At 47.6% G+C, this 144179-nt stretch overlaps 1 protein-coding gene across 2 annotated transcripts; it reads left to right on the forward strand.

Annotated features, from left to right (window-relative positions):
* The first annotated feature begins 15770 nt into the window (after nucleotides 1–15770).
* Nucleotides 15771–113632, forward strand: LOC129386602 (uncharacterized). 2 transcript variants are annotated; one of them, XM_072287571.1, is made up of 9 exons: nucleotides 15771–15945; nucleotides 38549–38941; nucleotides 64716–65024; nucleotides 73425–73787; nucleotides 76069–76304; nucleotides 87682–88028; nucleotides 89667–89881; nucleotides 93986–94180; nucleotides 113184–113632. In XM_072287571.1, the coding sequence occupies exons 2-9, from the start codon at nucleotides 38876–38878 to the stop codon at nucleotides 113439–113441; spliced, it is 1989 nt and encodes a 662-aa protein (XP_072143672.1). In that variant the 5' UTR covers nucleotides 15771–15945; nucleotides 38549–38875; the 3' UTR covers nucleotides 113442–113632. The 2 variants fall into 2 exon arrangements, with proteins under 2 accessions (XP_072143672.1, XP_072143673.1); XM_072287572.1 differs by lacking the exon at nucleotides 64716–65024 and having other exon boundaries at nucleotides 15772–15945; nucleotides 113184–113631.
* Nucleotides 113633–144179: the final 30547 nt, after the last annotated feature.

The raw sequence follows: 144179 nt of genomic DNA on the forward strand, positions 1-144179 counted from the left end.
ATTGGGAATGTGCCAAAGGTTTAGTGCCCCAGACAAGCATACAACATGTTAGCACATAGTATTATTTTCTTACGGCAACCCAAAGTATCCATAACTTAGATTTCTCCAGAAAGGTCTTCCTGGAGAAACCTTCCTTCCTGAGTTACCACTTCGAATTTCCGAAAGTTAAGAGAGGACGCACTGCTGAATAACACCTCTAGGTCCAAAACGTAATTAACAGCTATTTGTGGATTGCTCACAACACACTTGTCTATCTGTCAGGGTTGTACATTGACCAGCACATGGTTCCTAGAATGCCAACGTCGCTCTTTAATTTTACTTACCCGTCTGCAATGCTATGTTTCATGAATTCTCGTCGATATTTTCAAAAGATACGAGACTGGACAACATCACTTCCACCGCAATGACAACTTCACCGTGAGGAATATCACAGAAACGAGCACATTTAAAAGTTATATACTGTTAAAGGTCATTATATGATAAATTGGTTATATAATAAACGTACAGCTTGAAATATCTAGGACAAAAGTCTGATTCCATTGCACGGCGACGAGAACGCCCTTGTGCAGACTGCGACACTTGTAGATCCGTTGTCTTCAAACGCTGCTTGCATGGAGACACTTCCTCTATAGCAAACATCCGGCCCGCCAACATCATTTGCGTGTTTCCGACTGGATTCAGTTTTCGTTCGCGACGACCAGCGGGAAGAAGGGCAGTGAGCGATTATTTTCGCTCTTTAAGTCGCTGGTTAATGGCAGATTGTATGTGGTTGGTTCGCTGTCTTGAATGCTCCACGACACATAGTATCCGACAAACAGCGTGGTGGCTATAATGCAGACAAAAACACAAACACCAGCCAGTTTTTGCATTGCCGCAATCTCATCCCGCTTTGAGAAGTTCAGGGCTGCTGGCTTCTGCGGTTTCACGTCTGCCTCGGAATCGGGAATTCCGGGAAATGAAGACAAGCGCTTCACTGGAAGCTTGTTTCTAGGAGGAGACGCCATGATGGGTGTCGCGAAGCTGGCGCCAGTCGTGCCGACGAGCTCCTCCAACTTGGAAGGCGGCTTGAACGGATCGAACTCTGCTCCACGATGCACGTTTCTCGGCCCTCGGAGGTCATGCGGCTTGTCACGCATGCCTGTCATTGACGTCCGCTTATAACTTCGTGATCCCGAACGAGGCTGCAGAACCGGTCGTTCAATGTCGAGCAGTAAGTAGGCCGACTGCGACTTCTTCTTAACAGGACCGGCACGTGTTGGGGCAAACGACACTCTCCTGGGCGACGCGCACTTTGCAGGTTTTGGAGGCGACACTGCGGCTCTGAGCGCGTTCTCCCTTGTCTCTCTCAGGCGACCAGGAATGAAACTTTTCGGTGGACCGCCTCCACAACTGTCGCTTCCCGTGGCAACGACGAAATCCGCCTTTTTCGCTGCTTTCGTGCGGCTTCGAGATGGAAGGGTTACGGTACCATGTTGCTTGGCGTTGCATTTCTTCGTTTCAGCCGCGGCCTCAGGATAGGGTCGCGGTGGAGCAACACTGGTTTTGTGCGGATTGCACGACGAAAAGCCGACAGGGACGACTTGTTGTTCCGCACCCTGAGACTTCCGTCCCCGACTTTCATGTCCCTTCTGCTTAGAAACGTATTCCATATTAGCAACAGGTACAGCGTAATTATCCTTTTCTTGCGCGCACCTTGTGTACTTACGACTCACGTTCTGCGGAATTTCAGGGCGATGCGTGGAGGTCTTGTCTGGCGTGATTAGTGGCGGCAAAGACTTCCGGGCGCATTCATCTGAAGTCTGCTGCCACTGAGGCGACTCCATTTTTTTAGCGTCCTGTAGCTGTGGTCTTCCAGGGACATTGCTCGCTTTTGCCGCAGGATTACGACCATCTGCCTGCACTGAAATCTTCGCCGTGTTGCGGCGTTGTGTTGAAGCAGGCTGAGTTCCCGTTGTTCCGGGAGCCGTACTCATCTTTGAGGCAGGACGCAGTGATGACAGGTCGCTCTTGGCAGCAGAAGCTTTCACGCGCGGCCCTGGTGGCTCTGGCGGTGCAGCTCCTTTCTGCGGCGCAGACCTTGGACCACTCGTTTTTTGACGTAGCGGCGTCTTGCTACAAGCCGAGCGTTCACCTTCAAACCTCTATTCGAGAAATTTGGCAAGCAGAGGTCCGCTGTTCCTGTCCTTGTTCCTTAGTGAAATGACGAAAGCCGCTCTGTTCACGCTCACTTCACGTCTTCTTCTTCGGTTTTCCGGTGACGTTCACAATGACATCCATAGCTCAGAATAATGCAATGGACTTAGTCATAAAATCATCAACCTTTAGAGAAAGCGTTATCGTATTTTGGGAACTTGAAAAAGACCAACTTTCTAAATATGCGCAAATGCTTTAGGCCAATTGTGCGGTTCCGAGGCAGACGATCGTGAGAAGTCAAAACGTTGTGCTTTCGTTGTTTTCCATAAATTTATAACACATATTACGCACCATGAATTTCGTTCGCTCGTTGCGTGTCATTTGCAATTACAAGCAGAAATAATAGCATTAGCTACCTTGCCAAAGAAAATTATTTTTCGAACAATGTACGCATAAAAAGTATTCCGCCAATGGAAAGAAAATTCTTTTGTGCATTTACGCTTTTGATAATTTCAGCGGTTAGTACACGATGGAATACAATATGCTATTCATTGTTTCGAAGGGCTTAGTCTTTAAGGCAGCGTCTTTCTTTGTTACAGTAGGAAGAGCTCGAAGTTTGTCATCGATATGTTATTGTCGTCTGAGTAATATCCATTACTGAATGAATTAATGAAGCCAAAAGAAGGGTTATGCCCAAACGCGGGAGCAGCCTACAGGTCATACAAAGAAGAGACTTGCGGCTGCAAATCTGGCGACTGGAAAGTCATGACGCATCAACCCTAACACATAAATGCTACATAATCACGTGATTTAGCAGGTAATGTGGTACTCTGTATATAGGTTACTTTAATTTTAAGGAATCCTCATTATTCGTGGAGTTATTCATTGTTGATACATACGTAATATATAATTCGTTATTCATACAGTTATTGATATATAGGAAAAACCTTTAAACGCAAAGATATTGATACCCTGGAGCAACGGCTCATCAACAATCTTTTTGTTGGTCGTGGTCGCAACGGGATATGGGCTCAAACTTCAGGGAATACGTCACCGATGAGGCATTTTGGTGCTGCCATATTGACATCATTGAAAACAACGAAACAGAAGAAAAAATAAGAAAGAGGTGATCAGCCGATTTAAAATATATGTTGCAGACCCCTCCTTATCCAACAGCTAGCGACATTGCAATTGAGTAGCGGTAGTCACAGTCGTCACCGCATAGCAATCATCATCAGTGCCAAACAAAGCCCCATATGAGTAGATCGTCGACAAGATTCTCATGTGGCGACGCTCCCGAAAAGACAAGGCAATATCACACGCCTAGCATGAATTGACCACGCACAGTTGAGAAAGTAAAGCCTCCTTTCTCTGCGCAATATCCATGTTGCCTTTCGTCGACAGCAAAGGTTACCCCAAGTTTCTTCTCGCCGCAGGAACTGCCGTTATGCGAGTTTTCAGCACGCCATCTAACAACTTTCATCGTTGAAGGATCGAACGTGTTCACTGCTTCTTGTACGTGCGGCCCGCCGCCTGGTTCAGAATCACCCGATTCTTCTATGAAGCCCATTCCGCAGCCCGTGTTCCACAGAATTGATTCGTCCGCGCATGGCACCTCAAATCTTCTCAAGAAAGACATCACTGGACGCACGTCTTGAAGCCACCTATACTGTGGCATCATCCAGTAACCTAGCATCGAGGATTCCAAGCTGCATTAACTCAGACTACGGTACACCTCGCACCAGTCAAGGAAGGAGCTCCACTATTACATCCAGCAGAGACACAAAGCAGACTGCCTTCCCGCCAAGACAACAGAAGGAAACCAGCACCAGCGTGTGCTCTTTTTACAAGGAAGACAATGCACTTTCAGCAACAGCGGATGAATCATGAGCACTCGGAGACAGAAGCACTTCGCAACACACAAACTTTCTTCCGCGTATAACAGCCCCACGAGCCGCTGCCTCGGCAGAAGCGTCGCAGGCACCAAGCACCGCGCCCTGCCATATGACAGTAGCATCCATTCATTATGTCGATGCAGCAGCCTCTGAACAGCCTTCTGTGAAGCCTGGAACGATGCTTTTGCTACCAGAAAACTATCCGAAAAGCGAACAATGTACAAGCTACCCACAGATTACCACGTCAATTTGCAAAACAAATCAAACGCCAATTCTGATGCAAACACTACGTCAGCAACACCCGCCGCGACATCAGAAACATCAACATCAACTTCATCAACAACTTCCATAACTACGACGACGACTTCGACACAGACGACGAAGAGCGTCGCCGGAAGCACGATTGCATCAATAAATAAAAACGTGAACGCGCAGTCCAACTAAACGCTAGACGAACCCAAGTACGTCATGTTTTAAGAAAAGAACGCCACCGAAGGTCTTTCCAACAGCACTAATCAAGACTGTGCCTATTGCGCGGACAACTGCGACGACACCGCATGCAACGGCGAAACGAAATGGTACCATTTTTAGCCTCAGAAACCTCGACCAACGAGCAGTCATTTCGGGAACGGCACATCTCCAACCATCAGGAACGAGACGATCCATTCCCCAACAGTACATAGCACGCGAGCGCACTATCCCCAAAAAAACTCGCTACGTAGTTTCTTCAATCCGCATTAGCTTCAAGAGCAACAACCGCTCCTGCTACTCAAGGTGCTTCAACTTCACTCAGTTGCGTCAAGATGTAAATGCGTACCACCCTCTGTGGTGTTACGTTTCGCCTACAACGCGCGGTATAGCCGGCGCGGATGCAACGGACGCCGGAGCTTCGTTAAAAGCGGCGGACATTTTGGCCCGTTCGGAGCTCCCGCAGTCTCCCCGCCAAGCGCGTCCAGGCGTGTTTCAGTGCCACGTGTCTTCGTGTGTGCGTGTGTGTGTGTGTGCCACGCTTGTCAAAGCGCGGCAGCCGGGGAGAGGAGCTCCCGAAGTGTGAAGCGAGGAGGTCTGTCCGGCGCCCGGCCGGCGGTTGAGTCACTACACTCGTCTCAACATGTATCTCAGCTCGTCCGTACCCGCCGTCACGTGGTCTCGTCACGAGGTCTTCCTTCTTGCCCTCAACTGCGAAAGTATAAGAGCAGCTGCCCCCGGACGTCAAGAGAGAGGCTCCGATTTCTTCTGTCGAGTTACGTGCTCTCCCGTCTCTCACTTCGGTCGACCTGACCGCCCGCTCTTTTGCGATGTTAGAATAAACCAGTTGTTCTGTTACCAGTCGACTCATGCTTTGCCGAGACCTTCGGATGCTTCTAGTGCCCCAGGCCGCCAGGCCAACGCTACCCTTGGGGCTTGCGACCCGATTGCAACAACGGGTGTCAGAGCTGAGTTTGCAACAACTCGTGCCAGCGGTGCGATTCCAACAGCTGGTTGCCAGCGGTGAGATCGCGACAACGGAGGCCAGCAGCGAAGATATGCGGTTGACTGTATGCTGAGCAGCACAACGACCATCCGGGAGCAGTGCAACGAGCCCTGTGTGATGACTGGTTGCCTGCAGCGGAACGACTGCGCTGAATTCTTGGCTGCGAGGTTTGGTGAGTGCGGGACTTTCTTCTTCTGAGCTTTGCCAGGCTTTTGTTAGTGTCAGAAAGACAGCTGGTAATTGTGGTTGTCGTTGCTGCCGGGTTAGTTTGCGGCAAGACAATAGTAGGCAGTAGAGAAAGCAGCATTCAGAGCAGCCATGGATTTGAAGTCGTTGCGCAAACCGAAATTGCTGGAGCTTGCAAGAGAGTTGGGTCTGGATGTCTCAGACAAACTCAGAAAACCAGAACTGCTAAGGGCTATTCTTGAGTTAGAAGCTGAGGATGACGAGCTGTCGGAATGCCTTGAGACCATTGAGGAGAGGGAGACGGCAAAAAGACAGGAGCGTGAACTTAAAGAACAGAAAGAAAAAGAAGAGCGCGACCGTCAACACGCTTTGGAAATGAAGCGTCTCGAGGTAGAGATGGAACGCGCTCGTAATGGAAGTCAGGCACACGGTGCAGGAGAACGAGTATCGTTCAAAATGACTGACCTGATGCGGCCGTTTAAGCTTGGAGAGGACATTGGTTTGTTCCTGGTTAACTTTGAGCGAACGTGCGAGAAGCAGGGGTTCTCTCGGGAAACGTGGCCACAGCGCTTGCTCACTTTGTTACCCGGCGAGGCGGCCGACGTAGTCGCTCGCTTGAAGAGAGAGGAGGCAGAGGATTTCGACAAAGTGAAATCGAGTCTGCTAAAAAAGTACAGGCTGTCAGCGGAGGCGTTCCGACGGAAGTTTCGGGAAAATGAGAAAGGCAAAAGTGAGTCATATACAGAGTTTGCCTACAGGCTAATGTCAAACATGCAGGAGTGGCTCAAAGAAGAGAAAGCGTTTGGTGACCACGAGAAAGTTCGGCAGTGTTTCGGGCTAGAACAGTTTTATAGTCGGTTACCTGAGAACGTGCGGTACTGGGTCTTGGATAGGCCAGACGTTAGTACGGTGGCTCGAGCCGCTGAGCTAGCCGAGGAGTTTGTGACGCGTCGGGCTCGCGGAGCTAAGGACGGTCAAAAGGGTGAATTTGGCTCCAAGTTTGAGAGGCCAAAGTTCACACCCATGAGAGCAAAGGGGGACACACGTAGTGCGGATGCGAGTGAAAGCAGTCCGACCGAACGTAAGGAGATGGCGGCAACCGAAGCCGAACGCAGAAAGCGGTTCGAGACGAGGCAAGCGCGCGTTTGTTATACGTGCCAGAAGCCGGGTCACTTTTCGGCGCAGTGTCCAGAAACAAAAACAAAAGTCGTGTTTTTGTCCTTATGCAGCACTGACGAGAACATGAAGCTTCTCGAGCCTTACATGCGAGACCTCCTCGTGAACGGGAAAGAGTGCCGAGTGCTTCGCGATTCCGCAGCTACGATGGATGTAGTTCACCCCTCCTACGTAGAAGCCGATATGTTCACGGGCGAGTGCGCATGGATCAAGCAAGCCGTGGAAGCTCACAGCGTGTGTCTGCCCATAGCAAAAGTGCTGATTGAAGGACCTTTCGGAGCACTTGAGACGGAGGCGGCAGTGTCATCTATGCTGCCCCCCCAGTACCCGTACCTATTTTCGAACAGGTCCGATCACCTCCTGCGCGAGAAGGGGCTTTTGTTTGGTGAGGCTAGCGTTCAGGCCTTAACCAGATCGAAGGTTCGGGAGCTCGCTGCAAAGGCGGTAGTTGCGGGACCGACGTTGTCGAACAATGAGAAAGGGTCAGAGGTGCAGCAAGCTGATATTCAGAGCACGCCCGAACTGAATAAAATTGAGCCTGTAGCGTTAAAGGCACCAGATACTGGAGAGGAAATTCCCGACACGGGAAAGTTAGAAGAGCTATCTGCAGATTTGCTCATCGCGCCTACGTCAGACGGACTTAATAGGTTGCTAAAAGTCAGCCGGGCGGCTTTGATAGCCGAGCAAAAGAAGGATGGCAGCCTAGAAAACATACGCTGCATTGTCAAGGAAGGTATCGCCAAGAAAAATGCTCGCTTTGTGGAAAGAGGTGGGGTCCTGTACCGAAAGTATCTAGACCGCAGAGGAGTGGAGTTCGATCAGCTGATCGTGCCTCAATGCTATCGTCAGGATCTGTTGCGCTTGTCGCATGGGGGTTCGTGGTCCGGACACCTAGGAGTTAAGAAAACTAAGGACCGTCTCTTGCAAGAGTACTATTGGCCAGGGTGTTTTCGGGACGCAGACCACTTTGTGAAGACATGTGACACCTGTCAGCGGGTGGGCAAACCAGGGGACAAATCGAGGGCGCCGTTGAAATTGGTACCTATCATTACGGAGCCTTTTAGACGGCTCGTTATTGATACAGTGGGACCTCTGCCGGTAACAACCACGGGGTACAGACACATTTTGACTGTGATCTGCCCAGCGACAAAGTTCCCTGAAGCAGTACCGCTTAAGGAACTCAGCTCAGTTGAGATAGTCAATGCACTACTGTCCATATTTGCGCGAGTTGGTTTTCCTGCGGAAATCCAATCAGATCAGGGCACAGTGTTTACGAGCGCTTTGACGACAGCCTTTCTCGAAAGGTGCGGGGTAAAGCTGTTACACAGCTCAGTGTACCACCCACAGTCGAATTCCGTTGAGAAGCTCCACTCAGTCATGAAGCGCGTGTTGAGAGCATTGTGTTTTGAACATCAAACTGACTGGGAGCTGTGTCTGCCTGGGGTGATGTTTGCATTACACACCGCGCCGCATGCGGCTACGGGGTTTTCGCCAGCTGAGCTGGTGTACGGTCGCTCGCTGCGATCTCCACTTCGCATGCTTCGAGAATCGTGGGAAGGCAGGGGTGACGACCCAGTCGTGGTGGAGTACGTGCTTAAGCTCCTCGAACGCTTAAGAAGGGCACCGGAGTTGTCAGGTGAAGCAATGGCAAAGGCCCAGCAGAGGGCCAAGGTTTATTATGATCGGACAGCCAGGGCCCGTCATTTTGAGGTGGGCGATGAGGTCATGATATTGCGCACATCGCTAAAGAACAAACTCGACGTGCAGTGGGAGGGCCCAGCACGGATTGTTCAAAAACTGTCGGACGTCAACTACGTGGTCAGTCTGCCAGGAAAACGGAAAGCACAGCAAGTTTACCACTGTAATCTGCTCAAACCCTATAAGCAACGGGAAGCAGTAGTGTGTATGATGGTAAACGCTCCCGAAGAGCTTCCTGTCGAGCTTCCGGGACTAGGCTCAGTGACGAACAGGAAAGACACCGATCAAGTCATTAGTGACTTAATCAGTAAAGCATCGCTGTCGCCTGAGCAGAAAACCGAACTACACCAGCTCTTACAAGAGTTTCAAGGTCTGTTCTCTGAGAGGCCTGGTAGGACTTCTGTCCTTACTCATGACATAGAACTTAACTCCCCAGAGCCAGTACGATCCAAGGCGTACCGGGTGTCACCCCGCCAGAGCGATATTATGGAGGCTGAGGTAAAGAAAATGCTACAGCTCGGTGTTATTGAGGCGGGTGAGAGTGATTATACCTCCCCTCTGATTTTAGTTGAGGTACCGGGCAAGGAACCTCGTCCTTGCGTCGACTACCGCAGGCTTAATTCCATCACTAAGGATCAAATTTATCCGATCCCTAACATCGAGGAGCGCCTTGAGAGAGTGAGTAGCGCTCAGTTTATTTCCACCCTAGATCTTGTCAGGGGTTATTGGCAGGTTCCACTTACAGAAGAGGCTAGTAGGTATGCGGCGTTCATTTCACCAATGGGGACATTCCGTCCTAAAGTTTTGAGTTTTGGTTTGAAGAACGCGCCATACTGCTTTTCAAGCCTCATGGATAAAGTGTTGCGGGGACAGCAAGAATTCGCTTTACCGTATCTAGACGACGTAGCGATATTCTCCGCATCCTGGCCTGAGCATATGGCCCACTTGCGGGCAGTGCTAACCCGCCTGCGCGATGCGGGCTTGACAGTCAAGGCTCCCAAGTGCCAGTTAGCACAGGCCGAGGTTGTCTACCTCGGTCACGTGATTGGTCGGGGTCGTCGCCGCCCCTCTGAAATAAAGGTGGCCGCTGTGCGAGACTTCCCGCAACCGCGCACGAAGACCGATATTCGGTCGTTCTTAGGTGTCGCCGGCTACTATCAGAGGTACATCCCCAGGTACTCTGATATCGCGGCTCCCTTGACGGATGCTCTAAGAAAGACAGAGCCGCAAACAGTCGTCTCGGACCAGACAAAGGAAAGAGCTTTTAGCGCCCTAAAGAGCGCCCTAACAAGCCAGCCTGTGCTACGATCGCCCGACTACACAAAAGGGTTCGTTGTTCAGTGCGATGCTAGTGAGCGAGGCATGGGCGTTGTACTGTGCCAACGGGAAAAGGGAGAAGTAGAACACCCCGTCCTGTATGCTAGTCGTAAGCTGACCAGTCGTGAGCAGGCGTACAGCGCCACCGAGAAAGAGTGTGCGTGTATCGTGTGGGCCGTTCAGAAATTGTCATGCTACCTAGCTGGCTCGAGGTTTATCATTGAGACGGATCACTGCCCTCTCCAATGGCTGCAGACCATCTCTCCCAAAAATGGCCGCCTCCTGCGCTGGAGCCTCGCTTTGCAACAATATTCCTTTGAGGTGCGTTACAAAAAGGGGAGTCTCAACGGTAACGCCGATGGCTTAAGTCGAAGCCCCTAACGTGGGAATCAGCCTCAAAATTGTTTGTCACTGATGTTTTTCGTCCTGAGGCAGGATTTTTTTTAACCTATTGCTTTTGTGTAGTGTTTCAAAGTGATGATGTGCTTTCTAGTGCAATTTTCCGATTTGTGGACGCGTTCTGAGTGCTGCTAAACTACTGTAAGGAACTAGGCAGTAGTATAAAAGGGGAAAGAGCCTGGCAGGGCTTAGTGAGGGTTGTGCCGTGCTTGCTGACTGAGCGGTTGACTTTCGGCGTGGTTCTAACGCTTGCCGGAAACGAGAACAAAAATGTCAACTCTCCCGAAGTCACTTTGCAGTGTCCTGTGTGAACCTGAACGAGAGAACGAGGCCTTCTATGTGCGCTGCGCTCAAGAAACGCCGAAGGACGACCGACTTCGGTTATGTGCATCATCGAGCGACATCCCTCCGGACAGCGGATGCAGTCCCCTGACCATCGGGATCTCCTTCCCCCGGCGGGGCGGTCTGTTACGTTTCGCCTACAACGCGCGGTATAGCCGGCGCGGATGCAACGGACGCCGGAGCTTCGTTAAAAGCGGCGGACATTTTGGCCCGTTCGGAGCTCCCGCAGTCTCCCCGCCAAGCGCGTCCAGGCGTGTTTCAGTGCCACGTGTCTTCGTGTGTGCGTGTGTGTGTGTGTGTGCCACGCTTGTCAAAGCGCGGCAGCCGGGGAGAGGAGCTCCCCAAGTGTGAAGCGAGGAGGTCTGTCCGGCGCCCGGCCGGCGGTTGAGTCACTACACTCGTCTCAACATGTATCTCAGCTCGTCCGTACCCGCCGTCACGTGGTCTCGTCACGAGGTCTTCCTTCTTGCCCTCAACTGCGAAAGTATAAGAGCAGCTGCCCCCGGACGCCAAGAGAGAGGCTCCGATTTCTTCTGTCGAGTTACGTGCTCTCCCGTCTCTCACTTCGGTCGACCTGACCGCCCGCTCTTTTGCGATGTTAGAATAAACCAGTTGTTCTGTTACCAGTCGACTCATGCTTTGCCGAGACCTTCGGATGCTTCCAGTCCCCAGGCCGCCAGGCCAACGCTACCCTTGGGGCTTGCGACCCGATTGCAACAACGGGTGTCAGAGCTGAGTTTGCAACAACTCGTGCCAGTGGTGCGATTCCAACAGTGGTCACGAGCTGCGGTGCATGTCGTCCGGAGCGCAATGGCAGGCTTCTCCACCTGAGCTAAGCTGGACGTCACCGGACTACATGCGCTTTCAATGAACTTCTAAGTTCATTTCAGAACTATCTTGGAACATTGGACTAGCTGTCGATTTCATACTTTTCATTTATCAGTCTCTCCTTCATGCACTCTACAATGTTGTTTGTTGCGCCCACTCTCTAACGGGAGATGGGGAAATAAGATACGTAGTACCAAAAGAACTGTGTCTGAAAAAAGAGGGAGACAAAGATTCTTCGGGCGACCATGTTTGTCTTCGTCCGCAACGTCCTGCTCGCGTCGCATATAGATATATATATATATATATATATCCTCGACACGTAGTTTCCGATTGCGCTCGGCTGAACAAGCCTGTTCTTGTGTGCGGGCTGCTGCATCGGCACGGCGTAGACAAGCTCGTTCTCGGTTCTGCTCTCAGCGTTGCTGATCGAGAGTTGTCTGCTCCCTAGGAGTGCGCATGACGCATGGTCTACCCATTTCGGAACCGAAGAGAAACTGCTCAGTGCGCGCTCAGCTGAGACGGAGAACAACGACCTCACTACTGGCGCAGCCAGTCGCGCGCCTCTCTTTCTCTCTCTCTCTCTCTTCTTTGCGCATGCGCATGGGGCTGCGCCGGAGGAGTTTTCGGCTCACAGGCAACAGACGGCCAGGCGGTCGAATCGGCTAACCATATACAGCTTCGTCGTAGTAGGCACTCACTCGTATTTTGCGAGCGCACTTACGATACGAAAAAAAAAAACGATTCTTTACTTCTAACGTTCTTGTCGCTTTAGTCGCCTATTTTTCCGTGACGTAATATAAAACGTCGCACGCAATTCGAAAAGTTAGCCATCACGCGGCACGTGGTACCCACGTGAACTAAACATGAATGCCTGTGAAAGCTGGATCTTTCAGGGCATCCTGCATACCACCTCAGTTCCGAAGTAATCAGACAACAAGGAATCGGGAAATCAGGTTTTATCAAAAAAGAAGAAAACGTGGCACGGATGGAATAACAAACACAGACATTTTGAATCAAGCACGTTATTTAAGGTTCGGTAGGCGTGAGTAAAATTCCGGAAGGACCCACTGGAAAAAAACAAAACATTTTGGAGGGTTTAGCGGTTGATTAGATGTTCCTGATGTCCGCTAAAGTGTGTTTTCAAGAACGGAAAGACATGAGCTTCATTCTAGGCTATGCAGCTCCATTCTTAAAAAAAATTACACCTTTTGGCTATTATCTTGTACCAAAACAATAATCGTCAACTGTCTTGCACGAATTACCTTTCTTTAACGCTGCGAGCCCGATACTTCGAAGTCACGAATGGCATGTGGGCTATAAGCGTGACACAGCGTTTTCTATAGGAAAGTAGCGAGTGCTGAGTGTACCGCGTAGTGAAAAATTAAGGGGTTTCACGTGCCAAAACCACGACATGAATATGCGGTACGCCGTAGTACGAACTACAACAACTTACATCTATGTGCACGGGCGTTTTCGCGTTTCAGCCCCTTCGAAATGCGGCCACCCTGGCCGGGATTCGATCCCGCGACTTCATGCTTCACAGCCTAACACCATAGTCACTAAGCAACCACGGCGAGTTGTATCACGTAGTTACAGCCGTCCACAGGGCGTTGTCTATGGCCAGCGAGTTTCAGAGAGGGCATTGTGGCAACGCCCACGACGTGCTCGCTGGAAAGCGTTACAGATGCTTATCCCGCGCCCCTACCATTTACAGGGTCTTGCACTCTTAGTAAGAACACGGCGCCGTGTCGCAGCGCTCATGGGGCGGCCAGGCATCGAAGTTAAGCGGCGCAAGCGCATAGGGGCTTGGAGGTGGGGCTTCGTGTCATGTGTCGTCTGCTAAAGCACGGCGCGATCCAGCGCTCGAGCAGATAGTGGGCCTGTTCGATTTTCGGAGTTCTGGCAGCCCGCTGGCAGCCAGATGGCAGCCAGCTAGTTCAGGTTCTGATAGGAAGTAACGTGGGCTGGGATACCAAGACAACCCGAACCTGGCCGAAGTTTGCAAAATCGAACGCCGGGAGAGCTGGCCAAATGTAAACATGCTACCAGCGTAGCAGCGCCCGGTGATGCGGGCGCGCGCTCGGCGTAGTCGCCCCATTTTTGCGTTGCCAGTTTGAAAATATATAGTTGATTCAGGGATACGATCACTTTCGCGCGACTCGGCGCAGGACGCCCACTGTGCCAACCTCACCTTGCGCAGAGCAACAGATGGCCTCCGACGCGGCGGATGACAAGATGCGAAATCGCGCGTAAGTGATTGTATACTCGGAAGCGATAGCTCGATGATCCCTGCTCGCAGCGATCACGTCGCCCACCGGCGACATTTATGAGTCGACGTTGTGTCATCACAAGACATGAAAAAACAGGTTATCGGGTACGTCTCCTAGGCATCAAATTTAGTTTCTACCTGCTTGGGCTTCGATTTAAAAAAGTTTGTTGTGGCTTATTGTGCTTCAGCTGGAGACGCGGCTGGCGCATGAAAATGTACACCGCTTGTGACCAGCGAAACGTTTCACACATTGGTCGCGATCATGAGAGCAATAAGCCTATGTATGTGTGGCTAATGTATCGAGTGCAATCAGTGCATTCTTAGATCAACGGCCTGCACTCGAACACATATCGGTTTCGAGCTGCCACCTAAGCGTACGACGGAGAGACGGAGCGAACACGGGCTAGCTGCAAAGCCTTCGCTAACAGCAGAAAAAGGAGATATATACATACACGAGATATGTGAAAAGGAGCGCCACCAGAAAAATACGAACCCAAAAGGTACCGCAATGTGTGAATGAGCGTCTACAACTTGCGTGGAGCACGATTCAGACAAAATGCACGCATGAGAGCACAGCGCGCTGATCACCGCCGCGAAGAAGCCTTCAGGGGATACACACACATACACACGCAAAAGCTTCAAACGGTTCACCACTGCATGTATCACACCACTTCGCAATGCGGAACGGAGCGATAGCACCTAAAAAGACAACGCTAGAAGTAAGGGAATCCGAAGATGACCGTAAACAGTTGGCTGAGCAAGGTAAAATTAAGCCCTCAAGCGCCCGCGTTGCAATCCCTGAAGTCCCCGCAAAGATGGCGGCGAGTGCCCATCGCCACTTTTAGTCGTCTGCTAGCCAAACAACTTCCAGAGAGCAGCCAGACCAAAATCGTCCTGGCAGGTTCTGGCAGCCCGCGGGTAGCCACAACCGTCCAGCCCGAGCAAAACGAACGCCCGGCGGAAGTGCGTAGCGCGGGGGCCGGACCAACCCAAGAAAAACGAAGACGCTCTGGCTGGCTCTGGCAGCCCGCGGGTAGCCAGAAGTGGAAAATCGAAGAAGCCCAGTGTTCCTGTATATGCTCCTGCAGGGAGCATATACAGGAACACTATGAGCAGACGACACGAAGCCCCGCCTCCAAGCCCCTGCGAGCCTGCTCCGCTTAGCTTCAATGCGCGGCCACACTGGGTCGTGTTCTTACTAGTAGTGGTATGACCTTGTACACTCGCGCAACACATGGATAGCAGCAGCAGCAGTGGAAAAGACGAGTGAAGAGGCAAAGAAAGCGTCGTTTTGAAATGATTGTTCAAAACAATAATGCCCACACCGAGGGCGATGCAACGATGGTGAACGCGCATTACGAGCAAAAGATTTTCATGGTCTCAAAGGACAGGTAAAATGCTGGGATACACATGCCTCTCGGCCGCCATTGCATAATGTAGCTCATTCGCATATATCGCGCACCTCATCCCACCAGGAATTATGCCGGAAAATCTCTGCAATGGCGGCCGAGTGCAACGTCACATCACGTCACAGTAACATTTACGAAGCGGCCATTCCTGTGACGCTACTGACGTAACATTCCTTCAGCAAATCAACAAGCTGACGTGGCGACGATCTCGGACCGCCACCACATATAGGGGAAATCGCAGGTGTGTTAAACGGGCTTCTGCGCGTTACCGCTGGCTTTGTTTTTTAAGCGCTAACACCGCAATATAGCTGCCAAGGACCAGAAAAATGTTTTGCTAGAAAAAGCCTATAGCTCACGTCAGGTTTCGTTATCTTGATGAAAACGCAAAAAAAAAGGGTTTTGCAACTTGGGTGGAGAACAGAGCCTCAGGTGATCCCGTCGATTCGTACTGTTTTATCAGGAGCTACATCAAGCTCCTCAAGCGTGTGAATATTTTAGCATAGAAAACTATTAATCGTATTACGTACACGGTAACAAGCTTACAGCAGCAATACCAATTATGCTTGGGATTTTCACAAGAAAGGCGCGAACAGAAATGTCACGCAGATGTTTTCGTTAACAGCCACTGGAACTTGGAAAGCCACTGCAATCCAAGACTAGCCACATTCCCTTAGGCTGAGGGGGGTTTACGGTTATTTCAATCTTGAATATCGCTGCGTGGTGCTTTGTCGTCCGGCCGCATCGGATAGCAACGCAGGCTCTGGCGGGGATTCTCGGCACGACGTGTCAAGGAATTCCCGCTCTTATCATCCTCAAGAGGTAAGCCGAATGTCTCGTATTTCTGAGCAGACAGAATATTCGGTATACTTATTCTGCGGGCGCTTACTTCTTCGCAAGTGTGCTATAGCGTATGTTCTGTTATGTTCCTTGGTTTGAAGCGCGACAGGCGCAGCGACAGCCGTCTTCTTTCTCTGTCAAAAAAAAGGGAGTGACGGTTTTAGCCTAAAGGTAGCCGAAGTTATTGTTTACATCCTTACCGAGATCCATTAATTTATATTTGGTACAAATGGCTATGTAAGCGATAAGTAGAATGAACTGCACGTCTCGGTTAAGTACGGCACAGCAACTTGCCCCGAGAGAACCTATCGACAACGAGCAAGCGAATCTTTGGGCTTTTCTTTAGCTTAGAACATTGCCTATGGCGGCTGCACACAACGCCCGAAATTAATTTTCCACGCCTGCTACATGCATCGCGCCTGTAATGAACGCTTAGCGAATTGTCAGCTATCGTTACGGCTGCTTCGTGTAGCGCAATTAGGGCCAGCAGCCAGTAACAGAGTTCAGACTGTACAAGTCGAAACAGAGCCCTCTCATTACGGGATTTTTACGGCAGTTTTTAAGTGCCTTAGTTTTTCGACTCAGTGTATGTGCAGTCTACCGCAAACGTTTAGGGACTACGTGAGCGTACGCGCCGAGCGGCCTTTCCGCGAAAATTCTGGTTCACCAGGAGTCGTCTAGAGAAGCTAAGCTGCAAATGCCTTTTGTTGCTGTCATATTTCGCTCTTTCTTACGCAAGGAGTTCTTTGACAACTGTGGCTACGCGCTTCTCCCTTGAAAGCAGTATCAATAGAACTGATATTGTTGATACCACCCACGTGCTGCTGGGCTGGTATCAATTATCAGTAGTTATTAAACCCCCTAAGAGCTCCTCACAGGATCTAACAGGACAGAGATGAAGTGTTGGAAATTTCTTACATTCGTCAGTAATGCCAGTTGTTACTACATAATAATATATTACTCCGACAATAAACACAGTCAGATATACAAGCTCTGACATACTCGCGGTACGGAGAGAGTGTGGTAATGGAGGGGACGGACGAGCCAATCAAGTAGAGGCGGGAAGGGCCTCTTCAATGTTTGTCCTCACCTTCACTGGGCAGCGGGGAGGAGGAAACAATCCAGTCACCCCAGTTTGACATGGCCTGGCCTGGTCCGTAGACATTTGCTATCGGCTGTACAAACCACTAAAAAAAAAAAGAATCGCAGCGTGGTTTTTTAGCGAAACGCTTTTGTCTCGTCTTGCTTTCTGGGATGCCTTGATAATCCTGACGTGATGTTCTTGTTATATTATTCGCGCGCACAGCGTAAGTCTGTGCTCGCCCACTATGACGACAGCAAAGCGTCAAATGTAGAGCATCGAGATCTACTCGGGCCTTTTTTTCTTTCGGCATATTTCGTCGATATCAGCCCACATTCTGCAATCAAATGAACTTCACTTATGTCTGACTTCTATCCGTCTAGACAATGTGCCAAATGTAAAACATACCGGCAGTTAATATTGCTTTGATTTGCCCCAGATAATACTGATCAATAAAACTTTGCATTTGGCATGACTCAAAGCTGATACTACTCTGGCATCGTTTACAAAAGAGCCTTAGACGCAATAGAACCCTTCACGTAATATATGCACTCGTAAACTGGGATATATAGCGCAAGAACGACACAAGGACGAAGCAGCAACTCATGAAGAGCGCTAACTTTCAACAATTGAATTATTGCAGCTGGTAAGCGTATATATAATCATAGGAAAGCCACTGCAACAGACACACTGAAGGGAAAGAAGAAAGGAAAAGCAGTCATGTGACTACTAGCCTAAAAATTCAAGTTCTTTCTTAAATAAGAGTAGACGGCGTGCTAACACAATCGTCACTTGCTCTAGCTATCTCACCTGCTTCAACAATAGATCAATTTTTCGAAGTTAGCGCTCGTTCTGTGTTAATGCTTCGTCCTTGAGTCATTCTTGCGTTCTGTATTCCCCTTTATGACTGGACTCAAAACACACCAAACATCTTCCCTGGTAATATATGCACACCACACGTATTCTGGTTTGTTCCCCATTGCGCTTCGACCAAGGCCACTGATCTAGTTTAAGAACATTTAAAAATTAATCCCCGAATTGAAAGCTTTCACAGTAAGAGAGAAACTTGCCGAGGTGCTGTAGAACGCGATCGCAGAAAGCGTTCGGTTAGCACCCACCGCCGCTGTATTCATCGCGGGCGTCCTGTAAAGTCGAGATGCCGGATCACAGTAAACGTTGCAGCGCGCTGTTGCACCACTTAGGTTGCAGTGTCAACAGCCAGATTAAGCAGCTCCAAGCGCATTCCAGCCGTCTCAGTCGGCGTCACCGTGAGGTTCCGTATGAAGTTCAAGGGCGATAACCTTCGCCGCGCGCCCTACGCTTATGTGCGAGTGAAAGCATGCAAGGATAGCCGACGATCGCTGCTCAATCTCGCCCGCGCGCGCTAGAGGAAAGCCAGGAAGAAGCGTGCAGGCTTCCGCCGAGTGCGTGACACCTAACCATGCGAGGCACCGGGGCGAAGGAAAGGAGAGCAAGCGGCATTCTATTCCGGCTGCAACTACACATGGGGCGGGGCGGCGCGCAGCCGTATCACAGGGGTGAATCTCTGCATGGCTGCCATTGGCTGTTTTCGAGCAGATGTTCTTTCGACGCTAGCGCTGAGGTACCCTTCAGTTACGGCCCCAACAGCGGGGCGACGCAGAAGAAAAATGGTGGCGCACCCGATTGTTTACGTTGTCACGGCAACAGGAACATCAGCCGCTCTGCGCTTCCTCTCCCAAACGTTTTTTGTTTTTTTTGTTTTTATTATGCCAACCCGCACCGCTCCCTTTCCCCCATGTCGCGCGCCTCTTACTTTTTTTTTTTGTTTTTACCTGAACGCGGCGCGTTTTTTTATGGCGCGCGCACGCGCAACGGCGCACCACGCGCCAGCTCGCAAGCAATGCGCGCGCTACGCCGCTCAATCGCATTGTTTGGGAGCTGGCCCGTGGTGCGCCGAGGGCTATGCGTTGGCACGCACGCCGTCTTGCCCATACTTATACCAGCATGTGTCGGATGGATGGATGGATGCAAAACATTAATGAAGGTCCTGAGGTACGCGACTCAGCGCGCTGCGGGCCGCTCCCACGTTGGGACAGTCAGGCCAGCATGTGTCGGGACATAAAAAAAAAAAAAATCACTTCCAAGATAGCAGACTTTTGTCTCGCTTTATTGACTTCGTTTACGAAAACAAATATTTTTCTAATAACGTGGTGTGATACAACCTAAAAAAATGAGCAAAAGTGAAAGGTGCATGACACATACAAGAGTGCTAAACACAAAAGTTCACAGACGGTGAAATAACAAACGAGTGCTAGAAAACACGAAGGCCGTTTCATGCACACGCACATAAAAAAAAACAAGCTTTTAATATAACGCCCTCAAGACCGAAATGTAGACGAGCTTCTGATATAAGCACTAAGATATTGCACAAAACTGGACGACGTGTATGACATAGTCATGACAACTATAGAAAGGGAAAGCTCACAGGTAATGGCAAAAACAATGACACGCAAAGCACCTAAAAAATAGAATGAAATGCTAACCTTGTTTGATTGACAGCCATACCAAAAAAAAAGAGCTTACTTATAAACCTGCACGAAAGTATATGAAATGCGTGACACGTTCGTTACTACTGAACAAAATGAAAGAGACATGACAGAACAAAAATAACATTGTACAAAAAATTGAAATACACTTTATCACATTATTTTGCACTTGGCCACAACTTGAGTAACGGTGGCAAGGGGGAACAGAAGGTAGTTGGCTTTTGCAGCAGCACACACAAAACATTCGTAGTAAGACCTATTCCTCAATTAAAGACCAGGTAAAATAAGTCAAAAACACGACTTTTCTTTCGCCCTGAATGGAATGCTCAGCAGTAAAATTACGTCACTTAAGGCACCAAGTCGTACCTACTGGGAAGAACTGCAAAAATCTGCATCTAGGACACTTGCAATGCTCACTTTCCAGAAGGAAAAGGAAGCGTATCATGACTACACATCAAGGGGGTCGCGTGGTTTTCCCTTCGGCGATTACTGAGATAATACACAAACACGAACAGTAATTCTGAGCTGTTCTTAGCTTTGTAGAACGTGACACACAGAAAAAGCACTGAGGGCGGAATGGAAAGCTGTGCAAATTACCCAAGTTCCAGAATGAGACTTGGCACAGAAAAACACAAGTCATAGACCAGGTGACAATGAGGAGGAACATCTATTTGGCAGCTTTCTCTACCGGCAAGAGGGAAGTGTAGCACAATCAAGACGCAACGACGTCCTGTGGCTCATGGAGCACACACATGGACAGGGTTGTGTTCGTGTACATGCGCCTTCCTAAGTCCTTTTATCTGCGCGCTCACCTGTTGGCTTTAGGCACCCGGAACAACCTTGTATGGCTTGTTATTGAGGTATTCGTGCACCACTGCACGATGCACGAGCGGTACGAATCGTGATCCGGGTGAAACATCGCGGAGCACAAGCACACAACTACCGAAGACCACGAAACTACCCACGCCGGTCAACGCAAAGCAGCGCACGCTTCCCTGTAACAGCAGATAACGAAACATGAAACGTCATGCAGCGGGCTAAGGTGGCGCCGGGCCGGCTCGGCCGCACGGCGCACGCGTGGGGAGAGTCGAAGGCGAGGGAGTTGCGAGGGAGTAACGGGGGAGGGCGAGGGGAGAGGAGTTGGGGAGAGGGCTCGACAACCTGGATCGGCGCGCGTGCGTGCGACGATCTGCGAGGTCATGCAATGGAAATGTATTTTCGGGTTCGCCCTCTTCATAGATGACGCCAATTACCTCTGCCACTGAAGCCGCGGAGTTTCCCACCGCGGGCCATATCTTGAGCGCGATCTGTGTCGGTGGCTCTTAGCTTTTGGTGTGCTGTATGTTCTCGGCGCTCACGTTGCATTCAAGCGACAGAGCACGAATGTGACTGCCCTCGCTGCTGCTGCCACGTTACCTCACGCCAGCGTTTCGACAGCCAGTTTCCGCGCTGATCGAGTGAGATGTGCTTACTTGAGCGCGTGACACCGTGCTAGTTAACGTAGTTAGTATGCCTGCATGTGTCTACAAGTTTATACAGCCGATAATTTGCTATCGCAGTGGATTCTTTGCCTTTCGGGCGAAACGGTGACTTTTTTTCTGCTTTCCCGTTACGGAATAAGACTCTGTTTTGCATAGTTCCATTGCCTCAGTGCATATTGTGGAGACTTGCAGAAGATTTTAGCGCACTACAACGAACGGTGCAGCAGACTTTGATGTTTCTTTAACGTACCGCTGCATTTTTTATATCCTACGCCGACTAATTTCGGAGGCAATGTAGCTGCTCTTGCTTTACAGCGCAGCTCTTAGGCCCACGTTCCTGCAGTGAGCACCGAAGCGAAAGATGAAAAAGCAGACACGTAGTGTGATATGAAAGGTGCGAGCTGCTGTCATGCGCACCCGCACCCAACCGTTCGATGCGTCCTCGTAACTCGTCTCAGCTGGACCAGTCTACTACTATACTACTATCGTACGCTCGCGCTAGAAGTCGCTCGAGCTTGCTTGATTTGCTTGGTTAGGTTTCGTTGCCGCTTGTTTCGATTATCATGGTTCGCGATTGTTTTGTAAGTTGACTGTATGCTCGACGCGAACTGTGTGATACTTTCTGGAAGCCACGTGGCATCAGCGATTACAATGGAACCTTCGACGAGTCGTGTATAAGATCCGGTGCGCTCGACCCGCACATGATTTTCTACGATCGGCGATTTTACAACATGTCTCTCTCAAACTCTGCCTCAAAATATCGTGAAATAACACTATTGAGCTGCGCTTAAATTTCAAGTTACGCAGTACCGTAATCGTCGTGGAAATGTTTTTTCAAGCGACGCCGTTCTTCAGGATAGAGCTCAGTTTCGTGCAATATCCGTGTCCAGAATGCACTAAACGAAGTGATTTCCCCCAATCCAATTTCCCATTTCAAATTAAAAAGGCAGATAATGTGCGATGCCAAATGCAGAAAACAAACACCTACAGGTTATATGTACCGGTTTTTGTTGACGCATCCATAATTAAAGCGGGACTTCTTTGAGTCCTGTAAACATCTGTTTTCTCAGAGCATTACATACGTACAAGATGCACACATTGCGCTGTATGTGTGCATTATGCTGTCCATGTCTAATGCGCAGGGGAAACATTCAGTATGCAATACTAACTACTCTAACACTCAACCGTCGTATCCTCTGAGTATCTCTACTTGCCTCTATTCTCCGCCAGCACCGCCAACAAAACAGCCGCACGGAAGGCTGATGACGCCCGTGTTTGCCATCCATCAAAAATATGCAGATCTAACGCATTTATTGTATTATATGTCCAATGAAGGTTAGCAAACTGGTTAATTAAATATTATAGAATTAAATCAAATGCGCACATTTCTGTATATTTCCAACCTATATGGGTTATGTAATCTGATGCAATATTTACGCTTATTTAGCTCGTAAGTCGCGACATTAATCTTGTGCAATGTTTACGATTATGAAGTACACTGCAAGGTGTGTGCGAACATGCAGACATCAGTTCTGGGGAATGTAAACTCTGGGACGTCGACATAGCGATTTCTAGACCACGAAGGCGATGTACGATACTCGTGGAAGAAAGAGTAGTAATGCGGGGTGTATAGCGGCGCAAAGAACTAGGGCACATTATTGAAGTATGTATAAAACTTCTTTGATATTGTGTCAAAATGGTGCGTACCTTATGCCCCATGCATCAAAATGTTAAGTAAAAATGTTGACCGCCACTTGACTGCTGTGAAGAAGGGTGCAAACGAAGCTCGGGATCCGCGGCTCTTCGTTGGCGGAACGCCTCGGCTTAGCGCTACCTCACGACGAGGTCGGCACGTCGACGACGAGCGCTTTCTCGCGCGACTTCCCGGCAGCGTTCATCAAACGCCGCCTGTTCTTCACCCGAAAGCACTACGCATGGCCCGCTGATGATCCTTCTACGCAGCCTGCTCTTCGGCCAAACGAATAAAACGGGGCCTTCCCATCTGATTGCTGGGTCTGAACTGGCAGGAAATGGCGGGCACGAGGCGAGCGAACACGCGATCACACCCTTTCCCTGGTCCTCCTCCGGAGGGAGGGGACGCCTGTGATTGGCTCACATATGGCGATGTGTCTACTTCTTCAGGCATATAAAATCCCGCTTTAAAGGGCCCGTATGATGAACCGACAGGGGCTGAGAAGGAAGAATGTCATGTACGTACGATACAGACCGACACTGGCTGAGCGTATGCTACAAATGTAGAGGTGGAGAGAAAACAGTTTTTGAGTGTTTTCAGATGTATTTAGGGTGTGGAAAAATACTAGTTTTGTAGGGAAACTTCAATTGTGTTTGCCGTGCTCTAGACGGTGTAACATGTTTGCGAGTGTGAGATAAGTGTGGAGGTCTTGAATAGAGCAGTTCACAACGTCAAATTAGAAGATATCGGAAGTGTTGCAATAAATCGAAGGCGTCTGCAACTCACACATCTTTAAGGCGGTAGCCATGCACGACTAGACAGGCTGTACGTGTTCCTTGAACTTGTGCCACTATGCACATCGTGCGAGGTTAAGCCAGTTTGTTTAAGTGACCACTGTGTAGTTATTACCACATTAAAGAAACGAAAACAAAAGTACTTGAAGTGGGAACCTTGGAAACTTAATACGAAATCGCTGGAGGATCAGGGTTTCGTTAAGGATGTAGATGAGAAGCTAGAGAAGATACTCTCAGTGCAATGTTTAAGCGTTGGTGTAGAAGGGGAGCGTGTTAAGCAAGAAGTGAAAGTGAAAGCCAACGAAAGAAGTAACACATTGCGGTATGAAGACAAACGAAACGAAACGCTGCTTCGAGAGCAACTTGAGTTTCTTACGGATATAGAATGCTCCTTACCAGGTACTTACACCAATGAATAAACAAGCATAAATATTCAGTTCGAAAAATTGATGCAGCACAGTACAGAGCGGCGGTTATAGGGGCACGGGCTGAGAAGCTGGGGGTCGGGGAAATGCCTACGAAACGTGTGTTATCGCACTAAAGAAGGATACGTTTGTAATAAGGCAATACGACAAATAAGGAGCGGGAATGGCGGTTCGACGGACGGCATTGTTATCGAGCGCGTCGTCACGGATCATTTCAAAGAATTGCTCGGTAAACAGCACACCGTTATAGGGGGCTTTAAAGCGGAATTTCTGTTAGTGCCGAAGCTGAATGAAGAAGAACGCATCTGTAACAGCCGGTTTCTTTGAAAGAAATGGAGGACGCAATAGAAGCACGACCTGTTGGCAAGGCACCTGGCCCTGACGGCCTATGAGTAGCGTCTTTTAAAACATTCAAAACAATAATAGCCCAGATTCTGCTCAGCCATCGCCGAATCGTATCGGCAAAAACATAAACCACTGTCCTTCACAACTTCGCACATCGTTCTCATTCTAAAAACTGAGACACTTGAAAAACGCCCGTCAGTGGGGTCTTATCATCCGATAAACCTTACCAACGTAGACTGTATGATATTTATCAAGATGTTGGCCAAACGATTGCCAGCTGTGATAATGAGGCTGGTTGGCCTGCATCAGACCTGTGGTATAAAGGGTCGAAGGATCGCCACAAACTTACAGGTAGCTCGAAGTGTGCTGGAATGTTATGTATTTGACGACCGAGTGGCTATGATGCAACTAGATCTCTCTAAAGCCTTCGACCGTGTTTCCCACGATGCTCTCTTTGCTATATTAGAGAATTCCAACGTAGAAAGCGTAATAACAGACGCTGTCAGGATGGTGTATGATATCTGCTCAGCACGGGTCATTGTAAACGGTGACCTAACTGACAGTTTGCAATTGTAGTGTTCTGTTAGGCAGGGATTTCCGCTGTCTCACCTGATGTACGCGCCCTACCCTGAGCCTTTTTGCAAGGTCATATAGAATTATTAACGGATAGCTGGCTTCAGGTTACAGTCCGCACATATGAAAGTTTTGGCGTATGCCGATGACATCACCATATATTATTCAAATAGAGATAGCATTTATGAGACCGTGGCAGTAGTTGAAACCTTCTGCAAATAGACCAGGGCACAAATAATTTGGGAGAACAGTTATAGACTCTGGCATGGTGAATGGAATGAAGCGCCAGACTGCTTCTCTCGACTTCGGTGGTCCACCCCTGCAACAACGTGTCTAGGCATGCCTCTCGACTCTTATCGCCACCCGGAGCCGTACTGGAATGAAAAAGCGGCGAGAGTACAGGAAAAGGCTAAATCGTGGCAAGGGCGGCAGCTGTCAATGTTCTCGCGTGCCACAGTCTGTAACCTATATCTGACCTTCAAGATATGGTATGTCATGAATGTGCTGTGTGCTTCGCCGATCGACAAAAAAAAAAAAAAAACCACCATGTCTTCAGTTTTCATATGGCCGTCAACTTGAGGAAAGAACCAGTGAAACAAACTTGTTCTTGCCCCTAAAAAAGGCGGGCCTTCGCTTGGCACATTTATTTATCCGACAAGTCGTGTTGCGCTTTATGTATCTTTGCGATCAGAATTTGTTCCTTGGCACATTCCTGCAAGTGTTTTTATATTGTCAACTTCCAGGATTTGTATGCATGTGTGAAGCAATGGATCGTGCCGTTAAAGGTTATCTACGACTAGTCGTGCTTGCGTACAGAATGTTGGATGTGCAGTTTTCAATGCAGTATCTCGCCAATACTACTAGGAAAAAATTTCATAAGGACCTAGTGGACACTATGCTCCCCGTACTGATTTATCGTATGTGAAACCGTGGAGGCCCAGGAGATGTCATCGAAAGGGTTAAAAGAATGGTAGTACACCCTTCAGTTACAACTTTTTTCTTTAAGCTACACACTAATCTATTATTAGTTAAAACATGAACGCGTAACAAAGCCATTTTTCTCCCATGGTCAATTAACTGCTTCTTGTGCAAGAAACCTGAAATGATAGAGCATGCATTTCTAAATAGCTTGTATCCCATAATTTTCTAGGACGCGATACAAAGGACGTTAAAGAAAGAGCTGCATTTAGATCCACATGGATTAAGATTCTTAACGGTAGAAGCAGAAGTTTTTTCCGTATGACGCTATAATACTCCTGGGCCTCCACAGTTCGTGGAAAGCTCTAACGCAGTTCAACAATGCTGATGTCCAAGTGCGACCTGCGCACGATCACTTCATTGAACGTGTAGTATGGCTCAGTGATGTTCATCGGACACTCCCTGAACAGCCAACATGGATTCACATGCTGCATAAATTGGCAGCATTGAAAAAATATTAATGTCATGCCAGCAATATCTTTGCTGGCATGTTTTATCTTTTGTGTATTGTTTGTGTATAATTCCAAAGTCGGCAATCAAGAAAAAAAGTGACCAAATCGGTTAGCATGGTGGTCTCGCCACCCGGAGGTCGGTGGTTCGAATCCGCAGCCCGACAAGCAATTGTTATTTTGTTGCCGCTTGAGTTTTCTTGAACGGCAACGCCGACGGCGAAGAGGGTGGGGCAGTACAAGTTTCGCTTAAAAAAGCCGTGTCTCTACTGCAGTTGCACCTGAAACGTCTTAGCAAATTGTTGCTGATGTTTGGCGCTCGACATTTGTACTTCTGAAGATATCTGCAAAAATCCTGATTATGATTGGGATATGTGTAGGGCCGTCTCGTGCAAGCAAACTAGTGTTCAAAGAAGAGTCCCACAGGCGTCAAATGAATGCTTAAAGATGGACAATTATTATGCCTTCCGACCGACATATCGAGACTGTTTTCAAACGCGGGAGCCATGTAGGATATCTGGCATCTGCAATCATTGAATGTAGTATGTGGGACATTTTTTTTCTATTGAACATCCGAAGGGTGTCTACGTCACGCTTGTCGCTTTTCCTATTTCTTAGGTAAGGTCCTCGAACTCGCGCAGCCCTAAAAGAATACTACCACGTCTCCGAACGCGCTTTTGCATTGATTAAAATAGCATCTGCTACGAATGAGGTTAGGTTTCCTTTCCCAGGAGACGTATGTCTCATACCCTACATAGTCACGTGGAATCAGAACGTTGTGGCGCTATGACATTCGCTCTAGCAGGGTCGGTCGCCTGCTGTGCTCCCACTCGTCGAGCGGCCTACCCATGATGAAAAACATACAGGATAGCCATCTGATCTGATTGAGGCTACGTCACGCAGGTTCGCCACTTTTTGCGCAGGTGGCGACATTCCTAGGTACTTCGCCGCAGACACTAGTTTGGTACTTTAATTTTGCTAGAGGAGGAGATGACAGACGGGAGGGATGCGGGCGGGAGATTAATGCGACTGCAGTACACTCTTAAGCAAAATTACACCCTTTGGAACGTATCTTGCCACACAATAATCATCTCTCTTGTCCGCATTTACTTTCTTTAACGCTGCGAGCCAGGTACTTCCTAGTCACGAACAGCATGCGTGTTATCAGCACGACAGAGAATTCTCGACAGGAAAGTAGCGAGCGCAGCGTTTTAAAGAAAGGAAACACAAGCAACACGGATGACGATTATTGATGTGTGGCAAGATACGACCGAAAGGGTGTACATTTGTTGAGTCTTGTCGCATTTAACTCCCACCCGCATCTCTCCCTTATGTCATCTGCTACAGCACCCGATGTTGACGCTCACACTTCATTTGCCTCATGTCAGTGTGTATAAAGGTTTGTAGCTTGCCCCTGCACCGCTTCAGGCACTCACGTATTAAGCTCTCAGAAGACCATCACATTTGGTAAATGTTCACAGCACATGCTGGTTACATTGCAATACGCACAAGCTACTCCCATGAATACTATATCCACCATATGTCTCCGTCACAGGGGTAGCGAACCAGCGATCGCGGATATCTATTCACCTATCATTCTCTGGAATTTTCGTGTGCATATCGTGGCAAAGCGTTTCCTCGAAGAAAAAAAAAACCTCAGTGCCCTTCACTTCTGTGAAAGATAACCAGCGAAGCGGTGTATGTAGGCCCTTTAATGGCCAACTGCACTTCCGCGGCAGGGTGGCCCGGTATTTCACTGTCTTCGGGATCGGGCCACGTGTTTAACGCTTGCATCCCCTCCGCCGCGAGGCGGACCGGCACTGCACTATCTGTGTGATCGGCCACACGTATTGAGAGAGTTTAACGTCTGCTTCACTTGCGTCGCGGCTCGGCCCGGTATTGTAGTATCTTCGGGAATGGAACACGTATGGGGAGGGCCTAATGCCTGCGTTACCTCAGCACCTCAGGGGCGTGTGCGTCAGCAGGCGTTAGGTGTGTTGCTACACCACGTACCGACACAGGAGTGTTGGACCCTCCCGCATGTAGGCGGTACACGGCTTAGCCGTGTCTAGGGAAAGGGGGATCCTTAGAGGTTGAGCTGATGCCGGTTGTTCGGACCTTTAGGGCACTCCTGGAGGAGGCAGCACACTTCTTGTGCCTCTGCTTCACATAGACGGCACCTCCAGACTGACTTACCTGGAGGAAATAGCCAGTCACCTTTTCCTGTTCGCCTCTTGAGTATTTTTGGTTTCATTCTCACTTTTCCATCATTCATGTCTTCTATTCACTTCTTTTAACGTTCTATTTTCTGCGTGGCAAGGGCTAACCATGTGTATTATATCCAGGCCATGAAAAATTCCGCTTGTCGCAACGTTGGCTCCCGCTTTTACCTTTTGCTCGTTTTGCTCATATGCAGTCTTGGGTATATATATATATATATATATGGTTATAGCGGGAATGGACCGCTAGCGTAGGCAGAGTCGAATATTCTAATCCTGTGACATCCCCAGGTTGGATTCCAAGGTGGGAAGCGGGCATTCATGGTGTATATGGCTTCTAGTTTTCCCACAATTCCTGATCGCTTACTGAAAAAACCCTTAAAATTTTCGTGAAACCAAACGAAACGTTTCCTATGTGCCCTTCATTGCATAGTCAACATGAAACCAAGACAGTGCGTGCATTATCGCCATATACTGTAGCCATATGTCTGACTGAAGCAATCGGCTCTGGTTACAAAATAACTAAGATGGGAAGCGGTGACCTTCTGGAAGGGCGTGATAAGCTTCTGTACAACAAACAGAGAAATATTGTTTCGTTTGGTACCATTGCAGTATCTGTGGGTCCCCACAGGTCAATGAACACTGTGCGCAGTGTCATTTCCGATAATGGCCTTATTGAACTCAGTGAAAGCGAGCTGTTGGATATATGGCAAGAGCAGAATGTAGTAAAGGTGCAACGAATTAAGGCATCACGACAAGAGAATTCTAACCAAGCATGTAATGATTACATTTCGAACAAGTGAACTCCATGACTCAATAGACACCCGCTATTGTAAACTTCGCGTACGACCGTACATTCCCAATCCGCACCGATGCTTCACGTGTCAGCGTTTTGGGCGTGGGTCTCAGAGCTGCCGAGGGCATGTTACTTGGGCAAAGTATGCATTTATATAGCACGCCTCAGACATCTGTATTTTAACAAACCACTGTGCTAACTGTAACGGAGACCACCCTGCTTATTCGCTATCGTGCCCGTCATACAAGAAAGAAAAAAATAATTCAACTCAAGGTCAAAGTAAATATTTCCTTCCGAGCAGCGCGCAAGCGTTTTTCTGTTCACAATCAATCGAATCCCTCCTACAGTCATGTCCATTGCCGAGGTCAGACAGGCCATCTTCGCGCTCAACCGCAAGTCTGCGCTGGGCCCGGACGGAGTGACCAACAGTATGTTGAGAAACCTCGACGACACGTCGATTCTCTTTCTGACCGACAAGGTAAACGAGTCCTGGAAGAGCGGCATTGTACCTGCAGAATGGCAGACGGCCTGCACGGTGCTCATTCCCAAGCCCGGCAAGGCCCCGAACATCGAGAACTTGAGGCTGATTTTTCTGACCTGCGTCGGCAAGGTCATGGAACGCGTCGTCCTCAAGAAGCTTAACGGGTACCTCGAATACAACGAGGTTTACGCGTACAACATGATCGGCTTCCGAGCCGGACTCTCAACGCAGGATGCCATGAAACTAATCAAGCATCAGATTGTGGATGGCCGTTCCAGAGATGTCAAGGCTCTGCTCGGTCTGGACCACGAGAAGGCTTTCGACAATGTGCTCCACACCTTCATCGTCAGGACCATTTCAGACCTCGGTCTCGGTTCCAGATTCCACAGCTACGTCAGCTCTTTTCTAACTGACAGGAAGGCCAAGCTTCGCATTCCGCTCCGAAGATGTGCCCCTCGGAGGGAGGGGCACTCCTCAAAGCGCCGTCATCTCCCCAACACTGTTTAACATTTGTATAATTGGTCTTTCCGAGAGGTTGGCGTGCGTCCAGGACGTGAAGCACACCATCTACGCCGACGACATCACCATATGGTGCTCCGGCGGCTGCGAGGGCAGAGTCGAAGAAACCATGCAGGAGGCGATCGACGTGACCGAGGAGTATCTCCGCCCCACCGGACTTCGATGCTCCCCCGCCAAGTCGGAGCTCCCGCTTCACAGAAAAGAGAAGGGACGCAGACCCAGAGATTGGAAGCCAGTCTCCGAAAGCAGCATCAGACTTCGCACTTGTGACGGGGGGCTGATACCCAGGGCCGACGTTATTCGGGATCTGGGCATGTTTGTAGAATTCAATGGCGGGAACGGAACTGCTCTCTGCAAGATTATCACAAAGACGGACAACGCTTTCCGCCTCGTTCGCAGAATAGCAAACCGGCGTCGAGGCATGAATGAAAAGAATCTTCTCAGACTGATCAATGCCTTCGTACTCTGCCACCTCACGTACACGATTTCTATGCAAAACTGGCTCAGAGCGGACCGAGACAAGCTCAACGTTCTCAACCGCAAAGTAGTCAAGATGGCTCTTGGGCTACCCATCAGGACCCATACCGAGAATATCTTGATGCTGGGGGTACATAACACCGCCGAGGAGATAGCCGAAGCCCAAGAACGCGCGCAACTTAGTCGCCTGACCACCACAGCGGCAGGTAAACGCATCCTCGAAGAGCTGGGTTACCACCCTGCGGAATCGGCGATGGTCAGTACCCCGATCCCTAGGTGCATTCGAGACAAGTTCGTAGTGGCCCCTGTGTCCCGAAACGTCCATCCCGTCCACAACGAGGGCAGACGCAAGGCCACAGCAGCAGCCATCCTCAAACAGATCAAGCAGCACGACATTACAGCAAGCTTCGTCGACGCCGCGGAGTACAGTGATGGGAAGACCTTTGCCGTCGTTGTCGTCGACTCGAGCGGCAAGATTTCCAATAGCGCCTCGATTCGCACTTCAGACCTCGGAGTCGCCGAGCAAGTCGCCATCGCCCTCGCCCTGCTAGACGGTCGTGGGTTTGAAATCTATAGTGATTCCAAAACGGTAGTTAGGGCTTTTCAGAAGGGATGCATCGCCAAAGAAGCTGTTCGTCTTCTTAGCGGCTCGAGTGCATATGCTCTCACAAATCATTCAATTCACTGGTTTCCCGCTCACGTAGGATCGGTCGAGAGTGCTCCCCCGAACCTCAATGAGTCTGCTCACGAGGCTGCGCGTGACCTCACCGCCCGCGCTTCCTCTATACGGAGCACTAACTCTCCTCCTCTCTAAGGTCACAGGGACGCTCCCGCTACTCACAACGAGATTAAATATTTCTACATGTTCAGAAGGGTCTTTCCACCCCCTGACCCCAAGTTGAATAGGGCGCAAGCCGTTTCGCTTAGGCTTCTACAGAGCAGCACATATCCGTGACTGTCCTCTCTCCACGACGCTTACCCCGACGTGTATCGCGACGACACCTGCCCGTCCTGCAGCCAGACCTCCACTCTACCTCACATGCTCTGTGAGTGCGAGTCGACATACCCCAAGTTCATCAAGGAGGAGTGGGACTCGCTTCTGCGTAGCCCCGCTCTAGAAAAGCAAATCCTGGCCGTCCGGCGTGCCCGCGACCGGGCCGGTCGGCTAGACCTGCCGGTCCCGACGTGGGACTAGCCGGGTGCGCGACGAGTTCGCGTCCTCGCCGAACTTGCAATAAGGTTTATTCACTCACTCACTCACTCACTCGCTCACTCACTCACTCACTCGCTCACTCACTCACTCACTCACTCACTCACTCACTCACTCACTCACTCACTCACTCACTCACTCACTCACTCACTCACTCATGTGACGCGCCGCGGGGCAGCGCCACATCCTCGGTCGGCCGCCCGAGTCACACGGGGTGTGATGGTGGATCCACAATCAGCTCTTCCAGCAAGAGCAGCCAGTGCTGTTCTGTGCTCCGGAATGAAGGGACAGCAGATGACCGAGCCTGCAGGTCAAAGGGCCACTGTGCGTGCAGATATGCGTGAAAAAAAACCGAGTGTGCCCGCCAAGCGGGCGTCATCCAGCACTTCTAAAGAGGCGATGGATGCAAGCAACACTAGTCCGGCGCCTCAGACGCCGAAGGAACGGCGCAGCTCCGTGGAGCGCTCCGGGAAAAAGGGAAAATCTCGTATCAGGGGACCTGGAAAGGTCTCGTGGCGTATATTTATTTATCTTGACACACAGCACAAAACACTTCGAATACGGCTACACAAATTATACATTGTAATGTGTGAGGTCTAATACATAACCTTGATGGCATTAAGAAAATACTACATAAGCTAAATGCAAGGTTGGTCTGTGTTCAAGAGGCCCACCTCAATCCTTCACGCACTAAGTTTCTCCGACAATATGCCATCTATCGCAAAGAGCGCAACGATGGCGTTGCCTAATCGGGCGGTGTGGCAATAATGGTGGATAGTGGTGTCGCCTGCCAGAATTTGAAGCTACAAACTACCTTTGAGGCAGTTGCAATCACAGCCGTGCTGTTTTTATAAGCTAATCACGGTTAGTTCTCTACACATTCTTCTCAGTTTTGATGTTTCCAAAGCAAGATTCCAGAGCTTTATCACAACTTCCCGAAGCTTACATTGTAGCTGGTGATTTTAATGTACATAACACATTCTGGGGAGATTCTCGATATGATGCGAGAGGGTGATTATTAGAGACCTTCTTCTCCACAAGTGTTTGCTTGCTAAATGAGGAAGAGCCCACATTCTGCAGTGTGTCAAAGAAAACGTTTTCATTCATAGCTTTAAGGACTGCATCAAGTACACTTGTACAATACTTGAAGTGGAACGGGATTAGAAATCCATACGGGAGTGGCGATTTCCCAATTGTCTTGAAATTAACAAAAAGCGATGAGTGGTCTCGGCACCTGCCGCATTGAAAAGTCCACTGTGCCGACTGAAAATGGTACAGAAAGTGACCTGTGATGACATCTGCACGCTTCCTATCGATGATATAGTGTCATATATGACAGCGTTTATGACTGCTGCTGCGTCACCATGCATCCTTGAAAGGAATAGATCTCCGCCTAAACGACGTATTCTCTGGTGGAAGGAGTGGAAGGAAGCCCTCAAAAATCAAAATAAGGCTTGCAGTTACCTTCACGAATCAAACTACCTATGCCTTGATAAGCTTCAAGAATATACAGTCTGAAGGTTGTAAAACGCGCCGCCGTGTCAAAAGAAAAAGCTGGGAAAAATTACAATGGAGATCCCACTGCGACTGACTGTGAATGACTGTTATTGTTCTTTTCTATCATTATCTGTTCTTCCATTTTGCCCCATGCCCAAGAGTAGGGTAGCCAACCGGGCCGGTCCTTGGTTAACCTCCCTGCCTTTTCCGCTTCGTTTCTGTCTCTGGCAAAAATACATATCTAGCTATAATTCACATACAGACGAAATAAAAGCCAGGAAAAGGGTAAAAATAACAACACGCCGTGAAACTCATCCTCTGCCATTAATAAACACACAAGGTGACACACCTATTGACCAAGCTGTTTCTGTAAAGGCACATTTTGAAAAGATTTCTATCTCATCCCACTACTCAGATCGATTTATGAGATACCGGCCAACAAGCGGTGCAACTGCTACTGGATCCGAAAGGAAATACAAATACGCTCGACAACCGCCCGTTCAACATGGCGGAATTTCAGACTGCACTAAATGGTAGTAACAAGCCCGCTCCAGAAAGCGATGGAATAGTGTATGAAATTATCGCACCTACACCCTCCCACACCACTGTCACTCTTCTACTCCGAGTTCTCTGCTGGCTGCATTCCGCTCGCCTGGAAAGAAGCAATAATAAATCGGTAAACAGTTACAGGCCTATAGCCTTGACAAGTTGCTTATATAAACGCTTTGACAAAGTGGTTAAGCGGTGTCTGCTTCATTTTTTTGAAAGCAACAAACTATTAGACCCACTACAGCGTTGCTTCAGGGAACGTAGATCCTCAACTAATCACCTTGTCTGCATCGAGACGAATATTCGCGATGCTTTTGTGCATAAGTACTTCTTTCTGTCAGTATTTATTGATATGAAGAAGGCATATGACAGCACGTGGCGTTTTGGAATTCTCCTTGACCTGGCTGAAACGGAAATGCCAGGCGAGTTGCTCAATCTTATACAGTTACCGGTCTAACGGCACGTTGGCACGTTCCGTGTTAGAGTCGGTGATGTGCTATTTCGTCTAATTACACAGGCAACAGGTGTGGCACAAGGTGGTGTGCTTAGCTGCACTCTATTTGTTGCAAAATCAACTCTTTGCATAAAATCATACCACGTACAATATGTTTTATTCTGTGTATGCGGATGACGTACAAATAGGTTTTCAATTGTGTAGCATTTTGATCTGTGAGCGACATGTACAGCTTGGGCTTAACAAATTGTTTAAGTGGGCAGACGGGAATGGGTTTAAGCTAAACCAGTAAAAAAGCACGTCTCTTTTTTTGTGGAACAAGAGGGTCATGTTACCTGGCCTCGCTATTTATATTAATCGACAAGAGCTACCTGTGAGCCATGAGCATAAATTTTGGGCCTCATTTTAGTCTGTAAATTACCATTTATCCGCAACTTCAAATATCTGAAAGCGAAGTGTATGAAGATAGTGAAGCTACTGAAGCTCTTGTCCCGCACATCCTGGGGAAGTGACAGTAGGTGCCTGTCGAGCTTCTATAAAGCTCTGACAAGATCCCTCCTTGACTACGGAGCCATAGCGTATAATGCTACCACGCCTAGTGCCTCGAACATGCTAGATTCGATTCACCACTTAGGTATCCGCCTTTGCTGCAGGTGCTTTATGGACTAGTACTTAGAAAGCCTATGCGTTGAATGCAAGGAATTGTATCTACATCTACAAAAGACATCTGTAACTTTCTCCTACGCCCTGAAAATCAAATCAAATATTCCGCATCCATGTCGGTTTACTATTAGCTACATGTCCACTTTCAGGCTGTTCCGTAACCGTCCAGCCATCCGGCCTCTTCTGTCCCTCCAATTGGAAGCACTCTTAGAATCAACAAGAGTCCCTCGTTTATAGAATGTCCTAGTGGCTCCTATTCGGCTTCCACCGGCTTGGGAGTTGTAGACTATTCAGTGTGACATCTTTTGCATAGAAATATCGAAGCCAGCACCTCAGGCAAATATATATTCACGTTTAGATGAACTTCTGGAAAAGTGTTCCTGTGCTCAATTTCACACAGATGCTTCGAAGCCTCCTGCTGGTTTTCCTTAAGCATCTCTCGAACCCTCATTTTCGACACCTGGGGCACGAAATCTACACAACAGTGTCTTCACAGCGGAAGCATAAGCTACACTCTGGGCTGTTCCACACATAAGGCTCACAAATGTCGTTAGGGCTAAGTAAGTTTAGTGAGCTCTAACTAGCATACGAAAACAAAAACTCCGTCTTGAATGAACTGTGCAGCGTGTTGTGCACCTTATATATATGCAACCAAGTGGTTGTCTTATGCTGGGTACCTGGCCGCAAAGGTATAAAAGGTAACGTAGCTGCTGACAAAAATGCTACGTCAGTAAATTTTAGAGACACAGATGGAAATATGCGCATTTCTGCCACGGACCTAAACTCTTTTCTACGCCGTAAACTGAGGAAGCATTGGCAAGGAGAGTGGTATACCTAAACATTGAATAAGCTACATATAATAAAACCAAAACTAGGGAACTGGATAAGTGAGAAAACTTCACGGTGCCACGAAGTGCATGTTTGCCTGCTTAAGAATAGGACACACGGTACTCGCTCTTACCTCTTGAAAGGGGAGATCCTCCGACAAGTATTAAGTGCGGCAATAACCTCACAGTCCTCCATATTTTTATTCAATGCACTGCAATAGAAGCAGAGACGAAAAAGTATCTCCCTTGTGCGTATCACAAATATATATCGGTTCTTGTTATTGTATATAAATATGAACTAATGGCAAAGAGGGTGAGTACCGTCATTCAGTGGAACAAATTATACCTAACTTATCAATCTCGTGTTTAAAAGAAACACGTTATAGATTAGGCGTTCCGAAAAATCCATCACCCAGGTCATAAGTCTGTAAGTGACCATTTTGTTCCTTTAATTTTTTCGAGGCATTCGGAGCCGGCGAAGAGGCCCAAGAAACGCACCCCCTCGTGCGCAAAAGCGCTAGTGGTGAATCGCCCCCGAACGGCTTCGAACCAGCGAAACCCTTGGGCGAGCTGACTCGCGACACAGGGCGCCTCAGCCAGCGCCGTGCCCCCCGCCATGATTTCATTGGAACGCCTGAGCGAGCGCTGTTTTGCCACAGAACACCTATGCAAAGTTAGATTGGGGAAACTACTTTCCACAGTGCAACGGAAATAAGAGTAGCGGTGGCGTTGTGAACTAAAGTATACGACCGAGAGACGGCGCTGGCAAAATCAAAACGATCCCCATTATCATTATGTAGTGAGAAATATGGCCGTTACGGTAGCGGCTGTTAGGGTTCGTCGCGCTGCTCGCTCGCTGGTTTTGGGCGTTTTGCTCCCGTTTTCGGAGCGGTGTTCGTGTGTTCGATACTCTAAAATGACTACCGATACCTCTGTCATATCGCCAGGTGACCGAGAGGCCTCAACTGGCAAAAAACACGTCAGACAAGTAAGCTTACATTGTTTGTTGTCAATCGTGAATGAAGCAGTACATGCCCACAATTCACGCACAGGTCAGGTGGACCTGGTGCTGTCAATCACTGAGTTTAACACATACAGAAACACAGATAGTAATCTATTTAACGGAATTAAAAACTGAAATCTAGCAAAGTTTTCTCATAGTGTGTGGCATGCCGCTAAAGCAAAGACAACAATATTGTGCTCGGCTACACTCGTACTTCCGTTGCGTACAGTGCTGTTTGACGTGTTTTATACTATACGTACGTTGTCTGCCTTCGACGAATTCAGCTGGGCTAAACAAAAGAAACATAAGTACTTGGCAATGATGTACTGTCAGTAAGGTGAGCTCGAGCTGAAATGTCGCATTGTTTTCATAGCACATTCGCTATAGGCACGGAGTGTAGAGGGGAAAGACTTTATGCTAAATTTTAGATCACATATTGTGTGTTCCTGATATTTCTGCTGCACATATAGTGTTCAGATGCAGCAATAAAGGCTGACACAATTGGAGTACTCGTAGGAAGGCGAGGAATGCTATCGAGACGATAGTGCTTGCAAGGACCTTTGGAAATATTGTGCATAAACAAGGACACTAAATAAGCATATAAGTATGCCCAACTAATGCTCGCGGATCCTTGTAAAATACAATTTACGGTTTCACCTTAAAAAAAAAAAACATCTCAGTTTGCGTGTTCAAACAATGCAAAGAGGTTACAAGCAGATGAATACTTCAGCTGTGTAACAGAGGTGAGCAAGGGAAGCCTCAGCCTGTAGCCAACATTTCAACAATTAAACATATTTGTAAGGGCCGTGACGAAGATAAGTTAACATGCTGAGGCTTCCCTGGCTCGTCCACTGTTGATTGGCTGAATGTTATGCCAAACTTCGAGTACATTTTAAAAATTTCTTGCGAACACACTGTCCTCAGGTGTGTGATCTGCTGTTTTAAGAGAAATAAAAAGTTGTTTTATTGGTTTATCATGCTTGAGAACTGTGGACTAGGCCAGTTGTGTGAAGTTGCCTGTTCTAGCAATTGCTTGCGGTGCAGGGCTAGCCTAGTGACTGATTTATCGCAAACTGTACATGAGCCTTTTGTGCGGCCGTATTCACAACTGATAAGAAGCGCATAGCTGTCCTCCAAGTTTTCTCTATTCACGTTTTCCAGGACTATACAAATATAACCATTCTCTTCTAATACATTGTTGGTGTAGTTATGAGTTCGATAGTTCACTCATACGGAACATTACGAGAACAATAAATAAATCATCTTTGAAACATGGCATTTCCTAAGAAAAAAAATGCTGCGAGTTCCGCACGCGAGAGAACTGAACTAAATGAGGTACAAAAAATTTTCATGTGGTCACTCAAAGAAGCCATTGTAATTAAGAAAAATATTTGCCCACCTATCATTGCCACGATTCCTAAACAATCTGAACGAGATATTTCGTACTTGTCATCTACGAAACAGTAACTTCATAACTTCCGAAACCAGTACATTTTAGACTTAATTCGATGCTTCTATGTTTCGGTGTTTTATATTTTTGCAGGAAGTGATGGAACGACCACAGGTTTGGAACGCTTTTCTGGACGACGATTTCACCATGGAGCTCCTGAACTCTGAAGTAGAGGATGTATCTGCACTAGCCAGGAGACTAGTGGACTTCGGAGCAGAGGCCAGCGTGTCGAGCCAGCCGCTGCCTGTTCACTGCACCGACAGCCAGGCGAGGACCTGCCGCCTTCTCACGCAGATTGCAGCACTGAATCAACTTCTGTACTAAATAAGGGCTGAATTGACTGAAGTCGCACCGGGTAAAATTGCTGTCCGCTGCTACACATGCTTCAACTATAATGATCAAATCAAGAGAGACCAACGCATGGTGACAGCGATCATACTCCTCCACTGCATCGTCACTAGGCACCGCTGCGTCGACATACTTGAGGTATGCTTACCAGATGGTCGTTACGTTCAGGTTACCGCACCTAACATAAAGAACTTTGACCCGGTAATGCCAACACAGTGATCCACACCATGTAATATTCAGAGCAAGTAGTTCATCAATATTTCTCTCCACTGAGAGTTCGTCTCTACAAAAAAGAATTTACTTTGGTAACAACACAATATAGTAAATAAATATTTAGAATATTGCTTTCTAAGCTCTCCGCAACAAATGTCGCTACAGCTCGTTAAAAGTGTTACCATCGGCTCTTGGTTAATTTTCTTTTCCATAAGGTGATGACTAACGATGCCATAATCTCACTGCAGCCATTGAAAGAATATATCATGCTATCGCCAATGACTCTGCCCGAGGTGCCCAGGCTTGAGCAGTGACACTTCTTATACATTTATCGAGAGTAAACGCTGGAAAACAGATTCGCAATCTCGCTCTCCCCATCGCGTTCGTTTACTGGCCATCGCTTAAAGAGCCTCGAACAATCACTGAAACTTACATTACTGGCAACCCTTTCACGAAGTGACGCAACACTGCTTTGTCGGCGGTGTGTATGAGTAGCAGCCGCTGACTCCTAAAACTGTACTATTGGAATGCCGAACTTGCCGATGCGCGCTAAGTGCAAGCGTGAAGAGATCATAAGTCATCATCTGTGCCACTGTTCTCGCATCGGTGACCAACGTCAGACTCTCCTGTGTACGTTGAGCAGATGAGACGATAGGGCATTTGCAGAAACAAGCGTCTTCGGAGCCTGCCCTCAGATTTCATAAGCCCAGAAAGCCACTTGAGTGCTTCTTGAGTACCTGGAGGCAACGGACGAGTGTCGGACTGCAGACATGCTGCACCTAACTTAGTGCATGTCGAAATGTGGTTACTGATTTACTCTCTCTCCTTCACTCCCCCACCCTCCTCTCCACGCGTAAGGTGGCAAACTGGACTCATTCTTGTTACCTTCCCTGCCTTTCCTTGCTCCCATCTCTCTATATCTCTCTTCCTTAAATCAGAATATTAGGATGCCAAAGTCAGCTTGTCGAAGAGATACGTTTGGCATTAAGAGGTTATGAACACTGCCTGGTACTGCTGGATATTGTGCGCACTTCTTTCTGCATATACCTCGCTTCACTCTCCTTATCTTCCTGCCCCATCTGCGGAGTAGTCAACGAGAACTTCATGCTAATCTCCTGCCCTTCATATGCCCCCTTCTCATCTTAACCCATACATGCGTGTCCCAGCAGTAGTACATGCTTTCGTTACTCAACACTCCCCACATCGTTATAGAAAACTTTGAGGCTCCTAGCGAGCATCTAAGAGGTGATAATTATTGTCTGTACAAGCTGTGGGAAGTATGTATTCGGTGGTTTCCTCGTGAGGAAAGGTGCAACATCGTGGCCGCGCGGAAATAGAGAAGGGCGCTATCCCACTTCAAAAAAAAAAATAACAGAAGTGATCCAAACATAATTAAATGTTGCCGAGACCGTGATTACCCGTTTTTAAGGGATGAGATGCTTATACGACGGGGTACATGCGCTGTGTAATAAAAAATTCGCCACCTGCTGGCGCTTCAAAAAGCGGCGCCCTATATATAGGACACTAGGCAGATTGGGTGAGATTTCGAGAGCATATAGTAAAGGGTTTGCCAGACATGTTACGTAAATAAACTAACGTAATGATGAATTCTTGTGTGTCACGTAAACTACTTCGTTCCTTTTTCTAGGGAGATAACAAATTCCTTGCTCAGGCTGTTGCAAATAAGACTCCGCAATGGCATGTAGACAATCTATGACTAAATTGGCATTGTTGATCAGCTACCCTCATCTTTCTATATTATTCGGTACTAAAGTAACGCTGCGGCAATAACTGATGAAGAAATGGGAAACCGGTACAACACAAACATAAACGATTTGCCGGACTGAAGGTTTTTTGGTGAAGCAGTAGGCTTTGTATGCAGGGAGGGTAACTAGGTTATCATTAAGTCACCAGCACAATCTCCAAAATTTTGTGAAAGCTGACCACAAGCGTGATCTGAACGCGTTTTTCTAGCACCAAGTCCTAAGGCACGCCAAATTATGAAGCAGCCCTGACTGTAACCGATATGTTGGAAAATATTTTCGCCGATGAAATGTCCACCTCTTTTCTAGATAGGGCAAACTACTATGCACTGCAACAAAATCAATGCATACGCGATTCATGGGATACGATGAAGTGCTTTGAGGTAATCTCTTGTTGGCGTGCCTTTCCTAGACGGATACAGTACCACTGAAACTTTATTAATTGTAGTAATTTTCAAAGCATGGCTGCCACCTTTCCATTACCGAGTTCATTATGAATCTGCTTCGTAGCGGTTACAATGAGACACGATTACCTGATTCAGTAGCGCATAAGGCTCCCAATGTGGAAAGCAAACAAGTGGTAATGAGACAGAGAAAACTTTTTGAAAGTCGTGGTAAAAGTAAGAACATTTTATAATCTCCGGATACATCCCTAACATTGTAAATTTGACACATTTTACCAAATAATTGTAGCATACCGCACCACATACAAAAAAGAGCTGGTATTCTTGGCTGCTGATGTTACCTTGTGTGTGTCAACAATGCGTTCTAACTGTACAGGATGAGTGATAAATGTGACTTGCTTGAATTTCAACGGCAGCTAGCAGTCTCATACCAGAAGGCTTATCGCAATAGGTCGTTGCATGAGAAGTGGCAACAGTATTTGTTGAAAACAGAAAATTGATTTAGCCCATTCGCGTTTGCTTGACTTCACAGGCCAAACTATTTATTTTCACTGCCTTAAGAAAACTAGCATGCATAGTAAAAAATTTGACCGGGAAATTCGTAAGAATTGTTGTGTATTTTATACGCTTGGGGAGGATATCTGCCTGGTGTCCTATATGTAGGACGGCAGAAGACCGGCAGTTACAAAATAATATCGTTTCGCATTCAAAGGCTTCAGAAACGCTTTTTATCGAAATATGCTAAACAAAAGTTCGCAATTCCGCCAGAAAGGAGAAGCGCCGATTGCGATAGCAAATTAGAAGATATCTGTATGAAGTAAGGATAGTAGATTTGTCGGCAGTATAAGCATGTAAATATCCGCTTACTAACTAAATTAACAATAATAGAAAACGTAAGCGTGACTCAACGAGAACGTAGAAAGACAGAGAGAGAGAGCGCTGTCTTTGTGTGTGTGCTTCTTTCTACGTCCTTGTTCAGTCGCGCTTACACATTCTATCATGGCTGTAATCCAACTAGCCCGTCAGTGTGTTTGAACTAAATTAACTAGCACGGTGTCCCGCGCGCACAGGTAGACATTAGCACACATCGCTCGATGACAGCGGAAACTGTCCGTGAAAACGCTGGAGTTAGGAATCGCGGCAGCAGCAAGCGAATTTACACTCATGTATGTCTCGCTTCAGCGCGTGCGAAACGGCGAAGCACAGCGCTTACGAAGCTACCGGCACTACGCGCACTCTGCAAACCTTGCAGATCGCTTTGAAGATGCATGAGGTCCACGCTGGCGTTCACATTAGCCACGTTGCGCATCGCTTTGAAGACACACGAGCGCTGGCAACGCGTCCCTACGGCGTGCGTGATTCGCGTGGTCAACACGGCAGTAGACGCCGCTGTTTTCTCTACTCTGTACGAAGCGAAGGACGAGGAGGACATCGATGCACCCCAGAAGCCGCCGAAGAAGAACGGCCTTCCTCCCTCGCCTCACCACCCTGCCTCGCGTGCCATAGGAGAGGGCACCGCATTCTTCGCTCACGCCCGCGAAATTGAACCACGTTCGTCGGCTCACTCTCACACGCTTTCATTTATACGGAACCTCACGGCGACGGCAGAAATGCGCCTTGAGTGTCGGTATAATTGCTATCGCAATAAAATTTAACTCGCCAAAGTTTAGGCATATTTGCGTCAAGCTTCCCGCACTGCTTTTTACCCGTCTCCTTTGCCAATACTCGTGGTTCATCATCATCATCAGCCTAGTTACGCACACTGCAGGGCAAAGGCTTCTCCCATACTTCTCCAACTACCCCGGTCATGTACTAATTGTGGCCATGTTGTCCCTGCAAACGTCCTAATGTCATCCGCCCACCTAACTTTCTGCCACCCCCTACTACGCTTCCCTTCCCTTGGAATCCAGTCCGTAACCCTTAATGACCATCGGTTATCTTCCCTCCTCATTACATGTCCGGCCCATGTCCATTTCTTTTTCTTGATTTCAACTAAGATGTCATTTACCCGCGTTTGTTCCCTCACCAAATCTGCTCTTTTCTTATCCCTTAACGTTACACCTATCATTCTTCTTTCCATAGCTCGTTGCGTCGTCCTCAATTTCAGCAGAACCCTTTTCGTAAGCCTCCAGGTTTCTGCCCCGTAGGTGAGTACTGGTAAGACACAGCTGTTATACACTTTCCTCTTGAGGGATAGTGGCAACCTGCTGTTCATGATTTGAGAATGCCTGCCAAACGCACCCCAGCCCATTCTTATTCTTCTGGTTATTTCAGTCTCATGATCCGGATCCGTGGTCACTACCTGCCCTAAGTAGATGCATTCCCTTACCACTTCCAGTGCCTCGCTACCTGTCGTAAACTGCTGTTCTCTTCCGAGACTGTTAAACATTACTTTAGTTTTCTGTAGATTAATTTTCAAACCCACCCTTCTGCTTTGCCTCTCCAGGTCAGTGAGCATGCATTGCAATTGGTCTCCTGAGTTACTAAGCAAGGCAATATCATCAGCGAATCGCAAGTTGCTAAGGTATTCTCCATCAACTTTTATCCCCAATTCTTCCCACTCCAGGTCTCTGAATACCTCCTGTAAACATGCTGTGAATAGCATTGGAGATATCGTATCTCCCTGTCTGAGGCCTTTCTTTATTGGGATTTTGTTGCTTTCTTTATGGAGGACTACAGTGGCTGTGGAGCCGCTATAGATATCTTTCAGTATTTTTACGTACGGCTCGTCTACACCCTAATTCCGCAATGCCTCCATGACTGCTGAGGTTTCGACTGAATCAAACGCTTTCTCATAATCAATGAAAGCTATATATAATGGTTGGTTATATTCTGCACATTTCTCTATCACCTGATTGATAGTGTGAATATGATCTATTGTTGAGTAGCCTTTACGGAATCCTGCCTGGTCCTTTGGTTGACGGAAGTTTAAGGTGTTCCTGATACAATTTGCAATTACCTTAGTAAATACTTTGTAGGCAACGGACAGTAGGCTGATCGGTCTATAATTCTTCAAGTCTTTGGCGTCCCCTTTCTTATGGATTAGGATTATGTTAGCGTTCTTCCAAGATTCCGGTACGCTCGAGGCCATGAGGCATTGTCTATACAGGGTGGCCAGTTTTTCTAGAACGATCTGCCCACCATCCTTCAACAAATCTGCTGTTACCTGATCCTCCCCAGCTGCCTTCCCCCTTTGCATAGCTCCCAAGCCGTTCTTTACCCCTTCCGATGTTACTTGTGGGATTTCAAGTTCCTCTAAACTATTCTCTCTCACCTTATCGTCGTGGTTGTTACTGGTACTGTATAAATCTCTATAAAACTCTTCAGCCACTTGAACTATCTCATCCATATTAGTAACGATTAGTAACGATATTGCCGGCTTTGTCTCTTAACGCACACATCTGATTCTTGCCTATTCCTAGTTTCTTCTTCACTGCTTTTAGGCTTCCTCCGTTCCTGAGAGCCTGTTCAATTCTATCCATATTATAGTTCCTTATGTCCGCTGTCTTACGCTTGTTGATTAACTTAGAAAGTTCTGCCAGTTCTATTCTAGCTGTAGGGTTAGAGGCTTTCATACATTGGAGTTTCTTGATCAGATCTTTCGTCTCCTGCGATAACTTACTGGTTTCCTGTTTAACGGCGTTACCACCGAATTCTATTGCGCACTCCTTAATGATGCCCATAAGACTGTCGTTCATTGCTTCAACACTATGGTCCTCTTCCTGGGTTAAAGCCGAATACCTGTTCAGTAGCTTGATCCGGAATTCCTCTAGTTTCCCTCTTACCGCTAACTCATTGATTGGCTTCTTATGTACCAGTTTCTTTCGTTCCCTCCTCAAGTCAAGGCTAATTCGAGTTCTTACCATCCTATGGTCACTGCAGCGCACCTTGCCGAGCACGTCTACATCTTCTATGATGCCAGGGTTCGCGCAGAGTATGAAGTCGATTTCATTTCTAGTCTCACCATTCGGGCTCCTCCACGTCCACTTTCGGCCAACCCGCTTCCGGAAAAAGGTATTCATTATCCGCATATTATTCTGTTCTGCAAACTCTGCTAATAACTCTCCTCTGCTATTCCTAGAGCCTATGCCATATTCCCCCACTGACTTGTCTCCGGCCTGCTTCTTGCCTACCCTGGCATTGAAATCGCCCATCAGTATACTGTATTTTGTTTTGACTTTACCCATCGCCGATTCCACGTCTTCATAGAAGCTTTCGACTTCCTGATCATCATGACTAGATGTAGGGGCGTAGACCTGTACAACCTTCATTTTGTACCTCTTATTAAGTTTCACAACAAGACATGCCACCCTCTCGTTAATGCTATAGAATTTCTATATGTTACCAGCTATGTTCTTATTAATCAGGAATCCGACTTCTAGTTCTCGTCTCTCTGCTAAGCCCCGGTAGCACAGGACGTGCCCGCTCTTTAGCACTGTATATGCTTCTTTTGGCCTCCTAACTTCACTGAGCCCTATTATACCCCATTTACTGCCCTCTAATTCCTCCAATAGCACTGCTAGACTTGCCTCACTAGATAACGTTCTAGCGTTAAACGTTGCCAGGTTCATATTCCAATGGCGGCTTGTCCGGAGCCAGGGATTCTTAGCACCCTCTGCAGCGTCGCAGGTCTGACCGCCGCCGTGGTCAGTTGCTTCGCAGCTGCTGGGGACTGAGGCCGGGGTTTGATTGTTGTGTTCATATAGGAGGTTGTTGCCAAGTACTGCACCAGGGTGGCCAATCCTGCTCTGGTGAGAGAGTGCGTTACCGGTTCTGGTCACCGGGATCAGGCCGCACTCCAGGCCTATTTGTGCAATTTTCTCAACACACGGTTTTTTTTTTGTATTTTCCGGTGGAGAGTTGTGCGGCACCGGGATTTGAATCACGGTCCTCTTGCACGGGAGGCGGATACTCTACCGTCCCCGCAGGAGTTAAATTAAAATTAAATTATGGGGTTTTACGTGACAAAAACACGGTCTGATTATGAGGCACGCCGTAGTGGAGGACTCCGGAAATTTCGACCACCTGGGGTTCTTTAACGTGCACCTAAATCTAAGTACAAGGGTGTTCTCGCATTTCGCCCCCATCGAAATGCGGCCGCCGTGGCCGGGATCCGATCCCGCGACCTCGTGCTCAGCAGTCTAACACCATAGCTACTGAGTAACCGCGGCGGGTCCCTCAGGAGTTGTACGCCTCATTTAACCTACAGTGGTTCCCTATTTGATCAGTCAAGGTGGACCAATCTGAGCTCGGTTATACCGCACGGATGGCACTCGGCCAGAGAACCTGGTTTTTATGACCTGCACATGTGTGGCCATACATAATTGAAGCTAGAGTTATACTATGTCCGCGCAACCTTGAGCGATCGGAAAGCGCGTTCCCCCCCTCTTGGTCGGCGGAGAGGGGAGGCTTTGTTTCCGGCCGCAGAGCCCTCCACATCTCAGTAAGGTGCCTGGTGGTGGTCTCATGCCGATGATGCCCTCTCAGTGAGCGCATAGTCCCCCCTCAACTTTTAAAAGAGGTTCAATACTTACAAGACTCGTGGTTAGGCTTTGGTTTTTCTCATGAAGTTTACAACTAAGATACGCGACTTATCGCACTCCTCGGTCATTACCTTTGCACGATATCTTGTGTGATTCAATAGTAACTTCGTGATGGTCGATCAGGGTATGCAGCATATATGATACTGCGACGAAGACTTCAATCGATCGCATTCGAGCGTGGCTAGCTTGTGTTGTGGTGAACCAGTGGCCATGCCGTTCTACTGCTGAGCACGACGTCATGATTTCAATTCCCGACTTTTTAACTCTTTAAATCTGAGCTTCGATGCTAATCTGGATCACTTTCTTTCTGAAATGCTAACAGAAAAAGAAATGCAAATAGAAATGACTGGTCCCGCGCACTGTGGGAATCGGTTTTGTGTGACGCAATGTCCAGATACCTGGTTAACCAGCATTCCTGCTGCTTCTGCAAAGCGTTACCACGCGGACCAGCGTGTTTGTGTAAATCCAGTAGTTGTGTGTGGGTGTCGCGGACGAACGAGTGTATGACGTCTACAGCCCGACGACGATCACGTTGAAGACGATCACATGGCATGATTTCTACTGTGGACTTTAGACGCAAATTTACACTTGCGAGTAGTTGGGTTCGACAAAGGAACTCAACGGGCGTTAGGGAGAGACTGTGACGTGATTTGCTACTGAGTGCTCTGCACTCGTTCATGTCCATGTGTATGTCATGTGGTGTATGTTAGCGCAACGATGGTGCTTCTACTACCAGGAAGAAATGTTCCAACTTAATTAACTTGGCCTGATCAAGCCGGCGCGACGTTTCACAGCTTTTACATAGCATTATCGACTACGAGGAGAGTACTGGGGTATGTGGCCTATCGAGGAGGTAGTGCAGAATACCAGAGCACCCTAAAAGATTGTATGTCACGAAGAAACAAGAGACAGGGCATAGGGACTCACTAGCCAAATGTTTCAAAGAGTTGGCAGGCTTTCCGCAGAGATGTGTGCGCGCGATCGTGGCCTAGTGGCTAGTCATGGGCTGTTGCTTTGGATGACTTTCAATTCCACTATCGGTCACGTAATAATTATATATTTATTAAAATGAGGTGAGACATAAACCTACCTACCTACCTACATACAGAAATGTGGCTGAATGAGGCTAGGAATGATTTGCATCAGATATCTCCACACGCTTATCTCCTTCATTTCATTGAATACGCAGCTGTACCATGTCGTGGTTAAGTTCGTGTGCCGAAAGCCGTATACGTTCATCGCATGTGAACTGTGTCTGTTACGGCTGCCTGCCCCTGTCCACCGTTGTCGGTTCCTTACTGCAGCATATTTTTTAGTTACTTCTTTGGTCTGCACCCATAAACCTAACAGACGAAGAAAAGAGCAAACTTGAAACTGCCACCAGGAGAGACACTACGCGTGTCAGCTCTGGAAGACGAAACTTTCGTACAGAGAAAAAAATAGCGAGTGAAGAACAGGAGAAAAAATTGGAGGGAGTATAGATACCGTAAAGTGGAAGGGAAGGTTGAGTATGTAAAGAACACAAGCGTAAAACATGCATGCTCGTTGCCTACTGATCAGGCGTCGCTTACATGCTGCAAATGATTCGCCAATGAGCACACTAGTTTGAGCAAGATGGTAGGTTACAATCTGGACTCGATATTTGTCACAATGAAAAAATGATAGAAGGGCTCTTTGCGCTTAACCAGTGTATGCCTAGTGTCCTACATGTGGTACAGTTCTTTCATTAGCAGTACCTGCTCATATTTCATATGTAAAAGCTTGCAGTTGGCAACCGATATCTAGGAGGTCATATCTCTTCTGTGCAAACTTTGGTAAGTATGTGTCAAGTCGTTTCTACGTAACGACCTCTGCAACATCGTGAATATTTGGACTTGGTGAAGGGCACCACCTCATGGAAAAAAAAGTTACCAATAAGAATTGAAATGTAATTGACTGTTGCCGATTACGTGGCTACATATCCATAAGGGACAAAATGTACGTACGGCAGACTATCTATTTTCTGCAGTTAAAATTTCGTGAACTGCAGCATTTGAAACAGCAGCGACCTACAGCGCCGCTACAGTGCGCACACACTCCTCCACCGCTGCCGAAGAGGTCGCGATCGCGCTAGCCATCGCGGACCCCCGCACACGCACGGTTCTCAGTGACTCTAAACAAGCCATCCAAAATTTCTCGAAAAAACTCACTTTGTCTCCCCGCCGCTCACATCCTCGGCGGTTGCGCTCTCGACAGAACTGTAAGCTTAGTGTGGGTACCTGCTCACGCGGGGAATTCTCGGAACGAAGGGGACGACCGTTTAGCACGAGGCTCAACTAACCGGGAGGCCAGCCCCTCGAATCCGGTTGCTCTCGCAGAGGCCCCCAAATCGTACGCTCACATTACTAACTTCTACAAGGAGACGAAACGCGTGTACCCGCCTCCCCACCCCGACCTCGACCGAGCGCAAGATCGATTCCATTCTCAGTCATTCTAGGCTTTATTTAATCGCTGGCGGGGATTACGACCCCGTCTGTACTAAGAGCGACCATGGAGTGTTCTCCACTCGGGCACACATTCTCTGGGCATGCGAGGGTAACCCTCTCCCACAATCATTCCTGCCAGCTCCCTCCGAGGAGGGTTGGAACCAGCTGCTGACGAGAACAGGCAAGAAAACACAACTGGCACTCCTCTCGTGGGCCCAAGACGTCTCCCCCACCTGGGAGCCATACTAGGCCTACCTGCCCTAACTTCCAACCGTAAAGGGGCAAATAAAGTTGTTTCTTCTCTCTATATATATGTAAGACACCAGGCAGGTTTGTTGCGGTTTTGGGAAGCTATGGTAATGGGGGATCAAATATGCTACCGCAAAAAATAATGCAACCGTGATTTGTTCTGGTCCTTTTACGAGGGCAGATATTTTTGATCAGGTTATTAAAAACAAAAACCGCCCACCCGCCAAAGGCTGAAGATAATTTTCAACCACATTGATACTCGTGATAAGGTGCACTCAGCACTCTCCCTTATTCCGCCAGGAAGTACGCCGTGGTAGTAACAGACGAACAAAGGAGTAATGAATAGGCCATCGACATGACCTATTCGCCGGACAGCACTTTTATGGGTAAAGAAGTATGCGAAGCTTTGTAATGCGGTTATACCTTGCTTGTCACTGAACCACCAGTAAAATGTCAAAAAGTATGCAGAAAATAGGCGGAAGCATGACCTGAACGTGTTTTCCGAGCACCTAGTCCTGCAACACGCTAATGCATCAAGATGCATCTCTGTCTGGAATAGTTAGTCACAGTATTTCGTAGACGAAGAGGCCACTTTTCTTGCACATAACGACAAATGCTATGCCCAGCATGATAATCTATACTTGGAGTGTGCATGAAGTAAGATAAAGAGCTTTCAGGTGCTCTCTTCTTTGTGCGTGTTTCCTAAGCTGCCGCAGTCTTAGCGAACTTTGTTGAAGCAGTTTTAAAATTCTGGGCGCAAGGTTTTGATTACCGAGTTGATTGGGACTCTGATGGAATCGTCTGTGACTGCAAATGCCACAGTACTGCTGCAGTCACGTCTAACGCTCTGTGTGAGGAGCCCAAGCGCGTGTTAATAAGAGATTTAGCAGTAAGTTATTAAATGTCGTGTTCAGGAATCGGTGCCTTTTATAATCACCCGATATGATCTGACAAGGCTGAAGGCTAGAGGCTTAACCTAACCAATGCAACATACTGCACTGTTATACGAGCAAGCATCGGTATTCTTCAATACTTGCATGCCTTTTTTTAGCATGTGAATGCGTTCTAGCACTACCGCGTAGGAAGTGATGACACTGACCTGCTCACAGTTGAAAAGCCCATAGCAGCCACGTACCAGAAAGATTATATCTATCAGTCATGGCATTCAAAGAGCCAAAATTATTTGCTGAAAACATAAAATTGATTGGCCCGATTGGACAAAATTGTGATTCTACATGAAAGGCGAACCATATGTTCCCAGTGTCATACCCCGCAGGGGCGTCTGCGTCAGCAAGCGTTTGGTGTGTCTCGACACCACCCTCGCGCGTGTAGCCGTGCGCGGCTGAGCCGTGTCTGGGGAAAGGCGGATCCTGGGGGTTGAGCCGATGCTGGGTGGTTGGACCATCAAGGCTCCACGGCGGAGGCAACACACCCCTTTGGCCTCTGCTTCACATAGACGGCACCTCCGGACTGACCCACCAGGGGGAAATCGGCAGTCGCCTTTTCCTGTCGCCCTCTTCAATCTTTTTCTGTCTCTCTCACTTTCAATCTTTCCTGTCTTCTACTCACCTATTGTTACTTCCGTATTTCTGGGAGCGAGGGTTAACCGTGTGTGATATATTCAACCTTGGGTATATACATTAGGTTATAGTGGCGGTGTATAGCTGGCGTCTGCAGGTTTCTTGGAACCTGTAGCTCCCCCTTGTTGGGCTCCGTGGGGGGTGGCTACCACCGCCGCCGAATTTTGAAACCATTCAATGGCAGAGGCGTTCCTGCGACTTTCATATCGGCCTCTGATAAGAGGGTGCACCGAAGCAACTTTCCAGTTCTTTTTAAAACCAAGCGAAGACACATTTCTGATATACCATGTTCTTTATAGTGAAGGCAATACCACCGTTAGAATACTGTCACCATTCATAGTTTTGAAATGCCTAGCAAACACAATTGGATCGGGTTACAAGGCCTCAAAGATGGCTAGCGGAGACCTCCTTCTTGAACTGACCAAGAAAGGTCAACTAGAAAAGCTCGCCGAACTCGCCAATATTGGTGACATCAAAGTAACAATCTCTCCACACCGCTCACTCAACACTAGCAAAGGAGTTATATCTGAAGACTTCTTCAACCTTAGCGATGAAATCCTCGAAGGATTTCAGGAGCAAAACGTAATTAAGGTTCAGAGAATCACACTACGACGAAATGTCCAACAGATCCCGACGAATCATGTGATTTTGACATTTGGTAGTAGCACTGTCCCTAGTTCACTCGACGCAGGATATCTGAAAATCAACGTCAGACCGAACATACCCAACCCAAGGCGCCGTTTCAAGTGCCAGAGGTTCGGGCATGCCTCTCAATCATGCAGAGGAAAGGAAACATGCGCGAAATGTAGTGCCAACGGCCATCCATCTGACAACTTCAATGCTCCCGCACAATTTGTCAATTACAAGGGCGATCATCCTGCTTGCTCGCGGAGCTGCACTTGCTGGAAAAGAGAAAAAGAAATAATCGCAATCACAGTAAAGGAAAAGATTTCATTCTACGAAGCGAGGAAAAGGCTAGGGTACTTACCTCAAGCAAGCTATGCCAGTGTGACGCGGCAGGGGGCAGCGTCACACCGGCCTCGGGAATCTACAGGGTCCACGTCCGGTGCCCCTGTAGAAACCCCAACCGCCCGCTTGGTGGCTGCAGGAAGTGCTGCTCCATCAGCAACGAAGAAGGGCCAGCAGACCACAATGCCGCAGGGCCCGAAGTATAACCGTATATCCCGGCCCGAGACGCGCGTCTCGGCGCCTGGCTCTCGATCGTCCAGTGCCTCGGAAAAGGCGATGGAGGCCGATCCGAAAACCCCGGCGTCATTGACGCCAAAAGACCCACATTCCTTGGAGCGCTTACAGAAGAATAAGCATATTATACCTTCGCTGAGAAAAGGAAAGGTAACCTGAACGGTTACCGTCTTTCATAAGAGTAATCAGCTTTTAAATACATGTCACCCACAACTCGTAAGCTCACACACATAAGTACTTTTTTTCCAATCCCAATAACATGGCTTTCATTATTCATTGGAATTGCAGAGGCTTGATTCCCAATTTAGGTGACATCAAAGACATTATAAATAAGTTACCAGTGGCACCCTGCCTTCAAGAAACGAACCTAGGACCCAAGCCTACACATTTTCTTAAAGGCTTTACAGTCATAAGAAAGGACCGCGAGCACTCCAGTCGTCTATCAGGAGGTGTCGCTATTGTCGTTCAAGGCGGCATCCCTACACGGAACGTTTCACTAAATACTGCATTTGATGCAGTAGCTGTCACCGTTTTAACTTCACCATCTGTTCGTTGTACATCCCTCCCCATACCCATTTCACAACTCGAGACATGGAAAATTTTATTAGCCAGCTGCCGGAGCCTTTTGTTTTAGTTGGAGATTTTAACGCTTATTGCACTCTTTGGGGCAGCGATAACAATGAACAAAAAGGACAACATATCGAAGATTTTATTTTGACAAACAACATCTGTCTTTTAAATTTAGGTGCGCCAACTCATTTTTCACCGATTTCACGTACTTTTAGCTGCATTGATTTAGCATTTTGCTCTCCGGATATCTTTAGCGATTTTAAATGGGACGTACTGGAGAGTCCATATGGCAGTGATCAGTTACCTGCTTTAATCCACCTTACATCAACACTACCCATTATATGCCACAAACCACGCCACTGGAAATTACAAATGGCCGACTGGGCTGTTTTTACGGAAAATGCCAGGCTGGAGGAACTTATTTTAACAGACCTAAGCATTGAGGAAATTAACGAAAAGTTTACCAATTTCATAATTTCTGGAGCTGAAAAGGCCATTCCGCAATCTTCTGGCGTGGTTCGGAAAAACCTGAATCCTTGGTGGACACGTGAATGCACCGTAGCAAAAAAGCAGCAAAACAAGGCCTGGAGAATTTTACGCAGATGCCCAACACAAAACAATTTTCTCAATTTCAAACAAGCCAAAGCGAAAGCTCGATATATTCGGAGACAGGCGGAAAAATTGTCTTGGCAGAAATATGTATCTACAATAATTAGCAACGCCACATCCAAAAGGATGTGGGACCAAGTCAGGAAGTTTAAGGGGAACTACTCACCATACACGATACCCATACTCACACCTTCAGGCACTGAGACAACACTACAAGAACAAGCGAATATACTTGGGGAACATTTCTATAACGTCTCTAGCTCGGCTAATTATACAAACAGGTTCTTAAAATTCAAACTGTTGGCAGAAAAAGAGAAACTACCAACTACTTGTATGTAAAGGGACGAATACAACGCTGCCTTTACGTTACAAGAGCTTAACAGGGTTCTCTGTGTTGGCAAGAAAACTGCAGTAGGATTCATTATTCCATGCTTGCACAGTTATCCCCAGCAACCGTAGATGCTCTCCTTAAATTTTTCAGCAAAGTATTTGAATCAAGAATCATGCCAAAAGGGTGGAAAGACGCAATAGTTGTGCCTTTTTTAAAAACAGGTAAATCCCCCACATCCGCAAGCAGCTTTCGACCCATTGCCCTGACAAGCTGTTTGGCGAAATCGTATGAAAGTGTCGTAAATGTCAGATTAACTTTCACGCTTCATATACGGAATTCCATTGATTTTCATCAGTGCGGCTATAAAAAAGGGTGTTCAACGACAGACCACCTCGCCCGACTTGAACAAGAAATGCGTGAACAAACAGCACTGCCTGGCAGTGTTCTTCGATTTAGAAAAAGTGTATGACACCACGTGGAGGTTTGGAATTTTACGTGACCTCGCCGCGTTAGGAATCCATGGCAAAAAGCTAAACTGTATCGCAGATTTTATGTCCAACAGAACATTCCAAATGCGTCTAGGCACTGCGCTTTCGCGCACATTTATCCAGGAAAACGGCGTGTCACAGGGTTGCGTACTTAGCACAACACTCTTTATAGTAAAAATGAACTCTATCAACAAAGTCATTCCCACCTCTGTTATGCAGTCCATATACGTCGATGATCTGCAAATAGCGTCCCGCTCCTCAAACTTACCAACATGTGAAAGGCAGCTCCAGATAAAAATAATTAAACTAATGGAGTGGGCTGAGAAAAATGGCTTCCGCTTCACTACTCAGAAAACTGTCACAGTGCTATTTTCGCAAAAACGAGGGTTGTACTTAGACCCGGATTTAAAATTTAATGATGTTGCGCTGCCGGTAAAACAAGAATATAAATTCTTGGAAGTAATCTTTGACAAAAAACTAAACTTCCTTGCCCACATTAAAGCACTAAAGATTAAGGCAAATAAAGCATTGAATATCCTCAAAGTGTAATCTCATAAGCACTGGGGTTCCGAGCGAACGTGTCTTACGTATTTACCGGTATCTTGTTCGTAGCCTTTTAGACTACGGCTCCTTTGCTTACGGCTCAGCCAGACAGTCCTACATCCAACGACTTGATCCAGTACATAACATTGGACTGCGACTGGCCAGTGGTGCCTACAGAACGTCACCTATTCAAAGTTGTGTGTAATGAACCCTCATTACAGCAACACAGAGCATTACTCACTTTCTCTTACGTACTCAGAGTTCAGTCATCACCGCAACACACTTGCTACAACATCCTCACCTCACACAATGCAACTCACGCCTACACTATACAAATAAACCGAACATGATTAAGCCGCTTGTCCTGCGATATGAGGAATATGTCCGGGATTAAGACATTCCTTGCGAAGTGCTCCGGGTTGCCAGAAAGCCAAAGCGTTTGCCCCCTTGGCACGACTTTCGCCCGTTGTGTTACTGGACAATAACACATTTAAAGAAGAAAGACACCCCACGCGAACACATTATACAAGGATTCCGTGCTCTTCAGGACAAATATCAAAGCCACATAGAATTTTACACTTATGGCTCTAAAACGAAAGAACACATAGTTGTGGGGGTCGTAACGGAAAATTGGGGAAAAAGTATTCGGTTGCCACAACAAGCCTCTCTTTTCACAGCCGAAGTTTTCGCTATATGGGTTGTTGCTAAAAAGATTATTGCTGATAATCACAAAAGTGCAGTCATATAGACAGATTCTTTAAGCACACTGAAGGCTCTACACCTGAAATCTGAGTGTGAACCCCTGATAGGAGGCATTTTAAACGCGGGGGTGCTTAACGAATACGGGAGGCCAACTCGTTTCTGCTGTGTTGCAAGCCATGTTGGGATACCAGGTAACGAAGCAGCTCATAGATGTGCATCGATGGCAGCGTACAAAGGGTTAACAAACACAACACTTCCATACAAAGATAGCATCCGTGCAATTAGGAAAACCTTAACGTCATAATGGCAACGCAAATGGGACCGTTGTGTCGACAACAAGCTACATCTCACTAAACCCATAGTTGGCGAATGGAAGTCATGTTATCATCAGGAGCTGTTCTTCGAAGTAGTTTTATGCCGACTACGCATTGGGCACACACACAATTACTTACTTACGAAAGAGGATATACCAACATGCGAGAAATATCAACAGCCACTAACAGTTATGCACATATTACTCACATGTACACAGATTGAAACACACAGCGAACACTTTTGCAAAACTTATATCATTTACACATAACTTTACACCCTGCTCTAATTTTAGGTGATGATCCGCTAGTCCCATTACGTGACGTCCGTAAATATCTACACGACACTGGACTTTTACATAAAATATAGATTATTAACACTGCCCTTTCCTTCATAAACTGGATTTTAAAACACCTCATGTTTGGCGCAGCATAGCCTTAGCCGCTTTTGCGCCATTAAAACCCCCTTTAACTAACTAACTAACCAGTGTCATAAGAAAATTACAGTGCGTTGTGAGAAATGTGCCATCAGAGCTCGAAATGAATAGCTGAAATTCAATCACTGTAATAAGGAGTGTATTTGCCTACTGTCCTATATGTAGGACGGCACAAAACCAACAATTACACAAATTTTCTATCAATGTATCGCTGATGCTGCATTCTGGATTCTCTGAAGGACTTATTACTAAGCACTACATTAAAAATTGAGCTGTAAAATTTATACTTATAGGGGCTAATTACGTTGCGCCGCACGACCATTAAACGATGGGCATTTAGGTTTGAAGATGACCATTAAGACCAAAGCATATCATGTATAAGGTTAAAAGCAAGGAAGTTGTATTCGCTACAAAACGCCATATTCGCCTGAAATTTCAACACGTACATTTATGAATACTCCGCACCCCTAAAACATTGTCCTAAGGCTGGAATATGAGCGTGTGCAGTCTTTAGCAGCGCCTGAACTAAGCATGGTGCCGTGAACTAAGACAAGGAAAGGCAAAAGTTTTGTGCCGCCACTCCAAGAGACTTGGTTTGTCGGTAGCGTTCGCGAGTAGTCCTTACCAAGAGGCGCTAGCAGGAGGCGTCGCAGGATCAGAATGAATGTTACTGATATATTACAACTTTGGAACAAGAACTGCACGGCATTAGAAATGAGTCCCCGGAAGTCTTTCAACAAAGTTCATTTAGCACCAATCGCCCTCGAGCACTGAAGGGTTAACGCACGGCAAAAACACGCGCCACGCTGGCACGAAGCAGACTCTCAGTTGGCCTAGAGTGCCGCCAAGTCAGATGGTGGTTTTTGCACATGAAACCCCGTGATATAATTACCTTTATTTCAGTCCAGCCAATAGATATTGCCTCAAAGTATGATCCGTAACCTATTTATTATACTATTGAGAAGATCAGGTAAACAATGGCGGCCAAATTTCGCACGTTTCATAGGGTGAAGTCATATATCTTGATATCTTTGTTGCCTCTGAAAGCTTTTTCTTCCTCAGGAGCATTTTACACCCACCATGGTTGTGTAGTGGCTTTGGCATTGCGCTGCTAAGCACGGGGTCGCGGGTTCGAATTCTGGCCGCGGCGGTCATATTTCCATGTGGACTAAATGCAACAATGACCTTGTGTCGGGCATTGGCTCCACAGTAAAGAACCCCAGACGGACAAAATTAATCCGGGGTCCTCCAGCACGGCGTGTCTCGCAAACATATCGGGGTTTCGGCATAGAAATCCCCAGAATGAAATCTTTAACGTTAGTAATTTCTTCCATTTCTCACTAACTTAGGTGCTACGCTCTAATTATATGAACTGTTTCTGAATGGGCAATATTTACGTTCGAGAAGACATCTATATATGCTTAATAATTTCGTTCATTTTAGGCGCATTATTCGTAACAGCACGTTTAATATTAAGATTGCATTTATTAGTCATTTTCACTCTCCCAGCGCAGCTCATCCTTGTCTTTTTGGAAAATTCCTACAAATTTTGAACGGGTCACTAGATGTGGAAGTTCTTCAGGATACCTCATTTTTCGTTTCTCATTTTCCCTTATACACTACAGCAACCACTCACCACCGCCAAATCTCTTCTTCAACGCTTGCAGTGATTTTCAACAAACCTTTTATAAAAACTCCCAACCGTATATTAAATTCTGCTTGTTACAAACGCTAAAATTTACCTGTTCACAACTTCTATATATTCCCATATATTCCCATTCATGTCGTGGTTCTGGCAATAAAAAAGTTCGACGCTTTACATGTATTCATTCGAATAGGAAAATATGAGCTAGCATTGAGTTACAGCTTCCTCTTAAGTGGAAGTTTAGCCCGGGTCTCCTATCTAAGCTTATAATAATGGAGAAATTGTTTTTCCTGGCAACCACTTCACTGAATTCGATGAAACCTGTTAAATTCTAACGAGAAAGTTACAATCTACTCACTACACAAGAAGCAGTACTGTTTGTTCCTTTCTCACGTCCTGTTCTATTGCGTTGTTATCACTAAAGTTAAGGCCGTCATTGTCATGATAAATTCCAAGCTCTAGAATGTAAAGCAAAATTTATTATTAGTCCTTACTGGTCATTACTAAGCATAGTTAGTCATATCAAACTAATTGTATTCGTTACAGGTTGTCGTTAGGCATATTGGTCTTTTTGTAGTCGTTACGAGTCATTACAAGTCATTTCAGTCATTATTAGTCATTACTGCTCACTAGTAAGCATGTTTATTCATTTCTAATCAAGTGTAGCCGTTACAACTCGTCGTTAAGCGTATTGGCGATTTCGTAGTCATTAGTAGTTATTACAAGTCATTTCAGTCATTAGTAGTAATAACTGATTATTACTAAGCATTTTAGTAGTTAGTAATCAATTGTGGTCATTACAAGCCGACGTTAGACATATTGGTCATTTAGGAGTCATCAGTAGTCATTATTAGTCATTACGAGTCATTATTAACCTCTACCAAACTTTATTATAACGTTATCATTCACTAACTTTCACTATCAATGGTTTTTCATTCGTTAATATGTCCCTAATCTGTCTTTATACGGCGTGATGACTCTTCTGCGGACACAGCGGTGGTCAGGTCTACTGACGCAAACTTCCCCATGAGCCTAGAAAGGTCTCGCTTTAAAGGGCCCTAACCAGGCCCCATAGCAAATTTTGGTTATGCGCTGGAAGTTGTTAAGTGTCCTCAAGGGAGCGTTCTGCGGCAAACATTTTTCAAATCGGCTCATTAATGGCCGAAATAGAAATATTTCAGTGCCGCGAACCCATGATTTCCGCAGACCGCATCCACTGCCAAGCAAGACGCTCTAGCCACTCGCCCCGCCTTGGCTACACAAGAGAACTTCCTTCCCTGCGTTATGCCATACCGGACCTCGAGGATCGCGTGACGCATACGTCACGGGATCCGCCTTCATTCTCTTTTTTTGCTCCTCGCTTTTCTTTTGGGCGCTACGCACTTCAGCCGACGGCGTCGCGCGCAAGTGTTGTCTAGCTCGCGCAGCGCACGATTTTGCTCGCTTTGCACAAGGAAACAGGACTAGTGGTATAATTCCGTGCTACACGAATACTGCGGCAAAACAAGCGGAACGCAGAGAGTAATCACGCGCTGGAACATGGTAGAAAATGGCAGTTTTGGTACCTGCGCATGCGACCGCCCGACCGTGGGAACAACCAGAAGTGCAAGTGCATCTCTTTTGTTTCGGTGCGAAGTAAAACCAGAAACGCGCAGACATTCTGTTTGTGTGTTTTATTATTTCTCTAAACGTCAATTTGTCAATTCAAGAAGCAGATCGCACAGATCAAAAATGTTGTCTGGAATAATTCTCGAAGTCACGTGTCAGCGCGAGCGACGTCACACTGCTGGCACGATTACGTAGGCGCAGGGACACGAGTACGTCACCGCCCGGCTTGGAGCGCGGTCGCGGCGAGGGAAAAAGAAACTGCGTTCGGATTGAAATTTTGGAGCCTTTCGCGGCGGGTAGCGATGTGATTCTTTGCAAACACGATCGTTAGGGCACATTGTATGCTCTGCGCTCTCGGCTCAAAATGGCGAGACCTGGTGAGGGGCCGTTTAAAACTGCATGAAAGGTAACTAGATGAAAAAGGAGCTGGTGCTCAAAAATTTCATCTGGAAGAAAGCCGAAAAGCAAATTCCTAAGCGCACAGCCATTGGGGGCGAGGACTTACGGAGTCGCCATCTGTCGGAAGCGCCTCCCTTGCGGGATCGCGCGGCGCGCTCCTCATAGGTTTGTCTTACGGCGCTGAATAAAAACACCACGCGGCTGCCCTCCTGTACCTTTCTGTAAGTACTCTCAAAACAAGGGAACTTTAGTACTGTCGAAATAATCATTTTGGGCCGTCTGAAAGCAAAGAATCGCTTACAGACGTCATCTATTTACCAAATACGTACAGTGAAAGCCACTGCGCGTGGTCGCTGCGATGGAGTCTTTCGAACCGGCTTGCGTGAAAGGTCGGCAATCGGTGAGCGCAAACTATGTGAAATATGTTCCTATAGTGGGCGGTCTGTATAACCAAATGGCGTGTAACAGAACGAAACCTCAATGCAGGCAGCGATCGCACGGGTTCGCGGCGACCGACTGCGCGTCTGCATGCATGTCCGCGCACAATGTTTTGCTTTCACTTAGAGCGTTTTCACACAGTGCTGTGATATCTAGGCTGCAGAATATAAGCATTTGACAGTCCACAAGCAAACATTGTGGCGTGGATGTTATCAGAGCTGTTAAAAAACAATTTCGTTTTAACAAGGGATTTCGACGCCTACGGCGACTGTGATGTGCCGTCGCGACGGTTCAATTTTTTTCTTCTAAATTCTTGGACCTTTCAATATTTATTAAGATGCGTCGCACCCTATGTACTCTGCGGGCGATATTGCACTGCTTCTTTTTTTCGTAATGCAGAGCGTTAATTCAAAACACAGACATGAGCATATGCCATGCCTTTGTATCATGTGCTTCTTACCACTCCCTTTTCATTCCAGTAAACTTGCCAGTGTCTAGGATCAAGAAGTTAATAGACCAAACCGTCATGGCATTAGCCGGGTCGCGGGGGTGAGCGGGCGTTTCAGTGCGCGTTTTCTGCTACTCACCGAACATCGCACTCCCAGCACCGTAGCAGAAATATTCCTCGTGTCTGTGCTTCCTGCATACATGAGTTGTAGCCGATGCCTATTTGCCGGTCATAGGTTCCGCGAGCCAAGCTTCACACAACTTCTTGTCCCGCGGCTACGCGTGAATAAGAGTGACACCTGCCTCCATTGCGTACGTCCGGCACTGCGGCACCAATCAGTAGCCTGCCATGTTGCACGCCTCCAAAAGCAACCACTACCTATTACAGTGATTGCAAATGTTCTTAAGCATATACCCAAGGAGGGAAAGCCTGACCACTTAATCATAACCGCAGCGCAGGTGGGACTTAAAACTTTCGTTTTCAGCTCGCGTCGGCGCTTCCAATGCAGCCGATGCGGCCACTGTGTCGACGTGATCCCTCATACCACGTCCCGCCGACGGTGGCGCCAGCTTTTCCAGTGGTGGAGCTTGTCCCCAATAGTACTATACGAGGTTCCCGTTTGGCTGATTAATCAACTGGGATCAAAACGTAAGCAAGCTCTCTTCAAAGCAACAGAACAAAACTTTAAAAGGCGTACGCATACCAGACAAATGGCGGCAAAGTAGAATGAATTCAAGTTATAAAGGTAAGGGGGAAATATAGAATTCACTCATACAGACGTTTACCACTACATCGGTTATATACAGGTTAGCAATGCAGACGATTAAATTGAAGCTGCAAGCATGCACAGAGCGTAATGGCCTATTGGGAGAACTTAAGCATGGCGTCAGAGTCGGTAGGCGTCTGGATGACAACTTATTTGTCCTTATTCAGTTTATTGCTGTATCCAGAGTGACACGGAGGCCATTATGTGCGTTTCCTTTACCTTACAGGAGCCTATGACCACGTAGGCCAGAAAATGTTGTGGGATATTCTGGAAGGGGAAAGCTTAGGTGACGACTGTACACAAATTTCGAGAGATATTTACATAGAAAATACAGTATGTGTTGGATGGGAAAGAATGAGGAGCGAGGAGAAAGTTGATAATCAACAAGGGACTGAGGCAGGGGGTCCCTTTATTCCTACTGCTGTTTACGATGTACATGGTGAGGACGAAAAGGGCGTTAGAAGGAAGTAATACCGGGTTTAATCTCTTATACAAACAGGCGGGTAGAGTAGTAGAACAGCAGCTTCCAGGTTTGTTTTATGCGGATGACCTTGTGTTCATAGCTAACAAGCAAAGTGATATGCAGCGTTTGGCTAATATCTGTGCACAGCAAGGCGATCAGGTAAGTCTGAAATTTAGCGTTCAGAAATCAGGTGTTGTGGTATTCAATGAAAACAAAGAACACAGTAACAACACAGGGCCAGGAAATGTCTCGCGTAAAAGAATATAAATACCTTGGTACATGGATAAAAGAAGGCAAGAGATATATGGAAACACAGAGAAAAAACAATAACAGTTAAGGGGAAGAGAAATGCGGCCATAATGAAACACAGGGCTATGTGGATACAATGGGTAGAAGGTGCTCCGGAGTATGTGGAAAGGTGTAACGGTTCCAGGACTTCCATTTGGAAACGCGATTGCTTGCTTGAAGTCAGGGCTAAAATCTGGACTCGATGACCACCTAAGGAAAGTGGCACGCCTCGCATTGGGCACTCACGGGAAGACTACAAATGAAACTGTGCAGGGTGAAATGGATTGGACATGTTTTGAAGCGAGGGAAGCTCTAGGTAAAATTGATTGTGAAGAACGACTGAGGAATATGGAAGCAAATGAGCTGGGAGAGCGTTCAGGTATTTGTACAGGAACAACATTGATTCATAGTAGAGGAAAATGACTAGGAAGCTTACCAGCAATCATGTGACGGATGTGGTGAGCACAAAAGAACATCACTTGGAAACTCAGGGAGGCTACGATAATCTCATGGGTGGCGGCAATGGAACATAAACTTGCTACGAGTAACTATATAAGAGCAAGGAATTAAATCGGGACAGAAGCAATTTATGTTAGCTTAAAGGGAGTGCCTTTACTTATCAAATCGAGATCAGATTGCGTTAGAGCACGTACTTATAAACCGAAATAAAACAAGGATGAAACATGTGCTTGCTGTGGTAAAGCTACGGAAACGATGGAGTATGTTTTATTAGTATGTGAAGATATCTGCCCAGTGGTACATTTATACCCGTGTCACACGGGCATTTGGAAGGCCTTCCAACCGATAGTCAAATGACTCAAAGGTCAAGTTCGAGCTGCACACGGGCCGTTTCGAAGGCCGCCGAGTCAATAGTCTATCGAGTCAACGGAGCACCTTACAACTCTATCGAAATCTCGATGGCCTTTGAGCAACGGAACGGAAACAGCGCGTACATGCCCTCTCGTTCACAGTGTGCTCGTACTCACGGCTAGAAAAAAAACAAATCAAACCAGAATGCTCTAAAAATACTATATATGAGTGTTATTAATTATTCAATAAAGCATTTTTGCCACTTGACATGTGCGAACACACACCAAAATGGCAGACGCATCAAGTGGCGCTAACGTTGTCGCAGTTTCACTACTCAGCAACTTAAAAACTAAACATATATGTATGGCGATGTATAAACAAATTCTTTTATTGTATAAACAAACATAACATAAATTATAGCGCCTTTAAGAGGTTTTAATGTTGTTAACTTTTCGTCACATAAAGAGGAAAATAAAGATCCGCAGCGCCACACAATTTGCGAGAAACGCCTCAACCACTCAACGGCCTTTCAAAAGTGCCGTGTAGCAGCGCGACAACGCCTTTGAGTCGATAGAGTTGTGGCGTTCGAAGGCCGTCGACTGGAAGGCCTTCCAAATGTGCTCGTGTGACACAGGTATTAGGCACCGCTGGCCTCCTAGAAGCCCTTGGGTTCAGTGAGAGCATGGTGAAACCAAACATGTCCGCAAGAGAGTAGTAAGAGGCGATTGGAAGATAGGTGGAAGAAAAGTAGGGAAAGGACAAATAATGGAAGTCTACAAAAACAACGTTCTCAAAAGTGGTTCAGAAATACGTGTGAAGGGAATTCTTCGGGGTTGTTTTCTTTTTTCTGCTTTCATCATAGGTGGGACATTAAGCTATACACCAACAAGAGCTTGATGGCGCCACCTACCGGCACAATTCTAAAGAGGACGCTCATAGGATCCATCCAGCTTGAATAGCCGGCGGACCACTCACGTGGCGATGCTTGTACAAGATTGGCGACTGGCGTACCGGTCGACCACACTGAAAACCACTAGGTGATGTTCGGCCTGTATATGTTAGGGGTGGCCTACCGAGGAATCGAAAGCATGGTTCCGTTCCGAAAGCATGGTTCCGTTGCCTCGACCGAACATTTCAGACTCGCGGTGCTACAAACCATCGGCTCTGCCGACATAGGGTCACCCCGTGTGTTCCTGTTCCACCTTACATTTCTATGCGTAATTTCTTACAAGAAATTGTAAATGCAAATTTCATCTGTGTCTGCTTCAATCCACCTTAAGCTTTCAGCCAACCTATTAGCGGCAGTATTCTTCACTTGCGGATACCGTCTCTGACGGTGCTTCTCGGACGCCCAAGTAGGAAAAGAATACCTCTGCTCTTGAGATGGACCAAGAAGCTGTATCCTTACTGAAGTGCTACGAAGAAACTTTCTATCCTAAAATAGGTCAATTGTGCTTTCTACTATATCGAGGTAAAATGTAGCATTCTTTCGTTCGGAAAAGACAACGCTTGCATTTAGCTGTGTATTTGTCGTTGTTGCCGCTACAAAACGTAGAGGTTTGAACTCTTGTATAATACAGATACCGCTACTGAAGGCGGGGGTTTTCATAACCATGCATTTTTTTTCTTGTCGCAGTTAAGACTCCAGCCACGGGAGCAACGTAACCTCGATTCACTGATGTGCAACACCATGAGACGGATCTATTCGCTCAGCTGTTTTTACTTGACTGATTCAGTGTTAACTGATACAGCGATCACAGTTGCGGTCTTCTCAGCTGTCACTCGTCTGTTGCGGTCGCGACTCACCGAACTCTCTCTAGAGCACGTGCGACTGATCGATCTTTCCAAGGAAGCGTGTCCTTCCCTGGATGCTTTCATGACGGCAGTTTCGGAGACAAGCGCACTCAAGTGGCTCAAAGTCGTCAATACGTTCTTCACAAAGGAGGTAACTTAAGTGCGTGCCTGCGTGCGTCTGTATGTGTGCCTGTGTGCGTGCGTGCGCGCTAACAAATGTGACACAGTTGCTTAGTGGATAGGGTAGCGCTGAAGTGATTGCAGTCTATAACTCTCCAAGCGAAAGAATACAGCTGCACAAAATACTTCTCAAGCGCGCTCTTTTATCCCCGCGCCGTGTACTGTTATTAAAAGTGACAATAATAAAGTAACAAATTCTTGCGTTTAATTTCCCAAAGCCACACAGTGCGCCTAGGGCTCAGGAATATTTTCGGCATCTTATGCGAGAAATTTTTTTACCACGAAGCTGTATTGGCCACCTCACAATGGGTCTGTCGTGTCCACAGGCGAAAAACTCGGGAGGCGCGCGCCGCTGGGGTTCTTGCAGCACCAGCAGATGGTGCTCGCCTCCGCGGCAGCAGCGGCGCCGGCCGTGCGGGGTACCTATAAAAGAACCAGAAATGTCGCCTTTGCGCATAGCGTTCGCTGTACTTGTTTACCGGTAAAGATTACGGCTGCATTCGCTGCAGTCGCCGGGAAACGGCAACTGTGGCATACGAAGAAGGGAGCGATGTAACTACACCTCCGTAGGTAAAAGAACCCGCCTAGGAATCGATTTGTGGTGGGAAGGTGCTACGGGAAGGCCTCGTATAGTGAGGACTTCCGATGTCCAGCGTGCATACGAGGCGCGGCGAAAGTGCGGTTAAGTGAATTTTTAATCAGTCTGGTCCACTCTCTCTAGGTGCACAATGTAGCGGCGCAAGCCAAGTCGCGAGCCGTTGAACCGTTATAGCCGAAAAATTACGTAAAGTACATGTGAATGTCGCCATGTGAATGATTTGAAACTACGTTGCAATGGGTAATCGTCCTAGTAGTTCACAACTTCGCTGTCGAACCTTCTTAACAGCGTGGACTGGAGACCCGTTTTTGTCTTAGTGTATCAAATTTCCTTATACGAGGGCTTTTGTATTCCTTCCGCGTGCACACGTTGGAATACAGTCAGGGATGAAACCGGACGGCGGACGAGGGAGGACGTTACGGCCTCTAAGCGCAATGCTTTTTAGGAAAATTTACAGACACACGTCCCCAGGCGGTCATAATATGATCTAGTGTACCCCACTACATCGTTAAAGCTATGCTGGCGGTGTGAGTGTACTAAGTTATGATCAGTTACTGGTTGATGTGCAATTTCTTCGGTAAAGACCGAGAAAGCTAGCAGACTTCAAGTCGTCCTGCTTGTAATTCGCCGGTTATCGCACTAAATGAGTTGCAAAGCGCTAACGTTTTCTGTTTTCAGTAAAGTCATGAAATCATAAAGCAACTTGTCATAACTAGACACGAGTTTCTTAGGCACGAAAGATCGCTGTTTTAGCTGCCTTTAAGAGGCACAAGAGTTGCTACTGACCCATTTGTAGGCGCAAAAAACTGGCATTTAGCCATGTATAGGCTAAAAGAACTTCTCCTGCCCATCCGGGAATAACTTACGATTTTCCGAGAAATAAAGCCCACTAAATGCCTGTTTCGTAAAATTCACGTTGTTTTCGCAATACAATAAAAGGAGGTATCTGTCTGAAGATCTGTGTGAAACCTAGTGTGCCTAGACATGCAGCCACGGAAAAAGTTGTGAAAGCAGTGACAAACAAGCACCATCTCAAGAGGTCCGTGTTTCACGTTGTTCCTATTTTTGCTGGGTATCAGTTTGTAAGGGCAAACAACGCTCAGTATCCGCCGATGTTACCGGCACGTACTTCTCGTTCGGTACGTTTGATAAACTATCGCCCAGTGGAATTGCAAAATGTTCGCTGCTCAAAACCCGCAACAGTTCTTTCAACACCTAACACCTGATATTTTTGTACAAGTTAGGTTGTTGTTTCTAAATAGGTTGAATAGCAGCAGGTTCGTTAGGGATGGGGACGAACCTTTTTTTAAACTTCAAAGTTAGCCCTACACTCGTGGTTAGAATCGCAACAAGCCATTCAAGTTTCCAGATATCAATTGAGCCCACAAGTAGGTTAGGTCACCTCTGAGTGTATCTTCGCTTATAGCAGTTTCAGCCATTCGCACAGAAGTGCAGTAGCCAGCCGTAAAGCTGGTAGCAACAGCCTTAACACCAGCAATGTGTTCGCGGTAATAATCGGCTGCCTTCAGTCGGATTCCCCAGTGGGTTATAGCATTGTAAAGAAGACAAGACTAGCACAAACACTCAGAGTAATTTTTAGGCCCTGAAAATTGTATATAGGCAATAGCATCGAACTAGCCATTCATAAGCCCGTTGATGAAGCCAATAAAATGATTCTAGACATGATTTGTGCTTATATGTTAAATATGCGCCATAAGGAGGTAAGAAAAACAAACTAAGCATTCGGCCTGAAGTTCTGGTTACTAGTCATAAGTGATCAAACGAAATAAGAGCTTGAGAAAAACGAACATGGGCACGATCGCAGATCGTTGTTGCGAACGTGCGTTCAGTTTGCGTTCACTTTCGCCTCACGCGATTGGCCTAGGATTAGCCGATTCGGCGGCTGACGACTCGGCTAATCCTAGGCCAATGCGTGAGAAGGATACGCGCGTTTCGAACAACGATCTCCGATCGCACCTCAGGTCAACACATTCTAAACCCCCATTCACAGTTGGGAGATTTTCGGGTGCTGATCTTGTCGGCGACGGGAAAACTTGCTTTGCGCCAGGCAAAAAGCACTCGTCTTACCGTTCGGTCTGAGGCCGATTTTTGTCAGTGGCAAAAAAAGAAAAACAGGCAACGCTTGTTCCAAGCCACGGAAAACAATACGCATCTTTTATCGGACAGTCATTTTGGTGGGCCGCATTTATACAGGGTCGAGCACGTTGCGTTTTGTTTCTTAACACGTTCTATAATGCCTAAAAAAATTTCCACTAGCTTTTCAAGGTCCATCCTGGTGACTGAGCGATACATTTGCCTCCAAAATATTCAGCGCCCACTCGTCGTACTGCGTAATTTTGCCGTGCTTGCTCATGTTGCCCGTTTCCCATAGTGTGTTGGATTTGTATAATTTTTCTGCGAGCCTGTCACCGCATGCGCCTACGTAACATAGGGTCTACGTTTGTTGTTTATGCAACGTATCTAATCTTTTTTTGGTTACTTGTGAACGTATGCGAAATACTTTTGTAATAACCGTGAACTCGGAACAAACCTGCGAGAAGTGAGAGTAGCGAACTTCAGTCCATGCACAGCCCCCCTCCAGAACTTCGGTGGCGATGGACATTTCATTACGCCCGACGACAGCTTCGTTGGGAGCGTGGCCTACGTCGTCGATGAGATACCGCCAACTCGCGTGATGGAAAACTACCCAGTTTGAACGCGCTTTAACAACTTCGCTGAAGGGAAGTAGCAAATATAGTAGGATACCTTAGTCTTTGACTTAGGTGTCTCTTAGCGGCACTCGCACCTCGGCATTGGTGTTCGTTTGGTTTAGCTAGTGAACGTCTTTCCCTTGGCACGATACGCGCGCGAGAGGCAAGGGAGGGCGAGGGGGAATAAAGCTCCTTAAACTTCCTAAAGTAGCGACATTCTCCTCCTCCCTCTTCACTCCTCGTTTCTCCTCTTCCACGCTCCCTCCTCGACCGTGGTGCCACCTACACTGCTCGAGCGTAGCAACGGCGTCAACATGCGCTCCTGGCCACTCCGTTGACGCTTCTCGAGAAAAATCGCGCTGATGCAATGCGCGAGGGCCCACGTGATGCTATTAGGCCAATAGCGACGCGGCGTCGGCCTCTGCCAGAGCGCGCGAGGAGTAGGCGGCAGTCTCCAAAGTGTGGCAGTACTTTACGAAGTTTAAGGGACTTTAAAGAGGAAGCGCAGCGTGCGTCACCTGGCGAGGCGTAGCCCCCAGCGAACGGCGCACGAAGCATACGTTACGGGCGCTCTATGGTGCTGACGTCAGAGCACGTAACGAGCGCGTGTGCGCGCAGCTGTTGGGAGCGAACGAGCAAGCAGGTACGCGACGGGAGAGAAGAGAGAGGAGGGAGTGACATCACATCCGCTCTGCCAGGCAGATGTTCAGTCTGTGCGAGGCAACTCTTTTTCATTATTTAGCCGGTTAAGTACCGTGCCACCTTCTTGTGTGTGACGTCATTAGTGACGTCATTACTTCCGCTTTCTACTTTCGCGTTTTCAGGAATATCGCCAAAGTTGTACTCACGTGGCGCGTCTCTAAAGTCTACGATTCTGTGCTTTGGCGAGCGGTAATCAGTGATTTCTAATTCTATTTATTACAGTCACTTCGATAACTCAATTTGTAACTAAACATATGCTCTGATATCATATCTCCAATGAAACCCACGAATATTGTACTCTACTATTTCTCTCCCTTTTTGCTGATTTATTTCGAATTTCGTCTCCGGTCGTCTCAGGAGGTGAACCGGAAGTGCTGCGCGAGAACCAAGAGTGTCACTCGATGCTCGTGCCACTAGTAAGGAAGCAAAACAACTCACACAATTAAACCACGTGTACTACATGACGCATTTGCTGCAGATAAGACGCGCACGACACACACGCTTGACGACATGGCTTGCAAATAATAACTGAAAGCAAATGCCAACTAGTCCAAGGCCCTTAAAACTACTAACTAGACCAACTAGACCCTTAAAACCCACATAGCCACTGGCGTTAAATGTCGAGAAGAAACGCGGAAGAATGCAGCGTCGTAACCGTAAGTAAACAAGCAAATTCGATCTAAATGAATTAGAGATTGAATTTGAGACTCGATCTCGTAATCTCAAGGTTACGAGATCGAATGCGCGTCAGGTCATTGTTGTTGGACATTAAAACCGGGTCATGCTCCTGCACGCAATATTAATTGTGGAAGGAACCTTTCTTCTTTAGAATAGGCTTTTGAAAAATTGCACATGCTATGTATGACGGGCAAGTTGCTAAGACAAGGTAACTGGAACTAAACAGTCGTTGACTCTAAATACCAGATTTGACTGCATACTAAACCTTGTTGCAAATCAGGCACTCACGTAAGCTGAGCTAATAGTTGGGGTGAGAAAACAAGTGGTGGCAGTTTCGTAACTTCGGTTTCGCTTGATGTAAACGCAGGTTTTTTGTGCCTTAGTGGTGACTTTTCTATCCGTGGAAATCTTCCAAGCTCTTTTTTTTTCGCAAGTATAGACGTCACACCAACGTTTCGTGCTTGCCTGTGTGCAAAGTCACTTGAATAGCGTCAAGGTGGTCAGTGAGACTAAATGCTCAACTGGAAAACTAATTACCTTTCAAGTTCCTAAATTTGGAAGCACACATCATGAGTTATAGTCGTTTAAAAAAATTATCTGTTCGCTTTCATATTGATAAAGAATTTACACACAGCACATAGTTCTCAACTTCTCCAAGATGACATACAAGCAGAATTTGATCGGTTTCGCAGGCATCTAGACTTTCATCGAAAGGCCACATGCGTTTATCTGAAATCGTTGAGTACATTTTTTAAAACAATATCGGTAGGACGTAGTTTACCATGTTTCTTTATTATCCTTCCATATATTGGTCAGCTACTGTTTTTAATCCTTCATTTTTTTTTCTTTCCGTGTTTCCTGCACTTAACATTCCCTCTTTCCCCTAAGGTAATTGATATTCTACCTTTCTGCTCATTTCCTGCTAATTTGTTTTCAATCTACCCCATCAATGCCCCATCTCTTTCGCATTACTAGCATAAATGCGGGAAATGTGCAGTGAAACCCAACCAGTTTTTGGCGGAGGGTTAGATCAAGTTTAATAATAAATTGAATGACTTTGAAATGTGCCCTTCATTACCATCTGTCAAAAGACTTTGCCAACTGTTAAACGAAGGCTTCTACAACTGACTTACGATTACCCCTGATTGCGAATTCACTGCCGTCCGCGAAGGCGTTTTCTTTCTTCATTGACAGCCGATTCATTATTTTGAAGGTTCTCAGCTGCTCGATTTGCCAAACTCCTTTTGCTAAATATCGGCCTGTTGCAAATAACAGATCTGTCGTATTTAGAATCACCCCCCTATACTTCGTTTACCAACTTCAATCCTATCGCTCTCTGCGAGGCCTCTTGATATTTTCCTTTCTCCTTATATGTTTTTGTTCGCGTTATCTTTTTTCGAGTGTCCACGTTTTTTACACCTAAGCATTGAAACCTTTTATCTTCGTATGAACCCACTCAGCAACCCCCGGTAAGAATCCTTAACGTTCAAATTTGACCCCCGTAAGTTACAAGCGCTAAAATACACGCATTTTATTCTTCTTTTTCAAAAACAACGGTGCGTTGCCGTTTATAATTTCAAATTCCTACCGCATGCGCTTTGATTTCTAATCACCAGCAGGTTTGCTAGACACGATCCATGGTCCTTGTTATTGCAGTGCGAGTTTGATGTACTCTCGATTGTTCAGCTCTGTTGCGCGGCTCTATAACGATTCTGCAATCGCAGAAGAGCGCTGTCGCGGCGCGATAAAACGCACAGATCCAAAACGCTGTCGTACTAATAACGGCAATACTTGCCTCTTTGTAGGTGCGCTAATAGATGATTGTGACACGTTTTATATACTCAAACCCTTAGTCACGAGCGCGTATAAAGGATAGAATGCTGCACGCATGAAAGGGGCGAACCGTGAGCACTGGCACACGATTTCGCGGCAACCAACCACACCTGCTGCTACCACCGCCCCAGAATCACATGTGCTTTCTTTGACGGCACAAGTTTGGCCAATAAAGTTCTCGCAGTTTAGTCGTGCTCGCCGTGCTGACTGTGTGCCTGCGCTCATTGGCCTGTGCGTAACAGTATCTTCGCCGCCTAAACTGGTGCTTCAATGCAGCTTCACAAGAATTACGGCAAACCTGGAACTCATCTTCTTTTATCAGTTTGCATCGTAACCTATTTGCCTGCCAGTCCTTTCGAAATACTAGCTTGTTGTGTGTAGACCGTCGTCTTTATGTTCGCTGTGGTTTGTCTAATGTTCATACATTCGATCCCCTAAACTGCCCTTAATATTTTTAGACGTTTGGACTTCCTGGTTCGGCAATATGGTTAATCGTGGCGCTGACACACAGAAATTTAATAGAAAAGAACCTTTGTTCATGGTTAGCGCTCGTCTGTCGTCTCAAATTTTCTCCTTGTCTGCGCTCTTGCGTCTTTCTCATGGCGTAATTCTCAATATTGTTCGCTTCATATCTTTTATCACATCTTGGAAGTCCCAAATTGCAGAAAGTGACTGTCATACTCAGGTCGTTGGTAGCTTATATTTTCTCTTTGGTTAACTCCCTAATCCGCCTAATCGGCCATCCGAAATATTTGTAACAAGCATACATTGTAAGATATCTTGGCTTCCTCTGCAAACACTTCGTAGCTGATATTTCGCTTCTTAAATGTTATGACAGCCGTAGAATCGGTAGATGTATACTGTACGGTATACGGTAGATGTTCAGTGGTGCTTCCTCAATGGTTTCTTTACAATCCTGGGCATTGCGTGTACCTATGGTGAATCTCTGCATTCCCTCAATAAATTCTATTTTTATCTGAATTACGTTACTACACAACAAGTTTTAACGGTATCCTTGAGGCGAAACATAGTCAACGGTCTTGTCGATCTAAGGTAGAATATATTTGTACAATTATGAATACTTGTTGCTGCACGTGGCATTGAATATTTTATAAATTGCGTTTCTGAAGCACCTCTTCCTAAAGTGCACTAACAATTTACCATTTGAACAATAAGAAATGTAGTTGTGGTTGACACTTATGGTTCAAAATAAGCTTTTCATAGGGGCGAAATGTAAAACCACCAGTCTATTAGGTGTAGGTCCACATCAAAGAGCCCCAGGTGGTCAAAAGAAACCCGGAGTCGACCACTACGGTGAGCCGTATAATGAGATCGTAGTTTTCACACGTAGAACTCCATAATTATTTTTCTCGAAATTGATCATAATAAACAGTAGTCGACAGCTTACTTGCGAGCAGAAATTGCAGTGTGCACAGTGACTAGGAACTAAATGCCGGGATATGCCTGTAGCGTCACGGTTTATTGTTTGATTAGGCATGCTTGTAATGTAAGACTCTAAACCTCTGAAGCAAAAAACCAACTTGTAAACTATTTCTCCGCTTGCAGAGGAACTGTGACGTTATAGTGAAGTATTCCGCAAACATTTTTTTCTGGTGTATGACTCGGTTTTCAGGCTCACGTGATCCGGCACACTGCAATGAGGCTCTTAGCGTAATCACTGACTCGAGGCTGCACAGCACTCTGCAATGCAAGACACTATGCAATGAGGCGCTTAGCGTAATCATTGACTCGAGGCTGCGCAGCGCTCCTTTTATGAAACGGCGACAGACATTTGTAGAACTAATTTTATTGTTGTTTTCACTTGCCGCGTACGCATGTTTCTGTCTAGGTGTTTGACTTCGTCGGAAAGCTGCTGCAGGCACTGGAAAAAAGCACGAGCATCTGTTGCCTAACCTTGGATGCCTCCTTTCCATCTCACCACTCCGGTTCAAGCTTCAAGCGAATGCTTGCCAGACCTTCGGCTCCTCCCGACGTGACTGTAGTTTGCCACAACCACACTTACCGCACCATGGCAAACATTGTGTTCGGAGCTCTCTTTACCAACAAAACAGTTACCAAGCTCACCCTTGAGGGCTTCAAATTGGGTGTCTTGGATTCTATGTCACTCTCGAAGTTCCTTGCCTCCAACGATACCATTCACGAGATGGCACTCGATCACATTCAGTGGGACTTGAGGAATCAAAAAACTCAGGTGAGGAAGACTTCTGCCAGTTTTCAACTTGTTGAGTAGCACAAGCTATAAGTTCCTATGGTGCACTCGCAATTCAAAATTGCCATCGCGTGATGTCATCACAGATCCAAACTAAGGGTAACACTCTTTTTTTATATTGATGTTTGAAGTTCTAAATATGCGCACAATATTATTTTAAAGTAATTATATAAAGCGCCTAAATAAGGAACGCACTGTCAACGATCATTTCGTGGAAGAAACGTTTTCAAAGAAAAGTGTTTTTCCTGTGGACTTTCAGTAGTTAATCAGTGCCGTAAGACATTTTTAGGCCCTCGTATTCCCGCTACCACGCCTATACATTTTCTGATCTGTGGCCTTTGGCTTTTTTTGCGGTTGGAGGCCCTATCAGCCGGTTGATTAGTGACCTAGAACACGTCAAATGAAGTAATGATATCAATGCTAACAACGGTATTCAAATTCAACAAATTGAATCACCAAGACACGGGCTCATTCATGCGCAAAACTACTGTACGCATGGGCGTTGCCTTAATGCACACGAATAACGTTTATAATAAAGCTTATCTAGCTTACCATAATCGCTGATATGCTATGCTCCGGTCACGTGAATCCACAACGTGAATATCACGCTTCTGTTGTCATTGGGGCCAGAGATATTAGCCTTATGAAGGTATGGGCACACCCTACTGGTCTCTCTGATGCCAGTAGGCTGCGCCTATAATTTCAGTAACGAATATCTCTGGCACGAATGACGACAAGCTCTCCATGAGGCGAAATAGACCAAATCTGAAAGACTGCATTTGAAAAAATGATTTAAAAGACCTTATTAGTGATCAGACGTTTATGCAAGACGACCTCTAGTAATTCCACATTCGGCGTTTCGGCCATTCAGTGTTTGACGAAAAGAAGGCGCTTTCGTCACGAGAATCGGTGTCAGCGAATAGAAATTTTAAGAATAAATTGAAATGTTAGAGACAACTTGTGCTTTAAAATACGCAGAAAGTCACTCTTGCTTCTACGGCGGAACGCGCTAGCTGCTCTTCCGCTCGGCTTTTGGTAACATATTTTATGACTGGTGGTGATTTTATGACCTTATGGACAGGATGAAACTCAATTTTTTGGAATCTTTTGAGGCATCTCGAAATGACGCGGTAAAACATGTCTTACAAAAGGTAAAAGTGAGGCTCTACCGGAATTGACTTTATTTTTACCCAGCCTCTATTTTTGCAGTGCACGTTCTTGTGCACTCCTTTTTGACGGCAGTGTAGTGGCATTTACAAGATTGGTACGCAGCTTGGCTTCAGTTTAAATCGCCTTTGCTGCCATTAACATCTACTAATACAATCGTCCGCTTTTTTCAAACACTTGTTCTTGGATGATACTGCTTGGCACTCGCTGGATGCAGAGACAATATGTCTTGTCAGACAATTGCGATGTCACACATTAGACAATAAGGCAATTTGTGTGTCGATTCGTTATCCACGCGCACTGTTATTACACATGTGAGTGCACACCACCTAAAAATTGATTTCTCATTGACTATGAAGGTTTTCAAAGTTGCTTACCTTAACAGAACTGCATCACACATGTAATTACAGCAGTGAAAGAGGGGGCGTTATCTATCACTGATATCTTGGCTGCTACTTTTCCTGCACAGTGAACGAATTGAAGCGGACACGCTAGGAGCGGGAATAACCCACAGAAGCTGCTGCATATGCTCAATGAACACAATATATTTCGGAAACTTTCTAAGTACCTTGTCGGCGAAAGCTCACAGAAAATTCACACATTTTGTTAGATATTGGTAATTTACGAATGCAGCTCATGACTATCCTGAATTACAAGTCGTTTTCTCAAGATTCTAGACAGAGGTAAACTTCTGCAACATATGAGTCATTTATTTCTATACCTCTCATTTTTGATTTCTATCTTTGCTATGGGTGATTAATCTGGATGAAGGTTCAGTTTTGTTGCAAATAGTTCCTTGTATTACAAATATTGCGAAATATATATTCTGCCTATATGCGACCATGCATTTACAAAATTTTGCCATCAGAGTTTACAAAACTCTGCCATCAGAGTTTTTTTGAAGTACACATGCAAGGCTTTCTGGACTCTCTAAATGGAATGCACTTCGCACTTGCGCGTTTGTGTGCGTTGTAAAAAAGTTGAGCCTCAGCTTGCAGCTGAGGCTCAATACGAATTGACAACTGTACAATGTCTTATGATTTATAGAGATGAATCAAGAACTAATTCTTCTAACACATTGTATGCCGACAAGCAGACGATCAGGTGGCATGCTGACCGCTTGGCAGATGGCCTCAGGCAGGCAAAGTCACTCCAGCGCCTCACCCTGAGATCTGACTTTTCTGCTGCCGAGATTCGTTGGATCATCGAAGCCACTCATGTATGCGAGTCTCTGAAAGAGTTCCACTTTTCGGTTATCCGTGAGGACGATGTTGAACCGATATCTGCTGCGCGTCAGGAGATGACCAACAAGTGGAAGATCACAATTGGCCAGTGAGTAATTTCATTACTTTTCTTCGTTATCGAGATTGCAAAACCTGCAAGGTGAGCGTGGTGCCCAGAGTCGAAAAGCTTGTGTAAGCTGTTTACTTGAAGTAATACGAGCAGCAAGTGTATGATTGAATCTCTAAGTTCTTGCTGGTTATATTAAAATGGAAATAGTCTGTACATAAACATCCTAATTAGAACTACATTCTTTACCATGTCACGATGGAAAGAAATCTTAACTTAGGTGCAAGCTGTGAAGTTGAACATTCCATTGAAGCGATATTATTGACGCCAGTATCGCGGTCGCGGTATCGTCGACGTTGGCGCAGAACAGCAGCACTGGCAATGCATTGTTTGTTCTCTTGTTACCATAAATTCCTGATGACTCTATGTTCATGGCCCACATTCAAAGCACACTGTGTGCCATCATTCATTAGGTATCTGTTGTTCTACGGAACCTTATTGGCTTGCGTTGTGACAGTGTTCAAAACATACGCCCAGGGCGTGTATAAAATCAAGCCTTTCTATGCATCGAAAAAGGGGCTATGAAGCATAAACCATAGCGAGACTCCGTGGGTAGCTGCTATTGTGCAGGGTTTGGAGCCTGTAAATATAGCACAACCCACTACGGAGGATTGGCCATGAATCGGGCGGCAGTGGGTTGAAAAAGAATAAATACCTAAATAGGATTTTTTTTACTGAAAATGAGATATTAAATGAATTCTAATCGTTAATAGTAATTTTCATGTTATAGTTTCTTAAAATTAGAAGTTAATCTTCTTGGTTTCTTGTGGAAAATAAAACAGTAAAATTAGCATGGAAGTCTCCTTGTTTCCATTACAAAATTATATATGGCATCACATACGTTCCTATTACAGTGTCCTAGTGCCGACGCCCCCACAGACAGAATGATAGGTAGCGTAATGGCTAATTCAAGTTGGCGTAAGGATCCTTCTAGAAGTCGTTTTTTATGCACGTCGAACCTACGACACACTATAAAGAAATGATCCATAGTTTCGGGTTCATTGCAGTAGAAACATTTAGGAGAAGGTGCCAAACCAGACCTATGGGAATAGAAATTAAGCCTTGATATTCGGCAGCGCATAGGCGTAAACGAAACTTCAAATTTTCTTGTTGCACACCATCCGCTGTGTCAAGGAAATCTAAGGGGCAGAAAATCGGCGTTATCTAATACACATAATTTGGCATGTTCTTGTAGAATGGAAATTTTCTTTAAATCTTGCAGAAGTGACGCATGCCGGAGGTTTTAGGATCCTCGGTACCGGGCATTTAAGACATACCACTGCTAGTGCGTCTGCTGACTCGTTTAAAGTGAGTCCCACGTGCCCTGGCACCCATACCAGATGGACGAGGCGTAAATGTTGGGGAATTGATGAATGGAATTCTCGGAGAATGATACCGGAATTGGGCACAGATAAAGCGGAGCAAACAGACAAGGAGTCGGTTAAGATTACGGCTGAAGAAATAGATGTGGGAAGGTTCCGTAGAGCTAGGATGATCGCCAATAACTCTGCTTGAAATACTGGCGTAAAGTGGGGTAGTCGAAGAGAGAAATTGCAATTTAACGATGTCGAAAGAATGCCCACTCCGGCCTTCTCTTCACTGACAGAAGCATCTGTGGCTATTACTGCATTTATTGGGAGGTTTTCAAGGTGGTCATCTAATAAACCTTTTAGGTATCGAATAGGTGGGAGCTTAGCCTTATTGGGAAATATATCGCCATATTCAACACTTACTGTTGAAGTAGGTAAATTTTGAAAAGCCACATCACGGATTGATATTTGTAATGGCTCTAATAGCTTCCGCACAAAAACTACCTGCGGACAATGCAGTCTGGACCATTGATTCTCTAAGAATGCAGTTGGTTCTCGAATAAAAATATAGTAGGAATGTCTCTGGGGAGGAGCATAGATGTTTAGAAATATTTGGACTGTCAGCATACGAAATCGAGTTTGAAGAGAAGGCAGGTGAGTTTCATGATATAAAATATTATTGGCTCCAAATTTTGGAAGGCCGAGACACAGATGCAGTGATTCGCGTTCTAAAAGAACCAGAGGACGTAACCTATACGTAGGACCTCCTGAGTATAACACGCATCCAAACTCTAGAATGGGGCGGACATACATACAATAAATCATCAGCAAGGTCTCCCTGCGCATTCGAAAACGACTGCTGCAGACTCTTCGTAATAAGCTAACAGCGCGTGCTCCTTTAGATGCGATGTATTCTACGTGTGTCTGCCAATTAAGCCTTTCCGTGTAAATCATTCGCAGATATTTTAAAGGATGTACCTGCGGAACAATCTCCTGGCCATACGACAGTGCTATTCAGATAGGAAAAGTTAAGGGAAAGGCAATGATCACACTTTTGTTGACATTTAGCGACATTTGTATTCCTTTTAGCCAAATTTCAATCTGATTCCAATACGACTGCAAAGCTTTATATAGGCTATGTATATCATTCGATACCGTGAAAAATGCGATATCATCAGCGTATACGTATACCTGTACGTCATGATGTGTCGGGATGTGATTTAGTAAAATATTGAATAATACTGGGGAAAGTACAGCACCTTGAGCAACGCCCCTTGTCTGTTTGTAACTTTTAGAAGAAACACCGTTTTGATAGCAATAAAATGTTCGTCCGCTTAGAAAATTTTGAATCCAAGGCTGTTGAAGATTCGCACTATTGAGTCTGTTGATTAAAAGTATTGTGGTCGACACTGTCATACGCCTTCGCAATGTCTAATGTCACTAAGGCCGCGTACTGGTTGTTGCGGCGAGTGAGTTGAATTCTACTCTCCAGGTCAACATGAGCACACCAAATTGAGCAGCCGGGCTTGAATCCTATTTGAGAATCGCTTAATATTTGAGTCTCGCCTATCCAACTATCGACGTGACCATACAGAACTCTCCCGACGTATGAGAAACCTTCGTTTCCTTCTTCGTCGTTCTAGTTCCAAAAAGCTACCCCGCTCGCAGAAGTTAACGAAAAGTTTGGTTCCAGCGCCCACAGGTGTTGATCGGCCCGTTTAACCATATAGCCACCCGGTACTCTCAAGGAACAGGATCTTGTTTTGCCGTCTCTTCCTCTATGGAGCTCCTCTATTCGAACAATGTTCCATAGTTGCCGGGGTTTGTTTGACTGTTGTAGAAGTTCGAGGTCCCCTTTCTTAATTCTGTCGAAGGAGGTTGCTGACTTCGGGCTGGGCATTGTTCTTAACTCAGAAAGGTATTCATTGGACCAATGCACCCAGAAAGTTCTTCGCGCGTTCAACAGCGGAGCTGTTCTAAGTTGAGCCTACGCCGCCTATAGTCCGGTGTGATGCAGTGGGGCAGGTCCCGGAGTCTGTGTTGTCTCCCAAACACTGGCGCATACCCACTATGGTGGATTGCCCAAGAAGCACCTGAGTTCCTACTACTCTATGCTTCTGGTGGTGGTGGTGGTAACAATTTTATTGAGATTCTGCTCAATTATGGTCTGGGATGTTAAAGAAAGGGTCGCCCCTCATGAGGAGCGACCCTTTCGGCCTAGGCAACGAGGCCATTTTGTAGTTTTTCATCTGGCGTTCTGAGCAGCTATCACATTCTTTGGGAGTGGGAGGGCTTACCCCCTCCCAGGTTACTCTATGCTTCTGCTCACCATTTTCTTTCTCTTCTTCACCTTATATATATATATATATATATATATATATATATATATATATATATATATATATAATGTGTGTGTGCAGTAAAACCTTGTTAAACCGTAGTTGGCCGGAGCTTGGACAAAGTACGTACCAAACGGTAATGTTGCTTAACCGAAATAGCACGAGATTGCCCACTTATCTGCCTAAAACCGAACTTTAGGAGAGTGCAATGAAAGGGAAAAAACATACAGTATTTATTCACGCCAAGCGACAAAAGCTCATTTTCCTTTGAGGCCGCGGCGGCAAAGTAGCGACGACAGCGGCCTCAAACTCACTGAAGTTCCGAGCAATCATTCCAGCCAGCCCCCTCGGCAAACATGCGCATGGCATATTCCTTGTTGGCGTTACATATCCTCCGTGCACTGTTTACTCGCTGGAACTGATCCTCCAACCGGTGGTAGATGCAAGGACAGGCTGACCGTCTTTCACGTCCTCCTGCAGTGTCGGGAAACCGAGTCTGAGAGCATTTTCCCCTAGCATACAGAAAGCACATCCCCCTTCACCCTATAATGTTACTCGGCCGAGAACCGCTCTTTGACACCAACGCAGTCCTATGTTCCCTGAAAGTTGTTGTATTGCATGTTATTATCCCCACACATTCGTAGCGTCGCCTCTCTTCAGAGGATGCCGCTGTGATAGCTGTCTCGTATAGCACATGCCTCTAAGGCCCTTGTGTTTCAAGGGTTCTGGTGAGGCAGTAGTGCTCCAGGTAATTTTACCATCTCACATAATTTCTATATTGCCTCATTCCTAATGTTTGCCTATATTGCCTAATGTTTTTCACTGGTCGACCTCGAGTGTGTTCGCGCTCTCCACTGGCCGTTTCGGATCAACTGATCGAGCTCACTTGCCCCGCTGCCAAGGCGTGGATTCAGGCAGCAATAGGAGAAACATACGTCACTTCCGCTCTCTGGTGGACGGCGACTTTGGATACCATGGAAGAATACAGAGCGAGAGTTGGTTTGTATGACGTGTACGTTCAGGCTCTCACGGACTTCCGGTGTGAACCCCGACGGAGAATTTTTGCTCTCCACTGGTACATTCGCGTGCGGAGGATCATATGCTTGCGCATCCCGTCATCCAGGCCCCTTTTCCAAATGATGGAAGCTACAGTGACAGGTTAGCCGACTAACACACGACGCTACCTCACATTCCACCGCTGACATTGAATAGCACGCTTCTCTTTTCAATTCTACACTCTCGCCGCTAAAACAGCCTCGTTCGTTACGACGCCGACCCACCTTACCGACTCTCCTTTTAAGAAGAGCCGTAACTAAATATACTATGCCGAGGAAAGCATATGTCACCTTGAAAAAGAAAAGTCCACTTGCGGAAAAGTTGGCTCGGGCTTTCACCTAGTACTCGCTTTGACGAAAGTGGGAAATAGTGTGAAGTGTGGAAACCCTGTTAGGAGCGATATATATATATATATATATATATATATACATATATATATATATTGTAAGCACTATTAACGTACTTCGTCGTTTTCATTTGTACATAGCCATCATCATCTTCACTGTTCTTCGACTTCTTCGCGCGTGAGCTGGGGGCGTTGCCTTTGGTGGAATAAACAGCGCTGGACAACTTGATCGGTCTCGGTATTATAAAGTGGTGGAGGTACGTCAAGATCCCGACGTCCTCTCGCGTTCCCGTCCTCCCTGGAGCTCCGTTCCGGTCGCCGCCTGCACCCAACTACCCCTACAACAATGGACACTTCCGACCCCGGCCCTTCCGGCGCCTCAAACCCTACCACACAGACGACCCCACCTGCGGCGCCCTCTTGGACTGTGACGAGCCCTCAGCGCGATCCCCCTGTCTTTGCGGGACTCCGCGGTGATGACGTAGACGATTGGATCGACCACTACGACCGCGTGAGTTCTTGTAACAAGTGGAACGACACCCAGAAATTGAGGCACGTCGCCTTCTACTTGACCGGTGTTGCAAAGACGTGGTATTTCAACCACGAAACCGACATCGCGGATTGGACCACGTTTACCTCGAAGCTGCGGCAAATCTTCGCTTCCTCGTCTGGCCGTGCAGAAGTCGCCAAACAGAAGCTGGGAACGCGCCGCCAACTTCCCCAAGAGTCTTACACCTCATACATAGAGGATGTCTTGGCTCTGTGCCGCCGTGCGAATCCTAGCATGACGGAAGCCGAACGCGTTCGCCACATCTTAAAAGGCATTGGGCCTGTCGCGTTCAACGCCTTAATCGTGCAAAATCCGGCTTCTGTCCAAGACATCACTTCAACGTGTCAACGCCTCGACGAGCTGCAGTCTATTCGTCTTCCACATGACAGCAGCGATCCTCAGGTTGCTCATTCTCCAGATCTACGTGCTCTTATCCGCACCATCATCCGCGAGGAGCTTCAACTACAAGACCTAAAGCGTCCCCCTGCTGCCTGCGCACCAACCCCCACCTTCGACTTGCGCGAGGTCGTAAAGCAGGAGTTGACAGCGATGACTACACCCACGACGCATCTTGCTCCGGTAGCGCGCTCCACCCCTACCTACGCGGATGTTGTTTCGCTACCCACCCCTACCGTGACTTCCGTGCCTACTGGCGTTTCCTATGACCATTTGGCTTCGATGGGAACCAAAGCACTTGCTGCGCCATCGTACCCTCAGTGGCGTCCACCTCGTCCGGTTTGTTTTTACTGTGGCATACGCGGCCATATATCTCGCTTCTGCCGCCGGCGCCAGCAGGATGAAAGGCGAGGCTATGCTGAGCACGAAAGAGACCGCACTCGCCGATCAGACGACTACTATCCCGGACCGCACTCATTCCCTCAACAGCGTTCTCCGTCTCCACCAGCTGCTCCCAATCTGCCTCATAGTTCCCGTTCGGCCAGACGTCGTTCTCCATCCCCTTACCGGCGCTCTACATCACCACTTCGTCCCACTTCCCATTTTGTCGACCAGCACTCGGAAAACTAACTGTTGCAGTTTTTGGAGGGGAAACTGCTTCTTATCGGTCTTCAAAAATTCCTCCTGTTCGCCCGGCCAACATGCTTTCTGTGACTGTCGAAGGTGTTCCCGCATCAGCTCTCATCGATACCGGTGCCGCCGTTTCTGTTCTTCGGAGTGATCTGTGTTCCCGGCTCCGTAAAGTAAAAACGCCTTATCTTGGACCTATTTTGCGTGGCGCTAATAATGCATTCATTCACCCTGACGGACAGTGTACTGCTCGTGTTCTCATCGACGGCATACGCCACCACATCGAGTTTATCATCCTTCCAACGTGTATCCATGAACTTATACTTGGTTGGGACTTCCTACATTCTGCTTCAGCCGTCATTTCATGTAGAGAAGAAGTTGTCCACATCACAGATACAGAGCTTGAACCTGTTGCGGACTCTTCACTTTCATGCGTGAACTTGGTCCTCGCTTCAGACTACGTCCTGCGTCCTGGTCACGAAGACGTTGTAGCCGTAACGTCCAGTCAGATCGCCGACGGAGACGCCCTAGTCGCCCCTTCTTCCCGCTGTACTTCTCGCGGAATTCTCATTGCCACCTGTCTCGTCCGGTTTTCACGCGGCCGCGCCCTTCTGTCTGCTTGCAACACGACCCCAGATCCTGTGATGCTGCCCAAAGGGATGACTGTGGCAACCCTCGCCGACACTCAACCAATCTCTCTAGTCACGCTTTGCCCTTCTTCATCGCCAGCACCAACCTCAGGTTTGGATGATTCTTTCCCTCCTCCAGCCGTTCTTGGTTCTGACCTAACAGCCGCGCAGTCCGAAGCCTTAATGGTGGTCTTGGCAAAGCACAAAGCCTGTTTCGATAGCTGTTCCTCTGTGTTGAGCCAAACTCCTGCGGCTACACACCGTATCGAAACCGAAGGTTCCGCTATAATACGACGACGCCCCTATCGTGTATCGCCGTCCGAACGAAAGGTCATTGAACAACAGGTCGCTGACATGCTTGCGCGGAAGATAATACGACCTTCAATTAGCCCATGGGCGTCTCCCGTGGTCCTGGTAAAGAAGAAAGATGGCTCAGTTCGCTTTTGCGTGGATTATCGAGCGCTCAATAAGATCACACGCAAGGACGTATATCCAATACCTCGAATTGACGACGCTTTGGACACACTACAAGGGGCGGAGTATTTCTCCAGCATTGATCTTCGATCAGGATATTGGCAAATTCCGATGAACGAGACTGACAAAGAAAAGACCGCATTCGCTACACCGGATGGCCTTTATGAATTTAACGTGATGCCTTTTGGCCTTTGCAATGCTCCTGCCACATTTGAGCGCATGATAGACAACGTACTTCGTGGTCTAAAATGGAAGACATGCCTCTGTTATCTGGACGATATTGTCATCTTTTCGTCTGACTTCAGCCAACATCTTCAACGATTAGACGAAGTTCTCAAGTGCCTTGCGAATGCTGGTCTCCAGATCAATACAAAAAAATGCAAATTTGCAACCAAAACAATAAAAGTATTGGGTCACGTCGTCTCAAAAGATGGCATCCAGCCTGACCCCGACAAGATTAGTGCCGTTCTTCAGTTTCCTCGCCCCCAGCAACAGAAAGATCTAGGTAGTTTCCTCGGCTTGGCGTCATATTTTCGTAGGTTTATACGCAACTTCGCAGCAATAGCAGCTCCTCTACACAAGCTACTGGTTACCGGTGCCTCTTTCACGTGGACTAGCGACTGCGAGTCGGCTTTTCAAGCTCTTAAGCGGCATCTTACTTCCGGACCAGTGCTTCGCCACTTCGATAATCGTGCCCCCACCATACTCCATACTGACGCAAGCGCACAAGGTATTGGCGCAGTACTTCTGCAACGTAATACAGCATCTAAAGAGCAAGTCATAGCATATGCCAGCCGAACACTTTCTCCAGCTGAGCGGAACTACACCATTACAGAGCAAGAGTGCCTGGCTATCGTTTGGTCGGTTCAGAAATTTCGCCCATACCTTTACGGCCGCCACTTCACCATCGTCACCGACCATCATGCTCTGTGTTGGCTGTCATCAATGAAAAACATGTCAGGACGCTTAGGACGCTGGATACTCCGCTTGCAGGAATATGACTTCACTATAACGTACAAGTCTGGAAAACACCATCATGATGCAGACGCATTGTCTCGCTGCCCACTCTCACTCTCTCCAGGTAACGCGCCGTCGTCTTCCCAACCACGTCGTTCCGATGCTACGCCTGCCTCTCACCAACTCTCGATAACATCCCTGGACCAAGTTACGCTTTCATCACGCTCTGATTTCGTCTCGCTTCAGCGGGCCGACTCCTACTGTCGAGCTCTCATGGATCGCCTTAGTGGGTTCGCCGAACCGCCCAACAGCCGCTTGCGACGCCAACTTCGACAATTCCGCCTTCAAGGTGGCGTGCTACACCGCTACATTTACCACCCAACAGGTCACCGGTGGGTCCCAGTTCTACCTCGCTGCCTTCGTTTGCGGGTATTAGAGTCACTTCACGACGATGTATCGGCTGGCCACTTAGGCTTCCACAAGACATACGACCGCATAAAGACCCGCTGCTTCTGGCCTGGCCTATCCTCAACGGTGGCCAAATACATTGCCTCTTGTGCGTCATGTCAGCACCGCAAACGCTCGACATCCCCTCCTGCCGGTTTACTACAACCTCTCCCTTGCCCGGACGCACCTTTTGAATTTGTTGGCATTGATTTATATGGTCCCTTGCCGTTGACACCCTCCGGTCACCGTTGGATTGTCACTTCGGTCGACCATTTAACAAGATATGCCGAGACTGCCCCTCTGCGATCCGGCACCGCTTCTGAGGTCGCCGACTTTTTCTTGCGCGCCATCGTCTTGCGCCATGGGGCTCCTCGCGTTCTTCTCAGTGACCGTGGCAAGGCGTTCATTTCACAAGTCCTCGAGGAAGTTCTTCGAGCCACTAATACCGTCCACAAATCTACGTCCACTTATCATCCGCAAACCAATGGCCTTACTGAGCGCTTCCACCGTACGCTGTCTGACATGATTTCCATGTACATCCGTCCTGACCACACTGACTGGGATAAAATTCTTCCTTTTGTGACATTCGCATATAACACTTCTATTCAACGAACTACCGGCTACAGCCCTTTCTTCCTTGTGTATGGACGATCTCCTTCCACCATATTCGACCGAGAACTATTTTTCGCACCTTCTTCGCCTAACGCGTCGCTTCCGGAAGATTTCGCTGCCCGAGTTGCACATTGCCGTCAAATCGCCCGGCAAAGCACAGAAGCTACCCAAGCTGAGCGCAAGCGTTACTGCGACAACAAACGCCGTGACCTACGTTTTCACCCTGGAGACCAAGTCCTGCTTTGGACTCCAGTCCGCACCCCAGGCCTCTGTGAGAAGTTCCTTCCACGCTACATTGGCCCATACACCGTTGTGCAGCAAACATCTGCAGTGAACTATCTCGTTCGCCCAGTACACTCCGTCACTGACCGGCGCCGCCGGAATGCTGAAATTGTTCACGTCTCGCGGATGAAGCCCTTCACTCCCCGTTTAGATAATCTCTAATCTGCGGCCAGGCTGGCCGCTTCCATGACGGGGGGAAGTTAGTGTAAGCACTATTAACGTACTTCGTCGTTTTCATTTGTACATAGCCATCATCATCTTCACTGTTCTTCGACTTCTTCGCGCGTGAGCTGGGGGCGTTGCCTTTGGTGGAATAAACAGCGCTGGACAACTTGATCGGTCTCGGTATTATAATATATATATATATATATATATATATATATATATGCCTCTACTATTTAAGTTGCAACTGACTGTGGCCACCTTCGGACCACCGTCGGTTGCACTACGCTCTTTGAAGAGGCAGGGCATGTGTCGAGTGTGCTCCCAAGCAACACGTTCCAATGTGGCAGACAGGATTTAAATGATGGAACCGCAGCCTCAAAGGAGTTCCACGTAGTACTTACGCACTTCTCTCAGATTTACCGCTTAATAGCGAGCGAGCGAGATAACTTTATTCGGAATGCGGCGATTGGGAGGCCCGAGCCTGGGGCTGCCTAGATGGCCACTGGAAGAAGCCGCTCTAGTACGACCTCCATGGTGCGCTGGGCGACCTAAAGTTGGTCTTGGAGTTCTGAGCCGAGCAGCGCGGCCGACCACCGTGCTCGTAGATTTTCCGGGGAGACTGCCATTTTATGTTGAAATATTTTACATCCCCGCAATGTGTGTTGAAGGGTGGCTCTAACAGACTTGCATAGCTTGCATATATCGCTCTCGTATATATCGGGGTAGATAGCCACTGAGTTTTGATTTAGGAATTCTGTCGACATTATAGTAACAGTTTAGTAGAGTAGTTTGATGGGCCAGTTGGTGCATGGTGAACGTATAATGGTTTCCAGCAAGTACGGACGCGAGCACAAGAAGCACCAGCGTTGCCGTGTCTGTTTCTGCTTCTTGTGCTCGCGTCCGTACTTGCTGTAAACCATTATACATTATAGTAACAATTGTTCATACGTGCACGTTCGCCTTCTCATTCTTCAGCTGCATACATGCTGGTTCGCAGTATGCAGTAAGTAGGTAAGGGAATTATTTACGGCATGTTGTATGTCCTATTTAAGGATTGGATATCGTATTATTGCTCGCTGAATTATTCCAGCTGAGAATAGTCGCGAAGTGACCGACACAACCACAAGATGTTAATGACGTCGTTGTGTTCCGTCTGGTTTTTGCAGATTTTCAATTAGCGCACACTCCACTGCCGCTAAACAACTTGCCTGCTGCCATGAGGTTCTCTCAAGCCCCGACAGGGTGGAGCCTCTGAATCTGATCTTTGCTCAGCTGGGACACTCGTGCAGTCCTCCCAATGTCGCCTGTGGAGACCACCTGACCTATTTGCTTTTGTCCGGCGAGTACTTCATAAAAGTGCCCCCGGATGTCGCTAAAGGATTGGGCCTTTACCTGGCACTGACACGCAGTCTACGAAAATTGGAAATGGAATTTCAAACATCGCATGAGTCGGCGCAGACCATCATAGAATGCATCGCAAAGAATAAGAGCATCGAGCAGCTGCGGATAGAAAGTAGGTGAACTGCGCGTAGAATGCGGAATTTTGTTGAGCTTTTTAGTTCTGTAACGTAGCCCATCGTTACGTTCTAATTTACAGATATTGTGGGCAGCAGAACATTCTCTGCAGTTTAGTCAGCGCACTTAACATAACATGTTCAAGCTTGTCCGTAAGTGAATTGCGTTTTGTACAATACTGCGGACATCGTAAAGCACTCTGCTGGTGGCGAAGAACTTTACCAGAGTAAGCAGATGTAACATGGGTGACCAATTATTGTATAGTAAGATGCTTGCGTAAATTTTCCACAGAAAGAACGTAAGGTGAACAAAGAGCCTTTCTAAAGCAAATTTTATTAGTTAATTCTGGCGGACTCTCCAAACCGTGGCTGCTGATGGGTGCTGGTGCTGTTTTGTCGGATAGGTCATGTTTAAAAAAAAAATTCCCAGTGCTTGCATCGACCCACGGTCACCCAAGTACCGCGTCCAAATGCTCACAATCGTACGTATTGTTTGTGCAAACATCAACAAGCACTTCAAGATGATCACTGGGTGTGTCACGTAGTCTAGCATCACGCGCGCACAAGCCAAAGACGCAGGAATGAAATGGGCAAATTTACAGCGGTTGATTAAACGCTTCACAAAAAGTTCACGCAGATGGCAAAATGTGCCTTTGATGTGCATAAGTTGTGTTAGTTTCATTTTAAAACGAAGACTCCCGTAGCAGCAAAACGTGTTAAACGCATTGTGGTTGGACAAGGCATCACAAAATCTCGCTACTAGCGTTGTTGCTTCAATTTAACTCTCAAGTACCCAAGCATTTTGGGAAGTTTAGCACGTTTGCAGAGAAGTGAACTCACTATTCATCGCAAACAATTGCTCATCTCTGCGCAGACAAATTCATCAAAACGTCACTGGATTGAACTATTGAGAAATCGCTCAAAGTGTGATGGCTAACTGGATTCCACTTCCACGAGCAACATGTGATTTTTGAAAAAGGTTGTTTGTTGGGCGGTTTTCATTGCAATACACAGCGAATTTGGCGACAACAATCAGCGTATAATCTGGAATCACTTTATTCCCTACCTTGTTTCAGTTCAACCGACACTGTATACTCGTCTAATAAGCAGGATTTTGTTTTTTGCGGCATGATGGAAACTGGGTATACTCTGCAGCAGCGACGATAGTATATCTTTCTCTGAAGGTTGCCAATCAACGTGTACTTCAGCTTCAATGTAATCAACGTGTACCCTCGCCTTACCTTTAATACATCAGCGCCTCATGGTGACTGTTATATAGTGTTGCCCGCACCTGAAACCCAAAAACTCTGCCAGAACAGACAAAATCCCGTATAAAATTTCTTTTTTTTTGTTCATGTGATTTCCATATACATTTCGTAACCTAACCGACATGCATTATATTGCACAAGTGAGCGCTTCGTTCTCGCATGATTTCTTGACCCTGAATTGAGAAGTGTTCAGAGTAAAATGTAAAAACTCGCCCAAGCCCGCACACTTCCACGGTGGATGGCGCTATACTTGCGCACTAGATACTAACAGTCCCGGCAACGACGTTTGATAGTATAGTACGGCAGCCTTCATAGCTTTGGTAGCTTTGGCATGGATACTTGGTTCTGAATTACCTTTTGTGGACGCAGGATTCTCTGTGAAGGATGATGACTGGGCAACCTTGACCAATTGGCTGATCGACAATCGGGGCTTGCACAACCTGGAAATCTTGCCTCTTCCTAGAGAGAATGCGGCATTGGTCAAATCCTTGGCAACGTCATTCGAGAGAAACTACTCCGTCACGGCAATGAAAATATTTGACCGCGATCTCAAACAAGCAGCCTGGATGCGCATAAAGAACATCGTAAGAAAGCTCTGTGCGATGCCCAATATACGCGCTACATACGCATGCACTTGCTTATATGTTTATTTTTACATTCATTCACGGGACGCATAAAACCTCGTTTACAGATATCGCATGAGATAAAGAGAGCAGGGACAGCAATAACAAAGAATAGTCTATCTATAACAAAACAAACCATTAATATTGCACAATGCAATGTATTTCACGATAGGATGCGCATTGCACTAAATATAGCCATCATGGTTCACAAATAGAAGAGGGAAGAGAAAAAATATTCTTAATGTAAAACAGCTGAATGAACACAGGTTAGAAATGAGGACATATCCACCAGTAAATGCCTTCAGCAAGTGCATTAGTGCTTCTAAAATGAGTGATCAAAAACGCATACAATTCAGCAAGAAGAGAACAATTTAAGAGAACAGCGCGAATGGAAGAACGTGCGAACGCACTAGCGTTTTCCTTGCCGAACACTCGACAAATTTAGTGCGAGGCACTCCTCCACTCTACTTCTCGCTGATGCGCCCTCCGCGCGGCTGAGTTGCATGGGTACCATTTCCCTCGGCTCCTTTGTGTCGCAAGTCCGACCATCGGCAGCCGCCGACCACGAAAACGAGTGAAAGTGCAAAATCAAGCTATTCACTTTAACAACTTTTTGCAAGGTGCAGCTGTTTCAACAATAAGCAGACGGTTGCGGAGATGTGGAAGGTGCAGAGCTCCTAAAAATTCCCACATCTGGTGGAGCAGTTTAACGTTCAACACGTTGATTTATGTCACTGAATGTATTTTTAAGTGATACAAGTGTACGCCCCTGAGATGGGCATATATACACGGAGCCACTCACTACAGCCCAAACTCATCCCGTTTCGCCTGCGAGTACACGGCGATAATCAGTGCCACTGTTCACTGCACACGGGGCGCGAGCGAGAAAGGGGTTGGATCGAGGTCTTCATCATCATCACCCTATTTATGTCCACTGCAGCACGAAGGCCTCTTCTCCGCGATCTCCATTCACGCCAGTCCATCGTCAACCGATTCCAACTTGCGCCTGCATATGGTCCACCTGTTATTCATACTACGTATTCCATGGGTTGCACAGGTCCATTTTTCGCTCTTAATAACAATTACAATATCGGCTATCCGCGTTTTCTCTCTCATTCACACCGCTCCCTGTCTCTTAACGTTACGACTAACATTCTTTGTTCAATCGCTCTTTGCGCCGTCCTTAAGTTGTTCTCGATCTTCTTTGTCAGTCTCAAGTTTCTGCTCCATATGTTAGCACCAGTATAATGCACTGACTTTACTGCTTTCTATTTCATGATAATGATAAGCTTCCGGTCGGAATCTAACATTCTCTGCCGTATGCGCGTTCCAACCCATTTCTATTCTGTAAATTCCCTCCTCATGATCACTGAGTGAGTGAATAAACTTTTATTCGGTCCAGCAAAACGCGATAAAACGCGCACCCGCCTAATCCCAGGACCGGACTGAAAGATCTAGTCTGTCGGCCCAATCGCGGGCGCGCTGGACGGCCAGAATTTCATCCTAAAAGACGGGACTTCGCAGAAGCGCGTCCCACTCTTCCTTGGCGAACTTCGGGCCCAGCGACCCGCGCTCCCCGAGCATATAAGGCAAAGTAGCAACGTCACCACAGGCCACGCAATCCCTTAACAGCATGTATCCCGAGATTTATCCAAACTGCACCGGGACTATCTCGAGGTTCCTCCCCCATCATACATACCTGCCAAGTGTTAGTTACTCCAACGTAACCAGTGCTTGACCATAACATGAAGTTCATTTTACTATGGCCGCATGCAGTATAACGACGACCGTCGTCGTCATAACATCGTAGTGGTATTCAAATATTTGCTGTTGTAGCCCCAAGTTAATCTAAAGACTAAGCAGTGCAAATACCACGCATCTAACCCGTTTGCATGACAGAAGACCTACGGAATGTTTACAAAAATGTGAAGGTGCTGTTTGGTAGGCAATTTTATTAGTAGGTTCAGTACATAAAAATTTCTTACAGGTAGAAACATCCTGCACACAGTTCAAGTTAGCATTTGTTTTAAAACACATTGAAGCTTTTACCTTGCACTAAGTGAACACACTAAAGAGAGCCCATTTCATGTATTTTTATTGCTTCAATCGAAATGTCAATACCCTTTTGTGAAAACGCGTAAGTTGGAGCAAGATTCAAGCAATCCAAAATTGTCATCTACCTGGTTGTAGCACGGAGCTACAGAGGAAACATGTAGGGGTTACTCGGCAAGTTTTCCAATTCAGAAAATAATCGTCCAGTTCATGGTTGCGGTCAATTTCTAGATTCTTGGTTAAGTGAGGCACCACGGTTACAGAAAACTTAAACGAATTTAGATAAGTGCCTAACTTTCCTGTGCTCCCACGCTTCCCTTTTCCCCTTTCCTCCTGCCACAAGCATCAAACATCGCCTTCGTCCTCATGGCATTGCTGCATTGATGTCTCACTGTGGCCATCCGCCTGAATTTTTTCTAGCATTTAGGCGCCTCTTTTAGGCGTATCATTTAGGCGTAGCATTTAGGTGTATCTTGTAAACGGTCTAGTGCATAAACATTGCCCGAAATGATAAGAGAACAATGTGGTACATATGCACAAACAATGCGTGAGATTGCATGTTACACAATAAGTAAATAAGCACAATTGTGCGCATTCGGCTTAGTTGTACATCCTTTAATCGTCTGTTCACTGAAGCTCTGCTTCACACGAATTCCAGCGTTTGATATGCCTCATCTTTTTTTTTTCTCAGAGCCAATTGTAGTGATGTAATCAGATCTTAAAAACATGCCACGTAACCAAAAACCGTTCATACTGCTAGTTTACTCCTTCATCGGATAAAAAAATTACGTATGTGTCTATTCAACAAGACACTTTCTCTAGCTTGCCAGAATGTTTCTAACGACGAGGCGGCAACTTTAGAAAGGATACATCCATTCAGCTTTTTATCTTGCTTCTAGGCAAGTCCTCGTTTTTTTATGGAACTTTATTTTTTCATAATGGTACCATTCAATGCAATGGCATTTGTTTATTATATTTTTTTTCTCGGAACCTCCAAACTTAAGGCGTAGCCGTAGTTGGGATCCTTCAGGCACATAGCAAATTCACTGCCATCTTTCCACGGGTGCCAACCAGACTTAAACATGACTTCACCTTTGTAGTTGTTTTATTTTTCTCTCACCTTCAAACACTGCTGTACCGACTAAATATTTTAATACTTTTTTTTTTATTGAAGTGTATATTAGGAGAGGTTGGCGCCTTTATAGTGGCACCGGCTACTCCTTGTCACTTGGCAAAGGAAACAAATTCGCGTAAAAATGGAGAATAGCGACACAAAATATGGCACTCAGTAGAACACTGGATGAATAAAAAATATACAGTCCAACAGTACATCAGTCGCAAAGTTCTGTGCATTAGTTCAGTCCACGTACGCATATATAAAGTCAGATATTTTGTACAGCCGAAACACACAGCACATGTAACGCACTGCAAGTACAGAACAGAATTATACATATTGCGTAAAAGTTGCGATCACCACATAAACCAATTATGAACCACATACATCGCTTGTGTTACTCATTTAGCGTATTCGGATCATCTGATACCTAATATATTCCCAAAATGCTGGTGTCCTCTAAAAACTTTTTCAGAGCAAGAAGCGCTCTTTTTGAAGGCCCGCAGTTGGCCATGGGCCAAGTATCTTTTTTAGAGTGAATGGTCTTCTGTCTAACATCAACAAATTTGCTTGCAGTACCCGTCTTTGTGGGTCGTATTTCGTGCACTCGAGAAGAAGATGATTCACATCTTCGTCTGGATGGCCACGAGAACACTGCGAACTAGACACGTTTTATCCTGTACAAGAAGTGCTTTGTAAATGCAGTACTTGTTGGCAGCTAATGTCGGCAGGGCCAGACACGGTCCTAGCGGCACGGCCACGCGTACAGAAGGCGCTCAACAGGTCTGCTGTGTTCTACGTGCGTGCCGACATTTCTGAACACGCATCACAAGCATTCCTTAAATGTTGTTTTTTTTTCACCAGTGCCTGAGCTCACGAACCATTCTGAAACCCTGCAGACTCGGCGTAACTACGGATTGGTGCAGTGCGCAGCAGCGTTCGTCATGGGAAGCTCGCTTAAGCGCGCTGCTGTCGCCTACGAACTGGTCTCGTGGCACCCGCAGCTTCCCGAGGTTGTCCAGCGCATGGGATTCCTGAGTGAAGTCGAGGCCAAGGCGAGAGTGGAGCAAAGCCGCCTTCGGCTTCGTGATGAGGTAGGCGATGGTCCAATGCTCTCGCTAGGTGAATCTCATTGCATCGCATTAGCATGTGCTGAGCCGTCTCCGGATTGCAGCATACACATGTTTCGTCTTATTGCGAATAGTCGCTCCGGTATGTTTTTTTCTTCGGCAACCTGCTCGAGCGGAAATAGCAATCCTCTTATGGTACAGATTTTTCAGACTAATTTCTTTCTTGCTATCTTTGTAAATCTCCATGGTTTCTTTGTTTCTTTCTTTGCATCCAATTTGTTGTCTTTGTTACTCTCACTGTCTTTCTGATGATTCTTGCTTGTTTATTTACACTTTAAATTACCTTGTACTTGGCTGTCAAGTTTCTAGACTTCTTACTCCATTCTGTGCCCACGCTTGTCATGCTAAAATACTTGCGCACTTTAGCTGCCCATTTATGTTGATGCATGTTCCTGAGTCTTTTCTCAAAACTAAATTGCGCTGCGCTTCTTGGAGGGCGCCACCTGCTGCCGTAGTGACTGGCCGCACTCTGTATGGGCTCCGCATTTCGAACCATCAACGAGTGGTTCCCCTGCCTTCTCACCACTGAAAATACCACCAAACGACGCAGCTCGGCGAGCGGCATCGATCAAGCCCAATTTCTCCAGGATCTGGTGAGATCCTCACATTTTATTGGCTTTGGAAGTTCTGGACCACCGACGCCGCCGCGCTGGGCCTTACCTGCGTTCACCTCTCCAGCCTAGACGCGGGCGCGCGTCCTTTCCAACGCCAGTTTACTCCGCTCAGATGGAGACCGACGACACCCGCTCCCCTGACACGATGGACGCCGACGCTTCGTGCGGTCAGGCCGAGGACGACACCAACTGGTTTCTCGTCGCTCGGAAAAAGAAACGCTTAGCAGAAGCTACTGCGAACTTGCCACCTCCTCCGACACCCGAAGCACCGCGCAAGAGGAACGCGCGACTCCCGCCACTGCCTGTCGACGACTACAAGGTTGTGTTCCGCCCGAGAGACGGCCTGAACCTCGGTGCATGGCCTCATACTTCTGTTGCCCGAGCCATCGGCATAGCAGCGGGGCTGGACAGCGCCGTGCTCAACGAGCTCATCATTCGTATCCACACTGAACAAAACCTTGTGGTGCTCAGCACACCGGACGAGAACCTCGCGGCACGGCTGCAGAAAGTTCGATTCATCTCCATGGGCGTCACTCAACACGCCGTCCAAGCGTACGTAGCCGCCCCAGACAACTCCTGCAAGGGTGTAGTCTCAGGCCTTGAGCCCAACACCACTACGACGACGCTGCTAGAAAACCTCCGCTGCTCAGAAGCCCCTGTCTTACACGCTCGCATGATAGGACCTACGAATACGGCCCTGATCACATTCTCCGGCACCCACGTACCCGGCTACATCCGTATGTACGGAGCGGAACTCCGCTGTCACGTATACCGACCGCGCCAACAGGTGTGTAGCTTGTGCTTGTCGATGGGCCATCGGGCGGACGTCTGTCCCACGCCCGACAAACCCCGTTGCCCGGCTTGTGGCATCTCAAACCCACCGAAGGAGCATGAGTGCACACCTAAATGTATTCACTGCAACGGCGCTCATCCCGCTACTGACCCTCGCTGTCCATCGCGTCAACTGCCGCAACACAAGAAATCGCGTGTGCTTCGTGAAAAAAAAAAAAAAAACATAAGGACGAGCGCCCCCCGCCCGGATCAGCGCAAGGCCAGCCTGGGACGACGACTCAGCAGAGCGCTCAGGAAACTATGACCCAAGTAGCAACGACACCGGGGAACTCGGCGGAGAACCCCTGGACCAGAGGACGCAGCCGCAGCCGCGGATCACCCGGGGATCGCCGCCAGACTGACCGGAGTCGCTCCAAGGGCCACTCCAAGGGCCGGACTCCCAGTACCAGCCGTTCGAGGGACCGCGGCCATAAAGGAGATGGATCTGCCAAGAAGGAGCAAGCAGTAAGCTGGGCAGCGCAGTTCCCACCTCTGTCTCCCTCTCCACATCTCCACACCCCTTCTGTCACACACGTTAAACCTAAACCCACGCCGCAACCCATGGTGACCGACAATGAGCCGCATCTTAATGACTCTGCACAAACCTCTCGCAACAACTACTCTACACAACAAGCACTGAACGAAATGGCCGTCTCTCTAAAGACAGAATTGGTTGCCATATTGCAGGCAGAAATGCAAAAAATGAAGCAGCTCATTATGGCTGAAGTCACAGCGCCGCTTCAACAGCTAATACAACAGGCCATGCAACCTGCTGTCCAGCAGATCGTGGCCGATATTAAACAACAAATAGCGGCTTCACTTGGCCAACTTTCGATCCCTCCGCCTTTATCCAAACGCTCCCTGTCCCCTTCACGTGAAACACAAAGACCACATCCTTACCTTCATCCTGCCCGATTACCGTCACCGGACCGAAAACCCGCCTTACAGGGCCCGGACCACTCACTTCCCCGTACCTCCCAGGCCGATGAGCCGCCACCCGGACAGTCTCCGGGTATAAAACACAAACAAATAATACTTGATCATGGCCAGCAACCGTAAAGGGACACTTGCTACCCCCCAACCCCTAAGCGTGTGGCAATGGAATTGCAGGGGCTACCGCCGGAAACGCGGGTCCCTTACGCAATTCATTGCCACACAGCCCCATCCCCCCGATGTAATGGCGTTGCAGGAAGTGCATTGTACTCCTACACTTCCCGGCTACAACACACACACAGACACAATAAATAGCAACACACCACACCTCACAGCCACTTTAGTGTCCAAACATTTGACCGTTATCGAACACACCCTCGAAAACTCCCCCATACCGCATGTGCTTCTCGAATTGGTCCCGTGCTCTCGCTCCCATAGCAGCCTGTTTGTGCTTAATATCTACAGCGCACCTAATGCGAGGAAGCATGAGTTCGGACATCTTTTTGCACATCTATGCAAGGTGGCTAAACAGATGGTCATTGTAGGCGACTTCAATGCCCCGCACCCGGCCTGGGGTTACCAAATAGGAACACCGAAAGGACGCCGGCTTGCTCAAGTTCTTGCGTTACATCGCATGACTCTGCTTACAGAACCAGATCAGCCAACACGATTAGGCAACAGCGTAAGCAGAGACACGTGCCCAGATCTCACCATGGTCAGAGGGGTAGGTCAACACTCTTGGCGCAATCTGGTGGAGAACCTGGGCAGCGACCATTACATTCTAGCCACTGAACTGCAGGTACAACCAACACGCACTCCTGAACGTACTGTTAAGCTAATCAATTGGGATAAATTTAGGCGTAATCGGTCCTCCCTAGCTCCTCAGGACACACTCTCCCTTCAGGAGTGGATCAAACAACTCCAAACTGATCTAAAAAGGGCAACTCAACACATCACTGCGACACCCGATGTGGATCTTCATCTGCTCCATCTCTGGGAGGCCCGTAGAGGCCTGACGCGGCGGTGGCGCCGGCAAAAACATAATCGGAAACTTCGTCTGCGTATTGCCCGCCTAACTACTGAGGCAGATGACTACGCGAACACCCTTACTAATAACAATTGGCATAGCCTTTGCGATCGCCTCAGCGGCACGCTAAGCACACCTCGGACCTGGTCGCTACTCCGCGCATTATTAAACCCTACGCAAACCAAAATACACACTAGCAACAGAGTCCGCACCATCCTCCACAAATCAAGCCTCGGTGACACTACTCTACTTCACACTCTACAGCAACGCTACAATGCTACAGGCACCCGCCCCACCTACAGAGACTGCCCACACATAGACGCCACCTCCCTAGACGCCGATATTACAGAAGCCGAGGTTAGGGCGGCCTTACAGGGTATTAGGCGCAACACTGCACCCGGCGCTGATGGGATTCCATACACACTCCTACGTAACCTAGATGATGGGGCCATTAAAGACTTAACTGAATTCTACAATGACCACTGGAGGAATGGCACGCTTCCACAGGAATGGCGCCATGCGGACATCATGCTAATTCCTAAGCAAGGCAAGCCGCTGTCCCTCCAGAATCTCCGACCTATATCCTTAACTTCATGTGTAGGTAAACTCTTCGAGCGCGTTGTACTTTCGCGGCTACAACCCTTCCTCGAAGACAGCCAATTCTTTCCGGATACACTCTTCGGCTACCGCCCTAACCTCTCTGCGCAAGACATTTTGCTGCAGCTTAAGGAGGACGTTGTGGATGGCCCCACTACGGCACAAACGAGAGCTATTCTGGCCCTGGACCTCAAAGGGGCTTTCGACAACGTCTCTCACGATCTAATTCTAGACAATCTGGCTTCTTCCCAATGCGGCACACGTACCTATAACTATGTCAGAGCTTTCCTGTCGGACCGCACAGCCACTATTGGCATAGGAGAGCTGCGGTCGGACGTCATCGCACTCACAGGTAGAGGAACACCACAGGGCTCGATCTTATCGCCCACCCTCTTCAACGTGGCTATGGCTAAGCTGCCCCCCTTACTAGACCAGATACCCACCATCCGGCACGCTCTCTATGCCGACGACGTTACGATCTGGGCAACCCATTGATCCGACGGGGCCATCCAGGATGCTCTCCAGGAAGCTGTACGTGTCGTGCAGAACTATGCAGCCACGGGAGGCCTTTCCTGTGCAGCCGAAAAGTCCGAATTGCTCCTCGTGCACAGGCGGCGCCGCAGAACCGACGAATCCCCTAATATCTCCCTGTTCTTACACGGCAGCCCCATCCCTCAGGTAGCTAGACTCAGCATCTTGGGCCTCCACATTCAGTCGGATGGCAAAGCCTCGCACACTACGCACCTTTTGAGTCAGCAGATAGCACAAGTCACACATATGATAAACCGCATTACTAATCGTAGAAGAGGCTTTCGCGAGAAAGACGTCCTACACATAGTACAGGCTCTGATAATCAGCCGGCTCACATATCACCTCCCCTGTCACAATCTCACCCTCACTCAAACTCAGAAGATGGACGCCCTTTTGCGGAAGGCAGTGAAAGCGGCTCTTGGGCTGCCTCCACATGCTTCCACAAAACGGCTTCTTCAGCTTGGTATCCACAACACCGTAGGCGAGCTTTTGGAGGCTCATCGCAATGGTCAGCTCCAACGTCTCAGACGCAGCCGTCAGGGCTGCGCTATACTTTCTCGCCTTGGCTACCCTGTCCCTGAGACACCCACACACGTCCCACAATATCGCCTCGCTCCCGCTCTACGCGCTAGCATACAAGTAGCTCCAATTCCTCGCAATATGCATCTCGAGCGACACGCCGGCCGTAGACGCGCCCGAACTCAGGCCCTGGCACGCATTTTTGGAGACCGCACCACAATTACACCGGTTTTGTACACGGACGCGGCCCGCTACCCAGAGAGGCGGGCCATGTGTTTAGCTGTAACTGATAATACAGACGCGCTTAGGGTGTGTGCCACAGTTCTAACAACGCGCAGCTGCTCAGCAGAGGAAGGGGCAATAGCCCTGGCCATTGTCCATGCCTCGACCCTCTCCGCACAAGACACCCCCATCACCATAGTGACAGACTCGCAGGCTGCCTGCCGGGCCTTCGCGCAAGGACTCGTGATTGCACACACACATCGAATTCTCTCCTCTGTCCCCCCTCCCACGTTACACAGGGTGCGTATCGTCTGGACTCCTGGACATGCCTCTCTCCATGGTAATGAACGCGTAAATGCGGTAGCCCGAGGTCTGACAGGCCGGGCACCATCGGAAGAGCTGTCTAACCCAGACGACGCACCGCCAGAGCCCCTACAGTACACTGAGACGCTCGAGTACTACCGACAAAGTCGCCATAACTATCCCCCTCCTCATCCTTCGCTTAATAGAGCAGATGCCGCTGTCTGGCGGCAACTGCAGACCAATTCATTTCCTTGTCTCCACATGCTACATATCTTTCATCCCACCCTGTACCCTTCCTATTGTCCCCACTTTGGGGCCAAACCCACGGTGTATCACTCCATATGGGAATGCCCTAACCCTTCAGGTGTTCCTCCTATACCCAACCCTACCCTATCCTCTTGGGAGTCTGCGCTGCTCAGCACAAGCCAGCAGGAACAGCAACGGCTGATCCAGCGGGCTCGCGAAGTCGCGCATGGCAATGGAGCCCTGGACTGAGGGCCCCACTCATCGAGGAAATTTTCTACTCGCTTTATGCAATAAATGTTTATTCTCTCTCTCTCTCTCTCTGCGCTTCTTTGATTTCCAAAGAGACCCTACCTATGTCACCCTGCACTTTCTTATTTGTGGTTTTACCGTGGGCTTCCGAAGCCAACCGGCCTACCAACCTTTGGATAACTTCTAACCACGCCAAGATATCCGATATTAAGTACATAATATTTACGAACGCTAGCGTTGCCGCCATGATTCCTTTCCAGATTCCACACACCACCTCACATTTATTGTGGCCCCATAGTGCTGTACGTTTCATAGTTTCATTGCGCTTGCCCTTTATTTTCAGAATATCGTGGAGGGTGCTTCATAAATTGTTTACTTCGTTTTTTATACGCCGAGATATTTATACTGTGTGACTATGGGTATGACTTGTTGAATTTACACTACGAAATTACCCGACTTTTCATAAAAGGTCATAATTGCTAAATACTCTGTGCTAAACTCAACGCCTAGATTTGTCGCTGTGTTACCACAGATATTCGCAAGTGTCTGTATATCTCCTGCATTGCCGGCTAGTAGAATATGTTGTTCGCATACATTGGTCCACGGACATTCTGTTGCACCATTTTTATATTACGCATGTAGGATCAATCAAATCCTAATTGACTATTTTCCAGTGGTCTTTCTATGGCTTTAACATAAAGCGTGAACAACACTGGAGACAAAGGACATTACTGCTTCAGTCCTAGGTAAATTTCCACCACTCCGTTACATTTTCGACATTCCGATACAACTTGCACTATGTTGTCTCTATATATGTATCTCAGCAGCTCCAAGAAATTATTTATACTTTCGTGCTTGAGTATATACCATAACAATTCCTTGCCTATGTAGTTGTAGGCTCCTTTATTATTTGGGAATGCCATCCATAAAGCTCTATTTTGAGTTATTTATGCACTGAGTAAGTACAGTCAAATCCTCTAAACGTCTGCCTGGTCTGAACACATTCTGTAGTTGCCAGGGTACCTAATTTTCTTTCAACCTACTTAGAGAGTTATAATTTTATGGCTTGCTTTACCACTCTGTATATCACCGGCATCACGTAACTGGGCTATATGCGTGCTCATCTTATCCTTATCACGTTTGCTTTTGTAGATGAGCTTAATCTTGTTTTTACGCCATCAAACCTAAATTTCCTTCAATCTATTCAATTGCTCTGTGGTAGCAGTCGCTTGTTCTTTGCACCAATGTTTTTGATTAACTGCATTGCAATTTTGTGAGATGCTGCGGCAGTGTTATTGGGGATATTTTCTTCTACTCTCTTCTAGCAATAGATTTCTATACTAAATTTTGATCCCTGAGGCTTCTCTGTTGTTGTTGGATCTCTTTGAGTCCAAACTATGCTGTTTTTTTTTTCGTGCCGTAGGTATACCTCTGGTGTACCGCAGCGCATAGTCTTCTTCGAAAATGTTACCGCCTTCGTTCCTTAAAGCCGTATATGAATATTTAGTTGGTGCGCATTTTGGTGCGCCTTTGTCTGTTTTGTGAATGTTATGCACCCAACATTCACTTGTGCATTTAATTTTCTCTTGCACAAGCTCACTCGCCACCCTCTTCTCTGTATTTGTTACATCTACGGCGCACCTCTTGTTCGTATAGTCCCAACTTTATGGCTTCTCGATGATCCTTTGAGGCCTGCTCACGCTCTTGCACAGCTTCCTTTATTTGCTTCGCTTGGGGTTCTGAGCGCCATGGTGCATTTACGAAAAGGCAAGTGCTACAAGCCCAATTTTGTGCATTAGAAACCTTCGGAGAAATTCAATACCATCGGAAAACTCCCAAACAATCTTGCACAATGATGACGCTGTTTGCAAAAGTCTCTTTTATATGGCGCCATTTGTCTTGTAATTTCGTTCTTGGGGCGTGGCAGTTCTGGCACATCTAACAGCGGCCCCTTCGTGCCTGCGACTTGTCCATATGTGGAACTGCTGAACTTTATTGGAAAAATCGCCAATGCAGCGTAGACGGCGAACCAATAACAATATGGATCATCACATGTCATGGCGACCAGCCTGCTTATTATTTCGAAGCCAATTACAGGAACACTGCAGACGAATGTTCTTGTCATGTTAAGTGCGAAGTCCTAGTGCGACAAGGCTCGCTTAAGCCATAGTAGCGCAAATAAAAATGAGCACAACACTAGACCGGACACAACGGGCGCTACGCTCATAACTGATTTACACGCTTCTTGAAAGCCAGAAGAAACCTGCGCTAAAATGCGCATGCACAGGAGTTCGTTACGAAAAAAAGATTGATCAAATCAGACCTCGCTTCGAAATAGACAAACGAGAATATCTAATGCAATTCGTACTTTTCTTGATATGGGCGGCTTCCAAAAGTTCATGTGCGAAAAATTGTTGGCATACGCGCAGAATCTTCATCTCGTGAAACGAAGGTTCGCACTTGCAACCCATACAATGCTCGAACAGATGCGGACTGCTTTTATTTTAATTGAGAGTTTGTGCTGCCGTGCTCGGTCACTAACGTATCGCCCAGTTTCGCCTGTATTAGCCATGAGGTGTTTCAGTGGCGCCCTCTTGCATTTGACCTCAGCGATGGACTCCTCTGTCATGCCGCGCGCTCGCTCGCTACGGGAAAGCAACTTGACGCTGTCGGCCGACCTGTGTGTTCGAGTTTTTCAAGCGTGATTGGGCAGGTATGTACAACAGTATGTAAGTCTATTGGAACATTATCCCTCGGTAAAGCCACTGCACTGGCTGTCGTTAATACGCTGAGTGTGAATTGCTGCTGGTGTCGTCTACTAGCAATCAGTCGGCACACGCGCGTGCATGGCGTTGGTTTCTCTCCATTCCTGTTCTACTTCGCGGCGCACTCTTAATTATTTGTCAGACACTTTTTTGACAATCAACTGCAGCGTCTGCTCTTCGGCAATCGTGTCTACGCCGTGATACTCTCCAGGAAGTGTCTGAAGGGACATACAGCCATGTACGTTCCGAGGAGTTCTCTTCCTAATATGCTGTAGCCGTCTCCGTTAGTGAGAGCTTCCGAGAAAAGAAGGAAAAGGGCTGCCAGTCATTATCCACAAACTGTTGAAACACCGCTCCCATTGCTGCATTGGACGCATCAGTCATAAGGAAAAGTGGGGCTCCTGGTCTCGGATGGACGAGAAGGGTTGCCTGAGACAGCTTGGTCTTCATTGTATCAAAAGCGGTTAGTGCTTCTGGGGACCAGGCGAGTTCCGTTGTCTTGGATTTGTTGCCCTGCAACATGTCCGTTAAGGGCCGGAGAAAAGTGGCGGAATGAGACATGAAGCGGTTGTAGAAACTTACGAGGCCAAAAAACTGGCACGGTTCACGGATGGAAGATGGCTGACGAAAATCTTGTAAGGACTGGGCTTTTAACGACCAGAGATGAATGCCATCCTTCTCGACACGGTTATTGATGAAGTCCAACTCGAGTGCGCCGAATTCGCAGTTCACCCTATTGATGATAAAGCCATATTCGGCAAGGCGTTGAAAAAGTTGGCCCAGATGTTGCACGTGTTGTTCTGCGTCGCGACTAAAGCAAATCGTCGATGTACCCGAAACGGAAAGGCTGTCGTCACTCTGTCGATGAATCGTTGAAAAGTATGTGCAGTATTTCGAAGGCCGAAAGTCATGCGCACGTACTCGAAGAGTCCAAATGGCGTCATGGTTACGTCTTAAGAATATCCACTGGTTCCACAGGAATTTGATGGTAAGACTTCACCAGGCCCTTTTTGGAGAATACTGTTGCTCCATGCAGTGGCGCAGAGAAATCTGTTATGTGCGGAAGTGGGTAACGGTCCTGCACAGTAGCATTATTTAGCATACGGTAATCTCCACATGGCTGCCAGTCTGCAGGAGACCATTTGGGGTTCTGTAATGTACAGGTAAATCTGAGTACACAAGCGTACCTCCACTTTGCACTCCATTTACATCTGCACCACGACCGACAGCTCTGCAGCCAAATGTCATAGCCGCTGGGCAAGCACAGTGGTTTGTAATAGGGAAGACACGTTTGTAGATCGTAATAATGTTTATATTTTTAAACACAACCTAGAAAAAATACAAGTAGTAATCGGAGAACTTCGTGCTACGCGAGCACGCGTCCACGGCGCCAGGAAACGAATTGAAACCCAGCTATTATAGCAGGAGGGCAGCAGACGGCAAATGCGAATCCCCACAATGATGTCACCGTAGCGGCATTCGCAGCGTCGCCGTCACACACACAAGGTAAACAGGTCTGCTCGCATAACAATGGAATAAAGCAAACCACGCCGGTTGTACATCTCATACGCAATTGTTCTGGCGCTAACGCTTTCTGTTTTAGCATAAAAAAGGCGGAGGACGCTTAAGCTTCGCCTTTAGTAGTGGAACACAACAGCACTCGAAAATCGCTCACTGCTTCTCACACCTCCCGGCAACTGCTGCTTATGTGAGCGTAATGTTTACCAGGAAACACTGGCGTCGAACGCTATGCATGAGGGCGAGCTTTCTGATAGAAACGTGCCTCTTGCGTGGGCCGCGATGCGGCGGAGGCAAGCGCCATCTGGAGGTGTTGCAAGAAAGCGGGAGCACTGCTTTATGGCCTTTGAGATTGGCCTGTGCAAATCTAAGGGGTTATGACCATTCTATGAATGGTAGAAACGCTGGAAAGTGGGCTTTTTTTAGTTTTTGCGTAACAGAATGATGTGTTGGCGTACATTCAAATTACAATCCGATGCAATAATGTCTGTAGGTTGCGCGTCAGTCGTAATTTATGATTTTTCTACGTATTTTCTCTCGGCAAGTTCAATTAGTGTCTGTGTCTGCAGCACTGGACATTCCTCTTCACTACAATCGCCCTCCATAGGAAAAGGAGCCATCCTGGCGACTCATGGTGACCACAGAATCATGGGGTCGTATTATGGCTTCAGGCGTACGTGGATGGTTTCACGATCACGACAGCGTTGGTCCGTAGGTGGCGCGACAGGCTCGACAATATGGTTCACAGGCGATGTCTGCGCTACAAGACGGTAGGGTCCTTGATACTTGGATACAAGCTTGGATGAGAGTCCAGCAGGAACGGCAGGAACCCAAAGCCGCACAAGGGAGTCAGGAAGGAAGTGACAGTGCGGGTGACCATCGTGACGTCGAGACTTTTGTTGCCATTGGTTGACGGCTGTAAAGGAATGGGCGAGCTGACGGCGTTCCTCTGCGCGGCGGGCAGCCTCAAAGGTGGGCGTACATTCGGATGAGGTGGGTCTGTACGGAAGAATGGTGTCGATGGCAGTCGAATGTTCGCGGCCATGAAAGAGGAAGAATGAGGAAAAACTTGTGGTCGCCTGTGGTGCAGTGTTGTACGCGAACGCGATGCATGGCAAAATGAGGTCCCAATCAGTGTGATCAGAGGCGACGTATTTGGAGAGCATGTCGCCAAGAGTGCTGTTAAATCTTTCCTTCAGACCATTAGTTTGAGGATGGTAGGCGGTGGTGGTGCGATGAACGATGCGACATTCAGCAAGCAGCGCGTTTACAACTTCGGAGAGGAAGACACGTCCGCTATCACTCAAACGTTCGCGAGGTGCACCGTGGCGGAGAATAAAGTTTTTCAGGAGGAAGGATGCTATATAACGAGCGCTGGTAGCAGGCAGAGCGTCTGTTTCTGCCTACCGAGTCAAATTGTCGATGGCGACGACTATCCAGCGGTTCCCGGAAGCCGTGCTCGGAAGGGGTCCATACAGGTCATGCCAATGCGATCGAAAGGCCTGGCAGGACACGGGATTGGCTGAAGTGGACCGGAGACACGTTGAGCAGAAACCTCGTGGCGTTGGCACTGAGGGAACGACCGAATGTACTTGCACACAAAGGTGTACATGGCACGCCAATAAAAGCTGGAGCGAAGCCGGGTGTAAGTCTTGAAGACACCCGCGCGTGCACAGTGCGGGCCAGTATGAAAGGCAGAACATATTTCACCACGAAGATGTAACGGTATGACCAGAAACCACTTGCGGACGTCAGAGACGTAATTCCGTCGATATAGAAGTCCATCCCGAATTTCGAAGTGAGATGCTTGACGGCGCAAACTCGAGAAGATGAACGAACATTTGACGGGTCTGAAAGGACGCGGATAAGAGAACTAATCCAGGCATCCTTGCGTTGTTCCGAAGCCATGTCGCAGCCTACTGGGAACGAAAGTACTTGGTCAGCGGCAGAGAGGCATGCATCGCTTTCGGTTGACACGCGCAAACGGGAAAAGGTGTCAGCATCGGTGTGGTGGCGGCCAGACCTGTAGACAACGTGCACGTTGAAATCTTGCAACCGCAAAGCTCAGCGAGCTAATCGACCTGAGGGGTCCTTCAACGTGGACAGCCAACAAAGTGCGATCTGTCTTGTCTGTAATCAAGCCGAAGGGACGGCCATAAAGGTAGGGTCGAAATTTACCAAGTGCCCAGATTGTGGCCAAACATTCCTTCTCCGTAACGGAATAATTCTTTTCGGCTGTGGTGAGGATGCGGCTTGCGTATGCAACTACGTACTCGTCGAATCCAGGCATGCGCTGCGCGAGCACAGCGCCGAGTCCAACACTGCTGGCGTCGGTGTGTACTTCGGTCGGAGCTGTCGGGTCGTAGTGACGCAATATAGGCGGCGAGGTCAATAGACGATGCAACTTTTGGAAGGCATTGTCACAAGCGGACGACCAGGCGTAGTCGTTCAAGTCACTCCGTAGAAGCTGACTCGAGGGAGCGGTGATGGATGCCAAATTCCGAATGAAGCGGCGAAAGTAAGAACACAGGCCAAGGAAGCTGCGAAGTTCTCTTACGGAGGAAGGTTTGGGAAAATCAGCAACTGCACGCAGCTCGGCGGCGTCAGGAAGAATACTGTGTTTAGATACTACATGGCCAAGGATGGTGAGCAGACTTCTGCCGAAGTGGCATTTCTTCAGGTTGACCTGAAGGCCGGCGGCAGTTAGGCACTGTAACACTTCCTCCAGCCTACAGAGATGGGTGGGAAAATCGGGCGAAAGAATAGCCACATCACCTAAGTAGCACAGGCACGTTTTCCACTTGAGACCTCGCAAAAGGTTGTCCATCATACGCTCAAATGTTGCGGGGGCGTTGCAAAGCCCTAAAGACGTGACATGAAATTCATTTAAGCCGTCTCGTGCTACAAAGGTCGTTTTAGGTTGGTCTTCGGGTGCCATGGGGACTTGCCAATAGCCGCTGCGTAGATCGGTAGAAGAGAAGAACTCCGCTATTTGGGGACAGTCAAGGGCGTCGTCAATTCTCGGGAGAGGGCAAACATCTTTAAGAGTTATTTTGTTATGACGACGGTAATCGACACAGAATCGAATCGATCCATACTTCTTCTTAACAAGAACAACGGGAGATGCCCAGGGGCTATCCGAAGAGTGAATGACGCCGCGCTTGAGCATGTCAGCTACTTGGTCGTCGATAACACGGCGCTCTGTCACGGATACACGATATGGTCTTTGTCGCAGTGGTGCACTGGTACCCGTGTCGATGCGATGATAAACAGTTAACGTGCGGCCTAAGCGAGCACGCTGGCAGTCGAACGACGAACGGAACTTGTCGAGAAGACGTAGAAGCTGGGCGCGTTGAGGCACAGTCAACGTGTCGGCGATGAAGCTAGGTAAAACATCGGGCGAAGTCTGCTCCTGCGCGGGGTCACAGGTCACTCCGGCGACCTCATGAGTGGCGGTGCAACCAGTTCGCATGTCAATGATGGCAGCAGGGTCGACACACTGGGCACGGCCAGTGCACTCCCCATGATGCAATGCAAGAGGACAGGACAATCGGTTGGTGAAGAGCGGTCTGCTTACGCCGCATCGACGTTCAAGAGAGGGAAACGCAGCAGCGAACGTTTGCGACGAGCGAAAATTGCAGATGGCGTAAAAAGTACGCTGGCATCAGCAACAACGTTGCATGACACTGTGGCAAGGCAGAAGAGTGTGGTGCAATGGAAACGTCTTCGGCACTAAATTCTTTATCTTCAGGTTAACAAGCGTCAAGGAGCGGGCATTACACAGCGTTTGGCATTACGCTTAGCATGAGAACAGACAATGGCGGCCTTATTAGCGGAAAAGAAGTACCAGCCCAAAATAGGATCGTGGGAACAAGAACATAGCACCAAAAATTCGACAGTGTAGACGAGGCTGTTGATCACAACGCGAGCAGTACACGCAGCTGCAGGCGTTATGTGGTCTGCGCTGGCAGTACGAAGTGACTCGATGGACAGTGGCGTCGTAACTTTTCTAAGCGAACGGCAAAGTTCGGCGCTAATAACTGAAACTGCTGCACCAGTGTCAACGAGAGCGAGTGCAGCGACGCCGTTCACATGTACATCAATAACATTGGTCGGAAAAGGGAGAGGCTTTGGTCTGTTCGTGGGTGATGCAGTTCTTGCCTCTGGAACTGCGACGATTAGTTTTCCCGTTCCGGCGAAGAAGGACGACGATGCATCGGCGAAAGCGAGCGGCGTCGAGGCGATTTGGAACGGCGGTCAACAAGCAGGTGGTGGTCCGAGTAGGAAGACATTTGTCCAGGGTTCTGAGACGCTGAGGAGGACGGGTATAGGGAAACGTATGGTCCGGGGTCGAAGCTACGGTGGTAGGGCGTTGCGCGGCGACGGCAAAATCGTGCAACGTGACCAGGTGGACCACAGGAAAAACATATTGGCCGGTTGTCAGGAATGCGCCATTGTCCACTGCTGTGCCGACTGCTTGTGATGTGCATTGTCCACTGCTGTACGGTCCAAGAGAGCAGCAGCCAGCGTGTCTTAACCAGCGCAGCTCAGGCAATCTCAAGCTCGCGCATCCCGGACGACTGGCGATGTTTCTGCAGCGCTGGGCATTCCTCTTCACTACAATACTTATAAATGTCAAACGGGGAGTCATAGAGGCGGTGTATTGCTTGGTCTCGAAGTGTCATTTGCCAGAAACCTTTGCACAGATCTATCCTAGAAAGCCAGGTACATCCGCCTGTTCCATCAATTATGCTGTCTATTCAAGGCATTGTAAATAGGATCAGATGCGTCTCGTTGATCGCTCTGTAGTCAATGCAGTCTGAGGCTACAGTCCTCATTTGGAGTGATGGTGATTGGTGATGCAAACGCTAATATACGTGGAAAGATGATATCAGCATCTAACATCTTTTTAAGCTCCTCTTTTAGCCACGCCTTCTTTTCTCTCGATAGGTAGTGTGGCTTTTTCTAGAATATACTAATGTCGTGTAATTTAAAGGGGACTTGAAACTTGGAGCTATCAGGAGGATAGCCTCCCGAGCAGAACAACTGCGTGTAAAGTTTTCAAGACTGTCTATTTTTTGGCCAGCGAAATTGGTTTGTACCTGTCATTGGTTTGGAATTAACTTCATCGGGGCTTACAGCCACAGTGTCGTCCGAATGAATGCTTAGCCTCAATGAGTTCATGTCCGGGCGAGACGGAAGAAAGTCCCATAGGACACCTTCCATAACCAAGGCAGGAATTTCCGCGTGCTCCGACTGATATTTTAGCCTTAAGCTTGTCCATTCGCCCTGCTCCTCTTCACAACTGCCATAACCTCGTACAAGGACTGGTCTCTCTTTGCATCTGTCATCTGCACTTGCTCCGCTTCTTTGAGTATTAATACTGAAGAGATCGTGGCTTGTGTGCGTTCACTTCGAGCTGTATGTGAAGTAAACTTGAAGACATCAGTAAAGGTCTCGTCTCGTCTCGTCTCGTTTCGTTTCGGTTGAACACACTGAGGCTCTTTTTTTGTCAATTGCTTCTGTTCGAACAGTGTCGATGACTGCAAGCCGTCATCAGGTTCTGAGTCGATCGCACGACGTCCCATATTTGCATTATATTTAATTAGTGGCTACCTTACATTTGCTGGAATGAGAATCTGACTGTCCGTGAGGAGCTGGCCGCGTCTTACGGCTCCTCTCAGACCAGAGATGAGGGAATACTTGTAGCAGCTCTAGTAGTGCTTCGAGAGTTTTCGGCCCTTTTATTTATGGATGCAGTTGCAAATATCTTGGAAGGCCGTGAAATCCAAGCGCTAAGGTTGATCTCCATTGCAAATTTCGCTCAGCTAGTCGAAGCAGTCACTGCTTCTCAAGAAAGTAGCCAAGTGGGTAACCGGACCTAAAACGTTCAAACAGTGCCTGGTCCTATCGCTGTACATTAATTCTTCAGAATGTTGACAAAAAGAAACTCTTTCCTCATGCACCAAGGTTCGCAAACTTACTCTACGAAGCGCAACTAATGCCACATTCCGGCTACACCACTCAGAAATTTTCGCACACTTAAGACCCGGCCTTGGTCCGAAATCTACTCATTATATTTTGCTACAGGATAACTTCACTTTGGCCTAGTTGGTATTTACTGCATATCACATTGAACGCAAATAAAGACGGGGACAGAGGGAAACGCGCTGTTTATGTGTTCTCTCCCTCTGTCCCCGTCTTTATTTGCGGTCAATATGATATGCAGTATTTCGCTACGGCCTCAAAAAGTGATCCATCCTTCTAGGTTATCATAAGACCCGTCAAAAGTTTCTGGCCGTAAAATTTCAACTGGATGGTTTCTCTAGTGGCGTAAAGCAGACAGGCGAACTTCCGCCGCTGCGCTCTGTTGCGTAAATTGTTCTTGTTGCATTGCTATGGCCTGAAAAATTGATTTGTGGTCATATGACGCTGCATGACCCAAATGGCCGTCCGAGTACCAGCTGGTTAAACAGGGCCACTGGGATATTCACCTTCGCTGAACCTCGTATAACAAGCTCTTCGGGTGACACAGAAGCTCGATCTAGAACAACATCCGCGAGCTTAGCCGTTGTGTGCACAGGGAGATCGACCCGAGAATCATCGTGGACATAATAGCCTTAGAATACAAGTCGGTAGTTGTACCTCTCCACGAAAAAAAACGGCCGCATCTTCGTTCACTTGTCGGCTGCGCCAAAAGTTGCAATAAGCCCGCACATATCAAATAGGTCAAGCTATCGTCATGTCGCCATTTCTTACTTTTTTTTAGTCTTCTCCTCTGCCACCCGGCTCCCTCCGATGTTATCCGACATCTTCTCTTTGGGCACGCTTCAAATAATAATAATAATAATAATATTAATAATCATTCAAGGTATGGTAGGCACGTTTCTGCTATTTCTGAAAAATAAACACCATGAAAGTTTGTCCACGCGGATAACTGACGCAGGGTCTTTGCGCGCAGACGCAAAGCTGCATTAAAGCACCGCGGCGTGAAAATGACAACACGCAAGTTGTGATCGAGCAAATAAACACTTTATTTGCGGCGCCCTTACCCTGCAATACTTCGGTGGGACAGAAGGGGGGGGGGGGGTGCTGCCTGATGCGTAACGGAAACCCGTGTAGCCAGCGGGTGCTGGTCCGTCGGTCAAGGGATGTGGCAGCAGCTATTGCTCCTAAGGCTTCAGTAAAAGGATTTCTCCCTCTCATCCACTGTGCGATGCGCCGTGTGAGGGAGGGCGAGTGCTAACTTCTCGCAGGCTACGGACAACGGTGCACAGCAACGCCTCGAGCAAACACGTCTCGCTGTGCGCTCTGTGTACCACTTAGACAAACGCAAGTGGTGCATGCAAGGTAGCATTTAACACGTCATCACTGCCGCATGCTGTCCAAATCAAAGCTAAATACCGTCAGTGAACACAAATAGCACAGCAAGCTTCGATTACATAGATTCTCATAGTGCGTGGAATATGCATATTTTTATTTTCGTCTAGTGCCCTTCACCTTCTTCGGGAGGGTCTAATGGACCGCTTTCAGGACTTATCCCGGGTACCTGCGTGTAAAAATCATCGCCAATTGTTTGTCAAAACTGCGCTGCATTGTGTAGGGATAGGACTAAGAGTGCTTATTTTAGGCAGAGGGCCGAGATTCCTGTCATTACTAGTTTCTAATGTCCTAAAGCATAAGGCATGAGGGATTTCTGTGACCGCAGGCTGTGAAACCAACGCGCATGTTATTCATTCAATATTAGTAATAAGATGACTCTGACGAAGATGAAGTCTCATCTGCCGTGCTACAAGGTACAAAAGAAATAGCAGTTGCACACATCCCTGCAAGTGTCGGCGCGCATGACGCGATAACCAGGATACATAAAGGCCAAAGGCAGGCTGTCGACAAACCCAGACTATTCGTTTCTTTTCGCTCATTATTCCTTCTGCTGCATGCCTTGGCAATCCTCATTTGGCTTCCATTTGTCACCGCCGACTCATTTCAGCACATAAGTGATTTGATTATTCCAATTTGTTTATATAATTGATTTGACTAGACCACAAGTACATCATGAGCCAGCCTGTTACCCGTTTACTATACGCTCGTGTGTGTGTGTGTGCCTATGCGTGCGTGCGTGCGTGCGCGCCTGTGTGCGTGCGTGCGTGCGCGCCTGTGTGCGTGCGCGCCTGTGTGCGCGTGCGCCTGCGCCTGCGTGTGCGTGCGCGTGCGTGTGCGTGTGCGCCTGTGTGCGCGTGCGCCTGCGTGTGCGTGCGCGTGCGTGTGCGTGCCTGTGCGTGCGTGCCTGTGCGTGCCTGTGCGTGCGTGTGTGTGTGCACGCGTGTGTGCCTGTGAGTGCGCGCGCGCGTGTGCGCGCGCGCGTGTGTGCGCGCGCGTGTGTACGCGCGCGTGTGTGTGCGCGCGCGTGTGTGTGCGCGCGCGTGTGTGCGCGCGTGTGTGAAAGAGAGATAGAGAATCCCGAATTGGGTTTACTTTGTAGCTTCATGCTTCAGTGGGATGGATGCCAATTTTTCATTTCCTTCCTTCCTTCCTTCCTTCCTTCTGGAACGTTCCTTGGCATTGCAAGTTTCCGCATAGCTGATTCGTCAGACATCTATTTTTCCATGCAGTTCTGGCAGCTGTCTGGCATTGTCAAAGAACAGCTCATCTGCAATGCGCCGCCTACTGGAGCAAACGGGAAGAAGGTCCGCCAGCTCGATAAACTTGGCGCCCACATTTTGGATTACCTACGCTCCTACCTCAAGGTCGGTGACATTCTGGACGACGAAGAGGAGGATCCGAAAAGCGAGAACGCAGCTGCTGTCACGGAGCGTTGCAGCAAGCGAAAGCGGGCGAACAGCAACGGTTTGCTGCAGAAAGAGCACTGACCTGCCGAGGAACTGAGACTAATAGAGCGGCTCTCCTTAGCCGTCAAAGCTTTTTAGCAAATGTTAACCAGGCTGAAGTCAGCGCTCACCTTTTTACGAGTTGACGACTGTTCCCTTTTAGGCAAATGGAACGTGAAATTGGTCAATAAAAAATGTTTTTAAAAGGAAGGTATAGGCGAGCTTAGCAAAATGTGTTTTCTTTTCGCAAGAACATGAAAAGATCATGGCATCGTAGCACACGAATGGGTCCGTGACTCTTATGTAAGGGAAGTTTCTTGACTGATCCAGGGACTCTGATAGTAGTTTCTTTTATAAGTTTCCTTGTTCACTCCAAGACAAGCCGTTGCCAGTTCTTATTTCAATGTCAGGCTACATATTTCTAATTTCAATAATGCTTTTGCTAATAACCTTCAAACCTACTTTGTCGGTTAGGGTCAAGCATTTATTAAAATTCAGGGTAACAAAGAATCCTAAAAGAAAGGGAAAAAAAACTACGGATAACTATGGATAATTTTCCGAGGTTCGGAGTAAACAAAGTTATTTCGAAGGTTAATATGGAATAATAGCTCAAACCCGGCAGTAAAGCTATATCGGTAGCAAGATCGGGTCGAGTAGTGAGAAATAAATCAAGGGTATTGACGGAACAAATTGTCGTCTTGGTGGGTTCTTTGAGAAGTTGTGAAATCGAACAAAACAATACATATGTCAAGAAACTCTTTTGCAAGCATAGACCAATGATTCATGCTGGGTGGATCGTAGTCCCATGTGAGATTATCGATATTATTATAACTGAGCCGGAACAAAGGTAGCGTGGGTATCGCGACAAAACCATGTTAGTGACATCCTGTAAGCCGCTTAAAAAGCTCGAGAAATATGCGGGTTGGCGATAACAAGCTATATAGACTTGTTATGCAAAAAAGAAGTGAGGCGTACAGACAGGACACAAGAGTATAGAAGTGGACAACACGTTCGTCGGCGTTCGTGTTGTCCACTTCTATACTCTTGTGTCCTGTCTGTACGCCTCACTTCTTCTTTGCATAATGAATCCTTAGCAACTAGCTCAGCTTTCTGTCGTTCTAAGCTTCATATGGACTTGTCCAGGTTTGCAAGCGAAACGCACACGTCTCCTACTGAAAACTGGCCTACGCTACAGTGCCACAACCAACTATAGTCACTGTGCACCCAACCAATACCACAGAACACTGCTTGATTTCCTACACAACACCGTTTTTACAGCATGCATGCAATACACATCCTATAACATATCATAACGATGCTTGATCACAATAAAATATGTAGTGACGCTTCAATTCGCAAACGTGGGTTACGCGCAAGCGTATGGACGATATTCACTTTTTAAGCGTTTGCGTGCAGAATGTTCCAGAAACGTTTTGAGTGAGGCACGTTGCGCATTATAACAGCCGCATTGTGTCAAGCCCTCTAGCACGTTCCTCGGGGGTCTCCTGGACCCGCCAAGCCGATGCCTTTTATCCTACTTGTTCAGCTCGCTCCCGGCGCTTGGGGATTACTTCGGGGTCAGTCAACCCGCGCTCAGCAAAAAAATATTTGAGAAGAAAATCTAGGTTGCAACTGTTACCACCAGCTAAAATCGTCGCGTGTATATATATATTGTCACGTGGTGGTGACGTTGAAGAACACAGTAGTAATACTGTGAAAGACAAAACTAACTTTTATTGGGCGAACCTGTGCCCACAAAAGAGGCTACGCAACGATAGCGGCGAACACGGTCGGCGATCGTCGAAAATCTGATCAGCGGGTCAAGCGCGTCGGCTTTTATAGAGCAGTCGTCGAATGCTCCAGACTAATCGTTCAGACCGCGTGCCTTCCACAAAGTCCTACACCATTCGCGTCACGCGATGAAATCTGATAACATAAGCTTCGGCGACAACAGACAGCGCATAGAAGCATCGATAACTTTCCAGAACCTTCGGATACATGCAGGAGCGTCCCACGCTGTGCGATTACATTTGTTAGGCGGCGAAACGTGGTCGCCCGATAAAGATAAGTACACGTGTCAATATATATATATATATATATATATATATATATATATATATATATATATATATATATATATATATAATACCTGTAATTGCTGGTATATCTTAGAACTGTGATTAGAAACTTCGGAAGCAGGAAACCTTTAAAATATCATAACGAATAAGAAAACCTGAGATTGCTTTAAAACTAAATTCTATTCCACGCAGCTCCAGCTAGTACAAGTTCCTTCAAAATTTCATGGCTTCATCCTTGATTGTCTATTCACAGCGTCAATGTCTAGGCTTCATTCTTTACAGCTACAGGTGTTACTTATATAGACGTCCGCATTACAAGTTTCATCCTAGACGCCAGCGATCGTTTCTCCCCTGCTGAAAGGATTTCACCTCTGACGGGTGTACGTTTCCGTCGCTTCCCTTCAGCGTCGCGCTAAACGTTTCTTGTTTGCGATGGTGCCTTTTCGGATGACTGGAAATTAAAACTGCTGTTAACGGCCACAACAGATATATAAGCACGAGAGAGTTGATGCCACCAGCGAAAGTCTACCGATTCCCCAGAAAATGGTACAAAAAGGAAGACGACAGACATAGATGACTGCGGTGCGCCGAAAAAAGTAAGTAAACTGGCAAACGTAGAGATCTCGTTCATTGATCGCTCGAGAGGGTATAATAATTTTTACGTGTAATCCACATGAATTTCATGTTTACTGGGTGCACACTGGGGGCGTACATGTTAAAGTATTTGTCTCAGTCACACCTACAAGTTCAGTGGCCGCTGTGGTGATACCCGAAAGATCCGTCAAAATACAGCTAAATACGTCCCATCTATCAATTACAGCTGCTCAACTGGTAACCCAGCGTGCGGCTTTCAACTTCACTCAGGAGAAACTACCCCATGTATGGTCAATCATCTGGGAATCCAAGGCAGCCCTACCGGGTGTAGTGTCAGCACTGCGCCATGGATCACGTGAGCAGCTCGTCGCAGAGATCAGAGATCACCACCACATAGTTGATGGAGGACAAGATATAATATACCAGTGGTTGCCTACTCACTATGGCTTACATGGCAATGATTGAGAGGACGCCGCTGCCCGATCTGCCCACGACGGCATCAACTGCGTTGCCATTCCTCTTTCGAGAGCCGACGCAACGAAAAAGCTTTCCGCACTTGCGCGTGACCTAAGATTAGCTCAGTGGAATTCCTTCGAATTCACAAGTGCAGACCTTCATAACCTGGACCCTAATTTACAGCTCCGTATTCTGCCCGACCTTCCACAACGTAACTGGACCCTTCTAGTCCGTCTAGAGCTTGGAGTATCATTTTCAAATGTGTACTCCGTTCTTACTGGAATGGCCAACAGCCCACTTTGTGACTTCTGCAGGTGCAACGAAACAATCGTGCACATTCTTTGCGAGTGCCCTCGTTTCAACCCTCGAAGAGCAGCCCACTCAGCCAGCCTAGACCAACGGCAAAAGCGCTCCACAACGGAAAACAACATCTTTAGAAACTGGCCCATACGCAAAGATCAGCGCGATCCGCTATGAAGGTGCTGCTACGTTACTTAAAAGACACGGAACTTTGTGGCAAATGGTGACTGTACATTGCGTGACGTAAGATTGGATGGTGACACTGCGTAACATTAGGAACGCCTTCGCAGACTGCGTGACAATGCCCACAGAAACAGTTCTGTGTCGTATGTATATGTGTGTGCATATGTTCTTTTTTTAATTCTTTTTCTCTCACTCACCCGTCGCTTCCCTTTGCCCCTCCCCCCGCACCGCGTAGCCAACCGGCGATAATCTCTGCTTAACCTCCCTGCCTTTCCTTTGCCTTCCTCGGTCTCTTTCTCTTTCTTCAAATACGAAATTTCAATTATTGTATCAGCGCTTGTCCTGTCTTCTTTCTCGTGTTGAGTTTGTGTGTGTGCTGCCCAAGAATGGAAACAACTTTTGTTCCATGCACTAGCAATAGTCGGAGTTGACGCGTGCCGAGAAATTGAATATGTGTCCGATGCGTTGAACATGAGCCAAGCTCCTTCCTGCATCACCAGTGCACTGACCGATCGAGTTACTGAAAGATACATGCCCACATCTTGATCACGCCGGCATCGCTGAAGCAGAAATTATTACTAACGCTTTCAACTTACGTCTCTCCACCACTGCTAAAAATTATCAAGCTATTTACGCGGCTGCTTCCATTCTATATATTAGGGGACGTACTAGTTAAAATTGTGTACGCATGTCGTATTTGTGCTATGCGGCGATATATTTTGTGTATTTCCTCACCGTGCCGATGGAAGTCCGTGGTCGCCAACAGAAACAACATGGATTTCTAGCAGACATTTTGTGGGAAACTGCAAAAAAATGACTTGAGCCTACACGCATCGTATGCGCCGACGATTTTTTACCGGTGGCCCATACGGTGTCACTTCCGATTAACTGCTCCACGTCACCTACATGGCTAAGTAGACGCTGCCCTTTCACCACATTGCAGCCACGAACAATATTTGTCAACCACGCAGATCTTCTTAAAGGCTGATCGACACGTGTACATCGTGCACATATGTCCTTCGAATGAAACGTCCTCACACACACACGCACGCACACACGCATACACACACGTACGCACACACACACACACACACACACACACGCGCGCGCGCGCGCACACACACGCACGCACACACACATACACACACGCACGTACGCACACACGAAAACACACACCCAAAACCCACACGCACACGCACACACACACGCACACACACACACACACACGCGCACAGATACACCCATACACACACGCACGCACAGACGCATACACACACACAAAACACACACACACGCAGACGCGCGCGCGCACACACACAAAAATCACACACACGAACGCAGGCAAGGGGGCCAACTCAGCGGACTTGTTCCACATGAGCTCCCGATTCAACGTGTACATCCTGCAGAAAGCAACCTGGAAGCTCCAAAACGTCTACACCATTCGACGCAGCTCGAAAAGTGGCTTTCAGAGAGACCATCCGCAGCACTGTGAGTTCATTTTTCGCATATTTACACGCTTTGACAGCAGCAAGGCGGCGGCCGCCAAGCTAAGCCTACGGAGGATTGCCAAGCTTTGCTCCCAGAGGCCACGCGCCTCGCGCCTCGGCCACGAGCCTCTTGCCCGTGCCCGAGCTTTGAGACCGACCTTTTCGCCTCGTGAACCATCTGCTCGCCACGTACTGGCCCTTTGAAGGCGGGGTACGCTTCATACTCAAGATGGAGTATGAAGTGGCGGGGGAGGATATCTCCCCGGAAGAGGTTACCCAAGATCAAGGCTGGCAGTCTGCGGTGGCCAGAAGAGTTAACACCAAAACGCGGACGGCTGACACTAATGCGCTATCGCCCCAGCCGGGAGCGCGCCGTGGCAAATCAGGCGGTGCTGCGCTAAAATCCAAAGTGATACGAGCGGGACGAATGCCCTCACTTCCACGAGATGATACCAAGATTGTGATCATGCCGCGAGGTGGACTCAATATCTCCAAGATTGGCGTTTTTACGGTGGCTGACGCAATACTCGCCGCCGCTGGCATCAGTCAGGAAGATCTATGCCAAGATACTCTATGCTCGAATCTACTGCAAGATATTATGGTTACCAGTAATCCCAAGCGCGAGAATGCGAACGGCTACGTCCGGATAAGGCAGCTGCTCATCTCAGGCAAGATATATGAGCTCAGTGCCTACGAGACGGCCCCACACTCCACGTGGAAGGGAGTGATCCGCAACATCCCTCTTCAAGATGGCCCTGACGTCAACGATGACAAGATTGTCAACGCCAATCTTCCACCCGCCTTAGCAGCGAAGAGAATAGCTCAAACCGGCGCGGTCATCGTCGCGTTCGACGGGCATGGTGTACCGAACTTTGTCAGGTATGGGCCGTTACTCATGCAGTGCTCACTCTACCGCAAGCACAGCGACGTGTGCTATACATGCGGCCGCCACGGTCATCGCGCCGACGTGTGTCCCAATCCAGGTGACGCTATTTGCCGTGGCTGTGGCGCCCCTAGTCCCGATGAGCAGCATCAGTGTACCCCCAAGTGTAAACTGTGTGGTGGCCAGCATCTCACCGCTAATAAGGACTGTGCTCAACGATTCAAGATCCCATACATCGTGCGTCGTCGTCGCAGTGAGCGTGCCAAGATGGCCGGTGCCGCGTCACCGTCCCATCAGCTGCGCTCGGACACTGCGGAACTCGTCCAGGCTTCGTCCACTCCGGGTGCTCAGCGCAGAGGACGCTCCCGTTCCAAGGGCCGCTCGAGAGTCCGTTCCGTATCCAGGGGCCACTCCGCCTGCAGGGCACGTTCCGACTCCCGCCGTGGGTCCAGAGAACGGGCCTGTTCCCGGGGACGCTCCGGTTCTCGGCCTCGCTCCAGCTCCAGGCCGGGGCGCGACACGTCCAGGCCAACCAGGTCCCGCTCCCGCACGCCCACCGCGCTTAGAAGCAAGTTCACGCTCTCCTGGGCCAATAAGGCTCGAGGGGGACGTGAGGGTCCAAGAGGTGACCACCCGCCTCGCGATTCGCACCACGCACACGAGCTCGAGGAGTTGCGACGAGTTAACAAGCAGTTGAAGAAAGAAAACGCGCAGGTTAAACAAGAAATGCGCAGGCTAGCTACGGAGATGGCGGAGATTAGGAAGCTCGCGCATTCACCCTCCTCGACGCTACCCGCTTTGGCCCCGGTCGCGATGGATATGTCCGAGACATCCCATGTGGCGCGCGCGCCCAAGCGTCGAGCTGTAAAGAACAGAGAGGAAGACGAGACTATAAAATTGCTCTCAGAACTCAAGAATGCCTTCGCCAGCATGCAGGCTAGCTTAGCAAAGGTTCAGGAAGCTATATTGCACCCAAAAATGGGCTTAGGTGCACTCAGTGAACGGATAAGCAAATTAGAGGAGGTCGATGTCAGGAGCGAACCCAGCCCCGCTCCTTCCTAGGTCGCAGCACGACGTCATGTACTAGCACCACCGATGGAGGGCGCGATTCTCAGCGCCGTTCAAGCCTCCTATCAGCCTAGCCATGGATAATGCGGACGAGAACTTTAGTATTTGGCAATGGAACTGCGGAGGGTTTCCCAGCAAGAAGCCGCTTCGGCAGCAATATTTAGGAACTCTCGCGGTTAAGCCCCAAATCATCGCTATTCAGTTGCAACTAGTACTCCTATCAAACTCGCATGTTATCTGGCAGTATCCTCACATTCAGGAGGTAGGGGAGTTGCTACCCTTGTCAACAAAAGGTACAATTGCCTCTTTCCCGACCTCGGTGCAGTTGGTGATGGCATCGAGTACTGAAATCCTCATGAATCTACCCAGAAAGGGCCTCAGAAGAAGCAGCCTCTTCATCCTCAACGTATAATGCAGCCCCAGCTACCGCAGGGCGAGGGCGAACTCTCTCCTCAAGAGGGCCGTCAGCCTGGCCGGTGGGCACCCCCTTGTCGTCGTCGGGGATTTCAATGCCCCGCATAGGGTGTGGGGGTACACCCATGACACGCTCTAGGGACGCGAACAGTGGCATACTGCGATGGAATTGGACTTGACCCTTATCACCGATAAGGACCTCCCCACGAGGAGAGGCAACTCCGCATGCCGGGACACTACCCCAGACCTCTCTTTTGTCAAGAACTTAGGGAAGGTCAAGTGGGTCAACACGGCTTTAGACCTTGGAATGGACCACTGCGTCATCGAAGTCTCCCTCCCGACTGCCCGCTATAAGACGAGGAAATTCAAGCTGATCGACTGGGACGTTTCCGCAAGATCAGAGCCGAGCGCGCACCGATGGCCGATACAGATTTTGAAGGTTGGTACAAAGGGATAAGTAATGACGCCGCGGCGGCAACCAAAGAGGTCGTCACTGAGCTCGACATTGACAAGATGGATAGCAGGTTGGCGCACCTGCTGGGAGCCAAGCAAGCCCTCCTCACGCGATGGAAGGGGCACAAGCATAACTGGAGGCTCCGCAAGAAGGTTTCGGAGGTTAACAAGGAGATCGAACAGCAGTGCAATAACCTGTGTAAGCAACAATGGGATGAGCTCTGCGAATCCATCGAGGGTCAGCTCAGAACAGGCAAGAGCTGGGGTCTGCTCAAACACCTTCTGGTTGAGGGCAGCACCAGATCTAGCCAGAGACAATCCCTCGCGCGAGCCATCCACCTCGCTACGGACTCTACCCCGGACGAGTTGATTGTCGACAGGCTCATAGACAAGTACCTGCTGGTCGCGGATAGCTCTGCCCGTACCCAGTTCCCGGACTACGCGGGGTGTGCGGTGCCGGAGTTGGACCAGAACTTTACCGCGGCCGAGATCCGAGATGTTCTCTTCTGACTCAACGTCAAATCTGCCCCTGGTCCAGATGGCGTCACGAACAGGGTGCTGAGGAATCTCGATGATGAGTCGATCGACTTCCTCACTGAAAGGATTAATGAAGTCTGGCGCAGTGGACAGGTCCCCACACAGTGGAAGGCGGCCTGCACGGTACTCATCCCCAAACCCGGTAAAGCAACAGGAATAGAGAATCTAAGACCAACTTCCCTGACGTCCTGTGTTGGTAAGGTTGCAGAGCATGCCCTGCTCAACCGGCTCAAGGCGCACATCGAGGCCAATGACATGTACACCCACAATATGATTGGTTTAAGAGCCGGCCTCTCGACACGGGACGCCATGAAGCTGATAAAGCATCAGATCATCGACCGGAGCACGGGAGATACCAGCGCCATCCTTGGATTAGACCTGCAGAGGGCGTTTGACAATATCTCACACGAGTTCATTCTCCAGTCTATTGCTGGCCTCGGGCTCGGGAAGAGGGCCTACGACTTCGTCCGTTCCATCCTTAGCCAGAAAACTGCCAAGCTCAACATCGAAGGATACCTTTCGCAAGAGATCACCCTCGGTTCACGCGGCGTGCCTCAGGGCTCAGTCATCTCGCCAACATTATTTAACATCGCAATGATCGGGCTTTCTAAGGAGCTCGCGAATATTCAAGTAATCAACCATACCATCTACGCAGATGACATCACCATCTGGTGCGTCAGCGGGAGCGACGGCCAAGTTGAAGACGCCATGCAGAGCGCCATCGATGCGACCGAGCGCTTCCTCTGCCCCACTGGGCTCAGATGTTCTCCATCAAAATCTGAGCTACTTCTCTACAAGAAAAGAACCTGAGGCGGCGGCCATCGTGATTGGAAACCGGTGTCCGAAAGCGAAATACGGCTTTTCACTGGTGACGGGTTTCCGGTGCCCAGAGTGGACTCGCTCCGAATATTGGGGAAGTATATCGAGTCTAACGGTTCCAATGAAACCGCACTTAGAAAGATCACCGCCAAGACGGAGAGTGCTCTCGGCCTCATTGGGAGGATCGCCAACTGGCACCGGGGAATCAAGGAAGACAATCTCATCCGCATTATACATGCTTTTGTTCTCTGCCACCTTTCATACTCGGCGGCCATGCATAATTGGCACGTGGCAGAGAGGAACAAGCTCAATTCACTCATCAGAAAGGTTTTTAAGCTTGCCCTCGGCTTGCCTGGAAGCACCCACACCGAACACTTGTTGAAGCTCGGAGTCCACAACACGCTCGAAGATATTATCGAGGCACAAGAGCACTCACAGCTGCTCAGGCTATCCGGCTCCCCGACGGGCCGCAAGACACTCGACGAGATGGGCCTGAATCCTGTGGACCAGTGCCCTGACGCCGTGCGGATTCCCAGCGACATCAGGTCTCAACTGCGCATGGCACCCCTTCCCCGCAATATGCGCCCCGCAAACAACGTCGGCAGACGTCGGGCCAGGGGTGTCTGCTGGTCTGGCTCTACTTTAGCATGTCCGCAATAACCACATTGAGGCAAGCTTCGTGGATGCCGCGGCATATCTTCAAGAGGCATTCGCCGTCCCCATCGTAAACTCCAATTCAAGGCTGACTTGCTGCGCTACGGTACGCACTTCGAGGCCCGTGGTAGCCGAACAGGTTGCAATCGCGCTGGCTGTGCTCGATGGTCGCAGAGTGCAATATATAGTGATTCCAAGGCAGCCATTAAGGCCAACCAAACCGGTATGGTCTCCCCCCAGGCCCTCTGCATTCTCCAAAGCGCCAAAAGTATCTCTCCGCATTCTCTCATGTGGTTTCCCGCTCACTTGGGGTCGATTGAGGGTTCTCCCTCTAACCCTATCGAGGGCGCACACGAGGCCGCGTGAGGACTCACTGACCGCGCCGCCTCAGCAGTCCCCCAGCCCCGCGGGGAGCCCTTGCTTACGTTTAATGAAATCACCACACACTACTATCTGTCAAGACGGGTATTCCCCCTCCCGCACCCCGCCTTATGCAGGGCGCGGGCGGTTACCCTTAGACTTTTGCAATCCCTTGCGTACCCTAACCCCGCGGATTTTCATGCCATGTACCCTGAAAGATATCCCAGTGCGGACTGCCCTACCTGTGGACTAAGGGTAACATTGGACCATGTGTTATGGGAGTGTGAAGCCATCGGCTCCTCCTTCAGCTAGGATAGGTGGGCTGCGCTCTTGGGCAGCCCCGAACTCAACGACCAAACCCTGGCCGTCCAAAGTGCCAGCGATCGGGCCGTCAACCTCGGCTTGGCGGTCTCTACGTGGGACTAGCCGGGCGGCGCGGGGTCTCCCCTGCGTCTTCTCTGGACCCAAATAAAGTTACTTCACTTACTCACTCACAAACGAACACACACAAAAACAAACACGTCCCCTCATACACAAACAAACATACACACAAACACACACACGCACGTACACACACACACACGGGTAACATGTAGAGTGCAGCAGGCAATCAAGGTGGTGTGAAGGAGGGATTGGAGAGAATGTTAGGGTTGACGTCTACTGGCACCACGTGCAGAAAGAACTGTCTCTCACGCGACCTTCTTCCACCAGTCCTCGTCGAAATGAAGCGTGACTTCCTAATTCGCCATGACCATTTCGAGTGTCTGCCGGTCTGGCGGAAGCACCTCAGTGTACAGGCCTCTTTTGTGTGTGGGGGGGAGGGTGTGTGTGCGTGTGTGCGCGAGTTTAGAGATGCCCTTTCTTGAAACAAACTACAGGAGAACTTCCAAGAACCCGCAACGCGCAGAAGAGACGGACAGGCGTCTACAATTCCAGGAGTCGGGACGGCCTCCTCCTTACAGCAGGCTCGGTATAACCAGAGGAGGAGGGGTCCTCTTTCTGTGTCGGTCACGTGACGTCGACGGAAGCAAGATCCCTCCTTCGATTGTAGAGAGCCTATTTAAGGAGCTCCGAAATGTACTTTTGATTATTTCATGTTCTCCTCACTTTCTTTCACCAACTTTTGAATAAACTGTGAAAGTTTCGCACTAGAAATCGTCTCGCCCTTGCTTGGTCGCCATGGTCTACCGGATGCCTGCAGCCCGCCGACAACGCCACGAAACCCAATAATTAACGTCGGTCGAGCTTCGTTAGGCAGGCGCCACCAAAACTCGGCAGCAGTACGATACGCTACCCTGGAGTACGCAAGAAGATGTACACCCCCTGGTTGAAATTTTGCCCCGCACGCGGCGCTGTCACGCCGGCACGGCAGTGGCACTCCGCTGTGCCGTGGTTGTTAGATGAATTCTTACTTTGCCTGTTATTAAGGGGCTTGGCACACGCCACAAGAAATCCTTCTGTCTTTTCCGATAGTTATGCGTTGCTGCTGCTTTTAGTAGCTCTTTGAATATGGCAGGCAACAAGAAAGAGCAGAACACGTAGAACGTGTAGAAACGTTATAATATATGCCACCGAATTTATTCTTTTGTGAGATGACAAATCTCCGACGTCATCCCTGAAACAATCTACAAGTCTACGCGAAATCTTAAATGACGCAACAATTACCGCTTGCCTCCCAGAACCACATGAATATGATTAATGTTCAGAAAACCACAGCATACGCTAATAAAAGCGAACGTCCTGGTATTTTTGTTTACTGTTTTCAACTAAATTTTGAAAATGACCTGTTCGTACAGAAACTACTTGCATGCTGTGGGCAGAAAGCTGGCAGGATACATTATTTTTGAAAAAAATACCTAACACATTATTTCCAGTGCAACAGTCCTGTTTATTTCGTTGCTAGAGAGCACATAGATTCCCAATAAATATGAACGATATCTTTTTAATATACTGTGTTTGAAGAAATTGTTCTGATTGTGTCATCTATGATATACTCTCTGGCAAGAAGTGAATTCAAAAGTTTTGCATTAACGACTGCTTTCCTGCCATCCACACTTTATCTGCAATGCAATAACCTTTATTGGGAGACAGTGTGGTCATTAACTATAAAAATTCCCTGAAACCAGCTATTGAGCTGACAATCTGAATGAAGCAATTGCCCAACGGCTGTGTAACGGAACGGACACTTAATGCCCTGCATTTTAACCAAATAAATAAATAAGTAAATAAATAAATAAATATTTCATGAACGTTTAATTGCAGATAACACTTGCAATTATTAGAACTCTTTCTTTCCTTCCATGCAGGTATTATTCTGGGCAATAATGCAACAACTCTTCCTCCTTGTATTCAAATGCAGCGTGTATATTACCAATCCAAAATTTACTCGTGCCAGTTGATTAGCCGATTTCCAGAATCAGTATTCTTGTATGTAGGCTCTTTTATGAGATCCTCCAAAAGATTATGCTCTCGTAAAGAGAATTCTTGCAGAGAATTCGTTTACCTGAGTTTAGACACGGAGTTACCAGGCGACTGCTGCATGGTGGCGATTGTGGGTGTAGGGCATTTGGGCAAAACTGAAAAAGAATTTAATGAGTATAACAACATGCTGCTGCTCTTGGAAGTGATGAATGAGCATTTGACGAGAAAGCTTTGCATGCACAAAACCACCGCAAGAGTTATCTAATTCCGGATTGTTTGTGCTGCAATATGAAAGTTTTGCCAATTACTTTCTGAAACGTTCTGAAGAGAAATTTGATAAGATGCTACAAACAATTATTTACCTGCTACTATAAATGAAGCAGCTGCCCGACTGCCGCGTGACCGCACTGCAATGTGGTATGACAAATATAATGTATGCATCAGGCAGAAATTCTGCATTCACTAAGATTAGCTTGCAGTACCAGTCCTTTATGTGCCCAAGCAAAAATATGTTGCTGTTGCACAGGAGAAGAGCATGGAGAGATCTTTGGAAAGCTACACCAACCAGTTTGCCAGCAAAGCTGTTAAGGGGAGCTTTGTAGCCGTTTTTGCGAAGCAACGACTGGCATTCGGCAGCCTGCTCGATATCAGCACCGCAATCCTTCTGTCTGGAAAACCATTGCCTGGAAACATAATTGTCTATGACTATGAAAGAAAACTTATTTTCATTATGTGGCCTCAGACAGTATATAACCCATTGTGCGTTTTTTTTTTAACAAGTAATCCGCAATTTCGTTATGTATTTTGAATAAAGATTAGCGGTTCCACCCGCTCTAAAGCTTTCTCATGAGAATTAAATGGAATTCTAGGCTAGTCAACTTGCGGTGACAAAAATATTTTTCCTTGTAATTGCGATGCTTCGATGTATTGTCAGTTCGTCGCAGCAGCATTTACCTGTTTGCTGTAGCTGATGCGCACATTGAACAAGGGGTGCCTAGGGCGCTATCAAGCAAAGCTATTCCAACCTGTTTCTATTCCATTTCTTTCGTTCTCCACGATTGGTGAAAAATGTTTGGGCCCATGCCCACTTCGCTTGCTGTCAGGCGACGCCACCAAACCGTGGAAACTGACCACGTTAACGTGACCTGTACGCAATACAAATGCATCAATAGGCCAAACAAAACTGAACTCTTTCGGGAATAGCCAGAGGCTGCCACACTCCCGAAGGAATAGAAGATGGCTGCCTACTGATCGCTTCGTTGCTGTGTACTCGGAGCTGCCTGCGGGGCTTGGATATCTTTGCTTATAATAAAAATTTTGCGTGGCAGTACAACGTTCTCGTGCCCTTTTGGCACCTAAACGGTATCGCTTTGCCAAATCTTCTCCATTGAGCATCCGTTTTGTTGGTATTTCTCACTTCCCCTTGCGTGCCGCCACAATCGTCGACGAGCTACCGCAAGCTAAGCAAGGGGAAGCGGACCAATCAGAGACGCCGGCAGCAGCCCCCTCGTCCGGTTATCTACTTTCACTGTGCTCGCTCGGCCAATGCCGCCTCTTCGGCGCACTCCTCGCCTTTCGTCGGCCAATGAGATTATAGAAGCCTGTAAAGGCAAGCAGTGCTATATGCGTTCATAGCAAGCAAAAGTAACCTCGTATAAACGAGAAAACCTTTTGATTGGGCTGTTCAAGGAACGCTTCTCATCACTGACTAGTATTTGCCTCGGTGTTGCATATTTTATTGGATATTGTAGTTAAAGTTAGAATATAACGCCTTTTGGTCGGTGCACCCACGGTAGCACTACAGTTCTTGCCGCGTTGACTTCGTCATGAATGTTTGCTGCAGGGCGTGTGTCTGGTATTCCTCCCTGCCTTGCTTCCTCTATTTTTTTGTCTCTCTCATGCTGCACGGCTGTCACCTTCAGTCATCGCGCAACATGGCAACAAAACAAATATCTAAACTTTCGCTAGCGCAGATATTGTTTGCATATTCCGAGACGTTACGAGGTGCGTTTGAACTCGTTTCAAGTCTTTTGTTACACTGACGAATATTACCGCGTAGATCGTAGCCTGGCTTCATTGTTCGGAGTACTTTCGATGCGTATTTCCCATGTCTCACTCATAATTCATCGAACCGGCGAGACATGCGGAAAGTGCACTTAACAAATTTTATCGGATACATGATGAATGTTATTTGCGCAACTCATGGAACGAGGATTGCGCGACGACAGACACAAGCTCAAACCCTCAACGGGTTTTATTGGTAGGAAGCGGTTTGTATATTCATAAATGTGACGTAACAGGAAACACATAATATGCATGTGAAATCAACAAAGCAGACTAGCACACATGAATTCGAAATAGCAAGTTAATTGTCATACGCCTGTGATACACATGTAAAAATATTAGCCATAACGTCGCACGCATCTTAGTTCGATTTTCAAAGTAGTCTAGCAAATATATATGATACGATTTTATTTTAGAACGTAGAATTAGTTGCGGCGAACATCCATAAATCTGTAACGTTGGTTAACAAATTACATTAAACATGCATTTTTAAGGTTAATGACACATCTGGAATTGCAGAATTGTAGCCAGGCACTGCTCAGGCCTTGCTCGCATTGCAAGACTCTCCACATATTTGTAGACAATAGTGTTGGCGTCGCGCATATTCGTTTCCAAGAACGTCGCTCTCACAACACCAAAACAAAGAAGCACGCAAAATATAGAACAGTGTAACAACGCACTATGAAACAGACCTGTACTTTTATGCTTGTTTCAATGCGAATATCTAAAGATTGATGTTACGCGATTACCGCCAAGCTGGAATATGTCGAGCAGGCAGAGGGTTCAATAGCTCAGCTGCAGCAAATGCACTAAAGCAATTATTTAAAATGTGGCGTTACAAATTTGAAAGACAAAATCTTATTTGTGCGTGAAGCTCTTTCGATCTTACGACTGTACACCACCGGCTGCTAATGCGTTAACGCAAAATATGTCGTCCAATATGGTAGTTCTCTTGATCTGCTAGCAGAGACTCAAGCAGTTCCAGTGTCACGCTTGGCTAAGCTACTGTCTCGTCGGCCTCTAACTGAATCGGCATTTGTACGAATATTGTGCTAGAAAGGGCTTAGGGTTATAACTGAATGAACAAAATAGAGGCCAGGACACGTGCCACTGCCTGTATTCCTACTGAATGCCTGTTCGTTTGCGTCTTACAGTGTGTCGGTTTGTCTTCTCACATACTTGTGCTTTGAGATTTGCTCCAACTGCGTAGGGCTCTGGACCTGAACAGTACGTCGACGGGTGAAGACGGTATCGGAATTGCTAAACGCTGCCTGCTGGTCCGGCAGCTCGACGATAACGGCATCCAGCCGAAGCGCGCGCTGAAGAACGCCGTTGACTCGAAGGACATCATGAACCGTGGGGAGCTGTTTCCCTAGCCGTGGCTCCACGGGCCTCTTGGCGTATCCCCTTTCGAGCTAATGTTCGTTCGTGCCGATAAGCGCTTGAACCCTCGCTGTTGATTGCTCCGGGCGACGGTGATCCGTAAAGTGGACAATCGGCCTTTATGACTCTGCAGCGTGTGTTCTAGGACAGGTGATGGCGGGTGAGGCTGGCCGAAAAAAACTTGTTGCCTGAGGGGATCTGTGCGCATGCGTCTTGTGCTTTTGCAAATTTCTGGAAAAGTGTAGCGGGAGAAATCGTGTCTTGAAGTCCATTTATGTCATACCTGTCTTACGCCAGTGGCGTCCTTTGTTCAGCGTTCAAACGGCGGTAGTGGTACTCCGTGCCATGTAGAAGCAAGAAAACTTCATCGGTACCGCTGTTGACCCGTTAACGAGAAGGGTTCTCGCACCTTTTACGTAGCTGTCATTTCCAACTGTATATTATAATTGAGCACGTTGCTACCGCAGCTATGTAAGTCCAGTTTCAACTCAAAATAGTATTGCGGTAGGATTTCTCAGGAATGTGTACCTGGATGGGGCATTGCCTCTATGGAGACTTGATGCACCCGGTATCCCATTTGAGATGAAGGAGATAAACACCGCATCTTGAATTTTGACTATCGAAATGCTTTATTGCTCCGACCTTTATCTATCCATCTGAATATCGGTGTACAATGTGTACACGATCTATATAGTTAAATTAGGGGCAGTGAAAATAAACGTTATTACCCAGTTTCTTGACCAGTACTTACGGAAGTTCAGTATTTGTTTATGTAACAGCAATCGTGTTTACCTCTCAAGCATCTTTGTTTATTTCCCTGGCGCTGGATGTCGGCCAGTCAATAATGATTAGCATCCTCTACCATGACTGCAAGTAACATCGTTTACTGCAACACATGACGTATAAGGCAAGGTGTGGGCAGTAGCCCGTCTCTTTAAGGCAGGGATAGGAAAAGCTTTTTGGGGATATTCTATGGGCGTACTCTGCCACTTCGCCGTCATAAACTAAGCTGTTAACGCTACGACAGCCTTAGCAGCGGAGTCCCTGATGTGTATACATAACCGCTATGTTGAAGTTATCCATCGCAATACGAAACTATGCAATTCATTCTTCTACGCTCATTTGCCCACAGCAGAAAAAGAAACAAGGCAGTAGACTTCATTATGCGGTGATGTGAAATGCGTGAATGTATTCTGTTCGAAAATGTCACAGTAAACAACAGGGTTACTATGCAATCCAAATGAGAAAGCACCAATATAGATATGGGTAGATTGTCTATGCGCATTAATCGAGGCGTTGACAATGGCTTCTAAGTTCAAACTTAATAGCAGAATGTCTGCTATTTATGAAGTATTGTCCCAATGTGTCAACTGGAGGAGTGCACACCTGGTACGTGACGCTACGTGCTTTATCTCATAGTTCACAGGCAAGCTCAGCATTCATTCTTCAAAAGACATCTCGGCCGCCGTTAAGCTTAACATAGCCATCAAAGAAACGTACCTGCGTGTTTAGTTTGATTTTCAAAAGACTGCCTTCAAAATTTTCACACGATATTCTTGCGATGCCGCACAGTAGACAGTGTTTTCCTCCACATCAAATTCTGGCGGCTGTTTGCTTCTCGTTCGGCCCCTTTTGCTGCATAACTGGCATGCGACACTCCAAGCGAGCCCGTCTATGTAACTTATGTGACACACTGCTGGGTGTTGGGAAGGTAACCTAGACGCGACGGGGTGCGGTGAGACCTTAGGTTTACAATATGCAGCAAAGCACGGTCGGTGATTTGTGCATTGTCGCCGCGTGACGAGGCAAAAAACTGTGGCGCACTAGCAGAGCATTAGCATTAGCATTAACGCTACGGTAGCCTTAGCAGCGGAGTCCCTGATGTGTATAGGTAACCGCTATGTTGAAGTTATCCATCGCAATACAAAACTATGCAATTCATTCTCCTACGCTCATTTACCCACAGCAGAAAAAGAAACAAGGCAGTCGACTTCCTTATGCGGTGATGTGAAATGCGCGAATGCATTCTGTTCGAAAAGGTCAACACGCAACACAACCAAGGCAAAAAACTGTGGCGCACCAGCAGAGCATTAGCAGTGACAGCGCCAAGATTTTCGCCGACATTTTTTTGGTGTTACCTGCTTGAATGAAACTGTAGTCGGTGAGGAGGAAGGTTTAGCTCGGGAGGTCCCATCTAAACACATGGAAACAAAGTATTGTTTTCTCTCGGCATCCACGGCACTGAATCTTACAAGGTTTTCATGAGAAAAACGTGCAGTGATCCCCTACGTTTATAGCTTAATTGAAAAGCTCGCTGGTATCTCCAAAATTATAGTATTCGGGTAAGCCATACGCCAACCAGCAAACTGCGCGTACAAGTTGTACGCATCAAAGACCCGCCTAGAGTGCATTAGTTTCCCAGGGTGCCGTCTACAAGATCGCAGGCAACGACTGCGATGCTGCCTCCATTGGCAAATCTAGGAACCATGAACGACGCATAACGCAACAGCAAAATCAAGTTGCAGAAGCACACATTGTCTTGAACGCCTTATCTGAGCACCACGAAAAGACGGGACATAAAACCGACTGGGACTAGGTATCTGTAATCGCCATTGAAAAGTGATTATCGACACGTCTGCTGCTAGAACCACGGCACGTACAAACCACAAATCACGCGATAAAACGGGCATGAGGCAATCCGCCCGGTATTTGCTGCACTCATTGCACCATATACTTTATACATATGCCACTGTCATAGCCTTCAATATACATTGTGAGCAAGGTGCTCGGATAAACCTCGAAACATGAAAATATATTTATATACTTATTTCGTGAACGTGTGTTCTATTTCAAATATGTCATTTCCTAGGTGGACTGGTTTCCGCCGAACACTATACCCATCTAACCAGCGTGTATAGCATGACACTGCCAGATGCTACGTCATGCAAAAGTCAAAATCCCTCGAAAGCCATCAGTCAAAAAGAATTTACTCTGGTACTTTCGCACAGAATACGTTCATACCTTCTGATCAGTGTCGAATGAAGGCGTGTGCTTTCCATCTTTTTCTGCTGTGTGCAATTGAGCGTAGTAGAATGAATTGCATATTAACGCATTGCGATGAATAACTTCAGCTTTGCGGTTACCTATATACACCAGGGACGCCACTGTTAAGGCTACCTAAGCGTTAAAGCACCTCGTCGGGAAGCTTCCTGCACCTAAATTGCTGCGACGTGCATTTCTCTCAAAGCGGAAGCCGCAGAGTGGCGAAGCAAAGGGAATAAGAGAAGCCCACAGTCACAATTATAAATTTCAGCAGGCGCCGAACACAGTGAGCAGAATGTCCTTCGCTGCGAGGAGGCTTCACGCCAGATGCTACGTCATGCAAAAGTCAAAATACCAATAAAGTGTGCTGTCATGTACATAACCAGATCTGTGAGAGTGCATTCCCGTTATGCCGAAACAAGGAAAGTCTTAAGGCCAGAATACATGGAGCGAACATGCGACGAATAGTCGGCGTTCGACGCCCGGCGGCGTACGCGCGACGCGCGGCGGCGGAGAAAGCGTCGTTCGCCGCCGATCCAACTGGCGCAGAAAAGTTCGTCGGGCGGCGACAGTACCGGAAGCGGCAAACGAGCGGCGCCCCAAAGCGAGCCAATCAGGTCTCACTATCCACCCCGGCTTCCGGCTAGGCTTCCCCGCTTGTCCGTGTATCCCGATCCCGTTCTATCGTTCACGCCGGTCTCCCGCTTTTCGTATTCATGGCATCCAAAGTGGCGCGACTGGAATTTAACAAGTTAATAACAGCCATGGTTAGACAAGCTCACGTGCGCTACTTTCGGGTCTGCTTGCTTCGGCCGAGCGCCCGTTGAGCCACTGAACAGAGCCGCGGAGTTGCAGGAGCCGAAAGTGGTTTACCCGCCCAGTGTTGCCGCAACGCATAGCATCGCCGCTTTCTTTAAACTACATCGGCACATGAATGTCTCTAACAAATAAAAAAGACTAGAAATCATTTCTAAACAAAATTTTACGCGTTTTTAGAGTGTTCCGTAATTCAAAAGCGATAATAATTGTCGTTAGTTTTTTTTTTTGGTCATGAGTTTCGCGACAGCGCATTTGCCTCGTCTAGCCACACCGATAACGCAGCGACTCTCCGGCGGCGGCCGGCCTGTCTTCGCTCCATGTAGCGCAGCCCGACGAACATACGGCGTCGCGCCGCGGCAGATTTTCTGCCGCCCGAACTTCGTCGTGAATGTTCGCTCCATGTATTCTGGCCTTTACGCGCAATATCTACACTGATATTCTACCTCAGATATATTTTTTTTTCCTGCGACCACCGCTTTTGACACAACGGCAGGAAATGCGCGTATGGGTAATAATGGCGGAGAGGGATTGGTTAAGGCGGCTCTCGGACGCCTGATTCTGCACGACAGACCCATCAGAGGAGTCGAACTGAAGTGGTCGCCGCACAGAGTACCTACTTTTGGTGTATTACAAGAAGTGGACGTTTTCGCGACAGACACGTTCAAGCTCGCCCCTCAATTCTATACGGTTTGATAATCTCAAGTTCGAAGTCTTCAGTCCGAAGCCATTGTTTTCATATTGTGCACAAGTTTTCCATGCGAGAAACGCAAACAATTATGGACAAAGCGCGCAATTTATACAAGAGTAAATCGCCTAATATCAAGCAAATCAAAACCAGAGCACTCATGGAAAATACCGAACCGGTCGCTTACATCTTCGCAACACTCTACGCTAGGCCTTTCGTCACGACATAAAAAGATCACGCCTCGTAGAAGACGGATCATTCACCTTGCTCCAGCAACCGTCAAGAATCTGGGTTCTAACAATAAAGAAAAACAAGCAAACTCAGTTCAGCGCATTAAACATCTCAATCACTGAAATATAGTCAGTGTCACACCATTCGCGATACAGGGCGCACGTCTGCAAATAAGTTCTGCAGTGGCAGGATCATGCACACGGTAGAGGCATCGACTCATACTTCACAGATGAGCACTCAGTTGTAAAAACATAATAAAATAGTAAACAAATTATCAGGACACGGGCGACAGAAACAAACTCTTTGAAGTAGCAGAGGGTAGGGTAAACACGTCCACTTGGCGTTTCCTTTTTGGTACTTCATTTACTGTTAATCGCAAAACGAGCGTAGGGATTCCCGATTAGTCCACTTTCATAAACTCCGCAGATCAGAAGAAACTGCACGTTTTCTCCGGGTACATGGCGGACCCCTTGGAGCAAGAGAACGCTTCGGCGAAGGCGGCAGAGCCACGCACAGCTTTGTTGCAATCGGCTGCGGAAGGATTTCTCTCTCCACGCTGTGAGCAGGTCATGTAGCAAAGGGTCAAGAAAAAGACCTTGTCTTCGGGCAGTGCGTGATTGATCGGCGGATACGTATCGTCGGATTTCGCGTAAGCAGCGTAGGCGATCTCCATAGCCGGAATCTCGGGAAACTGGCTCGGGTATCCCTCTTCCTTGAGGCAGCCATCTTTTGCTTGGTATTCGCTCATCGTGGACCGCGACTTGATGGAATACGCCAGGCCATGATCAGGATGCCACTTGAGGCCTTCGCGGTCCATTGTCTTCACCATCTGCAAGGCTATGGAAAACCCGAGCCCACCGTACAACATGGCCCGTGTGCCCTGTGGGTAGAACAGCGGTCTAGAAACTGCTCCGATTGCTACGTCTACGCTGTTCATGATATAATTAAAGAGCAGGTACTTGGGCGAGTTGTTTCCAGGAAGTTCGAGTACATCCTCGTAGCCAGGCACTCTGTCGTGTAGCTTCTGCACCAACAGCCGCGATTTGACCCAGTAGTCTCCGTAAGTCTTCTCGTTATCAGGGAAATCAAAGTAAACGGTCTCGAGTGCGTCGTTGCGCATAAATTCGGGCTGCGGCCACAAACGGTTTGCCAGCCCGGACACCTTCTGGCCGAGCATGCGTTTGCTGCTCACATCGAGCCACCGAGATGCATTGACTTTTTCAAAAAAAATATCCTTGAGGCTGTCAAAAACGTCCGTGATAGAGTCAAGGTCATTGGGCTGTAACCGTGACACGACGTACAAGGACAGGACAAGTGCCTTGTAGGAGACCTCGACATTAGTGGCACAGAAGGCCGGGCGGTAGAACGTGAACCTTTCGCCACTTCCGTGCCGTGCATGTAGCAGCCTATAGCTGGCAACAATCCCATACTGCTGAATAACATGCCAAGATAAATGACGCAGGAGGTCTTCGTTGCTGTAGTTAGCGAAGATGCTACCAATCGCTTGCAGGTAACGGACATCATCTGTAATCACTATATCACTGCTATTCAGTGCGGAGTCGAGTTTCATCTTGGCATTCAGCTCTTTAATCCAGTCCTCAGATGACAAAGGCTTCGTGTGTCGTTCGATTTTTTCAAGGAAAAACAGCGCAGGAGACTTTGGCTGTGTGTTGTAGGCACTGGCCAGCCACGTCAGTATGTTGCACTCCATATCAGCTGCTTTCGCAATGTCTTCATCGCTAGCGGCTGGCCCTGAGTTGTTAAGGACGACAGCCTCGAATTCCCTCCAATACTTGGCGTAATTCCCGCTTGACATTACGCTGCGGTGGTGCTTCAGATATACTGTGATAAAGGGACTGGGCGAAATTATAACTGCCCGTGCCCATTCTAGATTTCGTGTTCTGACCAGAAACCAGAATGCCGCTTGAAAGTCAACGTCGAGAGCGATGAGCACGCCGAGAGCTGTCACATTTGACTCGGGTCTCCCCGGCCAGCGTAACCCGTAACGGTGGAGCAAATTGATGAATCTATCCACCGAATTGCCGAATATTGGTTCACTTGCCATGCAAGTGTCATACATGGCGCGGGCTTTCCTCCCCACAGGCAGCGCCAGCGTCCCATGAGTGAGGGTTGTGTTGAATCCTTCGTACCAAGCAAACCTCTGTTCGTCCAATGTGGACTTCACGAAGTCGCGGTATCTGCTGTCCGGTAACCAACGGGAGCACACGTGGCCGTACAGATCTTCGCACGGGTCAATGCTCGTGTTAATGGCACGCAAGAGCAGGTTAGCGTGCGTGAGGCAGTCCCCAGTGTGACAAAGCTTCTCTCCGCTGAGTTGCCGTTCCTGCCTGGTCAAGAGAATCCCTACAGCAACCAGGGCGAAAATGACCAGGGCTAGGGCAGCAATCGTGACCTCCAAGGTTCCTTTAGTGACCCGTGCCATCGCCTGGCTCAATACCTGAAAAAGAGCGTTTCACTAATCAGACCGAGTGATAGCATAGTAAGGACAGCGCTGTACCCTATATATCTTTAGTGAAGGTATATCGGCATCAGAGATGTGGAGGGGCAACTCCGGAGGTGGAATGATTCCAGGATGATTCCACATTCATAAGCAGGCGGAGTGGAATAAGAATGGAATGATGCCACCTGCCGAGCAGATGGAATGGGGATGAAATGGGAGCCCGAAATCATGGAAGTCTGAATGGAATGGCCACATAGTCGTGTAGCACCAAATAGTTATTTTAGGTAAAACTGGAAAACTACGAAGCCGGTGAATTTACCATTTAGAATAGACTGCGCCAATATATTGCGTTTTTCCTAGTGGTTATTACAGTGTCCAACTCTAAGGGATTACCTCTGCCTGGGTAATTATAAGCAACATGCTATTATGCACTTCTGAAGACCCTTGAAGAGGTTCTTGAATGCGACCTTTTGCCTTTTTCATTGTTACCTGCTAGCCTGCTAAAGGACATTCGGCAAAGGTGGACATTAAATTGTCCCGGTAGCCTGCCATTCGCATTCTGAGCACCTGGGAATCAAAGCTTCTGCGCATTGTGTGATGCCACGTACCACCGCAACTAGGCACCCTCTAAACAATGTATGACAATCACACGGTTCAAAACTTTCGAGTGCACGGAGCTGGAAGGTAGGCGGCTCTTGTTCGAGCAGACTGCATACCGCCAGCGCACATGCCAGATTAAAATAGTGCAATGTCAAGGAACCTAAGTTAGTATAGGGAAATTCAGTATTCAGTGTTAGTTTCTGCATGCAGGAACAAAGCGCGTCAACAATTTGTCCGGCACAAAGCCGAGTGTTACAGGGGTCAGACCTGCAAAAAACAAAAAGTCGTCTACAAATACGAACACTTTTCGAGCGCTTGTCTGTAGCTGGCATTCCACGAGGCATCTGTTATAACTTGCTAAAAGAACGTCACTAAGGATTGGGGCAAAGCATGAGGCTATGCATAGGCCATCTTTTTGTATAAACAAATTAACCACTGTGCTGTGAGGGTAAGACGTAAATAAAAGCTAAGAACTCCTAAAACGTTGCTTAAGGCTGAATTCGCATGAGTACTAAAACGGATACGTCCTAGGGGTCGATGCACTCGCTCACCTCACCGGACGCCTGATCCTGCGGCAATGAATAATATGTCTTTTAGGTCAATTGGAAAGCAGCTCACTTGCGGCGGACAATCGTGCTGAAGATAGTCGGCAAATTCTTGTGGCTTCCTGATAAGAAAAGGGCCTTCCACATGCAACACGGATAGGGAGCGCTGTAGGTACGTTTCCACAAGGCGCTGCCAAGTGCCCTGATCACAAACGATAACGCGGAAGGGAACCTGTGGTTTGTGAGTCTTCACCGACAAGACTGATACCATTAACCCGTTCGTCGACCGCACTGTAGACGCTAGCTTCTATCGTGATCCCCAGGTTCTCAGACTGCAAATTATAGGCAGGCTACCGGGACAATTTACTGTCCACCTTTGCAAAAAGCAAAGGTGGACAGTAAGTGGACAGTTTGCAGCAGGCCTAAAGGAGCCAAAAAATGACAAACGTAGTAATAAAAAGACAAAAGTTCGCATTCAAGAACCGCGGTCGTTCCCTATTCGCACCGAGTGTCTCACCCTATAAAAATGTAGCACGTAAGGCAGGCACTAGTGTTGTTTTTCTTTTTCGGCAAAAAGCAAACTCACCAGTATGTGTCAAAAAGTGAATAGGCAAGGCACAAGCCCCCGCACTTGTGATAAGAAACGCATCAAAAAGCCTGTCGATTGCGGCCACAATACGAGATCCGCCCTCTCTCGTGCGGTCTCTGCTGCATGGGCCAAAGAGGGCGTTGTTATAATGACCGCCTCAGGGAACATTCCAATTTATTGAAGAGGGTTTGTTGGCGGCCACCTAGTCGTGTATAACTCCCGTCGAGATTGTCGCGCGCAGTTTGACAAATGCAAAATACTAAGGCGCTTTAGTTACCAGCGTCAGGTATACGAGGCCTTTGCATCGACACGAAAGGCGACATGTGCGGGAAAGTGCCTTCGATACCGGTCCTCCTGGAAGAACTTGCGTATCTTGCACGTGCATGATGACGACTATTTAGTTGTGCTGTTTTTATATTTTCCGTCGTGGCTATCTTCTTGACAATGTATTCCTACTATGATATGAACTCTCTTTCCTGCATATTCAAGCCCCTGTATATATTTCTATGTGCACAATAAAACATTGGTTCAAATTGAGCGCTTCGTCTGTCTCAGTCAAGTCCGGTTGTTCGGCTCGGTTACTCGTTTTCTTCAGATAGAATACCCTTTTCTTTATTATGGTTTTGAAGAGGCCTAGAGAGAAAGAGAGACCTATTCCTGTTGCTTTGATGTTTATATGAAAAATACGCTTCGGAAAAGGCGACTGCGTGTAAGATTGTCCCCACAGATGAATATATTTTAGAGATATATTGATGCCAAGGCTTTAATATATTTTGCAGTCATGCCACTTATTTGTTACTCCTAACCCGCGCAGCTCGCACATGTTTGTTGTCGCTATTTGACAAGCGACACAATATATATGTAATCATGTTTTATGTATATTTTGCCTAGTTGTATTACACACCTAATTGTCTTGAGTACTCAGCGTCTGTTCGTGTTTGTTAAATGAGATCCCTTAAATTGGTGCTATACTAAATACACACGTGCTTTGCAATCCGAGTATTATGCGAAATGCCGCTGTTATGGACTCGTGGTCGTTTTCACAGCTCATAGGCAGCTAAATTTTAGCGAAAACCAAAACTTCGAAAAGGATTTTTTAAAGAACGGTAGATATTGGAAAGGTTGAAGGCGACACCGCCCACTAGGGCTAACAGCTGGACCATGAAGCATATTTCTTGTGCTGGAAATTGTACGTATCTGTAACGTTGTTAAGAAGTCAAGAACAATCTTCTTTTTGTCACGAGGTAGACAAGGAGGGCACAAGCAGTGACCCGTTTTAGAGCAAGCATTCCCCTAACTGGAGTTGGAGAAATGGAAAGAATCAGCTCAGCCACTTCCGGGGTGGGTATGGTAAACTCTCACCATGCACCGGAATTAAAGCAGCGAATTAATGAAGGATCTGCGCTCTTTGGAATGGAGTGGGAATTGAATGTAGGGCCCCACTTCGCAACTCAGATCGGAATCGACAAGTTTGGGCCGCAGCATCTGTGGCCAAACCCTATATACGATGTGTTGCGAAACTTTGACGTCATTCGCCTATAAGAAGCGTTCCAAATAACTAATGAACCATTGTTTCTCCATTCCTATGCCCTCTACGAGGTTCGTAGTGCGTCTCTCCGATGCTCTCGGTGAACTAAAGAAGGAACCTTGTTTTTTTATGCTTAAAGTTAGGGGTATATTATGGGTGATGTGTAGGCGAAGCTCTAAGCGTGTGAAATAATTAGCACCTGAGGAGTAAATTACCTATGCAAATGATTGCAGGCGTTAAAATGTATTTTACAAAAAACGCAAAATTTATCCCGCTGTCCCGGGAGACCTCTAGAGGCAACCTATATTAAATATTAAAGGTGTCGAAACAGGGCTAGGAAAAACACTCACTCAATGTTCTTGCTAAGTAGAATATGTATCCATGAATTGGTACCTTTATTTTTTTTAATGGTCGTTATTGTCCAAAAGCTTTATGTGTGGGCCAGGCTATAAGCTAGCCAAACATATGCGTCTAAGTTTATGAAATACGTTATCTAGTTACAAGCAGCTTCAGTTCTTATTGTTTTAGTTTGAAAAAGCAGAGTCGTCGGAAATTCGGTCGTGATTCTAAAAGGTCGCATAAGATGGCTCTCTTCTTTTACTGCAGTGACAGCGAAAAGTTGCATGCAATTCATTGCCGACGCACATGTCGCCGCAGCACAGCTTCTTGTATATATAACCATCCGAACAATAGTTTGGCCAGTAATTTGTCCCTTGTAGCCGGTAGGTCGTAAAACAAGGCCCGTTGAAACCGGAATTTGTTTGCAGGAAAAATACAAGAAAAATATGGAGGATGCCTAAGCTGCGCCTTTAACTATGGAACGCGATAGCATTCAAAGGTCCCTGACTGGTGCTCCCGCTTCCGGGCAACTGCAGCTGGTGCAACCGCAATCTTTACCGGAAAACGCTGGCGACAAAATCTATGCATGAATGCGAGGTTTCTGCTAGAAACGTGGCAATTTGCGTGCGCTGTTCTTCACTTATTGTTTTACACGTTTGACATTTCAGTCTGACTTTAACATAAAATGCACGTATTGTCGGTGTTTTGTTTAAGGACATTTGTTTGTAGGCGCCATCCACAGACTACCAAGGAATAAGTTTGCAAAGAACGTAAGACAAGGTATTAGCAACTTTAGTAATAGCACAAGTACAGTGCCGTATAGTCTATGCGTGGGTGGGATTGTCATTTCGCCAAAAGATGGTCTACGCTGGAAGCGGGACCCCAGATTTTCTGCGACACGGAGCTCTTCACGCTATCGCGTTAAAACTAAACGAGGTAGAAATCATAGTCTGTTACTCTAAATTACTTTGCAGACGGCTAGGTTGCAACGTTGAAGCCCTCCTTTTATCGTAGCGTTGAAATATGGCGCCAACGTTCTATTGTAGCAAGACTGACTTTCCTTATCGGTGTCTCCGCAAACGACCAGCACTTCTGCTGTATTGGGAACGAAACAGGCAAGCAACGCTTGTTAATGTGTTAACTGAACTCACTGCTATGCGCCTGCCCCCAACATTCCTGCTTTGCATGTTGTGAAAAGATAAAACGAAATATATCTGCCGCTCTTCATGCCTCGATAGACTTGTCTATTTGATAATAGTGTTATTGCAAAATAAAATATAATGGGGAAGTTTTCAGAAGGCTTCTACAACAAATGTCGATGCTCGGAAGATTGCTCCAAATCGCAATTCATTGCTAGCACCACTGCATGTTTCCCAAGGTGGTGTAGACGCCGTCCGCTTCTCGCATACTCACCGAGGAGCGTCCTTCGAGCACGCTTTCCAAGCGCTGCAGCTCCTGGTCGTCGCGCCTTTGGTGGGGTATCCACAGCTGGGATACCCTTCCGGGTCTTCCAGCTCCTCGTTGAGTGGACCCACGGGGCGCAGGTCGCGCGCTTTCACTTCGGTGGCCCGTGGCTGCTGGTCGCGCGACGCCAGAGTGTTCCGCTTGGAGACAGCCGTGACAGTAGGCGTAACCTGGCCGGAACCAACGATGACCATCACTTCCTGTCTTGTCCCCGCTCCGTCTAGCGACCGCCTGCGGACACGAAGACAGCGCAGACGCACAAAGACGAACCATGTGAAGCAAATGTGTGGCTGCAGAAGCGCGACGTAACTTGTCAGAGCGTTTCGCATAGCAGAATCACATTGTGTTCAAAAAACGAAGGCAAGGTCCACTTTTACCTACCACTAAGCTTAGATATCGACCCACATAGATACATGCCTTAAGCCCTGCATTAGTGACACTTACTTTGTCATCAATGTAGTACGTCGTTATAGATATAGGGTGTTTTACAGCGAAGCTGCTAGACTCTAGTTGGTCGGGATTTTGTGTCCGCATGACGTAAGCAGATTACGTTATCAGACAATATCGACACGTAACGATGCCGCTATCACGTAACGTAACGTTTGTCGCGATAGGTCATCATGCGACTTTTGGTGTCATCACGTCATCACGTGGCGTTTCACCTGAATTAGTAATCTCATTACGTGATCATTGGTGCATCCCGGAGACAGTCTGCTGCTTCTCCAAGAGGCATCACATGAAATCATCGGGGGACAATTTCTCTGGACGATGACGGCATCACACGACGACGTCAAACGCTATCGTAACATGTGAAATAGCCATGATCACGTAACCTAATGTATCAAGCGATGATGTCATCACGCGAATATAGGAGTGATGACGTAATTACATTTCGTCATCATATCAAACGTGACGTCACCACTTGGTCACATGAGTTTTGCTACCATTGGATGTTAACGCCGCATTTTTCGCTTCGTGAGCCATATGATGATTTCGTATTTATAAAGATTACTCCATTTCTGCAGTTCTAATGGCGGTTTCCCACAGCTTCACTCCACATCTGCTTTCACAGTGCCGGGATACGAGTCATTCTCGCTACGCCAAAGGCCGCAATTACTTCTACCAGAAATCAAAATGCTTAAGTTAACAATTTTCATATTTACACTAATCAAATTTTTAATAACTTCCTCTAACAAACCATTGCGATAAAAGCAGGTTTCGGTCTAAACTTACACTGTCACAAATGCAGCCCCTCATTATATATAGGGTGTTTCTCTTAGTTGCATAAAATTTTTAAAAAATTTCTGTGGGAGATAGCAAAATTTTAATCATCCAGATAAATTACTCGATCATGCGCCAATTACTTCTATGGGAAATCAAAATGATTAATTAACCGAATAATTTCCACAGCTAAATAAATTTAATTACTTACTCTAGGGCACATATTTGAATCTACGAATTGTAGCTTAAGTATGTAAAGCATATCGACCTGGAGTACATTCTAAGGGTGGCATCGGTTTCCAGGTATGCGCAGCCCAACCTGCACGCGTGTTCCACCAGGGAAGTGAAGTTGCACTTTCGAAGAAATCGCGGGGATGATTGTCGACTTGCGCATGTTATTATGGAAGATGGGAAACTAAAGTGCGAAACCCAAGTTGACGTGAGAGCTGTCGCAATGGTAGGCACCCAGATGTCTGGAATCTGCACAGCTTCAGACCAAATGCGTTCCTTTCGATGCGGGTAAGGAGGGGGCGATGACCTTGCTAGGGAGGAAAAGGATCGAAAATGCCCGCATAGACTAACGTTTTCTGGCCAGTGAGGATCAGAAAATGTCGGCCCTCGACGAAGCGTCGAAAATGCTTTACAGCAAGGTATGCATCTAGGAGCTCTAGCCCAACGACACTGTACCGTGTTTGTGCAGGCTTGAGCTTCATTGAGAAAAAGGCGAGAGGCTGCTATGCTTCAGTACTCTACTGCTGTACAAGAGCGTCCAAAAATGCGCTGGACGCATCCGCGAAGGCGGAAGTTTACGCGTCAAGCCTGGGGTGTACAATAAGTGTAGCTTTGGCGAGCACGATTTTTACTCGAGTGAATGCCTCGGTAGACTGTTCCGGTGATTTCAAGGTGGATTCTTTGTTATTTATTGGCAGCATAGCGTCGAGAGGACCGAATAGTTGAGCGCATTTCAGGATGATGCAGCGATAAATGTTTACGAAGCCGAGCAACTGGCGTTACTTTCTATCTTATGTGGGCACAGAGACTCCTTTATGCCATGAAACTTGTCTGGCAGTGCCTTAATACTGCAGAGATCGACCAGATCTCC

The sequence above is a fragment of the Dermacentor andersoni genome, chromosome 4 (assembly GCF_023375885.2).
Source record: "Dermacentor andersoni chromosome 4, qqDerAnde1_hic_scaffold, whole genome shotgun sequence".
In the NCBI taxonomy this organism is placed as follows: Eukaryota; Metazoa; Arthropoda; class Arachnida; order Ixodida; family Ixodidae; genus Dermacentor; species Dermacentor andersoni.

Coding starts and splice junctions, on each gene's coding strand:
- LOC129386602 (XM_072287571.1), top strand. CDS start 38,876: ATGGTGACAGCGATCATACTCCTCCACTGCATCGTCACTAGGCACCGC. Junction 65,025..73,424: donor ATACGTTCTTCACAAAGGAG/GTAACTTAAGTG, acceptor GTTTCTGTCTAG/GTGTTTGACTTCGTCGGAAA. Junction 73,788..76,068: donor TGAGGAATCAAAAAACTCAG/GTGAGGAAGACT, acceptor GCCGACAAGCAG/ACGATCAGGTGGCATGCTGA.